General features: G+C 52.9%; 2 protein-coding genes across 4 annotated transcripts; one reads left to right on the top strand and one right to left on the bottom strand.

Annotated features, from left to right (window-relative positions):
- Positions 1-16,151: 16,151 nt before the first annotated feature.
- Positions 16,152-36,679, bottom strand: DAP3 (death associated protein 3). 2 transcript variants are annotated; one of them, XM_032975880.2, is made up of 13 exons: positions 36,593-36,679; positions 35,524-35,573; positions 24,960-25,091; positions 23,427-23,528; positions 22,559-22,667; positions 21,647-21,739; positions 21,353-21,483; positions 20,750-20,830; positions 19,869-20,027; positions 18,779-18,838; positions 17,962-18,051; positions 17,352-17,469; positions 16,152-17,149 (listed from the first exon to the last, which is right to left on the bottom strand). In XM_032975880.2, exons 1-13 carry the CDS (start codon positions 36,666-36,668, stop codon positions 17,064-17,066), a joined length of 1,287 nt encoding a protein of 428 aa, XP_032831771.1. In that variant the 5' UTR covers positions 36,669-36,679; the 3' UTR covers positions 16,152-17,063. The 2 variants fall into 2 exon arrangements, with proteins under 2 accessions (XP_032831771.1, XP_032831772.1); XM_032975881.2 differs by lacking the exon at positions 36,593-36,679 and adding an exon at positions 36,369-36,458.
- A 5,004-nt stretch (positions 36,680-41,683) lies between these two features.
- LOC116954923 (histone-lysine N-methyltransferase ASH1L) lies at positions 41,684-132,939 on the top strand. Of its 2 annotated transcripts, none has more exons than XM_032975736.2 (30): positions 41,684-41,792; positions 46,877-47,632; positions 80,917-84,945; positions 85,323-85,515; positions 95,314-95,457; positions 96,346-96,780; positions 97,128-98,061; positions 98,352-98,681; positions 99,823-99,917; positions 103,673-103,746; positions 108,023-108,068; positions 108,256-108,379; positions 109,684-109,890; positions 111,487-111,633; positions 112,827-112,935; positions 114,585-114,815; positions 115,546-115,640; positions 116,253-116,434; positions 117,280-117,432; positions 119,653-119,707; positions 120,965-121,097; positions 122,835-123,143; positions 123,863-123,949; positions 124,727-124,817; positions 126,073-126,220; positions 126,933-127,105; positions 127,666-127,832; positions 129,107-129,147; positions 130,065-130,678; positions 131,237-132,939. In XM_032975736.2, exons 2-30 carry the CDS (start codon positions 47,162-47,164, stop codon positions 131,326-131,328), a joined length of 9,909 nt encoding a protein of 3,302 aa, XP_032831627.2. In that variant the 5' UTR covers positions 41,684-41,792; positions 46,877-47,161; the 3' UTR covers positions 131,329-132,939. The 2 variants fall into 2 exon arrangements, with proteins under 2 accessions (XP_032831627.2, XP_032831626.2); XM_032975735.2 differs by lacking the exon at positions 41,684-41,792 and adding an exon at positions 42,397-42,727.
- Positions 132,940-142,927: the final 9,988 nt, after the last annotated feature.

The following is a 142,927-nucleotide window of genomic DNA, read 5'->3' as shown; positions in this document are numbered from 1 at the left end:
CCCGAGCTCCAATTGCTCTCACGGTGGCATTGTCTCTGTACCGTTCGCCTTTGGGGCGTCGTTCTCTGGTGTGACGCCGCTAGTGAGACAAGGCCATACAGAACAAGGCTGCTGCCTCTGGTGCAGGCCAATCAGTGGCTCGTAGGGGATCAACGGCGACTGCCGGTGGGCAAGGCTGGTGACGGAACGGCAGCCAAACGGTGGGGTTGCGAACGCGCGCAAATAGCGAGGCCGTTTCACGCGCTGAGTGCGGATTTCTGGGACGGCTCGTGGGGGTGGGGGTGGGGGGCTTGGCGATGCATTCATCCAGCAGTGGATAGGCCTTCTTCTGACGACGACGACGACGGTGGCGATGATGGCGATGATGGCGAAGATTTCGATTTAAATGTTATTCTCATTCTACGTGACTTTACCGAAAGAACCAAAGAAGATGGCGAAGATGTTGATGACGGTGATGATGGTGATGATGATGGCGATGATGGCGATGATGGTGATGATGGCGATGATGGTGATGATGGCGATGATGGCGATGATGGTGACGACGACGACGACGGTGGCGATAATGGCGATGATGGTGATGATGATGGCGATGATGGTGATGATGGTGATGATGGCGATGATGGCGATGATGGTGATGATGGCGAAGATGTTGATGATGGTGATGATGATGATGGCGATGATGGTGATGATGGCGATGATGGTGATGATGGTGACGACGACGACGGTGGCGATGATGGCGATGATGGTGATGATGGTGACGACGACGACGGTGGCGATGATGGCGATGATGGTGATGATGGCGATGATGGTGATGGAAGTGCGGAGCGAAGTTTGCCGGCAGCTGGGGTTGTCTGGACGTCTCCGCAGCACACAATCTCTCATTGAGAGCGACTTTAATTTAATCCCTGCACGACCCCTTCTGAGGCCACCTGTTCCCGCTCAGCAGGGGCGGGCAGCAGGGTTAGAAGAGACGGCTCTCGCCCAGAGCCTGAAACCGGAGCTCACACTAAACGCCCTGTGTGGCTACTCGGCTAACCTAAGTTTGACTCCCGGCCATGGCTAACTTGCCACTGTACGAGCATTGTGGCGATACTTCACGATCTCTCTTTTTTTTTGTACGATCAGAGGAAACAAGAAGATGCTCGGTGTAGTCGGCACTTTGCTTCGGTCATCATTTCGATTTGTTTTTTTCAATGCTTTGCTTTATGTGTGCCCCCCCCCCCTTTTAAATGAAAGATTTCACAAAAGATTTTACGCTATGCTCTCCTCCTTCTTACCCCTTCCCTCTCTATGTACTCCCTCTCTCTACCCTCCCCACCCCCCTCTCTTTCTGTGTGCCAAGTCCTTTCTCAAAGATGTCCACAATCTCAGCCTTTGTCTTCCATTTAGTTCTGTCCGTGATAACATCACTCAACAACTTGGAGGTCTATGGACGCGGCGTGCTGACCACTGCACCACCGCTCCACACGCACAGCTACCGGCTTTGAAGATGCCCCTCCAACTCTTGCTGCGTCTCGATGGGGAAGGGGTAAACGTGACAAAGCCAATCGCACCGTCTATCTACAGCATCCCACACGCCGAAGAACGAGGAGGCTTACCGCAGCCTTCGCTCGGTCGCCGATTTGCTGGGGAAATGGAATCTACGTCGGTAGCCCGCGATCACGAATCACTCTTTTAATTCCATTTTTATTTTTAAAATAAACGCAACTCGCAGCGCCACAGCTATCACCGGGTGTGATCAAGAGGATGGTTCCCTATTGATCGACCGTGTTGTGTATGCTGATGATCTGATAATTGCCGCACACTCTGAGGAGTTAGGAGACTGACTGCTGCTGAACCTGGGGCGTGCCACGAAGAGGTGGGGCCTCACCATCAGCCCCAACCAAAAAACTAAGCACCTGCCTGGGTATTCAGTGCCATCAAATACCCCCACCCCTAAATCTCTTGACGAGTGATGGGGCGGTTTTTTTTGTAGAGGGTGCAGAGGTTTCCATAGCTGGGCAGTGTGCTCACAACCAGCTCCAGGATTCGTGGCGGAGGTCTAATTCCGAATCAGTCGCGCGGCATTTTGTCGTGCCATCGGCTGCGCAAACGCTGCGTGGGAGCTACCTGGTCCATGTCGCTCCACGCGAAGCTTCGGGTCTTCTCGGCCACAGCTATTGCCCTCCCTTGCTCTCTAACGATGTCGATGACCTATGTTGGTGATGGCGATGTTGATGGCGACGATGTCGATGGCGACGACGTTGATGATGTTGCTATCGAAACGCCGAAGACCGGATGAGCAATGATGCGATCCGTCCGTGTCTATTGTGGGCTCTGCTTTATCTCACACAGACCCCCCCCCCCCCCGCCACCCCCCCCCCAAGGCCTCCCACTGTGTGGCTATTAGAAGTTAAAGCTGCAGTACCCCATCGCCTGAGTTGTATTTGGCAAGCGCCCTCCAAGCTATTGCAAGGATCCATAGTCTTTGGTTCTATTCGGTAAAGTCACGTAGGTAAAAAAGAAAAAAATCACGACGTTTCGGCCACAACACAAGTGGCCTTCATCAGGTGAAGGGACCGTGCTGTTTGAGGACAGCGTTGGAGTGAAAACAGCCAAGCCCAGGTCACGTCCTTTAAGCTGTGTGGGAGGAAGCAAAACGCTTGACAAAGGAATTATTATAGAAATGAGCACGATGTACGTAGGAGGTGCATGGGCCATGATGGGCCAGGAGCGGGTGGGGACCATGACGGACCAGCAGCGGGGGGGGGGAGTAGAGTGAGTGAGTGGAGTGAGTAAGTGGAGTGAGTGGAGTGAGTGAGTGGTCCGTCATGGTCCCCACCCGCTCCTGCTCCATCATGGCCCATGCACCTCCTACGTACATCGTGCTCATTTTTACGCTAATTCCTTTGTCAAGCGTTTTGCTTCCTCCCACACAGCTTAAAGGACGCGACCTGGGCTTGGCTGTTTTCACTCCAACGCTGTCCTCATGACAGCACGGTCCCTTCACCTGATGAAGACCACTTGTGTTGTGGCCGAAACGTCGTGATTTTTGTTATTTTATTTTTTACCTACGTGACTTTACCGAATAGAACCAAAGAGTATGGATCCTTGCAGTCACGAAAGCTTCAAATCTAGAACTATTGCAAGGAGTATGACATTCAAAATGCAGCTTGGGAATTGAAATCAGGGACGAGGAACAGATCCGTTCAGCTCCCCCCCCCACCTCCCACCTTGTCCAAGTCAGTTCTTCAACTTCTTCTACTTCTTAACCCGGGGGGTGCACGCTGCACCGCTCTGGGGGGGTGCGAGGTGCCCTTTCTGGGGGGGGGGGGTGCGAAAACGTGGCCAGATTTTTGTTCCAAGGTAAATAATCGAAAAAACACTCAAGAAATAAGCCACGGGGCACCTGGGTGACAGCTTACTTCGTTTGGTCGAACCCCTGCGTAGTTATTAACGTCGTTCACGCTCTAACGATCGAGAACCCAAGGGGTGCAAGGCCGCAGTAGAGGTGAGGAATCGCTGCTGTAAGTAATGCGTCTTAAGTTGGTCGATGAGCTGCGTCGTTAATCCGAATATTTATTTATAGTGGAGGAATCCGATGAGCTATGAAGCTCTTTTTCACAGGACGTCCCGTAGGGGCACACGGTCAGAACGTTACGAGAACAAAGCACAATATAAAAAAAACACACGAAAGTCGTGCAAAGCACAAGAAAAGTTAAACAAATCACCCAAAACACACACACAGGCACACACACACAGCCACACACAGGCACACACACACACAGGCACACACACACAGGCACACACAGGCACACAGGCACACACAGGCAACAACAACCGCCATTCACCACTAAGTGACGGTGACGTCACCACGACGCTTGTGCCAGGCCATGTGCACCTTGAGGCCACGTGAAGTGAGAAAAGCCCGCTGGCAGGAGGTCACGGGGCAGACCCAAGTGTCACAGGTCGATTGACTTAGATGACTGAGATGACTGGATGATGCACCACCTGTGCCCCCTACTGTGCCAACCTGCTGTGCTTTAGCCACCCGGAGCTCCGCTCGTTGTTGTGAGCGTCGCTCCTCCGTCTTCCGTTGTTGTTGGAGGGCGACTGCCTCCAACTGCCCAGTAGCGTCCTTCACGATCCTCCTCCACAGAGGCGATCTTGACACCGCTGGTACCAGTCATCGGCAAGTCCACTCAACTCTATGTCCTCCTGTACCACATCACTCCATCTCTTCTCTAGCCCGTGCCGCGCCCATTTATCCCCCTCGATCCGGCCGAACAAAAGCTGTTTCGGCATGCGGTGGCTGGGCATGCGGGCTACATGACCCAGCCAACGCAGCCTTGCCTGCCGGAGGAGCTCACCGATGGGACCTTGCCCAGATCTTTCAAGGATTTGTGAGCTCCTCACACAATCCCGCCTGGTTAAACCCAGGATGGATCGTAGGCAGGCCAGCCTAAATGTTTCTAACCGGCGAAGATGTTCCATTAGCGGGGTCCACGTTTCACAAGCGTAGAGAAGGGAGGGAATGACCGTGGCTGAGAAGACCTGAAGCTTAGTGCGGAGCGACAGACCAGGTAGCTTCCACACAACATTACGCAACCGATGAAAATATATTGCCGCTCGACTGATTCGGAGTGAGACCTCTGCTGTTAAACTGGTGCCAGTCATAAGCACACTGCCCAGGTATGGGAAACTGTCCACACTCTCCACAACTGCCCCATCACCGATTGGGAGTGGAGTGTCCGATGGTACAAAATACCCAGGCAGGTGCTTAGTTTTGGTGGGGCTGATGGTAAGGCTCCATCTCTTAGTGGCACGCTCCAGTCTTAGCAGCAGCGTCTCCAACTCCTCCTCTGAATGAGCAGCTATTACCAAATCATCGGCATACATAACGTGGTTGAGCAATAGGGAGCCATCCCTTGATCGCACCCGGGCATCGATCAGCCTCCCATTATATCTGCACCAAATGGAGATTCCCCCGGTACAGCTATTGAAGGCTTCACGAACTACGTGGTCAAAATAGATGTTAAATAATGTGGGAGCCAGATGACATACCTGTCGCACCCCAAGGTGTATAGGGAATGGCTCTGACTCCCGGCCACGTAGTTTTACCCGGGCCCGCTCACATTCATGAAGGTCTTTAATGATCGTGAGCAGAGGGTCAGGGACTCCAAAAGCACGAAGAACAACCCAGAGCCCAGGCCTATTGATGGTATCATAGGCCTTGACCAGGTCAATAAAGCAGAGATGCAGGTCTTGCTGGAATTCCCTACACCTCTGCTGTAGCAGACGGACAGAAAATATGGCATCTGTGCATGACCGCCCTTTCCTGAAACCGCATTGGGGCTCCGCAAGCCTCTCCTCAGTGTGCCTGGCAAGGCGATGTTGAATAATTCTTGCCAAGACCTTTCCCGGCACACTGAGGAGTGAGATGCCCCTGTAGTTGTTACAGTCTGTGCGATCCCCCTTCTTAAAAAGGGGGACCACCAGGACATCCTTCCAATCCTGCGGAACCCGTCCAGTGGTCCAGACTGTTGTTATGATGTCATATAGGGCAGTCTGTGCACAAACGCCACCGTCCCTCAGCATTTCGCTTCGGAGATCATCTCTGCCCGCTGCCTTTCCTGGTCTCAGACTCCGGATCGCCTTCAGTACTTCCTCAGCAGATGGCACCTCAGCCAGCCACTCACAGGGGGTGACTTCTTCCAATATTTGGGACACCGCAGCCTCAGCAGAGTCTTCCCCACTTTGTGTCACGATGCTTTCCTGGCTGAGGAATTTTCCCTCCCCCAGGACCTCACAGAAATGCTCAGCAAATCTGAAAACCTGTTCCTGGGGTTCGGAGATTGGATCACCGTTTTTTCCCCTAATGATGGTAATAGATGTGGCGCTGCAGGTTACATTTTTGATGGAGTGAAATAGAGATTTGTGATCGCGAGCCATTGAGGCAGACTCCATCTCTCAGCAACCCGCGACCACCACCCATCCTTGGAGAGCCTCACGGCTCTCCGAACCTCCGAGCGAAGGCTGCGGTAAGCCTCCTCATTCCCTGACGTGGGATTCTGTAGCTGATGACAGCGGGCCTCTCGCTTTTTCTCAACTATCCTGAACACCTCCTCTGTCAGCCAGGGTCTCTGGGGAGGTCTGGACTGCGTACCCAAAGCAGCCAATGCAGCTGCATGAGTCACAGTCCTAAACCTCGCCCATTTACCCTCGACATCAGGAGGATTGGGGGACGATCCCAATACCAGCCGCAAGCGATGATGAAATTCTCGCTTGCAACTTTCATCAGATAACTGAGACCAGGCCACTTTAGGTTGGAATGGGGTCCTGGGTGTACACCCACCACCGGAGCGGAAGAATGGCAGGCGCATCTTACAGATGACAAGTCGATGGTCAGATGGCAGATCAGTTCCACGGTAGGTCCTGGTGTCAAGACCATGGGCTCGCATCCGCTGGTCCGTCACTATGTAGTCCAGCAGATGTTCTTGCTTGGACCCGGCATGCATCCATTATGTTGTGTGGATGCGCCGATGCCGGAACAGCATGTTGGTAATTACAAGCCCATGGGCTGCACAAAAATCTAGCAGCCTCCTCCCGTTGTTATTGAGCTGATCTGGCCCATGCCCTCCAATTACTCCAGACCGGTGCCAGCATCATGACCAACTCGGGCACTGAAGTCACCCAACAAGATGACTTTATCCCGAAAGGCCACTTTAGCCAGCACCTGTGACAGGAGGTCATAGAATGCATCTGACTCATCGGCTTTGCCTGCATCCCTCCACGGATGTTCGTCTTCGGTGGGGGCATAAGTAACCACGACCACCACTCCTCGCCTCCGGTTGATGGGAAGGCGAGCCCAAAGTAGCCTCGGGCTTACAGCTTCCCACACCTCACGGCCACGCTCCCACGCCCCCTTCATTCTTTTGTTCAAAAGAAGAGCCACACCCTGTTGTTTGGCAGTCTGCTGCCCCGAGTAGAGGACTGTACACCCCTCATGGTGGCAGGAGCCAGAACCGGTCCACCGGACCTCCTGAATACCACAGAGATCCAGGCGGTACTGGTCCAGCTCCCGACAGAGGAGTGGCAGCCTCTCCTCCGCATTGAGCGTTCGAACATTCCACGTGGCCACACGAAGTGGCTTTTCGTTGTTTCTGGAGGAGCCCCATGGGTAGAGATTCAATCTCCTGGCTCCGCCAATTGGGGTTTGGCACACACACACAGGCACACACAGGCACACACACACAGGCACACACAGGTACACACACACAGGCACACACACACAGGCACACACACAGGCACATCGCAGTGGCCAGGGTGGGCATCCGGGAGGAGGGGGGATGGGGAGGAGGAGGCAGGAGGAGGGAGGAGGAGGGGGGGAGGAGGGAGGGGGCGGAGGAGGGGTTGGAAGGAGGGGAGGAGGGGGATTAGGAGGAAGGAGTGGGTGGAGGGAGGGAGGAGGAGGGAGGAGGGGGGAGGAGGAGGAGGGAGGAGGGGGAGAAGGAGGGAGGAGGAGGGAGGAGGGGGAGGAGGGAGGGGGAGGGAGATGAGGAGGGGGGAGGAGGAGGAGGGGGAAGGAGGGAGGAGGGGGGAGGAGGGAGGAGGAGGAGGGAGGAGGGGGAGAAGGAGGGAGGAGGGGAGGAGGAGGGGGGAGGATGGGGGAGGGGGGAGGAGGGGGGGGGGATCAGCAGCTCGGTGTAAAGTTTTAAGACCTTCGCGGGGATTCATTTTCTCGTGGGAAAAAAAACACCCCTCGAGACCTCGCCTCTCCCTGGCATCCGTGATCACCACGGTATGATATCTATTAAAATAAATAACTACGCAAACAAAAATAAGAATAATTTTCACCCTTTCTGGAAATCAAACAGGAGGCGTTAAAGATGTTCAAACACCAAATATAAACGTTTTGCAAGGAATAAAGTGCCGCATGAATCACACACGGTTCATGTAGTGAACGTGCAAACAAACACGGCTTTCATAATAATATACGGGCATCGTCTTTGAAACTGATTGGCCTACACGAGAGACAAGGCGGCCTTGTTCAATGATTTTGAGTTTTTATTATTATAGTTTGCTGATCTTTAAAGGCGTATTGAAAAATGTTGATACTGCTACTGATACTCCTTCTGTTATGGAGTGACTCATGCAGCCGGCTATGGCCGCAAAGTTTGGTAGTACAAGTTATGTGTATATCGTTTATTGTTAAATTTAAATCACAGTTCCTATGATCACTGTTACATTGCATTTATAGCTTTATTTTGGTGATTTTTTTTTCAACGTTTTGGTTTAGCCATATTTGTTTGTTGTAGTACAGAGTTATACTGATAACTTTAATCTAAATTGTCTTACGGTTGTTATTGTTTGACTTGCATCCCACTGGGATTTTTGCACACAGCGTTGAAATGCGGCGGTGTTTTTTCTGCAAGACTTTGCTGTTTCTTTCCAGGATTTTTCTGTTGCGCGTAGTCACTTTTAAGATGTTTTCTTGTTCATGTTTTTGTTTTGTTGCGGTTGCACCCGAGTCAAGAGCCGCGTGGCTCACAGGGTTATCTCCATATATATATAAAAGGCAAAGTTGTGAATGTGTTGTCTGTTCAAAATGTTTAGCGTACTTCCCGACATGCAACAAACTTGAAATTTGCCATGTGGGTACTTTCCAGACTGTACACCATGGAAAAATTATAAAAAATAAACTTTTTGTTGGGGGGGGAGCTCAATGCAGAGATTTTTTTTGCACGGCAAGTGAGCTGTGACGTCAAATCTGTCATGTGACCCGCGCATGTGGAAGCGTAACGCATTGTAGTGTAGTGGTTAGCGCGCCGCGCTACGAACCCGGCGACCCGAGTTCGATTCCTGCTCACGGCCACCACCGGTGACGATTATTTTAACCGATCCTGGGCCTCACCCTAGGTCGACTCAGCCTCAAACGAGTAACTGTTGTGGTGTGTGAACATCGCCACTGGGGATACAAAGGCGGCCGGGCGTGGTGAATCCAAGTCCCGGGCGAAGCCGGGTAGTCCAGCTAGTACCTAATAAATGAAACTGAAACTTTATGGCCTTGTCTCATTACCAGCGTCAGTCGCGAGAACGACGCCAAAAGGCGAACGGTACAAGGACAATGCCACCTTCAGAGCAATTGGAGCTCAGGCTGAGCAGCGACAAAATGTAACATTTTTAATGTAGTAACTTGATTTCTTGCAAAAGGGAGCCGTCCATAAATGACGTCACGCACCTGGGGGGGGGGGGGGGGGACAGACTTTTGTGACGATGTGTGACGAGAGGGGGGGGGGGGTGTTTGAGAAATGTGACGTCACATCAAAATGCGCAACTTTAAATAAATATAGACAACACGTTCTACTTAATTAAATAGACTTTTTTTTTATAAATGTTTTCTCCTACAACATCAGAGTGTAGCGCCACATTAAATACGCACTACAATGACAATAGTTTAAAGAGATTTGAAGCATGCTTTATTTTCAAAATGGAAATATGGTTTGGGGGGTTAGAGCTTTGTGACGTCATATTGTGGGGGGGGGGGGGTCTGACTTTCCGTGACGCCGTGTGACGAGGGGGGGGTGCAAAAATCGTCCAAAATCGCGTGACGTCATTTATGGACGGCCCCAAAGGTTTCTATTTGGCGTTCGAACATCTTAACAAACCTTCTGTTTTATTGCCAGAAAGGGGCAAAACCTATTCTGAGTATTTTTTTGTCCAAACTTTAATCCTGGCAAAAACAACAAAAAAGGTCCCAAATAAATAAAAGTGATCAGCTTGGCGGTGTCCCCACTCCACCCTGGTCATGAAAGCCGCCGGAAAGTAAAGACCCATCCCAAAGTTGTGCCCGGTGTCAATAAAGTTTTATAAATACAGCACGGTCTTCCTTTCACGCAAAAAAAGAGACAAAGATCCCCCGTGTAGCCTGTAACAGACTGCAGGGGCAAGTGCTGTTGGCGAGGAGCACCTACGAAGGCCGGCACGGCACACGAGGGGGTGGGTGGCCAACAACCACGCCCGGCCGCCTTTGTCTCCCCAGTGGCGATGTTTACACACATCGCACCATGTACTCACTCGAGGCTGAGTCGACCTAGGGGAGGCCCAGGACCGGTTCAGATAATCGTCGCACTGGTGTCGGCCGTGAGCGGGAATCGAACTCGGGACGGCGGGAATCGTAGCGCAGCGAAGCGCTAACCGCCGCACCACCGCCAGTGGGGAGACAAAGGCGGCCGGGCGTGGTTGCTGGCTTACCCACCCCCTCGTGTGCCGTGCCGCCCTTTCAATAGGTGCTCGCTAACAGCACTTGCCCCAACAGGCTGTGAAAGGCTACACGGGGGTGAGTGAGTTGGTGGGCTTGCAGCACATTGGGTGATGGTGCACTGCCCTCTGCTGCCCAAGTCCCGTGATGTTCAGCAGCTCGATGCTGCTGCTGCTGCTGCCTGACACGACGAGAGGGCTTCCTTCAGCTGAGAGAGAGTTCGTGTCGCATCGCTGTTCGTGGCGCTTTTAGTTGTCGCCTACTTCAAGGCCCACCTTTACTGCCGCCCAATATATTATAGTTCTTACTTGATTTGAACTTGATTTGAAGCTTTCGTGATATGCAGGAATTACTCTTCGATCTTCTTTCCCTCGGTCGCTTCGGGGTGGATTCATTGACATGCTAATACTGTGTAGGAACCTCCTGGTTACTACACCAGCCCACAGGGGATTATTGTGTCCGTCCGTCCGTCGTGCATCGAAAAATGGGAGGGGTGGGGTTGGGTGGAGAGGGGAGGGTGGGGAGGGGTTGGGTGGGGAGGGGAGGGGCTGGGTGGGGATGGTGGGGTTGGGTGGGGAGGGGCTGGGTGAGGAGGGGCTGGGTGGGGGGTGGGGCTGGGTGGGAAGGGGCTGGTCACCCCGTGGTGCCCTTATAAAACTCAACGTTTAACCTACTCACGCCGGCTTGTGCCCGCCCTCACAGTCGGGCATATTGTGCGGAATACACCACGTGGTGCCGCCGTTGTTGACCTTGGCCATTGACCGAGCAACCCAACGTTCCTACCAGCTCCCTCCGCAGGAATGTGTTTCTCTGCTCCAGCAGCTGCCCCAGCAGATCCACCTCTCTTCCCCCTCCCCGCCTCGCTATTTAAGGCCTCGACACAGAGGCATTGGGTCTCTGTGTCTATGTTGTGTCTCTCTCTCTGCGTCTCTGTGTTGTCTCTCTCTCTCTGTCTCTGTCTCCGTGTCTGTGTTTTGTCTCTCTCTCAAATTTAGTTCTGCCTGATGACGGTTGCTTGTGTTGCAATCGAAACGTCGTACTCTTTCTCCGTGACTTTACCGAAAGAACCAAAGAGATATTGATCGTTCTTGTTCAGCCAAGTCACCGAGGCGATTTCAGAGGGTTTGGTTCGTCTTCACAATTTTTAGATAACCTCCCCCTGGCCTGCTGTCCACACCATAGTGCGTATATCTCGCACCGCACGGGTGTGCTTGCACGTTACCCCCAGGACGACCGCTTTGACCCCACTCTCACGCCCGAGGCTACGTGTTCCCGCACGCACACACACACACACGCGCCCCCTTAAGGCACGCTTAGCATTAGCTGGCGTTCACCACCCACTTCTGGGCTACATTGATCACAAAGCAAACTTCCGAGGTGGCGTTCGCCGCGTGCCACCGCCGGCCCTGCCACCGGTGGGCCCGACGAGGAAGAGAGGCGGGTGGCTTGCTGGCTCCTCTCCACAACAGGGGCAGCGTCAGGGGGTCAGCCCCCTCCATGCGCTCCTCTGCCCGTCCCCTGCTACCCCCACCGGGGGTGTCCAAAGCCGGGACCCGCTGGGAGGTTTTCGGGCACCGCTCTCACGCTACCCTGCTGGCTGGAGCTCGCAAGCGAGATGTAGCTGGGGTCTTCCTCCATCCACACTCCGCTATCTGGTCGGGGTTACGAGGGGGGGTGGGTCACTATTTATAGGAAGCCGGCCGCACTAATGGCGATTATTTTTATTATTATTTAATTTGCATTCTACGTGACTTTACCGAAAGAACCAATAAGATTGACACGTTGTTTGTTGCGGGTGTCTCTGATTTTCATCAGCCGGCTTTCCCTATTCAAGGTGGACCCCCCCCCCCAATTGTGTGTTTGCCTTGACACTTATTGGTGCCACGTGAGACTGTTCATCCTCCTCCGTTGAAGGAGGGCAGACCACATTGGGGTTTACTGTGCGGTCTATAGTTTGGGTGGCATGGCCACGATCGCACAACAGTACTGCGGCTTTTCTTTAATGTATCGCCATGAGTCTCTATGTAAGTATATGCGTCTCTGCAATTATCTGAGTCTCCAAGTAAAGCTGCCGTTTTGCTCGACTCTGATGGCGCAGCAGCAGCAAGGGGAGTCGGGACTTCCGAGTCCACCATTGTTGATGCATTGGTTGATTGATGGGTAGCCGTAGGCATAGCTCTCAACCCATCACGGTTTCGCCCCTATTCTTGGACAGGGAAATTGAGTTTTCAGGTCCATACGGCGTACAGCCGTTTCAATACGGGCAGCAAAAACATGTTTTTGTCTGTTTCTGCCTTGCGATGGTGACTTTGTGGGATGAACTTTGAGATTTATAAGGGGGCACAGGGTGATCAATAAGGTCTGAACTGGTCTCTAAAAAGGTAGGGCACCGATATGGGGTTAACAGGTATGTAGTGGCCGTAGAAATCCTGACTTGAAGCTTTCGTGACTGCAGGAATTCATATTCTTTGGGTCTTTCGGTAAAGTCACGAAGACAGGTTCAAAGAAAATAACAAAAAAACGACGTTTCGATCACAAGCCATCGTCATCAGTAGGAAAGATGACGATCGCTTGTGTTGTGATTAACACGTCGTAGTTTTTTGTTTGTTACATTTGTACTTAAAACTTTCGTGACTGCAGGAATTCCTATTCTTGGTTCTTTCGGTAAAGTCACGTAAATAGATAATAATCTGGCAACAAAGGAGTCATGTTTACATTGACCACAATACCTGCGGTCGGAATGCAAACAAAAAAACACATAACTCTGATAATGTATTTGCACTGTCCTTGAAATTGATTGGTCCACACCCGAGACAGCTTTCCTTAGAGCCCAGTCTCACATTGGTGTTGGACCAGAAGACGCCAAAAGGCGCACAACTCAAAAACAATGCACCATCAGAGTATGAGAGCTCGGTGAAGCATTTACACCATTGGAACCTCCTTTGCCAGTAGCAAAATATGATAATTGTTTTTTTACCTTTTTATCTGGCAAAACTGAAACCTTTTTAAAAGGATTAATGTCTGCATTAACCACAATACCTGCAGTCAAAATGCAAACAAAAACACACTATGATAATATATATGCATTGTCCTTGAAACTGATTGGTCCACACCAAGGGACGGCTTTCTTTTGAGCCTCGACCCAATTGGTGCTCGACCAGATGACGCCAAAAGGCGTCACACAGCTCAAAGACAATGCACTATCAAAGTAATGAGGGCTCGGGGTGAGCATCTACATAAGATGTAAAAAGGTTTTAGTTTCGTTGCCAGAAAAAAGGGGAAAAACCCTATTATTACATTTTGGTACTGGCAAAGGAGGTCTAATGAGGTCAAAAACACTATTATCATATTTTGCTACTGGCAAAGGAGGTTCCAATGGTACAAATAATAAGTTGAAAATAACAAAAGCAAAAAAAACCCACGACGTTTTGATCGTAACACAAGCGACTGCTTATAAGGGTTTATAATTTCATGGTATTTTATTATTTTTTTATCTTCTACCTACGTCACTTTCCCGAAAGAGCCTAAGAATGTGGCGGCCGTGGGTTGGGTTGTGAGCGTCGCCGGCGAGACAGCGCGTGGACATCGCCTCCCTCGCAGCGTCTGCTTGTTCACGCGGGCAGCCCGTGCCATGGGGGGGGGTGGGCGGGGTTGGTGAACAAGGGAATGATGGGCCCCTGTGTGTGTGTGGGGGGGGGCTACGTGCAGTGCTGTGCCTGACCCACAGGGGTCCAACGTGCACCGTGCTTCGTGAGCTAATCTCATTTTTGTTTGTAAGAGGCTTTAAGAGAGGAACGGCGAAGGAGGGGGACTGCTTAATGTTACATGGGGCAGTGTTGAGTCTATGGGCAGTGTTGAGTCTGTGGTGCAATGTTGAGTCTATGGGGCAGTGTTGAGTCTATGGGTAGTGTTGAGTCTATGGTGCAGTGTTGAGTCTATGGGTAGTGTTGAGTCTATGGGTAGTGTTGAGTCTATGGGGCAGTGTTGAGTCTATGGGTAGTGTTGAGTATATGGTAGTGTTGAGTCTATGGGCAGTGTTGGGTCTATGGGCAGTGTTGAGTCTATGGGCAGTGTTGAGTCTATGGTGCAGTGTTGAGTCTATGGGCAGTGTTGAGTCTATGGGCAGTGTTGAGTCTATGGTGCAGTGTTGAGTCTATGGGCAGTGTTGAGTCTATGGGCAGTGTTGAGTCTATGGGCAGTGTTGAGTCTATGGGTAGTGTTGAGTCTATGGGCAGTGTTGAGTCTATGGGCAGTGTTGAGTCTATGGTGCAGTGTTGAGTCTATGGGCAGTGTTGAGTCTATGGGCAGTGTTGAGTCTATGGGCAGTGTTGAGTCTATGGTGCAGTGTTGAGTCTATGGGCAGTGTTGAGTCTATGGGCAGTGTTGAGTCTATGGTGCAGTGTTGAGTCTATGGGCAGTGTTGAGTCTATGGGCAGTGTTGAGTCTATGGGCAGTGTTGAGTCTATGGGTAGTGTTGAGTCTATGGGTAGTGTTGAGTCTATGGGCAGTGTTGAGTCTATGGGGCAGTGTTGAGTCTATGGGCAGTGTTGAGTCTATGGGTAGTGTTGAGTCTATGGGGCAGTGTTGAGTCTATGGGTAGTGTTGAGTCTATGGGGCAGTGTTGAGTCTATGGGGCAGTGTTGGGTCTATGGGGCAGTGTTGGGTCTATGGGGCAGTGTTGGGTCTATGGGCAGTGTTGAGTCTGTGGGCAGTGTTGCGTCTATGGGCAGTGTTGAGTCTTTGGGTAGTGTTGAGTCTATGGGCAATGTTGAGTCTATTGGGCAGTATTGGGTCTATAGGCAGTGTTAAGTCGATGGCCCGTGTTGAGTCGATGGGCAGTGCTAATCCACGGGCAGTGGAGTCTATGGGCAGTGTTGAGTCAATTGGCAGCTGGTACAATCTGTCTACGTACAGCAACGGTGTAAAGAATTAGAAAAACAAACAGTTGCTGTGCGCGTTGAGTTTTACAATAATACAATGATTGCCCATTCAGTGTTCCGGAGAACTAATCGGATTTTGATTGGTTCTGCATGCAGAGTGCTACTCATCGTCTCCACGTGTGTGGGTGATTGAAACCTCACACGGGTGATGGTGGGGCTAATCCACCCATGGGTTGGGAGCAGTGACGAGCCATCGGAGAGCACATTTTTGTTTGCACATGCAGCTTGAAATCGCAGAGCCCGCGTAAAAACGACGTAAAACCTGTCTTTCCTCGTTATTTCGTACGGATTAATATCGGCAGATTAAAAATGTAAAACTTTAGATGTTGTTTATCCACTCAATTGTCTGTTCAGACGCAGAGTGGATCGGCGTCCGTTCCCCCTTGAAAGGCGTGAAGACGGCGGAGGAGTGTTCACGATGCCGGCCGACGGTTTGGGATTGTGGTCCCGCCACACGCAGGCCGCCGGATCTTGGACGGCGCCAGTGGTGGCATCGGGTGTCCTGTCACATCGAGATGGTGACTGGCAAGCCAGATGATTGCGTCAGGAGTAGCGGGAGTGGTGAATCATCGCTGCTTTGATGATGCCTCTGTACAGATCTCTCTCTGCGAGTCTATGGGTCTCAGTACGAGTCTATCCGGTCTCGGTGTGAATGTGTAGATCTCGATGCATCTATTGGTCTACGAGTCTGGGTCTGTACGTGAGACTATGGATCTCTGAGTCTGGGTCTCAGTGTCAGTCTACAGCTGTGATCTAACATCGACGTGGTGGTTGATGAGCCAGACGACTGTTCCAGGAGCAGCCGAGTGGTGAATCATCACCGCTGTGACAATGCCCCTGGAGTGATGACCAGAGTCTCCGCACACTTGCTGGAGCGTTTGTAATCTCCCATTGGTGAGCGTCGTCATCATCGTCGTCACCACTACCGAGCATCCACATCTGCCTTCTCACGACGAGCGGACGAGCGCGAATACACAGAGCGGACCTTTACTTCCAAAATAAACACGTAAAACGCGAAGCACAGAACAGCGTGTGACGAGGATATCCGACGAGGTGCGTCGTACACGGTGCGGGACGCGGAACCACAAGGGCTCCTGGGGCCGTGCGCCGTCTTTTTTAGCCGGCGACAATACTATCTGTGTGTGTGTGTGACACTGGGGCGTGGAGGTGCAGTGGTTAGCACGCTGTGCTACGAACCCAGCAACTCGTAATGGATTCTCACTCGGCCAGCGCCAATTTACCTGGTTAAATAAAAAATAGTAATTTTTAATTTAAATTTTACTGGGTGAGGCCCACTGAGCGGTGTAGCCCTTTTTCAGAGGCGACCTAGCTATCACAAATGATGGCTCAACGAAGTGGCTTATCGCGTGGAAATGTATGGCAGCCAGATACTCTAAACGAGTGATGTCGATTCTGAATGTGGAGGGAAAAACCGTAGGACCTGGATAAAAATCCCCGTGACCACAGAGAGAGAGAGAGACAGTCAACCTCCAAATATACATCAGCAGGCATCAAGCGTCGATCGAACCCACGACCTCCTGCATACCATGCAAGGTAGTTAACATCTCGCCACCGTGGCCCCTTGGGCATGGACATCCCCTAGGTCAATCCAGCCTTCAATGGAGTACCCGGTGTGATGCATAAACATCGCCACTCGGGGAGACAAAGGCGGCTGGGACGTGTTGCTGTTCATACTACCCACGTGCCATGCTGGCCTTCCGGAGGTGCTACTCGCCAACAGCGCATGGCCCAGCAACCTTAAGGGCTATACAGGGGATCGTTTGACTTATGCGACTGTGCCTGCCTGTACGTGGGTGTGAATATGACTGAGCATGTTGTGCTAAGTATGGGTGTGCGCGAGTACTCGTGTGTGCGTGTGTGCGCTACAGGAAGGCGCTGAGTCTCTCGAAGAGGCTCGGGTTTTTGTTGCTGAGGAAGATGAGCTCCTGTCTGCCTTCTTCTGTCCGACCTGGGTGCAAGAGATAAAACGCATCACCTTCACCGAAACCGTCGTCAAAATCATTGATGCGCATCACCATACGCTGACGTGTTGTCGCCGGCACGTGTCGCTGCGTCTCCGCGCGTTTTGACTTGTTTCACCGTGCGTGTGACGTTGGGCCCCACGTGTCGCTGCGTCTCCGCGCGTCGCCCGCACGCCCGCCCGCACTCACTCTTCTCGTGCTGCAGCCACTTCCTCTCCAGGTAGTACTGGTAGCAGCTCTCGAACTCCAGCTCGCTGTAGTCGTTCACCTGCACCGGCACGAAGGGGTCCAGGAGGTCGAAGCCGTCCTGGTGGGGAGAGACCGTGACGTTCGCAATAACACGCAGCAACCGAGGTCAGCTCCGACGTCGGCCGCAGCACCGGGGGACCACTTGTCCTATATGGCCGCTCAATGTTTCTCCGAAGGACCTTCAGCCTAAAAGTTGCTTATTGTTATTATGATATACCGGGTTTTTTCAGGGGCACAGCGTTATTGATACTTTGTTTTTTACCCCCATATCTGTACCAGAGAGCAACACTTACCCTTCCGCCCCGCTGTAGCGACGATGACGAGTGGCATTGCCAGACAAAACGAAATATTGTTTTTCGGAATTTTTGGCAAGTTATTTTTTTTTTTAAATCACAATTTTCGCCTATGACATGTGACAACCCGGTTTTAACAATGAACCCCCTGAAACCGTCGCCTCAAGTCACCAGAAGGGCAGCGCTCGATTCATCACAATTTGTTGACGGCTAGGTCAAGGGTCGGGGGTTTAGGGGTTAGAGGTCGCGGCCCGTACCTTGCCGAGCAGCTCCTGCGGGAAGTACGAGAGGCGGTTGGTGTAGAGGGAGCCGGTCTGCGTCACGGTGGACACCATCGCGCCGTTGCTCTGCACGCAGGCGCCAATGCGGTCACCGCACACCGCCGCCCCCGTTACACGACAACAACAACAACAACAACGGCACGGCCACTGCGACGGCGTGTTTAGATTTACGGACAGCGCCGTCGTTCACGCAAAAATTGCGTCCTCTCGCAATCGTTGGGAAGGAACCACCGCCACAAGCTGGATGGCGGTGGCAGCCAGGCGGTGAGCGGGCGCTGCTCACAACTGTCCAAGCTCTGCAGTCCTCTAGACATCACGATGTTTTTCAGCCAATTAATCGGTGTTTGTAAGTTTTGGGAGGAAACGCACGCGTGTGCGAGCGGGCGATGCTCTGTCCCCGTGCAGAAGGGACAGATGGAGATTAGTCCGCACTGTGCTGCACCGCAATCTCTGGCTGGGCGTGGACACTTCCTGAACGCCCACAGGAAGGGTTCACCGCAGCCGCCCCGAACAGGTCCGCGTGTGGAAGAGTAGGCCAAAATAAAACCTTTTCAGAGGAGTGCGCTCTAAGGGCTCCCTCTATTGGGAGCTCCCTTCTGCCGGCAGCGGCGTGAGCCGACAATTGCAGGGGCTGCGCCTTTACCGGAATCGCTGGACGATCCCAGATTGCAATTTCACAGCGAGGGAGCTTCATTGAGCATGCGCACACACACACACACGTCGTAACAACTGCTGCATTGTCCAGCGTTATCGATCCGCTGCCGGACAGGGGTGGGGGGGGGGAGTGGCTCACCCAGTCGTTGAGGACGAATTTCTTCAGGTTTCGCAGCAGCGTGATGTCTTCAACGTTCACCTGATGTGGGGGGCGGGGCCGGGCGGGGGGGAGACACGGGGAGGAAGAGGATCAGGAGGGAGACACGGGGGGGCAGGAGGATGGGGGGCAGGAGGATGGGGGTTGGAAGGGAGAGCGTGACCGTAGCAGGGACCACAATCCACGGAGCTCCAGAAGCCACTGGCTCCAGCCACGTCGCGTGCCCGGAGCTCTCCTTGTTGGTGTCTGTCTGTCTGCAACTACGAACCCGGCTACCCGAGTTCGATTCCCGCTCACGGCAAAACACCAGCGACGATTATCTGAACCGGTCGTGGGCCTCCCCTAGGTCGGCTCAGCCTCAAATGAGTACCCGGTTGCGGTGCGTAGTAAACATCGCCACTAGAGAGGCAAAGGCGGTCGGGCGTGGTGCTGCCCACCCACCCCCTCGTGTGCCGTGCCGGCCTTCATAGGTGCTCGCTGACAGCACTTGCCCCTACAGTCTGTTAAGGCTATACGGGCGATCTTTGTCTTTGTTTGTCTGCACGAAGGTGGAGCATCGGAGGAGCGGTTAGTCCACTGCGCTGGTGTAGTTATGGTGACGGGAGAACAGGCGGGAGTTGCTAAGGAGGGGTTGGGGTAAGCCTTGTCATAGCTAGGGGAGGGGGGGGGGCAGGGATTAGCAGTAAGGATGGTGATCGTGGTGGTAGGGTAGTGATAGAGGTAGGGGTGGTGATGGGGGCAGCGATGATGGGGGGGGGGCAGTAGTAGTTGGGGTTTGGGGTAGTGGTGGGGGTGGTGGTGATAGTGTTGGGGGGTAGGCATGGTAGGAGCCGAGGAGTGGGGGCAAGTGCATAGGAGCATCAGGACGAATATGTTGGGCTCGGGGAGAGGAGATGGCGACTGTTTTAAGGGAGGAACAGAAGCGGGTTCTTCGTGCAGACGATCGATCTGTGTGCTGCAGTGGGAGTTAGCTCGAGTGAAGGGGAGGTGAGAAGGCAAAAAGGGAAAGAATGCGTGACTGAGTGTCAGGGTGAGTTCTCTCTCTCTCTCTGTGCGTGCGCGTGGGGCTCACGACGCTGCGGTCCTCGTTGCGCAGCGACGTGCGTCCCCAGAGCGCGTTGACGCTGTCCACGGCCACCAGCAGCGGCTGCGCCATGGTGGCGCTCTGCTGCTTGAGCTCCTTGAAGAGGGCCCCCACGACGTCGCTCGCCACCTTGGGCCGCAGCAGGCCCTGAGCGCACGGCCCGCGATCGCGGGGCGACCGTCGGTGACGTCGCCGCACAAGCCGCCGTCGTCGTCGTCGTCATCATTCGATCGTCGGCATCAGCTTTGCCGTCAATGTCATCCGATCACCGTCGCCACCGTCATCCAAGCATCATCATCGTTCTTTTGTCGGTCTTCCGATCATTGTCATCGTCGGCATCATCCAATGACCACCACCACCACCACCAACAACGTACAATCAACATCATCATCGTCGTCGTCGTCGTCGTCGTGGTCGTCCAATCGGCACAATGAACATCCAATCTCGTAGTTGATTTTTGGGTCAGATCGTGGGTTGCTCTGAAACATTACCGGTGGTGCTGAAGCGGCGAAGCACTGGCCACGTCTGGTCATCACGTGACAACTTTATTCATTGGCTGCGTCGGACGGAGGAAGGTTTTACAACACGCATTTTTACTTGCACAATCTGACCCAAAATTCAACTCTGAATCAAAATATCGGTCGCCAAAGCCCACGCGTTCAATCATCCAATCGCTGGCAGCATCATCATCATCATCGCCATCGTTACCATCACCCAGTCACCGTTAGCATCGTGGGTTTATATTCACGAGCCCCTTGGCTCCTTCCTGCCCCCCCGCTCCGCTCCACCCACGACCGCCACACCCCCCAGTCCCCCCCCTCCCCGCCCCTTTGCCGCCGCCGAGTAGATTGTCACGGTGCCGCCGTTACCAGCTCGATCATCTCCAGCAGCGGCTTTCCCTGCTCCGTGCTCTCCCGCTTGCTCCACGTGTAGCTGTTCCGCGTCGTCATCTGCACACGCCGTTGCCCACCACCTCCTCCGTGTCAGTGTGGACGGGTCTCGCTGCGAGTCTACGGGTCTCTGTGTGATTATATGGGTCTATGTGAGTGTGTGCATCTCTGTGGGTCTCTATGTGCGTCACATGTGTCACTGTGAGTCTATGGGTCCCTGTGTGAGTCTATGGGTCTCTGTGTGAGTCTATGGGTCTCTGTGTGAGTCTATGGGTCTCTGTGTGAGTCTATGGGTCTCTGTGCTAGTCTATGGGTCTCTATACGAGCGCGTTCATCTCTAATGTGAATATGGGTTTCTATATAGCTCATCGGATTCTTCCAGTATAGATAAACATTCCGATATGCGAGTCTGCGGGTCTCTGTGTGCATCTACATCTCAAACGATGGACCACAAAGTGGTGACACAGACAAGCCACGCACTGGGGAAGGCTTTCTGCTTGTGACCTCTCCTATGACCCGCAAACTTGAGTGACCCCGTGGGCGGGACCCCCCCCCCGCCCCCGCCCCCGCCCCCGCCCCCACCTGCTTGAGGAGCCGCTCGTTGGTGGTGCGGAAGTGGCCGAGCCACGACACGGCCTGCATCGGCGTGTCCACGCGGCCCGGCCGGTACGCCGACGGCATGAGCTGACGCACGTCCTTCAGCCACTGGTGAGCTGCAGCGAGACGAAAAAGACAAAGGGTCCGCCCCGGCGTAGCGAGCAACCCATCGAGACCGGCGCGGAGCAACCAGGGCGCGCTGCGGTCCTCACTCGCGTCAACACACACGAGGCTCGCGGACGCACGCGCGCGTGAGCTCAGCGTCGGCGGCGAACGTACCGTCGGGGACGTGCAGCACCATCCACCCCTGGGACGCGCAGTAGTGCACGGCGTGGCACAGAGTCATCGACTTGCCCGTCCCCTTCTTCCCGTCTGAGCGGCGGCGGCGGTCGTACAGAGCTCAGGGAAAACCGACGGAACTTCACGACTCAAGCGAAAAGTCGGAGGGCTTGCGCAGGGGACACGCCACTGGACTGGTCGAGACTTAACGATGGAACGGCAGCCAAAGGAGGGAACGCATCTACCGCGTAGACGGTGCGATGCGATTAACTAAACTAAACTTTTTATTTTCCCAGGTATGCAGGAGGTCGTGGGTTCGACCCTGACGCCTGTATATAAGTCACATAAGTCAAACGATCCCCTGTATAGCCCTTAAGGTTGCTGGGCCATGCGCTGTTGGCGAGTAGCACCTCCGGAAGGCCAGGATGGCATGTGGGTGGTATGAACAGCATCACGTCCCAGCCGCCTTTGTCTCCCCGAGTGTTGATGTTTACGCATCACACCGGGTACTCCATTGAAGGCTGGATTGACCTAGGGGATCCCCATGACCAGGGGGCCACGGTGGCGAGATGTTAACTACCTTGCATGGTATGCAGGAGGTCGTGGGTTCGATCGACGCTTGACGCCTGCTGCTGTATATTTGGAGGTTGACTGTCTCTCTCTCTCTCTCTCTGTGGTCACGGGGATTTTTATCCGGGTCCTACGGTTTTTCCCTCCACATTAAGAATCAACATCGCTCGTTTAGAGTATCTGGCTGCCATACATTTCCACCCGATGATAAGCCGCTTCGTTGTGAGCTATCACACAGCCCAGCGGGGCCTTACCTGCTCAAATAAAAAATAGTTTACGGCTCAAGTTGAGATAACGACGATGCCGACGATGGCCGATTGGCGTCGTCTGCGTGCAGGATACAGATGACGTAGCGCACGACCGGCAGGGAGAGGTCGCTGCCCTTGAGCAGTGCGATGAGTTCCAGCGCCGGAGGCCGCACCATCAAGGACGCCTCGTTAAACGTGTGCATCTACACGGGGACACACGCGCACGGGGGGACACGTGGAGACGCACCGCGCACCATGTGCTCGTTCGAGGCCGAGTCGACCTAAGGAAGGCCCAGGACAGGTTCGGTTAATCGTCACTGGTGTTGGCCACGAGCAGGAATCGAACCCGGGTTGCGGGGTTGGCAGGGCAGCGGTCGGAGCGCTGCCGCTCCCCGCACACGGAGGAACGCCTCGTTAAATGTGCGCGTCTACACGGTGACATGGGGACACGTGGAGACATGCACGGAGGCACAGAAACACACGAGGACACGGAGACACATGGGGTCACATAGCTGCACATGGGTACACATGGGCACACAGAGACACACGGGGACACGGAGACACGGAGACACATACGGGGTCACAGAGACACATGGGGTCACGGAGACACATGGGGACGCACGGGGACTCGGGAGACACACATGTGGGGACACGGACACACGGAGACATATGAGGACGCGGAGACACATGGGGTCAAACAGCAGCACATGGGTACACATGGGCACATGGAGACACACAGCGACACACGGGGACAAGGAGACACACACGGGGACATGGAGACACAGAGACACACGGGAACTCGGGAGACACACATGCGGGGACTACGGAGACAGGCGAGGACGTGGAGACACACACGGGGTCAAGTAGCAGCGCACGGACACGCGGGACCACAGATCCAGCGCCAGGATTGAGTGCCCTCCCGGGCCCGGTTGATTCGCGACCTCTGACGCGGTGACCCCCACCTGCTGGTAGAACCTGCGGGGCAGGCCGTGCGGGAAGACGGTGGCGATGTCGGACGGGGAGATGGTGTAGAACCGCCCCGCGTGGCTCTCCGAGTGCAGTGCCTGCAACCAAAACGCGGGCCCCGTTCATTGTCAACCCTCCGTCATCATGATCATCATCATCATCATCCACCACCACCACCAGCATCCTTTTAATCCTCCCAGCAGCAGCAGATTTTGGCTAGCCATCGAACAAAGACGGTCACCACATCGCATGCTTTCAGACGCGCTTCTGCAGCCGTCTGGAACGCTCTTCCTTACAATATTAGGATGCCACTGGAGCTGTGAACTTTTAAATCTAGATTTAAAAGTACATTTTTTTTCTTAACCGCTTCTTGTCTCTTAGTTTCTTGTCCTTCTCCCGCACCTCCGATGAGCATGGCTGGCTAAGCACGGTGCGAAAGAAGTTCAACACGCATACATCAGTCATGTGACCACCATCACTGCCGTCGCCATCACCTTGTCGTCAACATCGTCATCATCACTCTCACCGTCATTATTTTTGCGCGTAACATCACACGGCCATCCTCGCTCGCGATCACGTCACGCTCGGCGGAGTCGCAAACGCCGCGAGTGCAGGCCTCTCTCGCTCTACGCGGTCCTAGTAGTAGTAGTAGTAGATGCTTTCCAAAAAAAGGGGGCGAACAAAGTGAAATTGTGGACCCGCATGGTCACCCAACGCACAAAGCACCGCACGAGGAGACAGCTGCCTGCAGAGTAGCACACAGAGTGCACACACACACAGTACACACACACACACACAACACATACAGTACACACAGTACACACACAGTACACACACACCGTACACACACACAGTACACACACACACACAGTACACACACACACAGTACACACACACACAGTACACACACACAGACAGTACACACAACACATACAGTACACACAGTACACACACACACCATACACACACACAGTACACACGCAGTACACAAACAGTACACACACAGTACACACACAGTACACACACACGCAGTACACACACAGTACACACACAGTACACACACACGCAGTACACACGCAGGACAGAAACAGTACACACGAAGTACACACAGACACAGTACACATGCAGTACAGACACAGTACACACAGACACAGTACACATGCAGTACACAGACACAGTACACATGCAGTACACAGACACAGTACACGTGCAGTACAGACACAGTACACACACGCTACACACAGCAAGCACACAACGTTGCCCCACGTCCGACCGCATATCCGCATGTCGAGTGAATTCCAACCGCGTAATAAAGCGAAGTTTTGGGTAGAAGTGGCTTGGCACCACGGACAGCGCCACGCATCACAAACCCGCGTACAGCGACGGGGAACCTGCGCCGGGGTTTGACTCAACGGCCCCGACCCACCGCTGTCGCGCGACCAGCGCGTCCGCGAACCGACCGTTGCCCGGCTCTCCCTCACGGCGGAAAGTGAAAAAAAACCGCTTCCACCAATCGCGCCGCGACTCACCGGATCGGCCTGCGCGGTCCGGAAGATGGCGCGCGGCTCCTGGGCGGTGACGGCGGCGGTGAACTCGGCCTCCGGAGCGGCCGACGCACAGCTCGCCCGCGCGCCGGCGTGCAGCAACCGGCTCAGCGGACTCTACCATGGGGGCACGGAATACGGGGGGGGGGAAGGGGGGGGGGGACTGAGCGCAGTGTGTGGTGTCTTGTGGGCAAGACGTGATGCCCTCTGCTCACGTCTGCAGATCCATGAACACTCCCTGGTGAGGGGGGCCCTATCGAAATAAAAGTTGTGGTCATCCTGTGGTCATCATGACCTCTGCTAGTCGTTTCCCCGTCCCGTGACCTCTGCTAGTTGTTTCCCCGTCCCGTGACCTCTGCTAAGTTGTTTCCATCCCGTGACCTCTGCTAGTTGTTTCCATCCCGTGACCTCTGCTAGTTGTTTCCATCCCGTGACCTCTGCTAGTTGTTTCCATCCCGTGACCTCTGCTAAGTTGTTTCCCCGTCCCGTGACCTCTGCTAGTTGTTTCCGTCCCGTGACCACCGCGAGTTGTACCCCCGTCCCGTGACCTCTGCTAGTTGTACCCCCGTCCCGTAACCTCTGCTAGTTGTTTCTCCATCCCGTGACCACCGCGAGTTGTTTCTGTCCCGTGACCTCCGCTAGTTGTTTCCATCCCATGACCCCTGCAAGTTATTGCCCTCCCATACCCACCGCGAGTTGTTGCCATCCCGACCCACAGCTGCGTAGTCTGGACGGGATTGAGAACGCATCGTGGCTTCACATCACAGTCCACGCACCACCCCCCCCCCAACCCACCAATGCTATGTTTGTCGGTCAGTCCCGTTCGCTCGTTACGAGGGACAAGGGGTATTGGAAGGAGGTCGATCTTCTGCTTTGTTTTTGTTTGTTATTTGAATGGTGCGGGCGTTTAATAAAAGAGGTCACGGTCGCCCTCTCGATCCACGTTGGAGACAGATACTCCTTGCATCGGCTGTGCAGGGATTGTTGCACGTCGTTCAGATTTTTTGGAATGCGTTTGTTAGAACATCAGCACCAGCCATAAGGAGGAGTGGTGGAGTGCTGGAGTAAAAAAACAAAAACTAATTTTTAGCGCGATGGGTAAATTTTTTCTGTTCTGTGCAGTCGTTGGTGACCATGGCTGAGAAGATCACCGTGTGACTTGAGACCCCGGTTGAAATCGCTGCGGCGGTAACCCGGATTCGAACCCAGTATCTCTTGAGCCGAGTCAGTGGCCACCTCCACTTGGATTGGACTTTAGTGAAGCCAACGGGATGCACCTGGCTGCGTGTTCTGCGTGTGCTGCGATGTTTCTAGGTATCCGCAAGCGTATCAGGCGATCCTTCATTTCGTTGAGAGACACCGCGAGACTCTTAAGGAGCACTCAACATCTTAAACGATCGCGAGCTCTCCGTGTTCATCCCCACGTGTGTCCCTACGTGTGTCCCTGCGCGTGTCCCCGTGCGTGTGTCCACGTGTGTCCACGTGTGTTCCGTTCCCGTGTCTCCCCGTGCGCGTCCATGTGTACGTCTTTGTTCCCGTGTGTGTCCCTGTGCATGTCCCTCCCATGTGTCCTCACGTGCGTCCGCGTGTCTCCACGCCCTCCATGTGTGTCCTCGCGTCTGCTCAGAGTATGTAATTAAACATTACGAAGAGGGCATTTAAATACGTCGGAAAAATCCTCCAATGATAACGAATCGAACCGTGGATTAAATTTGCCATCGCTCTGGCGGCACTGGCCATATTAATAACGCAGGAAATTGAAAGGGGTAGGATTTTTTTTTTTTACAACAAATTGCGGTTCTGGCTGGCAGGGCCCTTTTACAGAAACATTAAGGGGTGACCTTTAGGCTGAAGCGGCGATCCTTTCATTTCGCGCGACAGAAAATAAAATTGAATTCCTTTTCCCCCCCCCCCCACCTCTCGCTTTAACAATTTTTTTTCGCTTCCCTTCTCCCTTAAACGGAACACGACGGCGGTACGCAACGAGAGCACCCCCTGCCGTGCGTCGGCACGTATCAGACGACGACGAGGGACACCTCCTCCTCGTCATCAGTGAACGTCGAGGCGAGGCGGCATCCGTCACGAATAGCTAGCACCGCGCCGAGGGTGAGGAGGTTAATTGTCCACGTGGTCTCCCTCACCTCCCCACCGCCCGTGGCCTAGGCCTCCCACCAACCGTCCCACCTGCTAGCCCACGAGCCTGTAGCCCGCAAGCCTCTGGCCTGTTCACCTGCCTGCTAGCTAGTCCATTAGCCCGACACACCATGAACTTGCCGAGCATCCCGCGAGCTCGCTAGGCCAGCAGCTCACTAGGCCCCCCCCAGCGCAATAGGTTCCTTGCTCTCCCACCTACTCGCTGACTATCCCCGCCAGGTCACCAGCTAGCCCACTAGCCGCTCACTCGCTTGCACGCCTGTTCCCGCGCGTTGTTTTCGAGAGGGGAGGGTCGCGTGGAGGTCGCGTGGAGGTCGCGCCGTGAACAAGCAAGCGAGTCCGGTCGAGGCTGCTGGACGCCGGCGTCCGTCGCGCGGCCACGACACGAAGGTCGTGTGTCCCCCCCCCCCCTAACCGTGTCTCACTGTACGCGTGCACTGTACGCATAACGCCGCCGTCGCATCCCCACCGCTCCTTCAACGGAGGAGGAATCGCAAAACGGCACGAACTCTCTCTCTCTCCTGAAGCCCTCTCGTCGTGGCCGGCAGACCTCAACACACGCAACTGGGTGGTCTGATGCTGCGTTTCACCATCTCAGTGGGCCCCAATCGCATCGCGAGTACAGCCACCGTGCAAAAGTAGCTTGCCAGTGCATTGCATGATAGCACACAATCCACCAGGACGGCACCCCATGGATTCACGCATTCAATGTGATTGGTGTTAATGAAGCCTCGGCAAGGCCTGGCAGAGACTATGGGTTGCTCAGCTGGACAGGAAGTGTTTCACCCTCATAAAGGTGAATCAGTTTTCCAGAGACACAATATTACCACTTACGATGATCATGATGATGATGCCGACGACTTTAAAGATGCTACTGCTGTTGCTATTGTTGATGATGATGATGCTGCTGCTGCTACTGAGGATGTTGTTGACAAGGACGATGCTGACATTGATGATAACCTGCTGCTACTTTTGCTGTTGATGACGATGAAACTGCTGCAACAGACAATGATGCGGTTGATATTAATAATTAAGATGATGATGAAACGGTTGACATAGATAATGATGGAACTGTTGACACCAATGATGATGCGGATGCTGCTGCTGGTACTGATGACATACCTGTCAACCCATACGTTTTACCCGTATTCATGTACAGGGAAACTGCGTTTTCAGGTCCATACGGTGGTTTCAATACGGGCCAACAAAAATAATTGTGTCTATTTGTTTGTGTGTCTCCCTTGTGATGGGACATTGGAGGAAGAACGTTGAGATTTCTAAGGGCACGGGGTGACCAATAAGGTCCGAGAATTGGTCTATAATAATGTATTGTGGTGAAATACGCGGCACACACTGTCGGCCGAGGGCAACCGAGGACAAGCACACGTGCGCGTGTGCAACACGAGGTTGCACGGGCAAACCGCCACCTAATTTGGGAGAGAAGCTGGTGCAGACCAGGTCGGCCCGGGGTTTCACGCTGACACCGGAGGTGTTGCCAGGGAGACGTGCGATGAGGGGTGATTGACGGCCTGCCAGGCGCCAGCCTGTCTGGCCCTAGAGAGACACAAGGGAGGAGCTGGACAATTGGGAGGGGTATATAAGGACGGGCGTGAGAGCGGAGCGGGGAGTTCGTGTTGCTGGGGACAAGAGAGAGGAGACGTCTCGCCGCTGCCGCTCAAGCCGGGAACGGAACTCAACCCTCACGAGTCGCCGGGCGGGTGAGGGTCGATCCCCCCGCCCGGGATGGACGAGTGAGTGGGCATGAGGGAACATAGGCGAGGGCAGCGGTGGAGTGTGAGAAGCTGGGTGCAAGCCTCTGTGCGAGAAGTTGTGCGAGCGCTGCTGAGTGCAAGCCCCTGCGTGAGAGGTGCTGTGTGCGATCCTCGGTGTGAGCGCCACTGTGTGCAAGCCCCTGCGTGAGAGGTGCCGTGTGCGATCCTCGGTGTGAGCGCCACTGTGTGCAAGCCCCTGCGTGAGAGGTGCTGTGTGCAAGCCTCTGGGTGAGAGCTGCTGTGTGCGAAGCCTTGAGTGCGGAGCTGCGCGAGAGCGACTGTGTGCAGGTTAGCGAGGTGTAACGTAGATAAGAGTGGGAATTGGTTAACAGAAGTGACCGTATAGACAGTGATAGGAGTGCCTACAACTGGTGAAAGAATAGGCTAATAAAGTGTAAGCAGGTGACCTGTTACAACGTTGTCAGTCCGAGTGATTTTACAAGACACTACAATAAGGTGGAGCGCCGATAAGGGGCTGTGATGATGAAGACGCTTTCGGGACTGATGATGCCAACGCTATGATGCTGATCTTGTTGCTGCCGCCGATCGATGATGATGATGACGACGACGATGCTGCCGACACCATCTTCACCGTTAGCCCTGGGAGACATGAGCTTGCGTGATTGTATCCGTGTCTCCCGGTACCGCTCTCTCTCGGCCGGGCGTCATCAATGACCGCTTAACGACGCCGCTGCCCGCCCCCCCCCCCCCCCCCCCCCCCGCACTCCTTGCACCACCGAGGTCGCTCCCCGCCGCCTCCCGTGACCCGACCTTTAGAGTGGCGTGGCACGGTCCGGCTCGGGGGACTGGCGAGATTTAATCAGCGGCGCCGTGGGCGTCGTCGGTGAGGGGGGAGGGATCGTGGCGGGGATCGCGTGCGGTGCGTGCGGAAAGAACCTCTTGTCGATCCGCTGCTGGATGACGGCAACAGCCCCCCCCCCCCCCCCCCCTCCACTATCCGTCGCGGGAGAGGGGGTGAATCGACCACGCGCCCCCCACGCCGGTCGGTGCTGGTTGAAGGCGGGGGGGGGGGGTGGGGGGGGGAGCGTAGGGGACGTTGGAGCAGAGCTGGGCGGGATCCTGCTGCGCCGCTCCTCCGCCCACGGAGGGCCGATTTGATGAATGACGCCGCGCGGAGTCCTCCGACAGGAGACTCGGCACTCCGCGCGACATCACGGCGAGATTAAAACTAAAAATAAATATATAACGGGCGCACAGACGCTCTCACGCGCACACAGAATCGGCGACTAACTCTCTCGTCACTGCAGGGCTCACGGAGCGCAGGCAGTGCCGACCGCGTCGTAAGCACTCACCGCACAAAGGCAAAGACGCCCCGGGGTAGCCGACGCAGACTGTTGGGGCAAGTGCCGTTAGTGAGCACCTATGAAGGCCGGCACTGCACACGAGGAGGTGAATGGGCAGCACCACGCCCGACCGCCTTTAATCTCCCCAATGCTGATGTTTTACACACCACACCAGGAACTAATTTAAGGCTGAGTCGACCTATGAGAGGCCAAAAACCGATTCAGATATCCATCACTGATGTCACCCGTGAGCGGGAATCAAACTCGGGTTGCTGGGTTCGGAACGCAGCGCGTTAGCCAGAGACAATATTATCCCAGCGCAGCGTGCGAACCACTCCACCACCGCCCCACCCTCACTAAGACAAAAATCCCCCATAAAGCCTTAACAGACTGTTGGGGAAAGTGCTGTTAGTGAGCACCTATGAAGGCCAGCACTAGACAGAAAGGGGTGAGCGGCCAGCACCACGCCCGGCCGCGTTTGTCTCCCCTAGTGGCGATGTTTTATACACACTGCACAAGGTACTCATTTGAAGCCGAGTCGACTTAGGAGAGGCCAAGGACCAGTTCAGATAATCGTCACTGGTGTTGACTGTGAGTGGGCATCAAACTCGGGTTGCCGGGTTCGTAGCGCAGCGCGCTAACCGCTGCGAATAATATACAACAAAGACAAAGCTCCACCATGTAGCCTCAACAGACTGTTGGGGCAAGTGCCCCGACAGCTCCTCCCCCACCCTGCCTGCACACACACACATGGCCACACCACGCGGTAGCGCTCTCTCTCTCCTCCCTCGACTCAATCGATCAATAACCCCCCCCACCTCCTCTTTTGCGGTTGCCTTCCGCCCCCCCCCCCCCCACCGGCCTCGTCTCCCCGAGCGTCCGAGCGCTCGCGCAGATTTCCCAGAGCTCCCCGTGGGCTCTGGCGATTCATTAGCGGCGCCACTCGTCACCGAGTTTTTGCCCGGGCGCCCCCCTCCCCGCACACCGCCCCCACCCCCCCCCCCCCGCGTAAATCCCACGGAGGGTGCCGGATAGCGACAAAAACGGCACTGCAAGACGCCGGTCACGGCACCCGGGGCCCACTTCGTGCTCCTACCCGAGTCTCCGTAACTGTTCGTAAATTGAGTAAAATTCAATCCTGGTTTTATCCTGCGCTGCTATCGGCGTCATGAAGAGCAAGAATTCGCTCGGCTCTTCATGGACCGTTTGTAAAATCATTAGTCTATGGGCAATTTTAGTTGACGGGAAATTGTTAGTCTATGGGCAATCCATAATAGAGGTTTTGGGTTAGATCGCGGAAATGTATAAATGTGCCATTAAAACCCGCCACCACCCGACACAGCCAACTAGTAAGGTTTGTCACGTAAACAGGACGTGCCACTTCGTCACTAGTAGACTTGGTTCATCAACGACTAAACACTGAGGTACCCCCCCCTGGTGAGACACTGCTTAACCAATACATACTTCACTTGGAATGGAACTTTCTACAAACAAACTGAGGGCACCCCAATGGGCTCCCCCCTATCTCTGGTTGTAGCCAACATTTTCATGGAGAAATTTGAGACTGACGCCATCCAGACTGCCACTCTGCGCCCAACCTTATGGAAGAGATACGTAGATGACACTTTTGTCATCTGGCCACATGGCCGGCCTGCTCTAGACCAATTCCTCGACCACATCAATTCCATACATCCAGCCATCAGATTTACCATGGAAGTCGAAAAAGATGGCAAGCTACCTTTTTTGGATGTCCTAATAAAAAAGAGACCTGATGGTTCAATGACCCACTGTCTACAGGAAAGCTACCCATACAGATGCTTACCTGAAACCGGATTCCCACCACCATCCATCCCAGAAGAATTCCCTCATCAAGACTCTGCACCATAGAGCCCAATGCATATCCGACCAGGAACACATAGCCAGTGAACTCAAGCACGTACACCAAGCTCTTAAGGCTAATGGTTACTCAGACTACACAATCCGCAAAGCTATCACTCCAACCATGAAGAAGGACCCTCTTGAGGAGCCTTTCAAAACCATCACTTTACCCTACATTGCGGGGATAAAAAAAAAGATCTCCAAAATCTTGAATAAACACAAGATCCAGGTCCGATTCAACACATTACATAAAATCCGTGATCTGGTTCCGTCTGTAAAATATGTGATTCCAGACAAACAGTACCCTGGCGTCTACAAACTAAGTTGCCTCTGTGGTAGTAGTTACATTGGAGAAACCAAACGACATGTCTCGGACCGCATTCGTGAACACAAAGCAGACCTAAAACACGGTAGGACCAACACCTCGGCCGTGGCAGATCACTGTTATAACTCAGTAGGCTCACATGACATTGACTTCTCCAAGACAGAGGTTCTTTGCAAGCCATCTGGCTACCATGAGAGATTAGTTCATGATGCTATCCACATATACAAACAGAGACAATTTCAACCGAGAAGATGGATTCTGGCTTAGCAATCCTTGGAAGGATTTGATAAACCATTTAGGGTCTTAATTGATTGTTCATGCTTATGGTGGCTTTCAGACCGCATACATTATTTTCGTCTCCCCCCCTCCTCTTTTCCGAACATAGATGGACTCGTCCATCTGAATAACTGCCAAATCGCTCTCCGTGGTGCTAACGTTAAAAAAACGCCACTTTTTTCAAATTTTCTTGCTGTGGTTTTCACACCTGATGATCATTGCTTGTGTTGCAGTCTAAACGTCGTGAGAATTTTATATTTTTATTATTTCCCTTCTACGTGACTTACCGAAAGAACCAAGACTATGCATGAACATTATCTCTGCTGAAGCCCTCTTGTCGTGGCCAGCAGAGCTCGACATTGACATCGAGATACTGAACACATTGCTGCTGCTACCATCACAAGCAAGAATAGAACCCCTCTCGTTAGAGAACGTGGATATCACTGAGCTTCTGCCGAGATCCCTTCAATCGCAAGTCCAGTTCACGGCACTGCAGGCGACCTACCGATAGACTGTGGTGCGATGATTTAAGAAAATCGCCCCCGTTGTTTCAATCGCCAACTTTGGCCGGGAAGATGGAATCGAACCGGCAACCACCGTCACACCGCCATGGCAAGCAGCGTCCTTTTAAAGCCAAACGATCCGTTTGACGGCAGGCGCACTTTGCTGGCGCCGGGGCCCGGCGTGACCACCCGTGAGGCCCTATCAACCGGGGCCACCTTTGCACGCGAGCGGCCAGCGTCGTAATTGGCTTCTCCAGGCCGTAGCGCCGTGGTGTGGGGGGCAGATTAAAGGGCCCTTCTCCCCAGAGGTGTGGCTTTACAATGCCAGACACCAGAATCAGTATGGGATTAAAATAAGCGGCCTCTTTGTCATCTATTCTGAATTTCAAATAATTTATTTTGTCCACGGCCACTCATGCGCCTCGTTTTATTAAAGTACATCGCCCCCCCCCCCAACGCCCCCCCTCCCTCACCACTACTCCAGCATTTAGATCAGTTTCCAATCTTTTTCAAACGTTATTTTGTTCCTGTTCAGAGATTTGGAAGCCACGGCTGCAATTACGATTCACCCTCAGCGAAACGTTCACCACAATGTGAAACAAATAATATATATTTGAAGTCAAACCGCGGCCCTGATTGTTACAAACTTAAAAAGAATAGCGATACATATTGCTCCAGATGTGTATTTATATTAGTTGTAACTGTATCAAATCGTGACGAATTGTTCTGTCATTTCCTTGTTGTACTGGTCCGGCTTTATATTACGATGCAAGTTGTTCCCCGTTTTGTATTGTTAAGCACCGCAATCGTTTGTTTAATTTCAGTGTTTTGATTTTAATATCCTAAATAATAATTCAAAAAAGATTTACGCTGATTTGGCCGCTGCTGTCTGATGTATCGATTTTAAACCCAGCTCTCCGTTTGTAACTCCACCGCTGGATGAAAATCCTTCCCAGGCTATCCCAATCCACAGCTAGATAGGGGCCTTACCATACGTCACCACGCCGCTCAGCCCATGCTGGTGAAGAGGAGGCAACTTCCGGGCCTGCTTAAGATACCGCTCGCCACGGATGCTGGCCGTGGCCGAGAATCGAACTTGTGTAGCCAGGTCATGTGCTAACCACTGTGCCAAAGCTCCGCAGACAACCAATCGGTACCCGGGATTATGCATGCCTGTTCAACGGACTTGTCGGAAGGGCAGCACAGGTCTCCCTGGACAAGGAGACTCTCGTCTCAATGACCTGCTGTATATTAAAAGTTTAATCATTAGGTCAGACCAGGTGACTCAGAGGTGATCGTGCTGAGCCGGCACCGCTGAGATCCTGGGTTGGTTAAGTTTTAAGTAAAAATGTATTGTGTTTAACCAGGTGAGGGCTCAAGAGAGCGGGATGAGTCTCAGTTTAACATGTAGGCTTTTACGACCAATATTATCCATAATACAGGTTTTTTTGTGGATTCACTCTCCAACACACCGGTGTGTTGAACTAGTAACACATTGCCCTGTTCTCTTTACGTGACAAACCTTACTAATTGGCTGTGTCGGGTGGTGGCGGGTTTAACGACACATTTATATTTACGCGATCTAACCCAAAAAAGAACTGTATTAAGGATGAGTCTCATTTGGAAGAGTGACCCTGAGGCATTGTTATGCGAGTAGGGGGGTGATGATTGCTGCTATATGTGTGTAAAATCCCAGTTGAGTAACTTGAGGGTAACTTTCGAATTCGGCAAGTTTGGACCCTGGCACCGGTGGTCAACTCTTGTTTATGACGTCACGGGATCTTTAACGTCTGCTGTGATCGAAGCAGACGGCACGAAATACGACTACGGTTATTACACAGCGCGGTATTATTAATCAGGGCGGCCACTGGCTTTGAACCATGAACCTCTGCAACAAGCTGTGAATGCGCTACCACTTGGTCATGTCACCACTGGGTTAATATCCAGGCTGCAAACGCTTGCGATTAAACTGGACTCTCAAGTGTGGAGCCCGTCACCAATGACTGGAAAAATAAACCCATCGCATCAAATTCGGTTCTGCGTTGCAATCACGCGCAATGTTGCAAAAGCCCAGCTACGATGAGACTTAGAAATATCAGTCTGTCTGTCATGCGATGAACGTTACTCTCAGTGGCGGCACTGTTGGTCAAGTTCCGTTCTTCTGCTGTGTGGAGACGTAGTTCTGTGGTATTAACTTCCACGGTTCATACTGCAATATTGAGAGTTAATCTCAACGCATGACACCGATGGCACAATCAGGATAAGATTGGACTTTTTTATTTTTTTTAAGTTCAACCACTAAGTCGCTTGAGTAAATTGATGCTGCACGGAACTCACCAGCTGATCTGCTCGCAGTCTCACGTGTAAGGACTTGAACAGCGCCATGCCTGAAACAACAGCGGACGTCGTGTGAACGTCAAACGTGAAAGCTAAACAGCACGGCGAAATGGGGGGGTTTCAGCACCAGAGATGGGGCTGATGGATCATGGCTAGCGTCCGGTTGAATACTTTGGATAGTGATGGGCTAAGGTACTGCATTAACAAGGTTGGCTACGTGCGGTGCGAAATAAGTCCAACATACGTACATAGGTATTGTAATAATCTAGATTTGAAGTTTTGTAATGACGACGATGTGTATCCATCACCGAGTCTGGACTCTTTTTCAGGAGGGACCTACCAATTATCGCAGCCGGGGGGGGGGCGATGGGTGCCTTGCATAATCCCGACTGCCCCGAAATATCCCAAAGCGCCGCTCGCCACCCAGTGACGGAGACGTCACCAGGCTGAGAGGTGCGCCTTGAGGGCCACACGTGAAAGCGTCACGAAAGAAAAAAAAGGCTCCCTGACAGGAGGTGACGGGACAGCACCTGGTGCCATGGGTTGACCCGACCGAGGTGAACGGCAGATTCACCCTGGGTCACCAGCAAGACGAAAGCAATGACGGCAGCTAGGGCACTTCGCCCAGCAGCTTTAACGAGAGCGACGACGACACGAACTGCCGCAGGAAAATCCAAGCGAGGCAATAGCGCGCACCTGCAGAGGCAGTGCTGAACATTCCACATTCTTATGGCGGAGGGGGGGGACAAGTCTCCTCATAGAACCGCCGTTGCTCTTCGCCCCCCCCCCACCACCACCAAGTGGTTATTAAACAACGCAACACTTGCAGCCACAATCACAACAACCTCAGTCAGTCAGCGCCGTACACGCCAAGGTCTATCGCGAGCCGAGGTCACCGGGGAATGCAACCACCCGCCAGCTTGATCGGCGGTGAGATGACAGCGGGCGAAGGAGGAGGGGGGGGGGCATTGGGGTTAGGACGCTAAGGTGGGGGGGGGGGGCAAGCTATAGGGTTGGAGCCCGGGTCAGGTTCCCGGGGGAAGCGAAGGGGGAGTCCGCGGGTCCGCACCTGCAGGCAGCCTGGAGAGCGTGGCCGTGTACGCCCTGGGCGCAGCCATCTTTGCAGTGGTGGGGACGCGTTGCATTGTGGGGGGGCGGGGGGTGCAATCAGTGGTCGCTAGGGGCAGTCACGTGCGGCGGTTACCAATGGTAGGGAGGTGGGGGGATTAGTGGGGGGCGGTGGGGGTAGTGGGGGGGGTTGTGGGGAGATAGTGGGGGAGGGGGGTAGTGCGGGCCGGTGGGGGGTAGTGGGGGGGGTGTGGGGAGATAGTGGGGGGGGCAGTGGGGGGATATTGGGGGGGGCGGTGGTGGGATAGGGGGGGGCGGTGGGGGGTAGTGGGGGGTGTGGGGAGATAGTGGGGGGGCGGTGGGGGGATAGTGCGAGGCGGTGGTGTGATAGGGGGGGGGCGGTAGGGGGTAGTGGGGGGGTAGTGGAGGCGGTGGTGGGCGGTCCGAGGATAGTGGGGGGGGGGTGAATCTATAGGCCGACGATTCACATCGTATACCTCGATATGCGACAGAGATGCGTTCCTGGAGCGTCGTTCGCACATTGAAACTTCTTCGTCTGCGGTATTGAAAAACGGAAACATTTGTACGGTGAGGTTGCGTTTCCCCAGCCTTCGTAACTTACCATCTCATACTCTAAACAATTAATAACGTTTTATTCATATTATAAACAAAGACAATTTCTATTGACAACAATTGCACCTTATTTTTTACCGTATTGTATTGAAAATAATAACTGACGAATACAAGTAACGCAGTGCACTTGCAAAGTACATTCACACTCACCAATGCAGCCACGAGGTTGCAATGTATATTCATCGGTCGTGCGGACAGAATCAATTGCATTCGATTCTCATGAGATTATTTGTTATCTGATTTTTATGCAATAAAGCGGCAAGATAATATGCATTGCATTATTTTTTTTGTAATTCTCTAGAATTTTAAGAATACAATTCTCACTGTCAATGTCTCCCGAACTTTTTTTCTACGGCTTCAATGCAACAACTCAATGTTACTTGTCACACACGGAAAATCACTTTGACATCCAGTTTACCCAGCTATGTTGGCTGCCACTCACAACCAACCGAGTTATTGTTTGTTATGGAGAGGGAAGCCCAAACAGTAGCCATCCTGCCACGACATTTCGAGGATTTTAAAGGTTTTTTTTATATTCTCTTGGATTTTAAGAATATCGTTCTTACTTGTCAATCAATGCCTCCCGAACTTATTCCATCGTTTCAATGCAACAACTCAATGTTACTTGTCACACACGGAAAATCACTTTGCATCCAGTTTACCCAGCTAGGTTCGCTGCCACTCAGGCACACATCATTCCTAATATCGCACGATTATTTGGTGGTGGTGGTGTTGGTGGTGACATTTGCTACTGCTCCCTGCGTTGGCAGTGGTGATCCAGCAGATGGCAGTCCGCACAGATGGATTCAAGAAAGCACCCAGCACGATAGGGGTTTTTTTTCCCCCCTTCAAAATTGTATCTTTCTGCAGAGGGTCACGGTTCGACACCAGCGGCTGCCCCGATTAATACTATGAGTTGGTCAGCCATAAAGAAACACGTCGCTTTACAATGGACGTGACGCTCACAAGAGAGGGCCGTTGTGTATCACAGTCCTGAGACTATTCTTTTTTTTAATACCACACACAAAGACAAAGATCCCCCGTGTAGCCTTAACAGACTGTAGGGGCAAGTGCTGTTAGCGAGCACCTATGAAGGCCGGCACGGCGCACGAGGGGGTGGGTGGCCAGCACCACGCCCGGCCGCCTTTGTCTCCCCAGTGGCGATGTTCACACCAGGTCATCGTTTGAGGCTGAGTCGACCTAGGGGAGGCCCAGGTGCCGGTTCAGATGATCACCCACACACTCAACCGACTCGCCGTCTGTGAGTGTTTATAGGGGCCGTCCATAAATGACGTCACGCACCACCTAGGGGGAGGGGGGGGGGTCAGACATTTGTGACGATGTGTGACGAGGAGTTTGAGAAATGTGACGTCACATCAAAATGCGAAACTTTTAATAAATATAGACAGCACGTTCTACTTAATTAAATAGACTTTTTAAATAAATGTTTTCTCCTACAACATCAGAGTGCAGCGCCACATTAAATACGCACTACAATGACAATAGTTTAAAGCGATTTAAAGCATGTTTTATTTTCAAAATGGAAATATGGTTTTTGGGGGGGGGGCGGGCAGAGCTTTGTGACGTCATATTTGGTAGGGGGTCAAAAATCACGTGACGTCATTTATGGACGGCCCCATACGGGTCAGTACGCGGTACTTGTGGCTCACGGTTTGGAGTTTGTAGGCTCAGTGGCACACAGGCAAGGAGGGAGACGGTCTTTATTTAATGATCCACTTGTGCATCTGGCGTCCGACTGATGCTCCTGTTGTTGTGGAGTGACTCATGCAGCCAGCTGTGGCTGCAGGGTTTGGTGGTACATGTTGTTTATGTCGTTTATTGTGAAATTCGGTCACAGTTCCTATGATCACTGTTGTTACATTGCTTTTATGGCTTTATTTTGGTGATTTCGAAAACGTTTTTTTTGGTTTGGCCATGTGTGTTTGTTGTAGTACGGAGTTACACTGATGGCCTTAATCTAAGTTGTCTTGTGGTTGTTGTTGTTGTTTGACTTGCATCCCACTGGGATTTCTTGCACACAGCGTTGGTGTACGGTGCTTTTTCAGGAATATTTTGCTGTTTTTTCCTGGATTTTTTGTTTGCACAAAGTCACTTTAAGATGTTTTCTTGTTCATGTTTTTTTTGTTTATTGTGGTTGCACCCGATTCAAGAGCCGAATTGCTCACAGGGCTATATAAAAAAAATGAAGCTGAAAAAAATTCTAGATTTGAAGCTTTCGTGACTGCAAGGATCCATACTCTTTGGTTCTATTCGGTAAAGTCACGTAGGTAAAAAATAAAACAACAAAAATCACGACGTTTCGGCCACAACACAAGTGGCCTTCATCAGGTGAAGGGACCGTGCTGTCACGAAGACAGCGTTGGAGTTAAGAAAGTCAAGCCAGGTCGCGTCCTTTAAGCTGTGTGGGAGGAAACCAAACGCTTTGACAAAGGAATTAGCATAAAGTGCTGATAGAGCACCTAACACGGGGGGGGAAGGGGGAGGGGAGTTTACAAACGTTGTTTTGAAGGGAAATGAGCTGCTGTGAAAGTTTGGTATATCACTACTTGGATAAATATACTGTTCCATTGAAAATTAGTTTAATGTTTGGTATGATTTAGAACATCTTTCCAATGATTGCTTAATTTGAAACCATCTTCTCGGTTGAAATTGTGTCTGTGTTTGTAAATCTGAATTGCCTCGTGGACAAATCTCTGATGATAACCTATAGGTTTGCAAAGGACCTTGGTATCGGAGAACACTATATTGTGATCACCCACAGCGTTGTAAGTGGTCAGCCACGGCAGAAGAATTCGTTCTGCCGTGTTTCAAATCTGATTTGTGCTCGCGAATTCGGTCAGAGACATGTCGCTTCGTCTCCCCGATATAGCAATCACCACAAGTGCAGCTCAATTTGTAAACCCCGGGGTACTGTAAGTCAGGAATGACATCCTTCACGGCTGGGATCAAGTCACGGATTTTGTGTACTGTATTGAACCGGACCAGGATCTTGTGTTTGGTTAGAATTATGGAGATCTTTTTAGTAACGCCTGCTATATATGGTAGTGTGATGGTTTTGACCGGAGTATCAAGTGGTTGTTTCTGTATGGAGGGAGAAACAGCTTGGCGGATGGTACGGTCAGAGTATCCGTTTCTCTTGAGGGCCAGGTGTACATGTTTTAATTCACTGGTCAGGTGGTGTTGGTCCGAAATGCAATGTGCCCTGTGGTATAACGTTTTGATGAGAGAATTCTTTTGAGCTGGGTGGTGGTGGGAATCAGGCTTCAAGTAGGAATCTGTGTGGGTGGGTTTCCTGTAGACAGAATGCCCCAATGAGCCATCAGGTCTCCTCTCAAACAGAACATCCAAGAATGGTAGCTTGCCATCTTTCTCCACTTCCATGGTGAATTTGATGGCGGGATGTCTAGAATTGATGTGGTGTAGGAAAAGGTTCAAAGCTGGGAGGCCATGTGGCCAAATGACGAAAAAAATTATTTAAAGTGTGCCACATTTTCTTGGTAATTCTGCCGCTGCTGTTGCTGCAACTAATTGAGGGGGCGGGGGGGGGGTGTTAGATCGCGTAAATATAAATGTGTCGTTAAACCCGCCACCAACCCAACACAACCAATTAGTAAGGGTTGTCACTTTAAAAAAAAGTGCCAATTGGTTACTAGTTCAGCACAACGGTTGTGTTGGAGAGTAAATCCACTGCATTTACAATGAGTACGACGTTTCGCCACTAAGTACAACCAGCATCATCAGGCGACAGCCAGATATGTGGATAAATCCTCCTGTTTTTTCAATAACACTATGGCCTGGAAAGGAAAAGTGGATCACAGGCGACGTTTCGGGAAATTACTCTTTCATAGTTAAAGCCATTTGGCTCGAAACGTCGACTTTATACAATTACCGACACGTGGAATGCGATTAAATGTGGTAACAGATGGGAGACGTGTCTGGCTTATCCGCCTTTTGTATATTTTGAATGCCAAAGTGTTGTTGACGAACGTTATTGAGTGTTCTGTGTGAGTGGTGGGTGGAGTCAATGGGCGGGGCCAAGTAGCAAGTGGGCGGGGCCAAGTAGCAAGTGGGCAGGACCACGCAGCGAGTGGGTGGGGACAAGTAGCAAGTGGTCGGGGCGAAATAGCAAATAGGCGGGTCCAAGCAGCAAACGGGCGGGTCAAAGTAGTAAGTGGGCGGGGACAATAGTAAGTGGGCGGGATCGTAAGGCGGAGTCTGAGCGGGGCTCCACCCCCATATAGGCGGGGCGATGAGACAATGGGCGGGGGGCCACCAAATATCCGGTGGAATCTTATATGCTAATGAGGGAGGGGGTGTGGCCGGGTAAGCTCGGACTCCTCCCCGCCTTTAAATTCCCCACCGCGCTCGCGCCCGCCGGGGGCGCACTCTTGCCTTAACGCCATTGGCTCGGCGCGCCACACCCCACGTGATGCGCCCTCGGGCCAATGGCGGTGTGGGCGCGCGTGGCCTATCCGCGCTGGGGAATGTGGAAGGCGGCGCGGCGGGGAGGTGCCGCCATTTCGCCTCGTCGTTTTAAAATGGCTCCGGTAGGATTCCACCCCTCCCCCCCTGCTCGCACTGCCCGTGCACCGCATCACGTTTCTCACTTTTTACATTTAGCATGTGTATATATATTTTTTTAAGGGCATATGACCGCTGGTGTTTTCTGCACGTTGCCGATGCTTTCACTCGTACGTCGTGTTTAATTTAAGCTCCCGTGTGGTTTTTTTTTGTGCGATGATGATTGGGGCGGGGGTGTGTGTGTGTGGTGTGGTGTGTTTGTGGGGGGGAAAAAAAATATTTTAAAAAAAGAAATAAATAAAAACACGGCGGGGGCCAACAGCAGCAGCAGCCAGCACATTGCGGCTCGCTCGCGGTATTTAATAATAATAATGATTTAAAAAAATCCGCGCCGCGAAATCCCTACAGCTGTTCGGCAGCCCTCGATGTTACGGCGGCTCTTATTGGGCCTGGCGGCGTCACGTGGCTGACCATTGCCCAATGGGATACAGCGACACGGCGGTCCGCGTCAATCCGCGCCATGGGATGTAGCGCGAGGGGCGGGGCCTATAGAGTGTGGGGGCGGCCAGAGAAAGGGGAGGGGGGCCCCGTCTCCTCCCCCCCCCTCCGCCACTGGCCCCGCCTCCCCCCGCACCAGCCCCGCCCCTCACCTCCCCGCGTCTTCATTAATTCTACGTTAAAACATGCGACTGTTTTTACCATTGACAGCACTAAGCAGCCGACTAATGCGCGGTTTGTTGTTGTTGGTGTTAGGTCGATGGATGTAGATGGTGGCGGCGGTGACGGTGGCGGTGGCCCGTTTGTCTTCCTCGCTATAGAAAGCAAATTATACATGTTTAGTTTTTTTTATTATTAAAACGTGTCCTTAAATGAATGGCTCCTTACACCCGGCCAGAGATTTGTGATTGTGCGGCGCCGTCTCCTCCGTCTCCTTCGTCCGTCATGAGGCGGAATCGAGTCCGTGAGTTTCACCTCCTCTTGCCACCACCCCTCACCACCCTCCTCTCTCTCTCTCATCGTTGCATCTAAAACCTCCTCTCGGCGTTCACGTTTATCTCGATCGCGTTGAGCGGCCGTCGTATATGCGAGTGCACGTGTGTGCCGAATGCGGGATCGTGTTTAATCATCGGCGAAACGTCGTACTCGGAATTGTAAACGGTCCGTAGTTGGTGGGGAGGGGGGGGTTACTCTCCCAACGCACAGCTGGTGTGTGTTGGTGTGTGTGCTGTGTTGGTGTGTGTGGTGTGTTGCTGGTGTGTGTTGCTGTGTGTTGGTGTGTGCTGGTGTGTGTTGCTGTGTGTTGGTGTGTGTGCTGTGTTGGTGTGTGTTGGTGTGTGTTGGTGTGTGTGCTGTGTTGGTGTGTGTGCTGTGTTGGTGTGTGTGCTGTGTTGGTGTGTGTTGCTGTGTGTTGCTGTGTTGGTGTGTGTTGCTGTGTGTTGGTGTGTGTGCTGTGTTGGTGCGTGTTGCTGTGTGTTGGTGTGTGTGCTGTGTTGGTGTGTGTGTGTGTTGCTGTGTTGCTGTGTGTTGATGTGTGTTGCTGTGTGTTGCTGTGTGTTGATGTGTGTTGGTGTGTGCTGTGTGTTGCTGTGTGTTGGTGTGTTGCTGTGTGTTGGTGTGTGATGGTGTGTGTTCTGTGTGTTGCTGTGTGCTGGTGTGTGTTGGTGTGTGTTGCTGTGTGTTGGTGTGTGTGCTGTGTTGGTGTGTGTTGGTGTGTGTGCTGTGTTGGTGTGTGTGCTGTGTTGGTGTGTGTGCTGTGTTGGTGTGTGTTGGTGTGTTGCTGGTGTGTGTGCTGTGTGTTGCTGTGTGTTGGTGTGTGTGCTGTGTTGGTGTGTGTGCTGTGTTGGTGTGTGTGTGTGTTGCTGTGTGTGCTGTGTTGGTGTGTGTGCTGTGTTGGTGTGTGTTGGTGTGTGTTGCTGTGTTGGGGTGTGTTGCTGTGTGTTGGTGTGTGTGCTGTGTTGGTGCGTGTTGCTGTGTGTTGGTGTGTGTGCTGTGTTGGTGTGTGTGTGTGTGTGTTGCTGTGTGTTGATGTGTGTTGCTGTGTGTTGCTGTGTGTTGATGTGTGTTGGTGTGTGCTGTGTGTTGCTGTGTGTTGGTGTGTTGCTGTGTGTTGGTGTGTGATGGTGTGTGTTGCTGTGTGTGCTGTGTTGCTGTGTGTTGGTGTGTGTTGCTGTGTGTTGCTGTGTGCTGGTGTGTGTTGCTGTGTTGCTGTGTGTTGCTGTGCTGGTGTGTGTTGCTGTGTTGCTGTGTGTTGCTGTGTGCTGTGTGTTGCTGTGTGTTGCTGTGTGTGTGTTGTGTTGCTGTGTGTTGGTGTGTGTGCTGTGTTGGTGTATGTTGCTGTGTGTGTTGCTGTGTGTTGCTGTGTTGTTGTGCTACTGGTAAGCAATTGGCACGTTTTGTTTACGTGACGAACCTTTTTTTATAATGTAAGTAGAAGTGTCGAGTGGTGGCGGGTTTAACGACACACATTTACACGATCTGAACCCCCCCACCCCCCCTAAAAAAAGCCCCCCTAATGGACCTTATTTTAATTGTCTCATTATCGGCGGTTGTCGTGGGTATATTCTCGCTGACGTAGGTCGGCTGGCCGAAACGTCTACCCGGTCACGTCGTTAAACATTTTTTTTTACCTCAAGAACGTTTTTTTTCAATATATATACTGTACAGCAATTGTATACGTGAACGGAACGCAACAATATAATCAGTACAACGCTGCAATGAATATTCGTGATGATCGGAATATGATTATCGTTGTTATTGACGGCACGAGTCGTTTAACCTATGCAGCAGAAGCAGCAGCAATGCTTGGCACTGTGGTTTGTGCCCCTAATAGTTGTTATTGTTACACCGACGAGGATAATGGTGATGAGATAATAAGCTTATTTACCATTAGAGAGCTCGCATTGAGGGCCCGTGACCCTAGATTGAACTAAACAGCTCGGCGCTGCCGGGTTCAGAAGTTGAGTTGGGGTCAGGGATTCGCCTTTCGTCACCCATTAAAACGACACTTTGCCCACTTTAAATAAAACCTCGTAGGATGATGTTGCCTTAAGAATTGCAAACGCTTGGCATTAACACTGCCGTAGTCAATTTTCTGGACGAAGGCCTCCTCCAAACTCCGTGGCGGAATGGGCGGGGGTGGTGGTGGAGGTGTTTGAACACGAACACGAAGATCGTATAGACTTGGGAATATTGACGTTTAGTAACAACACCCATTCAAGCTGCACCACCACCACCACCACCCTCTGCTTCTGACCACATGGGATAGCTCTGCAGCCGCCTGCGATTTCCTGGTGCGCAAGGCGAATGGACATCATCCGTCGAAGCGACATCCAGGCCCGTGGTAATCTGCTTTAGATTACGGGATCTGATGAGAGTGGTTGATTCACTGGGGTGATTTTTTGGTCACAAGGCGAATCTCTTGGACATTTATCAGGCCGACGTTTTGGTCTGCGGATGTTAGTCGCAGCAGAGAGAGGAAGCTGGGTCACTTATAGTTGTAGATCACACTTTCACTCGTATTATAAAGGTTTTTGGGTTAGATCGCTTAGGTGTGAATGCGTCATATTCTTGGTTCTTTCAGTAAAAGTCGCGTAGAAAAACCACAGCAAGAAATGTTCTTGCTGTGGTTTTCACACCTGATGATGATTGCTTGTGTTGCAATCGAACCGTCGTGAGAATGTTATTGTTTTTATTATTTTATTGTTTCCCTTCTACTTGGTGACTTTACCGAAAGAACCAAGAATATGAATCCCTGCAGTCACGAAAGCTTTAAATCTAAATATAAATGCGTCGTTTTACCCTCCACCACCCGACACAGCCAAAAAGGCTTGTCACGTAAACAAAACGCGCCAATTGGTTACTTCTTCAGCCCGCTTTGTGTGTTTGAAAGTAAATCCACAAAATTTACAATTTGAATACGACGTTTCGCTGGTAATTACATCCAGCATCATCGGGCGATTTGCCAGAATAGGCTGAAGTAGTAACTCATTGGCGCATTTTGTTTACGTGACAAACACTTTACTGGCTGTCGGATGATGGAGTGTTACGACACATACTTGCGCGATCAAACCCAAAAGCCTTTATTATGAATAATATTAGTTGCGAAAGCCTTGGTGTAAAATCACACTTTCACTCTTGCTCGTTGAGAAAAGTGCTAATATTCCCCTGAGATGTTGCCTCATGAGAGCCACGGGCCTTTGATTGCACACACACACACTAGTGATGCGCGTTTGTTACTTCCTCGTGTGTGTGTGTGGCTTTGCTCAAACACTCAATGTCTCCTCACGTTGCAGAAACATGCTCGTTGAGTTATTGACCAAACATCGTGAGCGGCATAAAACCCGCCGTTTCGCACGTGGGGTGAACATATTCTTGGTTCTTTCGGTAAAGCCACGGAGAAAGAACCAAGACTATGAATCCCTGCAGTCACGAAAGCTTTAAATCGAGAGGTGAGCAGTTTTTTTTTTGGCGCGTGCGAATCTTTGGCAAAAACTGCCAATAAGATGAGAATTGCAACAGATTTGCAATTATTCCAAAAACGCAATAACAATCATTTATATTCGGCCTCCCAAACACAACAGCATCTCAAGATGCTTTATGGGGAATTGCAAATTATAACCCTTCTCAAGGAGGTTGGCCCTTGTTTAAACCTTCTGGTCAACAGGATTGCACTTAGCCGGTTTATTTTATTTCATGTAAACAGTGCCAGTGAGGCCTTCCTGGATAAACAAAGGACATTGTTATAATGCGGTGGAGGTCAAGTAATGAATGGACATATAAATGCTTTGTATTGGATTTATTTAACTCGAGTTTGTGTGTGTCTGCATGTTTGTACTTTGGTGCGTATCTATATTTGTCGGTGTCCCTTGTGTGCATCTTTGAGCGCTTGTGTATTTGTGGCTGTGTGTGTGTGTGCTTGTGAGGGTCTATATTTGTGTTTGTGTCTGTATGTATGTTTCTGTTTATTATTTTGTATATGTGCTTGTATGTATGTATGTGGGTGTGTGTGTGTCTTTGTTTTTGTACGTGTGTTTTCTGCATGTGTTTTATGCCTGTATCTGTGTGTATGTGTGTACGTGGTTTCTGTATTTTTGCTCGTTATCTCATCAAGGCAAGTCCACGCGTCTTCTCGGACTGCGGCCGGTGACTCGGCGGGCCTGAGAACCCGCACGCACTACGAGAGAGCGGGCAGTGGACAGCGGTGAGGGGCGACCGAGAGAGAGGGGACCGCACCGCGAAATCGGCCCTGACCTCCTCCCAGCTCGCCCTGCCCTGGGGGGCAGTGGCTGGGCAGTCCGTCTCTCCCTGCTCACTCACAACTCCTCATCCTCCCGCTACGCATTCCTTCGTTAAAACACCTCTCTGCTGTTACCACTAGTACTCTTACTGCTTTCAAATGGATCGGCCAACGAGCCCTCCTCCGGATAAATTTGGCACCGCCACCGAGACGGCCTCACCGTGTGGTGGCGGTGGTGGTGGCGGAGGAGACTCAGGCAGCGTGGAGCCTCCCGAATCCAGTGAAAGGCTGGACGCTGACGGGCACGGCAGTGGTGAACCTGGACGCGACCCCGACTCGGGGGAGGCGGCCGGATTTTCCATCAGGGATTCCACCCTCGGCAACGGTGGTGGTGGTGGCGGCGGCGGCGGCGGCGGCGGCGGTGGCCTCCGGCTAAAGATCCAGACCACCGCCAAACGTGCCAAGAAGCCGCCCAAGAGTCTGGAGAACTACATCTGCCGGCCTGCCATCAAGATCACCATCAAGCCCTCACCGGGGAGGTTGATGGACAAGGGGGCTGCGCTGTCGGGGGCCACCGCCATGCCCAAGGATGCCACCGCGATTGACGAAGCGGCTGCCAACAAGCGGAGGGTGAGTGATTCCATCTCTGGTCGTTTTTGCGCTGTGTTTCTCGGGCCGCACCATGCTGGTTTTATGAGCGTTGGGCTCAAGAGTTATGAGTGTGCTGCTGTTGCAACTGTGGCGGCGGCCGCTACTACTTACCTACAGCAGCTGCAGGTACAGCTGCTGCCAATTCTGCTGCTGTTAGGACTGCTACTGCTGTGGATCCTGCTGCTGTTGCTGCTGCTGCAGCATCTGGTATTCTTGATGTGGGGTAGGGTCTAGGCTTGGGATAAAGGTCACGTGTACAGTAGGTATAGCCGCTGTTGCTGCTGCTATAAATCCAGCTCCTGTCTCTTGTGTTTATATTGCTACTGCTTTGACTGCTGCATCTGTTGCTGCTGTGGCTTCTGCTGTTGCTGCCACTGTGGGGTCAGGTTCATATCTGGAGCGAAGTTCAAACCTAGGTACAGCTGCCTCTGCGGCTGTTAAAAGAACAGGCTACTGTTAATACTGCACTGATGTTGTTGCTGCTGCAGCTGCTCCTGTTATTGCTTCTACTGGGAAACCATATTGCTCTATTGCTTCACTACTTAAATATGACCTTAACGCCATTCCTAGATGTGACCCTAAAAGCCTGACCTTCCCAAAGCACTTGTTATAACGCCTAAGCCTGGTCCGTAAGAGTTGACCACGACAGGCTATGGAAACCCAGTCTTTATCCACAATAAGCCGAGACACTTAATGCTGATTGTCAAAGGAAAATCCCATAACTTGCAGCAGAATCTCCCCCCCCCACTCACGGCGCGTTGTATAGCCTGCTGTGTGTGTGTAATGCATGATGTACCGTGTGTGTGCGCCTCTATTGTAAACACATTCGCTCGCGCGTGACTTGGGTTAAGTGGAAAGTTGAGATGATTTGGTGGGCCTGGTGTTTATACGTTAAAATGGGCGCCGAAATCTTTCGACTCGTCATCGATTGTGTAAAAAAAAAAAGCGCAAGCCTTTCATTTTATAATTGGCCTTTATGAATTGCCCCGTCACCTTAATGCCACATTTTATTTTCGGCGGGTTCGCCTCGGCACCTGTGGGTTCCTGCGATGCGTTCGGTGTTGTGAGCAAGGCATCTGCCGGACGTGCACATTTGCTTAAAGAGTAGCACGTGTAAATCAGTCAGGCCCCATTAATTGAGGCTTTAAATGAAGATGAATGAGCTTCGGTAGCCGGGCCAGTGGGGCCGTGTTACCGCTGTAGCTTTGGCTTTCAATCGCCTGACAATTCGTTGCCACAAGCTGCTCATCGTTAGTCGATCCCATCGCTCATCATTGCACACTAATGACTTCGAGTCTGGATTTGAAGCGTCCTTCCTCATTTTCGCCTGCCCCAACCGCCACGTTCCCTTGCTCCCCCGTGGCCTCTCTCTCTCCACCCCACTCCCCATGCCTCTCTGTGGAGGTTAAAACGTACAGCGTGAGTAGTAGTAGTAAACTTAAAGCGGCAAACAGTGCGACAATCGCCATCATTGTGGAAACGTCGGGAGTGGAGCGTTAATTTTCCACGTTTAATTAGGTGGCAGTGTTCATGCACTTGTGCCCAAGGTTTTATGGTTTTTTTTTTGTCGGATGCAAGCGCATTTGGGGTCTTGTTGAGATGACTGTTTGGGGATGTTTCTTTGCAAAAAAAAAGGAAAGCAAGTTTTACGTTCGTAATCGTTTTTTGGGTAAGATCACGTAAATATAAATATGTTGTTAAATCCGCCACCACGCGACACAAGCCAGTTAGTCAGGTTTGTCACGTAAACAGAACATGTTAATACGTTGCTAGTATGGCACACTGGTGTGTTGGAGAGTAAATCTGCAACATTTGCAAGATTTATTTTGCTCTTTTGCAGCAACCAAAATCGCATCTCGTGTTTGTGGTTAGATGTAATCTTTTTCTTTCGTGAAACAAAGCAGCCCGGGTTTCATACCGCACTCGTTCAGCTGTGCAACACATATCCACACTTCATTATTCTCCTCAATGATCCTACGACGACATGAATCAAGGGAAGTTGACAATTTAAGAGTTTATTTTTTTTTCTACATAAGCAACCGATCAGTTTTGTGAAGAGCGAGGCCAGTGAGTGGCAACGTGTGGGATGCATTACGTCACCAACCTTTGAGAGATAAGTCTCCACGTCCTGCCAAACCTGTCGTGTTTAAGTTCGCACCGTGGCTGTTTTGATTTTGTCTTATTGATGGTTTCATGGGATGGCAGCAGTATGAAGACATGCCGTAAAGACACAAAGACAAAGCCCTTCCCTCCATCGCCCATTTCAGGCTTTTGGGGCTTGCAGTGAGCAAGCGGTGAAGGCTGGCATGGCGCCCACAGGAGGGGAATGGATGGTTTGGCCAACGTTACACCGGCCACTTTCGTCTCCCCATTGCTGATGTTTACACAAACACACCGCACCCAGGTACTCACTTGAGGTTTCGGTCGACTTTAGATGAGGCAGGCCTAGGACTGGTTTAAATAATCAACACTGTTGGCCACGGCCGGGAATCAAAATTCGGGCTCCCAGTTTTTTGTAGCCCAGTTCCGTTCCATCCACACACATCAGTGGCGATTATCAAAACTGATCCTGGCCCTCCCCTAGGGCGACTCAGCCTGAAAGTAAGTACAAAGAAAGATCCCCTGTTATAGCCTGAACAGACTTTTGAGGCAAGTGCGTTTAGCGAGCACCTGAGGGCTGGCATGGCACACGAGGGGGTGGGTGGCCAACACCACGCCCGGCCGCCTTTGTATTCCAGTGGCGGTGTTTACACACCACACCAGGTAGTCATTTGAGGCCGAGTCGACCTAGGGGAGGCCCCAGGACCGCTTCACATAATCGTCACTGGTGTTGGCCGTGAGCGGGAATCGAACTTGGGCCGCAGGGTTCGTCGGGCAGCGCTCTAACCACTACACTGCTGCTCCCCCACCCCCCTGCCCCCCCCCCCCCAAATGCACACACACACTCTCACACTAGTCTCTCTCCGCGAGTCAAGACTGTGACTTGTGCTTGGCATGGCGTGGTGGAGTAAGTACCGCTCGGGTACAGTGCTGCTAATTCTGGTGTCTGGGCGTGCCGAGTGCCGCGCGGCCCAGGAGACTCGCATTCCAGAGGGCACACACGGCGTGTGTCGCCACCGCCGCCGCTTGCATCGAGCAACTTTTACTGCCAAGAATAGCTTCCTGCGCCGCGATACAGTGCCTCGCTCTGCAGAAACGGTGGGGGTGGGTTTGGGGAGCCACGCGAGAGCGATTCACTCCGCGGGTTATAATATATTACCCCCCCCCCCCCCTGCACGTTTGTTATTCCGTCACGAATACTGCGCGGCCCATCCGCTTCTCCGGCGGGCGGCGCAGATCCCGCGATGTCATTCGAATAAGAAGAGGTTAGGCCCCACGTGTGCCCTGGGTCCAAATATGCCGAATGTAAACATTACCCACCAATGTAGTAATTTACTTAATTGGGTAAAACCCCGACTGTGGTGGACTCTATACCCACCTTGCGCCGTATTAATTGAGGCAAATACCAAATGCGTGTATTATCATTATTGTGACGATCGTTTGGGTTACAATTTGATTTTCATGCTCAAATGTTGTTTCATACCTGTCAACCCCTTATTAGTGCCCTACCTTATTACAGACCAATTCAGACCTTATTGATCACCCCGTGTCCCCTTATAAATCTCAACGGTCTTCCTACAAAGTCCCATCGCAAGGGAGACACACAAACAAATAGACAAACCAAATGTTTTCCGGTATTAAAACGGCTGTATGCCGTATGGTCCTGAAAACTCAATTTCCCTTGTGCAAGAATATGTGTAAACCTTAGCGTTGACAGCCACTGTTGTTGGTTCAAGTCGACATTTAGATTCCATTGTACAGCCTCAACTCCCCTGCTTAACGAGGGTCTTCTCCTCGCTGTGCGGGTAACCCGCACCACGCTGTTTGTCCCTTTATTTGTGTTTTTGTACGATGTTGTTAAGCGTCCTATACTGCAAAAAAAAAAATCCCCCACCATTAGCATTGTCGACAAGTACATGGCGTGGATGAATGGTTTTCCGTCGGTGAATGAGTGAATGAATGAAAGAAGACGGGGTTGGGGGGGGGGGAGTTGGGGGACATGTGGCTAGTTGTGGCCCCAGTGGTCTCAAACGCCTCGGCGGAGGCAGGTGCTAGCAGCATGGGCTCGCAGCTGTCGACGTGAGAATGTCCCACCCCCGCCGCTCTATTTAAATTATACATGCAGGAGAAATAGCGCTCGCTCTGCCGGGCCCCCATGTACCACTCGCTTGCCGGGGCTCCCAGAAGATCGCGTGAGTCATTGTGTGGTGCGCCGTTCTGTTTATGTGTGGAACCACACGGTACGCAGTATTTTTGTGGATGTTAGATTTGTAAGCCCCGGTGGTTTTTTTTCCTTGAGTTTTTTGGAACGCTCTTGCTTGGTCAGTTTGTGGTTAAAATCGAGTCAACGGCTTAGCATTTTGAACTTGGAACTGATGCCAGTTTTGTTTTTGTGCTTTGTGACTGGCAGGCATAGTACTATTTGCCAAGTCATCGAGAGAGAGAGAGTGCTGCAACATAATGTAATATATTTACTCTACAATTTGAATTTATATAACAATATAACATCTGAATGCCACTGCATCTCAAGAGACCGGAGAAACCAGTGGGCATTGTTAGGTTACAGGGAAAAAGTGGCAGTCAAAGGCATTGGGGAAAAAAAGGAAAGTATCGAGCCTGGACTTGAATAGGGGTGGTTTATTTATCCAGCAAAGCCTCACTCTCTCAATATTCTCTTTTCAGGAGGGTCCTGCATTGGGATGGTTTGGCCATTTCCTTTTTTTAAGGCGTGCTTTGCTTGTGAGAGGAGATTGCATTGCCCAGAGAAACCCCCCCACCGCCTGTGCTGCAGCACAATGCTGTGAAAGGTCCACACAGATGGGTTTGCAAACCCTCTTGCTGGTCGGTTGTAACTGCCCTCTCTCAGCTCGGTGAATTTCCTCTTTGTGATCCACCAACTCTTGCCTCTATAAAGCATCAGATCCACAGGCGTGCTCTAACACGCGCCTGCGAAACTGGAAGGACGCTCGCGACAAGATATCGCCAACTGAGCGATGGGCCCGCGTGGTGTTGTATGACTTCTGACGGGAGAGATCGTCACTTTGAGTGAAGGAAGAAAAAAAGCTTTACACACCTGCCAGTTTCAAGACGGAGAAATGGAAATGTCCCCGCGGCACTATGGGGTAACTGGGCCACAGGAGCACAAAGCTGCGGTAATTGGCTGGGTCCCTTGCGCAACGTGCACTTACCGGTAGGCGCACACCGCGCGTGATGCTGCGACAAAGGGAAGGCTTTGATTGTCACTTATCGTTCGACATTTAGGGGTCGTGGTTGCGCCATCTGCATGGCGGGTTTCGGTTGGTGGTTGGCCGTTCCGCTCATTGGCATGCGCCATCGCCGCTTTTTTTTTTGTCGGATGCGCTCTCGCGTTAGGGATTGCTTTTGTTGTCTTCTGCCACTGGAACCATCGTGTGCACATCAGTCGGCCGGTGCTACCCTCGGGAGTTTTTTGACAAAATGTGTGCCATATTCGTCGTGGTCCATAGTCTATCCGCTGTTAGATGTAGGCCTCCCCACACTATCACAATCTTTCACGGCCCTGCGATGCAACGATCAGTCTCACTCCTGAATTTATTGAATTGCTCCACCTCTGAGGTGGTCATACTCTCCGTGTGCACTTTCGTCCCTTTTAAATGCATTATCGATATTTTGTCTTCTCCCCGCACATATTTTTAATTCCTGTCTTAGTGGGGATGCCCTCACCGATTGAGTTGGTACAGTTCGTTACCCCCTGTCAGATTCTTCCGTTCATTTCACGTCATCCAAAAGAAACTCGCCTGTGGAACAAATCACCCCGACTTGTATGCCATCTCAGCGGATCTCTTGAGGCTAAGCAGGGTTGACCCCAGATCGTGCTTGGATGGACAACTGCTCTTCATAACAGATGTAATATGATGCAGGGAAACATTATGCGCAGTGCGACGAGATACGTTGTTGCACTGTACTTCTATGCTCCCTCGTCTGTGCCCCCATCACCTTCACCAACCCGCGCTGACCAGCTTGGTGAACCTTTGTCAAGCGCGCACCCCACGACCCGCAGGGCATGCAGAGTCCCCTCATCCAGCAGTGGATCGAACTTGGAACTTGCAATCCGTTAGCGCTACAGAAGATGCCGCAGGGTTGGCGGTTGGCCGGGGAGGGTAGGGGGGGGGGGAGCACAGGGTTGGCGTGGGCTAGACGGGCCGGGCAAGGGGTTTGCCCCACGGGGTCACGTTCCCAATAACCGGGTCATACCCAACAATAGCAGCCATTGTCCGTGGGTGTCAAAGGGCAAGAAACTGAACTCACCCCACGCCCATTAGCCTCCCACGTGTGTTATTGGTCCCGGGGAGACGGTTGAAGGGGCTTCGTGCCGCCAAACCCCCAGGGACAAAAGCAGATCTCGAACCCTTTTGGTCAAAGCACTGATGAGTCGCATTGACACGGGGGGGTGGGGGGGGGAAACCTGGTGCTGCATGATTGCTGACATCTACTCTTGTCACATATACACTGGCGGCTCGCTGCGGGAGTGCGTGGGAGGCTCTCCCAAAGGTTAGTTGCGGGTACCAATAGCGAAAATGTTGTTTGGCGCTTCGTTTATTGGCCCAATGGGTTGCTATTGATTGATTCGCGTGATAACAGACTCGTGTGGTTCCCGCAGCGCTGCATCTTATGACTAATTGTGCGCATGGCTAAATCTCAGTCAAAAGTTAATTGATTAGTCACAAACAACAATGCATGTATTTGACAGTGTTCAGTGGATATTTTACAGTACATTAAAGGTTTATGTAATTATGCATTGCATTTGTTACTTAAAGGAATATAATCAATCGCACAATCTGGTTTATATGAGGATCCTGAAATGAGTTTAATTACTCAATCACCAAAACTATGACATTTCCACAGGAAGTTAAGATCTTAACGACATTAACATGATTTATTTTTACTGCGTAGGTTTTGGTGGTTGTGGCTTATAGCTCTCTGATGTGTTTTCGGGTTGTACCACGTCATTGCTCGGCACAATGTCTGACGTTCTGCGCAAATTTTCCGGAAGCTTCTTCAGAATCTGAATGGTTCACTTCGAGTCATCGGCACGCAGAGAAACTGATTCTCCATCATCATCACCATAATTTGTTTTGAGTCTACGTCAGCCGAAAGATCGTTGTGTATACGTTGTCAACAAATACGCTGGCAACTTCTAGTCGCACTGCTGCACTTGTGAACTTCCGACAGCTCCGTTGCCCCTTTTGCGGGGTCTTGGCTCGCACGGAAGCCGCCCCGATTTTTTGTGTTTTCAAAAGGAAGCGCCGTTTAAAGCGAACACGCGCGCTGGGGGCCCAAAAGCCGCTGACCTGCAACATCCCCCGGCTGCGCAGACAATGAACAATGTTGGGACGTGCAGGAAATTGCCCTTGCTCGCCCTCCTTGCTCGCCCTCCTTGCTCGCCCTCCTTGCTCGCCCTCCTTGCCCGCCCTCCTTGCCCGCCCGCCGCCTCAGCCAGCCAGACAATGAACAATGTTGGGACGTGCAGGAAATTGCCCTTGCTCGCCCTCCTTGCTCGCCCTCCTTGCTCGCCCTCCTTGCTCGCCCTCCTTGCTCGCCCTCCTTGCCCGCCCTCCTTGCCCGCCCGCCGCCTCAGCCAGCCAGTCGGGCCTGCCAATCCAGCCAGTCATCTGCCTAAGCAGCCAGTCTGCTGGCCACCCGACCATCTGGCCAGCCAGCCAGTCTGTCTGCCGGTCGACCAGCAAATCTCACAGTTGGCCAATCTGCCAGCCCACTAGCCATCCCCACTGCCCGCTGAGCCTCTTAAGTGGCTAAACGTGTTGGCCTTGCCGCGATTCAACGCGGAGAAACCCCCATTAGCACTGCCCGCTGCGTCCACGGCATGGGGGCCAAGAAGTGTGCAGTCTGTGGCGGTGGCTGTCAACGTTAGAGCGTTCTTTAAAGGGCAGTACCGTGTGCCGACGACCCCTTCCTCCAGTTAACTAATTTTGCTGCTGCAGGTGCCGTTTTGCACAGGCGAGGATAAGGTGTGTACGTAGGCACGCACGCACCTTAACCTAGGGCATCGGTCCCTCGCATGGAAATTGAGTTCTTCGAGATGAAAGCTTGAAACATCCGATTTTTCGGTGGGAGTCTGGGGCGAAAGGCACCCCCCCCTCCCCTCCCCCCGAGTTAAGTTTTCTGCTCAACTCTGTTTCATGGTTCCGGTGAACGATTGGTGTTGATTATGATTCATGAGGCAGTTCCGTTAAGATCGTGGAGTGTTTTTAACTTCTCTCCATTTTTCCATCTTATTTTTTTCATGGCGCGAACGCCCATAAAATAAATGAAAGGTGGCCATTGCTGAGCGCCGCTCAGCGGTCGCCCAGGCAGGGATTTTAGTTTTTTTTATTTTACTTTCACACGGTTGTGGGGGCGGGCGTAGGGCGGGGTGTGACGCCAGTGCACAAGTCAGTGGCACCGGCGGGCGGTGGGGGTTTTGTTTGCCGCCGCGTGTGCCGTTGGGCCGGAGTGGGGGGGCGGACACCGACTGCCACCGCTGTGCCTGACTCTCTCACCGTGTTGCCGCTGCTTGGTTGCGGCGTTGGCACTGCGACTTTCCTCCGAGCGTGCACGCTTTACAAAGGGTGCCTTGTGCCGTCCGGACGCCCGTGCTTCTAAGATAAGATGAATATAGATTGATCTTAATAACCAGACAATAGAGCAGTTGGGCTGAACGGTGGCGCAATGGTTAGCGCACTGCGCTGTTAACCCGCTGGCCCGAGTTTTATTTGTGGCCTAGACTCGTGTCAAGAACGAGTGATATGTGACCGTGTCCGTGTCCTACCTACTCCCCTTAACCGAGCGAAATTGACAAGCATGGTGAAGTATGGTCAAATAGCACCAATGGCAGACACTGCAGTGGATTTTCTATGTCGGTGCTGCTCTCCATAGATTTGCATCATTCCTTCATTGAGCATTTTCCTTCAGGGCCACGTTTTTTATCCAGTAGTGGATATACAACAGGACTCTGCATTCTTTTTATTACAATAAGTGCCCTTCAGGATCCAGGAGTATCTTTTGCAAGGGAGACCTAGGTTTTCAAGAGTAAATATGATTTGTAGCTAAGACCAGTACTGTATAACATCTATACCGTTGGAGGACACCCATTAAATAGAGCCTAATGGCTCATTGGGCCCTTCCTGCTGAAATAAATAAAATCTATGAGAGCGGTTTTGTGAAATGCGGTGAAAGCATTAGGTACGTGATCTGTGTGAAATATAAGTTTGCATCGAATACGAGAATAGGTTTTCCCCTTTTTTTTCTAGCAACAAAACAGGTTAAGATGTTAAAACACCAAACTGAAACCTTTTACAATGAATCATGTCTGCATTAACCACAATACTTGTGGTCAGAATGCAAACAGAAAACACACTCTGATAACATATGATGCATTGTCTTTGAAACTGATTGGTCCACACCAGAGACAGCTTTCCTTTGAGCCTCGTCTCAAACGGCGTTAGACCAGAGGACGCCAAAAGGCATCTTTTGGCGTCCTCTTGTTTTCCGTTCTTTAAGTGATTATCAGCTGGCTCCTTAAAATATTGTAAACGACAAATTCAGAGAAAATCCCACTCGGGAGGTGTTGCCTGCATCTGGCCACAGGATCCAAAACTCAAATTCCTCGTGGTCCGCATGTTTGTGGTTTTGCACGAGGTCACCGTAAGGGGGTGGGATAATATGGGATCATGCTCATAACTCCCATAAAGACGCAAATTCATTATTCATTAACGTTAAGCACCACAGCCTTAAGTCCCATCCAGTCCTCCTCCCCTTGACCCTGGTCGCCCTCCTCCCCTGCCTCTCGGCGCCCATCCCACCTCCGTCCCCCTTCCTCGCCCAGCAAACGAGAGAGCGGTGGACGCAGCTGTGCACCGGTCGCTCCCTCTCGGCGGTGTCTGAGCGGCGGAGGGGGCAGCGGCAGCGCCGCCGAACGCAAAGTTACGCGGCCGGGGGAATTTTTCTCGACAAAAATAAAAGAAAACGCAAATCCCCGCGTGAAAGCGAGCTGTCTCAGCAAATTAGCGTTGCGTGCCGATACGCCAGCGGGGGTGGCCGGGCTGGCCTGGGGTGGCCGGCGGACCCTTTATCACGATCGTGGTGTTGATTTAAAGTTTATTGAGGGCGATGGCCGGCTTCCGAGCTACGCGCTGCAGTCATAGCCCAATTACGGCCACTTCCGAGACAGCTGTGGGGCCAAATAAAAGTTCCGATTGAATTAGGGCCGGTGACGACCGAGGGGGGGGGGGGGTGGGGGGCCCCCTTTGTGACTCGATGGGGCAATTGAAACCACTGGAATGTGGCCGGGGTAGCCCGGGGCCATTGCCGAGCAGTCGAGCTGACCTCCCAGCGACGACGCACCCTTCCTCGTCCATTTTCTTAACCCACAGTGGGAAGCGAGAGAGGTCCCTTAATGGCTCGGGGTGCTTCCAATTAGTTGAGGTTTTTTTTTTTGGGGGGGGGGGGGCGGCAAATTAAAGGGCCCGTCACCCCTAACCCTGGCCTGAAGTGGCTACGCAGTGATTATGCCCGAGTTGTTTTCCTCGCTGCAATCGGTCGATTGGTCGTTCAGAGTCGGTGTCCTTTATTTAACTGACTGAGGGAGCCATTTGAGATTCACACGTAACGGGGAAGGCCGTGGCGAAAGGGTGGCCATCTCCAATAAAGCCCGTCAGTCGCTTTTCAAATGCCGTACGAAAAAAAGAAGCGGCCTCTCGCTTTTGGTTTTGCACTGCAGCACCGCGTTGTCTTCGTCGCGCAGTTCTGTTGCCTGCTCATCGTCGCAAGCGGCAGTCGCACTGCGCTCCACAAATTCACCCAGCCGCTTCGGTCATTCCCCGCAGATCATAAACCGCAACAACAACAAAAAAATCAACGCATCTTTTAACATCCACGCGCACTCTCATCCCCCGTCGCTTAACATTGCGCCGCCACCCATTACCACCACACTGTAGCCTGTTGCCATGGCAGCGGGCCGTTAGGGCCCCCGACTAAGGCAGCGGCGGTGTAGTATTTCGTGGCTTGTCGGTGCCGCTCGGCACTTTCTCTGCCGTGCTCGTCTGCTCTTGACAAATACAGCCGATTATTGGCTGTATAGCGCTTGACCCTGGCTCTCATTAGAAGCCTCAGAAAAACACTGTAAAGCGCAGAGCGGTAATACAGCTCATAAAACTCTGAAGTGGGCCGGTGCTTAAGGACGCTTGCTTAGGGATACAACTGCAGCCGTAGTAATCTACGAATCGCTATCACCGTCTTCACTCTGTGTTTAGCAGGCTTGCCATATCATCTGATCGCAACGTCACGAGTTGTAATGCGTCATCTCTGCCGCCAAAGGTCACCGGCAGCCATCTTCATTAATCGCCGATCGCCCTCTTCTTGAACCGTGTGTCATCGTTTAGATTTGTTCTATTTGTTCAGTGTTTTACTGCCGGGGGTCGGTCCTTGACATAGCCGTGGCAATGCAGTGGCCTTCCCCGCACGTTCAGAATGAGTTTGGGCGAACCGTGGGATAGATGAAGTAAGGAGATGTGAAAATCTCAAAACTAACAAACCAAGACGCTGCAGTGGGAATGATATATTTCATAATCCTGGCCATTTAGCAGTTCAATGGCCAATTGCTGGGGAGCGTAGCATGGTGTGTGTCCCTTGGTGCTCAAATGTAGGTAGAATTCGTGCACAGGTAACATTGCTATTTGGGTCAGAATAGCACCTTAACCCTGCATGCCAGTGAAATACAAGTATGGACACTTACTATCATCAGCTTCATCATCATCCTTAGTCGTATTCAGAATCCACCGCTGGCTTTAAGGTTTCCGGTTGGTTGTATCGTTGCCAGTAGATCTGTTAATTCACTCGCAAACACGTGCCTGAGGATTGATTGATTGATTGCATCGTCTCCGATTGTGGTTTGCCGCCACAATGTGTTGGTCAGGTCAAGTCGGTTGCCACCTCCTGCATTGACACGTCCCGCTCGTGTCCCGTTATGTTTCATGACGGCGATTGTGCCCTCTCGAATTCGCATTCTCTCTCTCCCAAGCCACGCGCTTTCCCGCTCGCATTTCTGATTTACCTGAAGGCCCGTGCATTGTACCCCGACGGTCAACGCTCGTGTGCCCGAGCTTCTGTTACTGTCCTGTCAGCGGATCCATTTCTGATGCGGATGTCATGGAAATAATGGAAGCCTTTGATAGAGGTTTTTGGGTTGAATCTCGTAAATATAAATTTGTCGTTAAACCCGCCAACCACCCAGCACAGCCAATTGGTAAGGTTTGTCACGTAAACAAAACGTGCCATTTAGTTATTAGTAAAGCACACCGGTGTGTTGGAGAGTAAACCCACGTTTAATGAATTGTAAATGTTGTGGGTTTACTCTCCAACACACAATCAGTGTGCTGTACTCGTAAAGAATTGGCATGCTTTGTTTGCAATTAGGGGCTTATCCTATCAAAACAAGATACATTTGCAGACAAAAAACCATAGCAATATAAAATGAACATTTGCGAATAAGAAAATTAAGTTTTTCCCGCAAACTACCACACTACAGAAATCTTTCAAGGGTAAACGCACGTTGGAAAGCGTGACTTTCCATCGCTCGGCGTTTCGTCTCGCGAGCCATCGTCACAATTGTGCCCGAGCGGTTTTTCTTCTTTCCAAGCCCAAGATGTCAGCGTTGATGGTGGATCTCTCGTGCGGATGATGTAGTGCTGGCAAGTGCACACGTTAAACAAACATTGTTATTCGTGGAGGGAGGGAGGTTCGGGGCGGAAGGAAAGAAGTGCACCAATCCATGCACATATATTAGTGAAGTGTGTTTTTTCTTCTCTGCGTGGCCGGACGTGGAAGATTGAGAGCGCATCAGTTGCACTCGGCCGACTTGAAAATTCCCCGAGCTGCCCGGCTACGCTTCTCCGTTTCCGTCCGAGGAGCGCACGTGTCTCTGTATTTATTTCGTTATTTTATTTTCATCGGAGACGTTTGCTGTGGAAGGAATGACAGCAACAGCATTTTTTTTTCCCGTGGGTTCACGGCAGGCGGGGAAGAGAGGCGAGAGAGAAGGCAGGAATTTTGGAACCTTGGGGGATCTGTAAGTTCCAACGGTTGATAGCACGAGTCGCGTAAAAAAATCGTTAACTTTAATTTTGTTTCTGGCTGAAGCAACGGCACCGCGGTCAATGCACTGCGCCATGAAGCAAGGCCACCATGGGTTAACATTGGTGGTGAGTGACATCTTAACCTTCAACAGCTCCCCCCCCCCCCCATTGGCCAGCGTGGTAAACTGTAGTCAACAAACCCCCGTCTCCTGCACGGTACGGCGAGGCCTTCATCCAGCAGTGTTGTGAGTGAGGGCTGAATATGAATATTCATTCTCAGATGGCTGCCTAAATTCACACTGACCGTCTGCAGTGTTGGTTCACTCTGGCTAACCACGGCCCGTTGTGAACTCTCGGTCAAAAAGACCAAAACACTTGACAGTTTATAACAACAGTGCCTTTTTCTACAGGAAGGCGTCATTGAAACTGAGGACCCTTTGTCAAGAGCGCCCCGCGTTGGGATGTTAGGCCATTTCTATTTATTATGAGTGGTTTGGCTTCTTGTGGCGGGAAGCCAGAGAACCCAGTGAAAACCCACCACATGTACGGTGGTAGTGCGGGCGTGGGTGATACATAAAACTCTACACATACATTAAAGAATCCATCGTTCTTCGTGAGTGATGGTTCATCCCACGCGTGATCCAGTATCGGCAGGATCTCTGCCGCTTCATCATGTGACTCACGGGTACCTGGAGAATACCCCCCCCACCACCAAGCAACGCTAATAATAGCGCGAGCTCGGCAGCGTGTTTAGCCTCGTGTGCCTCGTGGACTTTGCATCGCTTTCTCTGTGAAGGAATCTGCTGTCGGTTCGAAGCCTGGCAGTGTTTCGACAGTGTGGGGCCCTCTATTTCGTGTGTCGTTTGCACACTGCTCAAGGAGATCCTGCGAAAGCAGGTTCGATTCCCAGCCACGGCCAACGTCAGTGGTGATTTACGTCCCATCGGATTCCACGTCTCTGCTACGTCTGGCCAGCCTTGAATGAGTACCTGGTGCAGTGTGTAACACATCAACGCTGGCGAAACCAAGACAGTAGATTCATAGCTCATCGGATTTTTCCAGGATAAATAAAGATTCTGATTCTGTTTGGCTTGGTGCTGGCCACATCACCCCCCTCTTGCACCGTGTCGGCCTTCATAGGCGCTTGCCTACAGCACTTGCCCCAGCAGTTTGTATGCCTTTTTACAGGTGATCTTTGTCATGTGTGTACACGTGTGTAGTGCAGCGCCACAATGAGTATCGCTCGGCGCAGCAACTCTAAGAAACGCAGGTCCGAGTCCAGGCAATGCACATGAAATGGTTTCTGATGAACCTAGCCCGGCCAGGATAGGTTGAGAGCCATTGCTTTGAATGGTGGTAATAAATGAGGCTGGTCAACGTGTAATAAATACCTGGTTTCCTGGCTGCTTTCCATTGGGGTAGGCTAAAACAAATGTGAACCAAAGCGTACGGTTTTGTGGGTTTCCTGGTGGATTGAGCCACTCTTCGCACTTTGCGGCCTGGTCGTCTGGCAATCGTGCTCTCTGCGTTTTGCCAATTGGCGCGGAGATCGAAGGTTCGATTCCAGCTTCAGCGGTGAATTGCCATCGCGCGCACTGTCCCGCTGTAGAGTGGATGCTGAAGACCCCGCCAGATTTCTGCATTTGAAAAAGTTGGACGGTTTGTGCGAGTGTCACTGCCAAAAAAATTTGTGTACGGACACTACCCCCGAACCATATTGCAAAAAAAAAATACACGCAATAACTATCCCGAGAGGGATGCTTCGACCCAGGTCTTCTTTGCAAGATGTAATGAATCACAGCGGGGCTGTCATCCAGTTAAATAAAGGACACTGATTTATTTATGTGTGCCCGTACTACTTGTGTGGGGTGCACTTGTACACAGCCGTGATGCGTGTGCCTCTGCCCCCTGTACTGTATGCTCCCGCAAAGTAGTGCCGGGCGCCCGCCCCCATCTACACCGCCTCACGACCGCTCCGCCCCTACCCCGCTCTGTCTCCACTACCATCAACACACCGCCGCCATGCCATTACCCACGTCCACCACCTCCTTTTACTCCGAACATCACAACGCAACAACATCCACCGCTGTCCGCCGTTCCGACGGCACATGCCACCGGCATCACGCGGGCACTCGGAAAGACAAATGTTCCTTCCCCCCATGTATAGCCCACATAGACTGTTGAGGCACGTGCTGTTAGCGAGCTCCTATGAAAGCCAGCGCGGGGCACGAGGGATTTGGTGTGGCTCGCACCATTCCCCGGCCAGCCTTGTCTTAACAGTGCTGATGTTTACAGAATCGCGCCAGGTGCCCATTTACGGCGGAGTCAACATAGAGGAGTCCCGGGACGCCGCACGCATACGCGCCTTGCCCCTCTTCTCCCATCACATTTGTATCCACGTCCACCCACCCACCCTCCCATATTACCACACCACACCCACGTCTACCCTCTCCTACCTCCATCACAACAACCCCCAACCACCGCTCCCACCTCCACCCCAGTCTCCTCCTACCACCACCACCACCACAAACTGAGTCCCCAGCTTCATGTAACTCCACCGGCACATGCGCAAACAATTGTGCATCACGTCGTAGGGTTACGATTCAATTCGGACACAGTATATTGTATATTACATACAAATTAGCGATTAAACCAAAAAAAAAACCGCACGCGCACAGGCGAGGCAGTGACGCCCAAGGGGCTGCGAGGGGCGGAGGGAAGAGAAAAATCTTCCTCACTGAGATGGCGCGCGTGGCTTGACGCCCCGCCAGAGGACCCGCCATTGTTCGCCGGGGCTCCGCTTGCATCGGTTTTTGCCCGCCGAGCGTTCACGCGTTTTGATTTATTGGGGTAAGTGGCGGAGTTTTCCCCCCCCCCCTTCGCTGCCTGCCTCTCTCTTGAACGCGCGCATGGCGTGGCCAGACCAGGCCCAGCTCGCAGTGCCCGCCCGGGCAAATTTGTGGCCAAGTCTCGGCATTCCTGCGTGGATTAACCACCCGTGGTTTTTTTTTGTATTTTTGGCTCGTTCCTGTTTTCTTTTACACACTACACTTTGCACGTCTCCTGCAGTTTGCTCCGTCTCTCTCGCTTCTGGCTCCCCCATCTGCTGTGCCTCTGCCACCCACCCGTCCTGTTGCTTGGTTTCGTAGTGTGCGGAGAAGTCCGTTTGGTCGCATCGCGATTGAGAAGAGAGAGGGCAAGCCCGTGTGTGGAGGGGCCTTCTTGGCGATTGTCATGCTTCTGGGGTTTTTTTTTTTGGACGAAACTTCTTGTTCCTTGGTGTGGATCTTAACGGTTAAAAAGAATGTGCCGGCCATGTGGTCTTCATCCATTCTAGATGTCACTCCACGAGCAAGTTTGTTTGTTTTAAATACCAAGTTCTGCTTCAAACGCAACTTTCGCTTGCCAGTGGTGTCTTCTCGGCGTTGAAGTGACGGGTTCGGTGATGGGGTGGCGCTCGCTTAGAGTTTGGTTTACTCTGCGGTGTTTTGTCGATGATCGGCGACAGATGGTGGTTTCTCTGGTGAGCGATGTGCTTGCTGCTGGCTCACTCGATGACGGGTGACAGGTGGTGCTTGCCCGTACCGTTTGTTTACCGCTGCCGCTTGCTCCGTGATTGGGTAACCAGTGGTGTTCTCGCCAACGATATGTGACTTGGGTGGCTTTTATTTTGACTTAAAACTTTCGTGACTGCAGGAATTCATATTCTGGCTCTTTCGGTAAAGTCACGTAGGTAGAAAATAAAAAAAAATTATCATGAAAAATTAAAATAAAAAAATTACAATAAATTGAAAATAATGAAAGCCAAAAAACACAATAAAAATAGTTAGAATGAAAAATAAATTCAAAATAATAAAAGCAAAAAAACCCACGACGTTTCGATCGCAACACAAGCGGGACTGGGTGGCGTTTGCCCGACGGTCGGTCTCGAGCGAGCGGTGAATAAGGAGTTTTCCCCGCTGCGCGTGCGCTTGGTTCGGACAGCGCCGTTAATCGATTGTGAGTGCAGCTTCCTGGTTGCTGCGTCTCCACGTCTCCAGCACGCCGACGACGCTGGGTGACATGCCTCAACTGTTTTGTTCACCCGCTGGTAAAAAAAAAATGCACATTCACAACCGGTCGCGTGGCAACCAGACTGGTTGTTTTAACGGCAAGTTGAGCCACGTGGAAGCCATGCTCTGTTAGGGTTGTGCCAGTGAAAATGTGGCACTTGAATTTTTTTTTAAGAAGGATCACAATATCGCCAAAAACGTCTGACTGCACTCGCCGCAGAGGACTTGACTTGCTGGACGTGTAACAATGCATCAGTCCGTCGATTAAAATATATTCTTAAAAACTGGGAATGCCTGCGTGGAGTTCTGTGCGTAAGAATGCATATTTTTTTGCTTGCATATGCCGTGATTGGTTTCTTTGTAGCAAACCCCCCCCCCCCCTCTGAATTGAATCAGAATTATCGCTGAAATTATCTTTGAATCGAACAAGGACCCTGAATCATAAACAGTCAATTGAATAGTGAGGTGGTAAAATTATTACCTGCCAATTACAAAGTCTATTCGGTAATGACGTGTGGACATCTAACGTGTTCCTGTTGTGTTTAAGGCCACGTGTGTTTGCTTGAATGTGCTTCCCAATTGGAGGAAAGCAGGATTGGTGTGAGGTGCATTTTTCTTTCATAAGCGTCGCCAGTGAACGTCAGAAACGTGCTGATCTCCGAGCTGGCTTTGACATAAACTCGGCGATGGTGGAATTTCTCTCCTGCCCATCCACCAACCCACCCTTAAAAAAAAATCACACACCACAACCTGCCAAACAACAACAACAACGTCGTGTTTACTTTTAAGAGAATATGTTTCGGCAAAGCTGTGTTATCCTCCCGTGTGCGTTTTGAATATTTGCCCCGCCTTGGGTGACCGCGTGTAATTTTGGGGTGGGCGATCTCTCCCGTTGCTGCATTCCACGTTTGGGGTTGATGTTGCGCGGGGCGCGCGGGTATCTGATGGGGGGGAAGATGTGTTTGGGTCATGTGCGTGCGGTGTCGGTGGTGGCGTGTCGGTCGTAGGGGAACGGCCCCCCCCGACAACGACGGAGCGTTTTGCGAGGCAGCAGAGATTTAAATCTGTGCAAACCGTTTCCTACAGGAATTCACAACGGCACGTAAAAAGTAAGAATTAATGGATCATTAAGTTCTGTAGTGAAGCTCCTCTTGTTTGCTTACGTTGGTGTTAGCCAAGGCATGCCCCCGATTTCCTGTTTAATGAAGACGAATTAGTTTCTGTTTTTTGTGTCGTATGGGCTGATTATTTTGGACACTAATGCTGTGCCAGAGATTCACTTTTCCCAGGGAGAAGTGAATAGTTGCAAGATCACAAAAAAATCCCAGCCATTAACTATTACTGGAACATTGACTATTATGCAGTGTTTAATAAGGAGATGTAACTAATGACCCAACCAGGGCCCCTCCAGAGAAAAGGTTTAGGAACTTTTTCACCCAATTTCTGCTAGGTAAACAAAAGGATACTGTATTGTTATTCGGGATACATCGGAGGGTTAGTGCAATCTGAGATGAAAGGCGAAGGAAAGAGTCGGGTGTGCTCCCGGAACTTTGGAAGATTATTCTCGGGCAGTAGAAGCAGCGGAGGAAGACGGATCATCCTCCCACCCACGTACTCACTCGCATCCTCCACAATCCCATGTAGAGATTTACTAAAAGGATGATGAGAGAGGAGCCGAGGCTCTCATCAATTGGAGCGGGCACAGAAACGAATTGAGTTCGGGGATGGCGAGTAGATATAGTGGGTGGAGTTGGTGAGAGGGCATGGGGTGGTTGAGTGAGGGGGGAATAGTGAGAGGGGATGGCGAGTGGAGTTGATGAGGTGAGTGGGGAAGCGCGAGTGGGGAACTATGGTGGCCGGGGACAGCGGGTAGAGTCAGCGGGTGCGGACGCATAGCAAGTGGAGTGGGTGAGTTGATTTGGTGACGGGAGATGGTGAGCTGAGCAGGATGGTGATTGTGGATATCGAGCACGCAGATGGCGAGCGGGGAAGTCTCGCGAGTGGCGACGGCGAGTGGTGAAGTATGGCGAGGTCAGCGAAGATTTTCGAAGTCAGCCGTTTGTTACGCACGGCCTTCCGCTCACCGCCGCACCGCGTGGTTTTGCCTGCAGCGAGCCGATAAGTGGAGCCTGCTCGGCTGATAGCTACCGACCCAGCAGCCTAAGCAGCTGTTGGTCTCCCCGCCACGGGCACGTGTTATTTCAAAGCTAGGGTCAACAGAGTAAACACTGATAAGTACATAAACCGTCGCAACCGCAGATATGGCACTTATTTTGCTAGGATTTGTTTTATTTCTGTTGACGCACGAGTCCGTACAGTTCTGGAATATCAGGCGGGTGGTTGCGGGTGTAGCTTATGGATGAATCGCGCATGCCCACGGAGCAGGTTTGTAAAAAAAGTTGGAGGTTCGACTCCCGTCAGAAGGTGCCTGGTCAATTTTGTCATTAACTTTGCCACCTGCTGCTGAAGTTTTTATTGAGGCACCAATGTCGTTCACAAGAACAGGTGGCTTTTTGCCGTAATCTTACATTTGGAAATTACTCCCAACTGGATTTCAAGGAAATGTGTCAATAAAAGAAAAAAAGACATAATGTGTCATAGCCTATAGTTTTATCGCTGTTGAAAGAGAGGCAGGGTGGTTGATTGTTTGAGTTCATGGTTGGAGGTTGAGCTCTATAAAGACTTGCCCAAAATATGAGCCGCATTAAGATAATTTTCTGCGTTATGATAAACACGTTCGAGTTCGTCGTGTAATCGGTGCTCATCGTCACCGTTGCCAACGCAATCCCGCGAATGTCTTTTACTTGAATTGCGAAGAACATTGTTTCTACGACGTGCTTACGCCGGTGTCCGCAAGCGGTCGCGAATCTCCTTGGGGGGGGGGTGCGGGCGGGCCCTCTCACTTGACTAAACACGGGGCGAAATCTGTGTCCCCTCCCTGCTCACGCGAGCATTGAGCGGCGATCATTTCCACAGGCGCGCGCCCCCCAATGGGATTTTGAATGCTATTTGTGGCCACATATTCCAGCGTGCGGCATAATGAGATCCATGTGCTTGAATCATTTGAAGCCACTGATTTTCGTGGGAAGGTTTTTTACCGTTTGGTTTAATTTCCACTCCAGAATCACGGTACTGTACCGTGCGCATCAGGATGTCAAGATGCATCGGTTCATTGATTAAAATTGACGTTCAAGCTCGCGATAGATGCACCGAATCGTGTTTCTGCGTGAGAATATTTTTTTTCCGGGTTCATGCACGTTTTATGTAATGGGTTCCATGTGACCATTCCAGCCATTGGCGGCGCTATCATTGCCCCACTATATGTATAAAAAAACATTTTTTTCGATTCTTAAATTGAAAGTATGACCTTGAATAATGACAGTTGATTGAATCGTGAGGGGCTGCTGAATTGTAACAGGCCTGCATGCAATGGTATTCGCAACACTGTCGTTTTGAGAATGTGTTCTGTAAAGAAATCCCTTAATGATATGAATCGTGGTCCGAAATCGTGGCGGTAAATAAAATAGCGAGGGCGAAGCAATTATTTTTTCCCAGTGCTTTCCGTCTTGAGCGGTGGTGTAGCGGTTAGCTGCGCTATGGATCCGGCGGCCCGAGTTGGATTGCCGCTCACGGCCAACACCAGTGATGATTATATCTGAACAGGTCCTAGGCCTCCCCCGAGGTCGACTCGGCCTAAAAATGAGCGCCTAACGGGGGAGACCAAGGCGGTCGGGCGTGGTGCCGGCCACCCACCCCCTCGTGTGCCATTTTTTTGTGCCTTTTTAACGCGAGACAAAACGTTCTGGGGAGGCTTAGGATATTTACGGCCCAGGGGCCCCTACGCGGTTAACGACCGCCCAGCATTTGTAGGGCCACCGCATTTTTTTGGCTGTTGGCGCTCTGCGGTGGGCGTGAAGTGGCACCGGGCGCAAGCGAAGTTTATGAACGTGCATCGTCGTCTTTTGGTTGCGGTGAAGAGGAGGAGCATATAAATAAATAAATAAATGGGTATTTCCGCCTTGTTCCCACCCCGCCGTCGACCAGATGTTTTTCAGAGAGCGTGGCAGGGGCTGCCTCTTGGTGCCAGCAAATGTAGTGGAAAAATATTGTTCGCCGAGTTTATTTATTTTTTGGCCCAGTGACCAAAGCCACCCGGAATATGTGCCCCGATCTTGTCAGATCTCGGCAGCTAAGGAGGGTTGAGCCTTCGGATGATGCTTTTGACGGGCCACCGCCCCCGCGCGCAAACACGTGGGCAGCTGAAAGCGCTCCCGTCAACGCTTGTGATTGAAACTGCACTTCGATGCTGTCCGCGTCCTATGCTCCCTGCCTTCAAACACCCCCCCCCCCCCCCCGTACTGACTGTTCGGCATGATTAGAGCATGGTCGTAGAACTCGAAAGGAGGTGGGGGGGTGGCCTTCATTTGACAGTGGATTTACAAAACGTATTTACTTTAGGCTAAATAAACGTGCTTGGCACGACCGTACTTTGTCAACTTATCGCCGTCGTTAAGATCGCGAGTGCGATTGGTGCTCTTGCGGTCTCGTCGAGTCTTTATGAGCTCGAATCGCCGTTTTGAGTGCAGCGCGGCGAGATTGATTGCACTGTCTATTGCACACTTGGCGTGCGACGATTCATCCTCCCCGCGGTGTCGATGCGGGCGTCTCGATTAGGTCCAGGAAAACGATTATCTTTTTGAACGTGTGTTTTGCCACCCACTGGAGTACGCTGGTATTACCGCATCGGCAACATTTTACCACGAGACTCAAGAAACGGAATGCGGGGGTCAGATTTTTTGCGGGCTTCGGTTGTTGTACCCATTTTCGTTTTGACCATTCTAAAGACAAAACCTGCATATATATAAGCATGTTCGTGCATCGAAAATAACGTACTTGCCTCCAACCAGAGTGGTGAAGTATGGTTAAACAACCCCCGTAACTTCACGGCATGGGGAGAGGGGGGAGCACCTTCATCTAGCAGTGGATTGAGAAAAAGCTGTAAACAATAGATTAAGCGTATCTGATGATGATAGTGATGAAAACGTGGCTGTTTCCGGGCGTGGACATTGTTGTTGTTTTGCTGTTTGTTATGTTTTTTGGTCGGTTTGGCTCTGCGGGGAATGAAGGAGTGCGCATGTGTAATGTGTGGGATCATTACCGCCGTTGTGGGGTTTTTTTTCCCCCCCACTCTCTTTTAATTTTTTTAGAAGTGTCATGGCAACTGCAGCCCTCTGCAGAGAGCAGTTTTTATTTTTTATTTCTTTCTTACGCGGTTGTCCCGGGCAACTAGCCCGCAAAAAAAAATGTTGGTGTTGCGTGGCAGTCGGGGTTACTTAAAACAAGAAACCGGGTTCTCAGTGACAAGCAGCGCTTGCATGTCAAATCATTTTGTTTTAATGAGAGCAATTTTCATCGGAGCCAAATTCTTTCTTTCAAGTTCCTTTTGCATCTCCACCCTCCCCCGATTTGAAATGACTCGCCTGTAGCGAAGTTCGTTGAAGACAACGTGAAGGGCCATTTCATCCGGCAGCGGATTGACAGAAGGGCTTTACTGCTATTGCTACGACGACTGTTAATGCGACGGTGGCGGCGAGTACGACACAATAACGAAGGCCACAATCCCTCTCGCTGCACACGTGGGCGGGGGATGCTTGTCGCTCGCCGCTCTCCCCGGCTCGTTTGCCGCTCGCTCGCCGACTGACGGTAATAGCGGATGTAATTGAAAGGCGAGCCCCCCCCCGGCCCCCTGGCGAGTCCCCTGCAGCGCCCGCCGTTTTGTCTAATCAGTGTCTCGCTTGTCTCGGGCAGGAAGGCGGCGGGCACTCGATAGCTCCTCCGAGGGTATGGAAGGGCTATCGGCGACGGCCGGCCTACTGACCGGCCCCATGAGCCCGCACGAGGTTACGCTGTAACAGGGGCACGAGGAGGGGTTTTTCACGGTCGTGCTGCTTAGCTCTCTCAATGCGTTCTCCCTCTTCGTCCCTATACTGGCGGCCGCCGGTCAAAACGTTTGGACCGGTGGGCGCCAATATAGGAGCTTGAGAAACAAGTTTTTTTTTTACCGAGGTGCAAAACCTCGCCTTTTTGAGTTGCGTACACCACGCGTTGTTCGGCACGGTGTCCGACGTTTTAGCCTACACGTGATGGTGGGAGCTTCTTCAGTTGGGTTCCTGAAGACGATGGGGATGAATGGTCGACGTGTGTTTTGCTCCGCATGCGCGCGTGCCTGACAAGACGCGCAGGACAAGCCCGAAAGAACATCGAAGGGCACGGGGGTCTCGTCTTTTTTTGTACACCCTCATTGCTCATTGTCGCTGCTAGATGAAGTCTTCCCCGTGCCGTGGTCATGGGGGCTGTTTGTCCGTGCTTAAACAAAGCCCAGGAATGGTTGAGATATCGCGCGCCACTGATGTTAGCCGTGGCCGGGAATGGAACTCTGAGTCCCTGGGTTCATATCGCGGCGCAGAAACCACCGCACCAACCACTCCAGCACAGTTATTTCATAACATCGGCGAGAATGCGCCTTTGGGCGCCTTAGGGTTTGGACTCGAACAAAAAACCAGACCAAGGAATCCTGACCAGTCTTATGTTTCCGTCTCGGTGTGCCCAAGGCTCGGAGAGCCAGACTCGTACATGGAGGGAGGTTTGTAGTTGTTTCCTTCAGACTAAACGGGAGTTTCCAATTGATGGACTGCCTTGCCAGCATGTTTTTTTTTCCCTCCTTATCTCTTCGAGCCACCAGCAGCACTGGGTGGTATTTTTTTCTTTAAGTGGAGTGAGTGCACTGGTCATGTGCCCCAGCCCGCTTGGTCAGGCCTCACTGCATCAGGAGTCGTTATCTCGTGCACACCTTTTCCCGCGTTGTCGTTCTTTCCGGACCCAACTGGCTCGGACCCCCATTCTAAAGCGGCGATCGCATTAAGCCCCCTCCCCTTCCCCTCTTCCCCCGCCAAGGCAGCCAAGTTGTGATCGTTACAGCACCAATAAAAAAAAGATCCCGGAAAGGATTTACTTGTGATTTTAATATCCCGTGCAGTGATCCACCTCCGGTTAGCGCGGTTGGCTATGTACGGTGCGTAAGAAGTTCTGCATACTTACTGCCCATGGACTAACACTACTCATAGACTCAACACTTCCCATAGACTCAAACACTACATCCCCGATGAGCACGGTTGGCTACGTACGGTGCGAAAGAAGTTCAACATACATACGTACAGAAACTTCACTGCCAGGCTGCTCATACGCACTCCCGCAAACGAGATCGTATCGTCCCAATACTCAGATCCCTCCACTGGCTCCTCTATCCATGGCCGGTTCGACTGCAAGGTCACCCTCGCCATCTTTCATTGGGACTCGCCCCCTGCCTGTATCTCCCTCCTGTAATTTTGTCCCGCCCTCCTGCAGATGTTCTCCTCTGCGGAAACCAATGCCATTGTCCATAATCGCGTAAATATAAATACGTCGTTAAACCCGCCAACACCCGACACAGCCAATTAGTAAGGTTTGTCACGTAAACAGAACGTGCCAATTCGTTACTAGTACAGTCCATCGGTGTGTTGGAGAGCAAATCCACAACATTTACAATCTTGAGTACGACGTTTCGCCAGTAATTACAACTAGCTTCATGATGACACCACCCAGCTGTGTCGGGTGGTGGTGGGTTTAATGACACATTTATATATGTTTACGCGAGCTAACCCAACAAAAACCTGTGTTATGGATGATATTGGTCGCCAGTAATTACAACTAGCTTCATCAGGCAACAGCCAGATTTGTGGAGAAATCCTCCTGTTTCGTTCCTGAAAAAGGATGGATGTGATGATGTCGCTTGTGAGCCCTTCACGTGCGAAGGGGGGGATTAATGAATCCATATAAATTACAATGTTGTGGATTTTCTCTCCAACACACCCGGTGTGCTGTACTAGTAACAAATGAGCATGTTCTGTGTCGGGTGGTGGCGGGTTTCGCACACTTACATTTACGAGATCTAACCCAAATAAAAACCTATATTTTCGATAATATTGGTCGCGAAAGCATATACGTGTTAAACCAATGCCCTTGTGTTGAAGCTCCAAGTTCAACTTTCTCTTGGTGGGAGGTCGCTCCCCTTCCTCTGCTGCCTTCATAGTCTCGAACTCGGCAAGCGGAAGACCGTCCTCTTCTCCTCCGCCTGCGACTCGCTGCCTCTTCTCTATTTGAAATATTATTTGTGATGCGTACATCCTGCTGTTTTGTACAGCGTTGCGAGACACAACTGTGTACATACGCTCTCTGAATCCGGTGCCTTCTGCTGTATTTTTATCACATCTGGGTGACAGCCTAAGCAGCACGGATCTCGACCAGCAACAAATATGAACGGCGCTCTGACCGAACAAATCTCACCGTTGGAATTAAAATGAACCCAATCGGTTTGCCTTTTCGAATGCAACGCAAAACGTGTTTTTGGAATTGTGGACCCTTTGGCAGCGTTTTGGCGTTTCATCTCGCACATTAGGGCATCTCGTTTGCGAGCGCTCGAGCCACGCGGGTTGATTGATCGAGTGTCCTTTGTTTAACCCGGTGAGAGCCCATTGAGATTCATTTATCTCCTTTTTTTTTCTCCCCGCCGCAAGAGAGGACGGGCGGTGGGGAGAGGGGGTAAGCGTGAGCAGAGCCGCGGTCCCCACACACGCCGGCGAGACGTGCCCAGGCAGCTGCTTCAAGAGGGCTTCCTGTTTGTGCCGCAGACGCCACCGCCGCCGCCGGTGCGCTCGTACGAGCGGGAGGCGATCGGACACCGCCGGCTCCCCGTCGTGCCGTTTGCAGTGTTTTTGTGTGTGTGTGTGCACGCGGGCGCCTGCACGGCGGTCGTCCGTTTGCGGGATCCCCTGCGGGGAAATGGGCCGATAGCGGCTTCACACCGGGTGGGGTTGGGGGGGAGGTGGTGGGTAAATCTGTCTGGCCGAGGGCAATTTGATATGGTGAGTGGCTTGCTGCGGTTTGGTTAGCCGTCCCAAGTAAATTCGTTTTTATTTGAATTGGTTCCTCTGTTGCGTGACTCTTGTTTTTGGTCGGCCGTTCGTCCGACTGGTTTTTCGAAGTCCGGCGGCCGTAGGGTTTGGTGGCCCCGCGCGGCAATGCGTCGATTCTTCCGCTCGAGTTTACGTCGCTATGAACGGACGATGGGCTGGTGGGCGAGATGAAGGGAGTGGCACCCGAAGAAGTCGCCCAATCCTGGAGATGGAGTGATGAAATCGGCTCGTGTGCGTGATGTATTGTTGCATCGCAATACCGTGAAAAATGGTGACGGCCTGGGGGGGGGGGAGGCCTTCAACCAAAAGAAGAAGATTGATCGTGGCTGACAATGTTATGAAAATTAATATATGGGTGAGTGTAACGTGGGAAAGTGCAGAAGAAAGCTGCACAGATAATGAAGAACAAACAAGTGACGATACAAACGATACAAAAGTGAATAAATGAGGCGCAGAATCATTTTTCCTAGAGTTGAAGGGCAACTGGGAATCGTGACAATGTACCATTGAATCGATGCGCGGGGAGGCGAGTTGAATTGTTACATGCGTGCTCTAAACCGAGTTGCTTTGCGCGGGGGTCAATAGGTGGAACGGACTGCCCTGGTGGGTGGGGGAATCCGTGTGGTGTGGGAGGGGGGAGGTGTCGAGGGTTTCCCAAGCCCTGCTTCCGCCCCCTCCGCGCCTCCGAGTTCATCGCTCGCAGACACTGTTCACGGCGGGACAGACTTTCTCGGCTTAATACGTAGGCTTTCGCGACCAATATCATCCATAACACAGGTTTTTTTTTGGGTTAGATCGCGTAAATATATACATCTGTCATTAAACCCACCACCACCCTACTGGCGAAACGTCGTACTCGGATTGTAAATGTTGTGGCTTGGCTCTCCAACACACCGGTGTGCTGTACTAGTGACGAATTGACACGTTCTGTTTATGTGACAACCCTTACTAGTTGGCTGTGTCGGGTGGTGGTGGGTATTATGGAGACTCTCTCCTCCACCAAGCTTCTAAGTGTCCCTACACAATCTACAGTTTCAAGTTTGTGCATTGTCTCTCAGAATACATTTGATTCACTGGCAGTGCTTGGACATTCACTTTGGTTGCCAATGATGCTGCCGGAACCCAGGCGGTTGTGTCTTCCTTTCACCGTACTATTTATTCACACTGTGGTCACTGACGTGCTCCGACTGTACAACTGACCTTCCTCCTGTGCCATGAGCTCCCAACCCCGGGCGAACAAATTATTAATTTAATTATCGGTGGTGGGCCGGGGTTCTAGCCCCCCTCCCCCTACGAGCCCAGCGCACATCACGTGACCCTGCAAGCTCAGTGTTTAAACGTTCCTGAGCTGATGAAGGTCTTGGTGTAGACAGTCCTGTGGGTAATTTGTACCGTGTAACGGTGGCAAGTTTTCGTTCATAGAGCATGTGTACTCTGCTTTGTGGGTTAATGAGGACAGATTTTGAGTTACATCTTTGCTCTGAAATTGCACCCATTGCCCAACACCCAACACGTTTTTCTGGGCAGTGTGAATGTCTCTTGCTTAGGCAGTGGTGGCGGTGGTGATGCTGATGGTGGCCAGGTGTTTTTGGTTCCATCCTCTTGCACCACTTTCAATGCAGTCTTTTTCGCGATTTCATCACGTTTGTCATTTGGTGCATTTTTGAAAGCTCGTTGAGACAACTAAGCGTATAACTGCGTGTATCGAGTACAGTGATGTGACGGGCTTTGATTGTATAACCTCCCCACGGTGGTGCCGCCTGCCTGGCGTCTCTTGCTCATTTCTATTTGCCTTCACTTATCCACTATGCCTCCACCCCCCTTGCCCCCCCCCGCCCGCCCGCCCCCCCCCCCCGATTGGGGCATCGCTCCGATGCCTTTTACGTCGCTCTGTATGCACGTACTTAACCGTATTCGGCCCCAATAAAACGGGGCCGACCCAAGCGTGGCGTTTAATGCAGAGCAAACCTATCGGCGGTGGCAACCGCTGCACTTTGCTCTGTCGCGTTTTTTATGGCGCTCTCCCGCTCACGGCTATCAAAAAGAGAGGGGGGGGCGGGGGGGGCGCTTTACGAGCACGAGTGGCTGTTATTACGAGAGGCCCTATTCAATCACAGTGGTGTGGCGCGTGCTCCATTGCAAAGCCTTTTTTTTGCGCGCGCGCGTGCCTTTGTTAAGGTCAAAAACCAGTCTCTGCGGTGAAATTTACCCCAAGGGATCTCTCGGATGTCGCTCTGTGATGCCCGCTTCCCGCGTGCCCGTCCCCTGAACAGGAACCGTTCGTCGCACGGCTCTGCGCGAGAGATCCCAATGGATTCTTCGTCTTTGTGGCAACTATGCGGACGGCACAATCGGGATAAACGAAAAAGACAGGGAAAAAAAAACATTCCCTCTTTACAAATCAAGCAAGCAGTTATGTTGCCACGCAAGCGCCGCCCCCTCTCGCGCAGGCCCTTCTTCCGACAGCAGTGGCGTGAGCAGCCAATTTCAAGGCCGGGGGGGGGGGGGTGGCGGCTGCACCTTTACCTTTTCGCGAGCCGCAATCTCTAGTGGCTGCACGGCGTACGCGAACTGGTTTACGTGCGACGTGCGACGTGCGACGTGCGGCGAGCCTCAAAACAAAAAACACGGCCAATCGTCCCGCGCCGATTTTGCGAAGCGTGCGAATCGATTGGGAATTTTACGAGCGGGCGGGCGGGCGGACGGGCACACGCGGATGGGCGCACGCGCGATGGCGAGTCCACCAGCAGCTGTGTCGGACGGACGGACGGCGAGCGCGTGCTTACGCTAGCCTTCGCCTGTTCCGCGGACACGTGGCCACCCTGGCCCTTGTTTAATATTTCCCGATCGGGCTACGGCCGCCCCCCAAGGGGGTGGAAGCGGGGTGGGGGGGGGTTTGGCCGGTTAGCGGTACCGCCTACAGATGAGAAAAAACACACTAAAAACGCAGCCGCCTGGCAGTAACAGTCAGCAGATTGTATTAAGGCAAATTAGCAACAGCAGCATATCGCGGCCATCTGTTGTTGCGGGAACAAGGCGGAGTTTTATTTATTTACTTGGTATTTTGATTCGGCATTGAGAGTCAGTTCGACTGCGAGTGGTTGGTGGTGGACTTTGTGTAAGGAAGCATCCCGTTCATCGGTTACAAGCAGTTGTCGCGTTTTCTGGGTGTTGCACGCGTTTAACGATGCGTGTACTAATCAACATTTTTTGTCCATTTGCCGACGTTGCATGTCATGGGTTTACCTTACCCACTGCGGCCACGAGAGGCGCTACGTTTCATAACGAAGTTATGGAATCGATTCGTCAGGGGTTGACTCGTGGCGTCAATTCATGACATTCGATCGAATGAGACGTTTTGGCCTGTTCAGTTGATGAGCGTTTGGCCTAAACAACAGGTAATTTTTTTCTTATATATCGTACATTACGATGCAGTATTCTAGCTGCGTTGCTCAAATCGTATCACGGGACGAAAAAACGATTCAACGGACAGCCGCGGGAGTCGCCACCCACCCTGGGTGCCCGTCTTCGACCGTTTAAGCCCTTGTTGTTTGTCTCGTGGGCTGCACCTTCGTACCATCGCAAGTGTTTGAAGAAGTGTCCGCGACGGGTTGGGAAACGGACTCCACAGACGGTGATGCGTCGCACGGGCCCCCCCCCCCCCCCCCCCCAACGTGGGGCGGAGACTGGGGATGACTGTGGGCCCTCAATGGGCCCACCGCGTGCTCCTCCAGGGGTGGGTGCGGCGGCACGTGATTGCCGGCTGGCGACAATGTTGAGAGCGAGTGGAGTGTAACCCTGTCACCCCAGGGGCACCCACTCTCTCTTCATCTCTCTCCATCTCTCTCCTTCCGCATTGTAGGTATGTTGAACTTCTTTTGCCACCTTACGTAGCCAACCGTGCTCATCGGAGGTGCGGGTAAAGGACAACAAACTAAACACAAAAAGCAGTACTAGAGGGATTCGCTTCTCAATCGAAATGATTTAAAAGTGCATGGCTCCAGTGGCTTCCTAATATCGGAAGGAAGAGCGTTCCAGACGGCCGCAGTAGTGCATCTGATTGCGCACAATGCAGTGACCATCTTTGTTCGATGGTTAGCCAAAAGACGTTGCGAGGATGCCGGAGTGTGCGTGAGGTTTATGCTTCTTGGCGAAATCAGCAATGCCTGCCTCCTAGGCATATCAACATTCACCACTCTCCCTCCGCCTCCCGCCCCCTGTAATGCAATGACACGATTCTGGGGATGCGTTTCGTTTCAAGAACAGCCAATTTACTTTTCGAATATTTGGCATTATTTTGCCGTGATTATCGTTAAAATGCCACTTTTGCACAAATATTAAATTGTCGTCATGCGTAGGCTTGAATCCCGCGTCTTTAACAAGCTATTTAAACGATGCGTCGTACAAAATGATACAGTATTTTAATTGTGTTGCTGGGAGTCGCATCCTAGGCGCTCGTCTACGAGGTTAAAGCCCTTGTATTTGTCTCGGTTGCATCTTCATTTCATCGCAAGTGTTTAAAAAAGTGTCCGCGACGGGTTGGGAAATGGACTTTGGACAGCGGTGGGACGCATGGACCCCCCCTCTTCCCCCCCCCCCCCCCATGGGGCACGACTGGGGATGACTGTGGGCCCCCTTAAAGACACCACAATTTGTTATTCGGACCGTGCTTCCCACGTACCTGTACAGCCCTGTTGTCGATTCGCTGCTGGGTGGCAGGAGGGCTCCGCACGCCGTTTGCCCACAATCCACCACGCTTGTCAGTGGGCGTGTTAATAATAGCGCCGTATATTTTTTTTTACATGTCGCAAAAAAAAGTCCGCTTTTGACTTTTTGCTAAAGGGGGGGGATGTTCTTATTTTTCCCACCCTGGTAGAAGGGGGGGGGATGGTGGCGATGATTGGGCCGATTCGATCCCTAACCAAAGGGAGTTGACTCGCAGCCGTTTCCCCCCGCGCCGTTCGTTGGGGCGTTCCACTCAGAATAATTGTTGCACTGCTCGTGGGACAATGTGCGGGGTCGGATCAATAGGAAATAAATAGCGAAGCGGTTTGTTTACTTGCCGAAATGAAATGGCGTTTAGCACATTGACCAATGGACGTCACGGATCGATGCATTACGGCGGCGTTTGTTTAAGCACGGCAAACCCCCAGCGATGCATTAAATGACTCGTCGATGCAGGTGATTTCATTTCAACAAGTAGGCAAACATTTCGTTTATGTTTTATTTGCCCCCTGTATATAACATGTGCCGAGTTGAATTATATTAACCCGGGTCCTGCCCTTTCGCGAGCGAGTCAGTGGCCAGCGAGCTCATTGAGCAGCACCGTCTCCCCTTGCACTACCCTGGAGGGTGGACTGAGACATTGTGATTGGACACATGCTCTCTGCTGCTGGGTGAAGGCTTCCCCATGCCGCCGCCATTCCTAACGTTCCTGCGATGCCACAATCTTAACCGGTTTCATCGCTCATCACACTGCCTCTGTGGATGTGGTCCCCTTATTCCGTCTCCAACTCTCGTCCGTCGGCCCTCATCCCTCCCTCCGAGTCACGTGACCTGCCCTGGCGCATTTTCCTTCTCTTAACTTTGAATATAATGTGTCTGCCGTGTGTTTGTTCTCTGCAAGGTGAGCCGCCCTTTCTGTTTCTTAGTGTGATTCTGAACATGTAGCCATCCACGCGCTTCTTTGCATCGCTTTGAAAGCTGAGACCCGAGTAAAAAATATTTCACCCAAGGCAGGGGCACGGTTGATGGAATGCGCTCACATTCGTTCTGTCTCGAGCAGGAGCCTTTGACCGAATCACCTGGAATGTGCCCGAGCCCGTCAGATGTTGGGAAGCCAGCGGGTTAGAGCTGGGATTGGTGCTGGCGCAAAAGCTTATTTTATTTAGTCGGTGTTGTGGGATATGAAGCGGATCCCATTAGTTTTTCTGGTCTCCTCCCACCTTAAACTTGCACGGTGAAGTATGGTGAAATATAGCTCACGGGTCCACAAGATGCGCGGAGGCCCTCATCCAGCATGGGATTTACAAAAGGGCCCGCAACATCTACACACGCGTACAAGAGCTCCCTGTCGACACGCTCCGTCATACGCGCCGCTATCGCGGCACGTGACCTTGTGGCTGCTCATAACGGGCGCTGGCCTCCAGCGGCATTATATATTCATTGCTGGTCTCCCTATCGGACGAATGAGTGGCAACCACACTCGGCGCTCGCTGGCCACGTCTGCACGTTCTCGCCGTGACCCGTGATGCCACTCGTGCATGGTTCCGCCCGTCTCGGACCCGCCGTTGATCGGCTTCAGCCGTGAGAGGTTGTCGCCTTGGTGCCGTGTGTCTTTGTGCCTCTCCGGAGGTCACAGTGAAACAAGGTGTACTCGTAAATGCGTGTCGGAGGAACCGTTAACTTACAGCTGCTCCGGGGCACAGGGTCACCTCTGTGTGTGGTTGTGAGTTTTTAGGGTTCTTTTCTTTTTATTTCCCATAAAATTTAGATGAAGGTGTTTTTTGGGGAATGACCAATTAAAAAAATGAGTCTTAATTTGAAAAAAAAAAAACTTGTTGCCAGTTTGTTTTTGTTTTGCCAAATGCTTGTGAATGGTGACTTCAGCGCGCACACCTGTGAATGGCGATGCTCGAAATTAAAGTGCAAATCGATGGTGCAACACGCATCGTGAGGATGACATGTCATGACGACATCTCATGGTGTCATTCAAAAAAGAGTAGGCCCGCGTGTACCAGTATCATGGTCCAAAAGTATGAGAAATCGCTACATTTGGAAGCCATATAGCAACGTCGTCCCTCTGCCGGCAGGCTAATGATGAATTGAAGTCCGGTGCTGGGTTCACCTCGTGCGTCACAGGGGGGGGGGCCCTGTAGCATGGCACCTCAAGATATGCTGCATGGGAGGCCTGGGATAAATATTAAGTGACAATGATGATGATGAAATGATCCGGCTCTCACCCACAACGTCCCGTTTTTGCCTTCTAGGGCCGCCCCAAAGTGTTCAAGCACTGCGAGCCAGAGCTGGAGGGAGCCCACGCAACGCAGGGGGAGCCGACGTTGGACGGCACCGGCGGCACCGGCGGCACCGGCGGCACCGGCAGCACCGGCTCCCCTGCCGGCGAGCCCTCGCGGGGGGCACGGAGAGAACCGCCGGGTTCCGCCGACCGTTGCTGGGGCCAGGACGACGCGCGTTTGGGGACCGACTGCCTCGGCGCGCTCGATGGAGCCGCGGCGCAGAACTGTGCACCCCAGATTCTGCCGCGGCCTGCGCTTGCCGGACGTGGACCCCGGGCAGCGACGTCATCTTCCAGAGCGGCCGCGAGGGCCTCGGCGTGCACCGAATTGAGCGGCAGTGGCGGCGATCAAGCCGACCGCAGGATCGCTGCCAAGATGGAGGTGCCGGGCGAGGAAGGAGCAACTGTCGCAGAGGCCCGACCGAGGCCTGGCGAGGCCCGTGCTGTGGCTAGCCGCTTCCGGAAAAACAAAGTGGCGTACCTGTCATCGGCGTCCGAAGATAGCCAGGAGGAGGAGGAGGAGGAGACCGCGTCTTCCGGCGTCTCGCGTGCCGCCGTTACCGCCGCCGCCGCCGCATCGACAGACAAAGCGCGAAAACCCGGCGGCGCCCAGGCCCTGCCCACCGGCAAGCGGGACGTCCCGTCCGGGTGCCTTGGTGGCCCCGCAGAGGAGCGGTGCGGCGGGCTGCCGGCGAGGCCTGCCACGGCCGACTGTGCTGCGTCGGCGCTTCACCACACGGAGGACTTGGCCGCGGCGCTGCAGCCCACGCTGCAGAGTTGCGACAGCTGCAATGACGGCGAGCCGCGCGTGCCGAGCCTACCGCCGGAGCTCCGGGAGCACCGCGGGTCGAGGCACGGCTCTCCCGAGCCTCCCCGGCTTGTGCGGGAGGGCTCCTTCGAGGACGGCAAAGTGGAGGTTTTGGCCGACGCGCCCGGCTGCGACGCGGGGCCTCGGCGGACTGGCGATGTTTGCGCAAAGGCCGCGGCGAGGACGAAAAACGTGAAGAGGAAGGCGGCGCACAGCCACAGGCCGAGTTCCATCATCGGGGGCCAGAGCCGGGCCCCGAAGATGCCGACGCTGCAGCCGGAGCTGGTGGTGCGCAGGAAGAAGGGGGGCGGGCGCCAGGCAAAAGAGAAGGCAGGGGCCGAGAGGCACGAGCTTGATGCCGAGTCGTGGATGGTGTATCAGAGCCGCTCCAACAAGGGCGCCGGCCACCTCAAGAAGCTGAACAAGTTCGGGCTCCCGCTGAACAACACGGAGCAGAGGCCCGTGTCGCTCATCGCGCAGGCGGCCGTGTCGCCCAAGTTCAAGGAGTTTGGGCACCGGCCAATGCCGCCGCCTGGGATAACGGGGCGGCCGCCGCTGTCCCTGTCGCCTCCGGCTCTGCCAATGGGCGGCGGATTCCTTAAGCGGCCCGTGATGTTCGCCGCTCACGGCGCCGACGCCGCCGACTTGAACAAGCCCAAGAGGGGGCGGCCTCGGTCGAAACCCTCTCTGCAGAAGGACAAGCCGCTGATGGCGCTCGTTCCGCCGCTCGCCGCCGCCAAACCAGCAGCGGCGGTGCCGCCCCCGATAAAGCGCGCGATGCTCGGCATGTTCCACCAGCACGGCGGCGGAGGCGGCCTCGGCTCGCTGGTCTGCCTGGACGAGGGCAGGCGGGGGAGAGGCAGGCCGAGGAAAATGGAGATGGGCATGGGTGGCGTCATGCGTCCGTCGCCCATGCTCTCCGCGGTTCGCGTGGGCGGCCATCTCGGTACCGCCGTCTTTGGGCGCCAGGAGCTGAAGGAGGGCGGCGCAGCGGCCGGCATCGACGGCGCCGGCGGCCTCGAGATGGACGGCAAACGGTTTAAACGGTACAAGGAGGACAACGACGTCTCGCCCACCGACATCGCGCACCACGCAGAGTTGCAGGCCAAGAAGGACCGGCCAATGGTCGGCAAGGTACTGGACAAAAAATTGATCAAGAAGATCAACAAGATGAGGACACTGAAGCGAAAGAAGATCCTGAAGCAGATTCTGACGCCGGGAAACGCGATTCGGGAAAAGCCTCAACCGAGGGTGGCTGGGCCCGTTTCCACCATCGCAGCGGCGCTCGGCTCTCGGCTCAAGCAGCAGATCAACGTGAGCAAGCGTGGCACGATATACATTGGCAAGAAGAGAGGCCGCAAGCCAAAGGCCACGTCCGATGGCTGCCCAGTCTCCAGTCGGGGCAACGCCCTCTTCGGCAGCGGCAGTGATTATGGCGCCAGTTTCAACCCGCTGAGGAGCCAGCAGCAGCACCTGCAACATCAGCATCTGCAGCACCAGCAGCACCTGCAGCACCTTCATCACCTGCAGCACCAGCAGCACCAGCAGCACCAGCAGCAGCAGCACCAACAGCACCGCGCCGGCGCACTGTCGCCGGCTGTGTCGCATCCGGGGCCTTCCTCGACACCGCAGCCGTCGCCCGCGCGCACGCACTTCTCCAGCTTTAGCGGCAACCAGAGCCCACCGAGCAGCGACGCCGGCAGCTTTGTGGAGCCCACGCTGGCGCCGCCGCCCACTCCCCTGCAGCGCCGCTTCGTTCCCACCAAGGCGGCGCGCAAGTCCGTGCGGCCGCCGTCGCCGCCCAACTCTCCGTGCTGCCGCGCGCTCCCGGATGCCGCGATGATCCTGAAGGAGGCGACGCCGTCTCCCGCCAGCGAGTCGCACAGCGACGAGACGGTGCCCAGCGACAGCGGCATCGGCACCGACAACAACAGCACGTCGGACCGCGGCGAGAAGGCCTGCGAGGGGCTGCGGCGCCGGCGGCAGCATTTCACGGGCGACGCGGCCTCGGCGGACGACATCTCCGCTTCGGCTGTGGTGGCGGCCGCCGAGCAGCAGGCGCTGAAAGCGTGCGCTGGCATTGCGGTGGCCGGCGCCACCGGCGCCGGCGGCCCGGGTGTCATGGGCACCGGGAAAGAGAAGAAGGCCCACCGGGGCAAGCGGCGGCACCGCGGCCTGATGGGCGACCTGCTGCTGTACGAGAAGCTGAAGAAGCAGAAGCGCAAGCGCAAGAAGAAGTACCTGCAGATGCACGCGGCGCGGCAGGACCCTGGGTACCTGTCGGCGCTGGAGGACGCCGTGCGTTGCCTGGCAGAGCTGCGCCTCACGCAGCGCGGGCCTCGCTACATCCCGCGCGACGTGCTGCCCTCCATCTTCCGTGTCAACTTCAGCCACTTTTACGCGCTGGCGCCGCCCTTCGCCTTCGACCCGTTGCACTACATCAGGCGGGCGCCGCCCGACCCGCGCGCCCTGGGCATGCGGCGGCGGGGGAGGCCCCCCAAGCCGCCCGACGGCTGCTCGCCATCGCCCGACGTGGTGGCGCCGCCTCCGCCCTTCCTGCCTGGCGTGGGCTACCCGCTGGCGACGGGTCGCTACTTCGACTCGTTCGGCCTGCCTTACATTTCGTCGCCGCCGCCCCCACCTCCGCCCGTCACGACGAGCAGCCTGAGCCTGGGCTACTACGGGCAGTACCCGCCGCCCCTCTACCCGCCGCCCCCCATGCCGCCGCCGCCACCCGGGGCCCTGGCCAGTCGCCTGAGCCCGTTCGACTTCCGACTGGGGGCTCCGCTGGCACTGCTCAACGGCCCGCCGCCGCCGCTGCCACCGCCGCCGGCGTGCTTCCGCAGCAAGAGGGCACGGCTGGTGAGCGGGCGGCACGGGAGCAAGCTACGGCGGCGCGAGCGTGAGGCCTCCGAGCGCAGCTCTCCGGACACGTCGCCCGGTCCCCGCGCGCAGTTCCACGTGCAGGACGGGCGCTTCTCGGACGATGAGGAGGAGGATGAGGAGGAGGAGGAGGAGGAAGAAGAGGAGGAAGAGGAAGAAGAGGAAGAAGAGGAGGAGGATGATGAGGAGGAGGAAGAAGAAGAGGAGGAGGAAGAAGAAGAAGAAGAGGAGGATGAGGGGAGGAGTGAGCATCGTGGACGGGAGGGAAGGGTGATGGCTGGGCGCTCGGCGTCTGTTTCTCGGTTGCAGGTGGGTCCTCGTGATGATGGTGCAGTCGAGGGAATTGTCTCTTGAGCTCCCGCGTTAATTCTTTAACTTTGTAACCTATAAGTGGCCAAACATACTGAGCTGAATAGCTCTCCGATTGTGCTTTTGGGTTGTTACCGCACGTCTCGCTCCACTTGCTGGGAGCTTCTTCTTTAGGAACAATTCATAAAGGAGCTCCCAGCACGTGGAGTGAAACGTCGGACATCGTTGCCAAACAACAATAAAAGCCGAAAACACAAATCCGGGTTCTGTAGCACGACCGCGAAAACGGTGGAAGTGCATTCCCGTCGTTTATTACTCTTGCTACATCCACAGTGATCACTGAGCTCCAGAACATCCGCTTGTTATTTATCTTGCAGCCAAGACCGTACGACGCGATCAACGAGTCGATTGACGCGTGCGTGCGGAGGTACTCGCAGCCCGGCTCCGCCAACGCCTTCCCGTGGCGGTCCCGTGACTGCGGCAGCGGTGGCGCCGGCTACCGCCGAGGCTCGCTCGACGAGAGGGCCCGGGGCCGCCCGCCTGCCGACATGACATCCCCAGCCTTCATGGGTGAGTCGCGTAGCGGCGTCGGCTCTCTCTGTCGACGTCCGGCGCCATCCGCTTTTGAGAGGGTTGGCGCGGGCCCGTGGTGCTGTGGTGGCGAGATGCTAACTGCCTAGCCTGGTATACAGGAGGTCGTGGGTTTGATACTGACCCTGACATCTGTCTTTCCCCGTAATCACGTATATTTTTCTGTTGGGCCTCCGATTTTTCCCTTCACATTTAGAGTCAACATGCGTTTCGAGTATTTTGCCGCTATAAATTTCCCCATGATAATGAACCGCTTCGTTGGGCTATCATTCGTGGCCAGGTGGCTTCTGGAAAAGTTGGGCCTTACCTTGTAAAATAGAAAGTTTATATATTCTTAGCTCTTTCGGTAAAGTCACGTTGAAGGGAAACAATAAAATAATAAAATATATATAAAACAATAAAAATTCTCACAATGAAATAATAAAATATATATAAAACAATAAAAATTCTCACACGTGACTTTACCGAAAGAGCTAAGAATATGAATTACTACAATCACGAAAGCTTTAAATCAGAAATAGTTTAGTTTTAGCCTATCCTCTTCCCCCTGACGCCCCGTCGGACTCGTCCACCTGCCAACGCCACTCGTCGATCTAATTTAAAATTTGACCTCCCGGCGATTCGGTCATTTGTCACTAATCCGATGGTCACGATTCTATTAAAAAGCTCGAATCACCTTTGCCCTGCGTCCACCCATTCTACGACGGTGACCACCTCCGGGAGAGTTGCGTTGCTCCGGCTCTCTCCTCCTCCGCTCGTTATGAAAAAAAATGTAATCGAATTAAAGGGGCAGCCCTCTATTTGCGCATGCCGAGCACCAGGTAGCACCAGGTAGCACCTTGAGGAGCTCGCCAGTGGCTGCCTGTGCCCAACAGGGTTTTAATGTAAGTCTTCAGCAGCACACCCGATAGCAACAATCGAAACATTGGGGAAGGGTAAGAATGCTTTTTTTGTTGTCTCGTGCTATGATGAGGGTTTGTGTTTTTCAACCACGACCAGAGGCAGCTGGATATGTTATCTCTACCCCGATCTGACCCCAACCCCCCTTCCCCCCCCCCCCACGTATAATACAAGTACTGTCAGTAAGCGAGGCCCTCGGGAAGGTATTATAATTTGAAACCCAAGTAACATAGGTCATAGGCATTAAGGGAGGTGCCTTCCATCACACGCGTTTACTCGACAGTCGATTTTGCGGGGTTTTTTTCGGTCACCCTTGTTGACGTACTTCCTCGCTCGAACTCCGTCCCGGCGCGTCCACTCTGCCAGGATACCTTGAACCCAAACAACATTTCTGTCATGCGGTAATCCCGCCCCGCGCAAACCTTGAAAGGTGCCGAGGCACATGAGCTTCACTGCAAAGCCTCCCTCGCCGGAAGTGCACTACTCCTACGTCGCACAGGGCGGTGTGACGGCAGCCTTGCGGTTGGCGACCCTTTAAAAGAAACCACTCCAAGCTGCCCTAAAATATGTTGCACACATCATTGATGCTTGAGCTTTTTTTCGCGTTTTATTTTCTTCCCCCACAGCATTTAACTATCTTAAGGTTTGCACACCTACAACTAGATCACTGTAGGAATGCGCCCAATCTCGTCTGATCACGGAAGCTAAAAAAGCAGGGCTGAGCCCAGCGAGTGCTCGACTGGGCAACCGCCGCACACAAAACAGGTGTTATAGGCTACTGCTGCTTTGTTGTCGGCAGCACCAGGGCAGTGCGACGTGACCCATTGCTGTACTGTACTTCTATGCTCCTTCCCTTCACCAACGCACCTCCACTGACCACCGCGGTGAAGTTGTGCTCCAGTAACCTCCCGTGACTTGATGCCGCCATGGGAAGGCCCTCGCCCAACAGTCGATTGACAAAGGACTGCACGCGCGCGCATTGTTAATTCGTTTTCCATAGGACACAACGGTTAACTTTGAACGTTCATCTCGGCGATACGTTCAAAGCGTCCGCTACACTTGGGGCTGAGATTAAACATTCCTCTATAATAATCCCCCGTTGGAAGCAAGGGGCCAGGAAGGTGACTCACCTTTAAGGCCCCCCAGGCTTTTGCTTCAGGTGTCAAGGTTACTTCACTCTACCCCCCCCCCCCCCCTTTCCTCCCACATTGGCCTCCACCACCCATCCCTCTCCACACCAACACAATGATCGTCCTTGCTGTGACACGCACAGATTGTTGGGGCGAGAAGCTGCAACAGCACATGAGGGAATGGTGTGGCCAGTGCCAAATGATGCTATTTGCATACCGCATCAGCCGCCCATTTCAGGCTGAGTCGATCTAGGGGAAGGCCATATATCCACCACTAATGTTGACCATTTTGCACAAGTTGAACCGAGGTTGCCGGCTTCCAAGCACAGTGCGCTGACCGCTGCACTACCGCTCCCCCCTCACCCCACGTGCCAATTCCCACACATGCCTCAAAGGTGTGGACAAGGAAGGGCGATTAAAGGAACATTCTTGAGCTGCCCAAGTAGACGAGGTGCTCTTAGGTGGGGGGGTGAGGGCGGGTGCCTAATCTCGCTTGGAATGCGGCCATAGCAGCGCTTGTCCAAACCCGCAAGTGGCCATCAGCACTTAGGGTGATGGAATCGGTCATCGGTCTGTCAAAAATATTTTTCAGAATCGATCGTTGGTCTCAAAGGTCCATGGATTTGATCGTCAAATCGGGTTCAGCATTCGTAACGATCGACCGATCGGCGTGCACGCACGCGCGAATGTTCAAACCGCGCAGCGCGTTTCAATGTGATTGGTCAAGCGGTAGCCTTCGTGCGGGGGCACCAGTGGCACCAGGCTCATTAGGCACCACGTGCTACTTTTCCACAGACCAACGGGACTTTTATTTTGCGATTATTGACAAAAGGCAAAACAAAAAACTAAATGAACGTGCCCCAGTGAGCACCATCCACTCTGTCCGATGGCTCCGAGTGACTTGATTAGCAAACGATGATAACGTCCGTTCTCTTATCAATCCACTGCTGGATGAATGCCTCCTTATGCCATATCGGTCTTGAGGGTTGGTTAACCGTGTTTCCACACGCTCGTCAGTGCAGAACGTTGAATTTGCGGGGGGGGGGTGGGGGAGATCGAAGGAGCGGTTCGCATATCACTCGCCTCTGTTAGACGTGGCCGGGCATCGAGGTTTAAGTGCATTGCTCTAACCACTGCACCGCCACTCGCACAACCCTATTATTGCAACGTCTAAAGTGCCAATTTAGATTGCGAAACGTTAAAACCTCGAGTACGTTTGGGTACGAAGGCCATTCCGCATTCCTTCGTTACGTTGTTGCAGTTAAGAGAGCCTGGTGATGGGCCGCGTGATACCATTGGGGTGCCGGTAACTACTGAGGTCAGGAAAAAACTAGACAAGACCAGTCGGTCGGTCAACGGTGGTGTTTGTCTCGCTTATCGTTTGACCCCCCCTCCCCCCCCCCCCCCAGTTGCCGAAGCATATGTCACTATTTCACTTTGGAGAGCATTTCCTCCCCAGCCGAGGCCACCGCACAACCCTACCCCTTTCTCACCAACGCCAGATTCCCCCCCCGCCGCCGCCGCCGCCGCCGCCCCCGTGCTCGTTGTTGGCGATCAGCGAGGCCCAACCGCTCGCACCTTCCCAACCGCCGCTTCCTCCTGGGTGGCTCGCGAGGGTCACGAGGTCGCGGGCCTGCAGCCGTTAACGCAGCGAGACCCTTTGAACCCGGATATCCCTGCAGCTTGCCGCCGGGAGATTTGTTGCGTCTGGGTGCTCCACCCCCCCCTCCCCCCCTACATACAGCCTTTGCGTGCTGGCTGCCATCCCAGGCCAGCCACCGCCGAAGAGGAGACGTGCGGCTTCCAAGTGATATCAGTTCTGCGCCGTGCACCGTCACTGGACTCCCTGTAAAAAAAAAAAATTAGCACTATCCGCCGATATAAGGGAACTCCCTTGCCTCTTTGCAAGTGTCAGAGCCCCCCGGGCAGAAGCAAAAGCACCTCCGTGGGGTCCCGTCGCCGGCCCTCAGGCCATCTGTGCGAGATCAGTCTTTATCCTCTGCCCGGAGTAGCGCAGTAATGGATTAGTCGTTTTGTTTGGGCGTTCACTCGGATGTGCGTCCGAGGCCTTTGCGCCGCCTTCCCCGGTCAAGAGGAGCTGTGACCGTCCTTGGTCCACATGCGAAGACCACCTCGCATGTGTCAGCCTCGACACCTCCCTCCTGCCGGCGGTGTGTTGTCGACGATTGTGATCCACGGCGCGCGGAGTGGTTCCGTTGGGTCGCTCTTCTCGGCCGGCCATTCGGGGGCCGTGCAAGATTTTATAGACTTGTGCCAGGCACCGTTTTTTTTTTTTGCAGTCGACATTTGCTCCCGTTGGGCGGTTGCTGTTTCTCATCTTGCACGACTCCGCTTCCACTCCAGCAGCCAAGGCTTTCTCTCGAATCGTCCAGGAAAAAGCTAGCTCGGTGGGAGGTCCGCTGATTCTTCTCTACTGCTCTCGTGGTCTGGACCACCCTTAACCCAGACATCTGTCCTGTCGACTGCCCCCCCCCCCGTTCAAGTCCAGGCTCCTGAGCTTCATTTTTTCCCTTTACCCATGGCCGACTGCCTCTCTCTTTATATATAAATAAATTAAAGCTCATGTTTTGCGTAGAGCGTGTTGAAATGCAGTCGATCTAGTCACTATAAATATCCACCTTACAGTGTGTACAAAAGGTGTGTTCTTGTAATAAAGAGGCCTATTAAAGTGGCTTCAGCAGTCATTTTAATAGTCCTGTGACATGTTTGCAAAACTGTTCTCCAACACAAAGTGATGCACTGCCCACTGTCCGAGTGGAAATTTGTTATTGTTACAACGCGCTAAGACGTTGTTATTCACTCATTTTCAGAGGAGGGGGGCACTTTCGCCGATAAAATATCAGTGTGAGCGCCACCACATTTGAAAACCATTGAGGTTTGACAGCACGTTGATGATGGTGGTCGTTTTCACGATTTCTATATTGTCAGGGGCCGCACTAACGGCCACCAGGGGGCCGCACTAGCGGCCACCAGGGGTCCGCCAGTGGCCCCGCGGGCCTTGCAATGAAGAACACCGCGCCAAGAGAACACTTTGAATGCAATTGAGCCTAAAGTAGGCGCTCGCTTAACAGCGAAAGTATCGTTTTAATGCGGTGAAAAATCGTCGTGGAAAACGTTCTTCGCCACTTTTACTGTGGTCTAAAAAAACTCCCTGCAAGCTCTTCGGAGAAACGACGAGGCCAGCAGCAGCCGTGCTTTGTGCATCGTTGGCGGGGCGCTGTGCCGAAGTTGTGGCCGCCAATTGGCCAGCCGGCATGCAGTTCCACCGTACCAGGCATAAACCGCCCCCCCCTCCTCCCTCCCTCCGGGACAAAACTCTCGGCTGCTTCACCAGATTTTGGCGGTGAGCACAATCGTGATATGATGAGCCTCTGCAAATAGAATGTCCACGCGTGGGTACACCCCATTTCTTAATCCACTGCTGGATGAAGGCCCCCCCTCCCCATGCCGTGCTAGTGGTAGTGGGGGTAACTTGACCGTGCTTCATCGTTCTCGTCGGTGCGGATTGGTGAAGGCAGGCCAATGGACCGGTTCAGATAAATCTCGGCACCAATGTTCGCCGTGGCTGGCAATTGAACTCGGGCTGCCAGGTTGATAGCGCGGTGCGCTAACCAATGTTCCACTACTCCCAACAATCCTAGTAATAAGCAGCCAGCAGGTAAGCGGTTTGTTTTAAGGTCCGATTGCAACAACAGTTCATCCATTGACCAAAGGAGCATAAAAGCACAGTACAGTCCAACAATATGGGTTTTTTTTCCCCCCACCCACACTCACTGCTGCCCACAACATAGCGCAAACCCCACCGCCGCTGCCTTTGACCTGGCGTGCATGACGGTCGCTCTTTGTCCCATTATCCAGACTCAAAACTCCTGCTTAGCTTCTGAGATCTACAAAGGGAATAAGGGGGAGCAAGGCGAATCACCGCCGCGCGTGTGAGAGTCTCAATCTGGCACAGAGAGAGAGAGAGAAAAAAAGAATGTGTGGCATTTGGCAGATGGCATTAATGGAGGAAGGGCAGTGTTTGTTTAGAGTTTGGTTCATTGACTTTGTCCACGGGGAGAAGCAGAGAGAGAGGAGGGACACGGAGAGCGAGATGAGGGCCAACCCCCCTCGGTGGACTGGACTGACCGGCAAGGCAGCATTTGTTCTTTTGTGTGGGTGGCAGCAGCATCAACACACGCTCAAAGACAAAGATCCCCCGTATAGCCTTCGGTGACTTTTCGGGCAAGTGCTGTTAGCAAGCACCTATGAAGATCCGGCACAGCGCATTCAGGGGTGGGTGGCCAGCACCCACGCCCGGCCGCCTTTGTCTCCCGAGTGGTGATCTATGCACACCACATCAAGTACTCATTTGAGGCTGAGTCGACCTAGGGGAGGCCCAGGACTGGTTCAGATAATCGTCACCGGTGTTGGTGGCCGCGAGCGAGAATCGAACTGATCGCTGGGTTCATAGCGCAGTGTGCTAACTACACTACAGCCCCCCACTACTGCACGTACACACACATGCATACACACAGATGCATAAGCATACGTACATGAGAAGAACAAAAACAGCCGCCATTCTCCTCTTAGTGGCGGCGACGTCTCCACAGCGCTTGTGCCAGGCTAGGTGCACTTTTTAGGCAATTGGATGTGATGAAGGCTCCCTGACAGGAGGTCACGGGACAGACCCAGGTGTTATGGGTTGACTGATGTAGATGAAATACTAACGGATGCACCTCGTCCGCCGACCTGGTTAACACCGAGGGAGGGGGGTGGGTGATCGACGTAAATGTATAAACCATCAGAATTCTAACTCCGGTGTTCCTCGCAGCAGCAGCGGCTTGTTGGCTGGCCATCGAACAAAGACGGTCACCGCTTCGCGCGCTTTTAAATGTTCTTCTGCGGCCATCTAGTAATGCTCTTCCGATATTAGGAATCCACTGGAGCTTTGCAGCTTTTAAATAATCTACATTGACGAACTAATTTCTTTAGAACTGCTTTTTGTGTGTTAGTTTGTCATTCCCCTGCACCTCCGATTAACACGGTTGGCTACGTATGGTGCTAAAGGACTTGACCATACATACGTGCAGCAGTAAATATTAATGTCAGCACACACACAAAACACAAGTGCCCCAGTATAGCCTACACAGTGTTAAAGTTTACGTTGTTTAATCAGTTGAGACACCAGGGTAAGTAACCTGGACCACCAAGAGTTACTAAGGCGTGAAAACCAAATAAAGTTAACGGCAATGAAAGGCAACACAAATCTCAATATAACAACAACTTTGTCACGAGAAATAGAAAGTATTGCACGAACATAAATCGCTCCTTAAATAACAAAGTCCCCTCCCCCCTCCTGTCGCGCAAGTCAAGGCAAGTTCTGTTGGGGAGCAGCTGTCGGAACCTGCAATGGCGCAGGAGGAGGTCGTGTGACCGGTATCGCAACTAGCTGCCCTTTGTCTACCCTGTCCTGAAGCTTTCACACGGGCGCAACCATTTTCTGGCTCGGTCAACCTAGAGGAGGCCCAGGACCAATGCTAAATATTATTCGCCACACTGCAATAATTGCTACACCATCACTGCCTACTCTGCAACAAAGACGGATCTCCCCTTTAGCCTCTACCGACTGGTGGGGCAGGTGCCGTTCGCACCTCTGAAGGACAACACAGCGTACGAGGGGGTGGGTGGCCAACGCCATGCCCGGCAGCCTTTGTCTCCCCATTGCTGATGTATACTCACCGCGGAAGGTATTTATTGAAGGCTGAGATGACCTAGGGGAGGCCCAGGAACGTTTCAAATATTTGCCACTGTTATTGGTCATGAGCGGGATATCGAAGTCGGGTCACCAGGTTCATAGAGCAGCGCGCTAAACAGTGCACCGCCATTCACCACTACAACACGCACACAACACACTCATTACACACTCCACTAACGCATCGCACACTCCCCAACACACACACAAGCATGTGCACACACACGCAAGTCCTTGCACTGAATGCTCTCGAGTGTCAACATAACCAGAGCTGGCTACTTACGTTGTCCCCCAAAACAAAGATTCCCCGTATAGCCTTAACAGACTGTTGGGGCAAGTGCTGTTAGCGAGTAACACCTATGAAGGCCGGAACGGCACACGAGAGGGGGTGGGTGGCGAGCACCATGCCCGGCCGCCTTTTTCTCGCCAGTGGCGATGTTTACTACACACTGCACCAGGTACTCATTTGAGTCGACCTCTAGGAAGTCCAGTGACAATTATCTGAACCGATTTTGGTGTTGGCCGTGAGCGGGAATCGAAACTCGGGTTGCGCCTGGTTTGTAGCGCGACGCGCTTACCGCTTCACCCACCGCTCCCCACTGTTGACCCCCCACACGCACGCACATGTCCTGGCTTGCATGCGCATGCAAAGCACCTTCATGGGACGCTCGCACTTGCACTCAATAATAATGCGCCCGTGTAGTTGATAAGGGTGCGGAGCTTATGTGGGAAGCTCGGGGTGTGGGGGGGGGGGGGCAGTGTGGTGCCTTCAGAATAGCATTGCTCTGAATGAAATCCAATGCTCGGAGATGGACACGCGAGGGCGGCAATTATTTACGTCACTTAATACAGTACTTTAAGTGTCTGTTTCTGGTAACAGTGTGTGGGTTTGGGGGGAGGAAAAAGAAACCCAGGCTGGGACCTTAAGGAAACATCACTCTCCCACTAACCAACCTCTTCGCCAATACCCACACCACCAGTCGGCAAACCGCATCTTAACGCTCCCTGGCTGACCCGCCCTCAATTCGCGTTCGTTTATTTTGACAGCCGGAGAAGGGGAAGGAATCGTGTCGCTGAGGGGACGCCCTGTTCCTTACGCAAACGCGGGGGGGGGGGGGGGGAAGCGAGAGCGGTGAACAATCGTGGGTGGCGTTGTTGGGAGGGTGGTGCGAGGTGGGGGGGGGGAGAGTGTCGTGCGGAGGGCATGAGATAAGGTGGGGTGAGGTGGGAGGGGAGCCGCTGAGAGAGAAGGAGCCGGGCGTGGAGAAGTGGTTCTGTCTGTGGGAGCCGCCGTTTTGTTTGTGTGGACGGTGCCGGTGATGAGGTGGGGGGACGGGGTTTGGGTCAGAGGCCGTCGCTCTTCCTTTAACAGCCCACTTGACAGCGGCGCAGCCCCGTGCGGTCACCCCCTTTGGCCGCAGAGCAGGAAGTTATTTGAGGAATTAATCTCGGGCTACGTGCTTCTGCGGTGCTTGACGGCTCCACTCATCTATGGCCCCTGCTGTATGCGCCACTCATCCATGGCCCCGGCTCCAGGCAGAAATTGGTCAATCGCCCTCGCACCCGCACCACACACGTGGACCAGAGAGAGGGGTTATCGTGAAAAGTTTTGGCACCTTCTCTACCCTTTGCCGTGGTGGCCATTATGATCCCGCATAGGCAAGACCCTGGTGGATAACTCCAGAATCCTCTGGTCCGTGATGGGGGTCAGGAGTTGCCATTAAAACGAGCGGGCTCGTGAGCGCCACGTACGTGCAGAATTTTTTGAGCGTTGCCCCCCCCTCCCCCTTGTGCTGTTACATTTCCATTGTCTCCCAGGTTTTTCTTGCACGCATAAACAAAAACGCTCCTCCAAAAAAAAAGGAATTATTCCAAACGTCCCAATGTAACTTTGTCCCGCGACTTGGAGCGACGGATGAATTAACGTGATTGTACGTGATTTGTTACGTTCAACCCGGTACCGTACGTTTGTTTGCGTCGTTTGGCAAGCAGGCATGGTCGGCCTGTCGGCGCGAGACCGTGACCGTGACCGTGCCGGGCGGTGCTGGCCCCCAGGAGCCGGCCCGCTGGGCAGTGGAGCCCCGTCGATGGCCAGTGGCCGCAGGAGGTCACTGTCGGACAGCTCCAGAGAAGCAGGTGGGGAGGACCGGGAGGGGCACCGCGGCAGTCACAGCCAGCACGCGTGTGGCGGGGGGTGGTGGTGTGTGAGGTTCCTGCCGCCGTTATTGTTACTTGTAATGTAAACCGTTGAAGACGAATCACGCATCCGCGTGCAATCTGCAAGTGCTTTCCAATGCGCGTTCAGCCTCGGAAGTATTTTGGTGAACGAGCTGCACGTTAGCGACGGTGTCATGGCACGGCTCGAGATGATGAGCTTCGTTTTGCACTGGATTTTTATTACCATGTTTTGAGGCAAGACTTTGATCAATTTGGCCGGTTTTCTCGAGGGTAAAATTCTTAGCGGCAACACAATGTTACGCAAGAATGTCATTTAAAGTGGGTCATATTCTACGAGAGTTATCGTGAGTTGGAAAATATTCACAGCCGTTAATCCACTATTGGGTGAACGCCTGCTCACCCCACATGGGTCATAGGGGTTGTTTGACTGTAGCTCGTCACGCTTTTTAGTGTGGGTTGGTCAAGGGGAAGCCCATAAGCAGTTCATGGGCTGACTTGTTAGCCGTGGTCGGGAATTGAACTCGGGTCATATAGTTGTGCCTTTGATTGCCATATAGGTCTGGCTTCTGTTTCTGTGTGCATGCAACATTATAAGCAAGTAAAGTTTGCAGGTAGGCGAAGACCTCCAGACAATGAGATCACGGGCCTGAGCTGGATCCCAATATATGGTTCAGCTGCATTTAAAAGAAGCTCTCCTTCACGACAGCTCTGTAAAGCAAAACCTTGGAACAGTTTCAACTTCGCAGAGTCTCATCCGTTAATTGTGGCCTCCGAAACTGCTGTCGTAACCGCAGTGCCACCGGCACCTGCAGCGCTCACCGGGCCTGCCGTTCATTCGTCCCACAGGCTCCGCTGCGGGCATTGGCAGGTCCGGCAGCTGCTGCGGCGGTGGTGGTGGTGGAGGCGGCAACGCGGGCCGCATGGCGGCGGCGGCGGCGAGCTGGGGCGGCAACTGCTGCGGTGGCGGCGTCGTCGTCGTCGGCCGCACCAAGCGCAGCGAGGCGGAAGCCATGCGGAGGCAGGCGAGGCGCGATGGCCGCGCGGCTCTCGGCCTCGAGCGGCTGCAGGCCGCCAAGCGGGGCCTGGTGCACGTGGGCCGCATCCTGCGCGCCAAGAAGCTGCAGCGCACCCTGCGCACGGGCAACAACGTGCCGTGCGAACGGCGGCCGGGCCGACCGCGCAAGGGCCCGCAGGGCGCCGCGGTGGGCGTGGGTGCCGTATGCCTGCCTGCTCCGCCGCCGTCGCTGCCACCGAACTTGACGCCGTTCGGGAATCGTTGCGGTAAGCGGGGGGACAGGCTTGGCTTGACCAGCGTGCATAGCAGGTGTGAAAGGCTTTGGACCAAGGCGATGGGCAGCAGAGGCGAGTGCAGCAAAATTCATTGTTGTACTGTCCTGCTAGCGAACCTATGATCCCCGCCTTCATCAACCCACACTGACCTGCGCGGTGAATTACGGTTAAACAACCCACGCAACACACATTGGCATGGGGTGGTCCTGATCCAGCAGTGCATTGACTAAAGGAGGCTCCTCGTGTGTACGCGCACACACACACACACACACTTTTCTGTTTAAATAACACCTGCCGGGGCCCGGAAAGCAACAGTTGTTGGTGTTCCTGCCTTTCAGGTTCACTGAGTGTGGGATCACACGGCGAGGCAGGGAGGGCGGTGGCCCCTGCGGAGGAGCCCTCCAAACCGCCGAGCGGTGCCTACACAGGGCGGCCGCTGCGTGTCTCCCGCACCCACAGGCCCGACCCCGTGAGCGACGCCATCGAGTCGGTAGTGCAGAATGGCCCCGAACGGCCGAGACCCGCTGTCCCAAGGCAGCGGCGACGGCGGAGGCCTCAAAGCCCGAGGAAGCGGCGCCAGTGGCGGGCGCGGGCCGCCGCTAGGGGCCAGCGACACCGCCCGGAGGAGTCGGAAGGGCGGCACAAGCGGCCCGAATCCCAGCAGGAGCCGCAGGACGGGCCGGAGTTGGCGGAGGTGGGGGGGCGGCCCCAGTGGCCGAAGGGGGCCGAGGGGCGGCCGCCCCGGCCTGAAGCGCCGGAGGGGCGGACGGAGCGAACGGACGCGATGGACGAGCGAACCGGGCGGCCGGACGCCAAGGAAGGGAGGTCGAAACGGCCAGACTCAGCGGACGGGCGGCTGCGCTGGCCTGAAGTGGCAGAGAGGCGGCCAGCGCGGCCAGATCGGCCCACACGGCCAGATCGGCCCGTGCGTCCAGATCGGCCCGCACCCACGGAGGGGCGCTTCAGACGGACAGAGGCTGCCCTGTTGGGCCTGCATGAGGAAGTTACTGGTAGCCGCCGGCAGCGACAACAGCAGCGACAGCAGGAGCAGCAGCAGCAACAACAGCAGCAGCAACAACAGCAGCAGCAACAACAACAGCAGCAGCAACAACAGCAGCAGCAACAACAGCAGCAGCAGCAACAACAGCAGCAGCAGCAGCAGAACAGGAGTCAGAAGCGGAGGCGGGCAGCCTCTGAGACGCCATGCGACGGCGACCAAGAGCAGAGGAGCAAGAAGGCGACGCTGGAAAGGTCGGGTGTGGAGGAGTCCAGGTGATGCCACAGTACGCACAGGCGCAGTTTTAGGCCTGTTGCAACGCATTCATTTTGCTGATTTAAATGGGTTCTACGTTACGTGCGTCGTATTCTGCGCATGACAGTTGATTGCTTATAATTATTTGAAATTGCATGCAAATGTTTTGCCGTTGCCAAAGTTAGGTTAAGCTGTATATAAATGCAGATAAAAGGAAGAATCCATTTGCAGATGACAATAGTTGGTGGGCACTTACGAATAAGAGGGGTTTGGCCGTCTGTATATCTATATTTCTATTGCACCACACCAGCTGCAGCCAGACCGCCAGCACGGAGGCAGAGGGCACCCAGAACCGAACTCCGTGCCCCACGGCCTCGTCTCCCTCGACGACCACCGTAGCACCAGCGCCCCTCGCCCAGTCCCAGGATGAGCAGCGGGCGGCGCCGGAGGCCCCAGGTGACCAGAGGGAGGAGCACAACGAGGGCGATTTGCCGCCGCCGCCACCAGCGGCGGCATTGATCGCCCCGACGGCAGAAGCAGCACAAGCCCCAGCTCCAGCCAAGGAGAAGAAGCCTCATCGACCGCCCAAGAAGAAACATCAGAAGGCCGGGCTCTACTCCGATACCTACAAGGACCCCAAGTAAGGGCGGCAGTGTCAAGATGGCACTCACAGATTTGTCCCTCCCTACCTCTCATCTCACTCTACTCTCCTCCACACACGCTCCTTTCTCTCCCCTCTCGTCTCACTCTGCTCCCCTCCACAAGCACTCCTTACTCCGATACCTACAAGGACCCCAAGTAAGGGCGGCAGTATCAAGATGGCACTCGCAGTCTGCGAAATCCTTCACAGATTTGTCCCTCCCTACCTCTCATCTCACTCTACTCCCCCCCACTCACTCTCCTACCTCTCCCCTCTCATCTCACTCTACTCCCCTCCATGCACTCTCCTACCTCTCCCCTCTCATCTCACTCCACTCTCCACAACGCACTCTCCTGCCTCTCCCCTCTCAACCCACTCTACTCCCCTCCACGACTCTCCTACCTCTCCCCTCTCAACTCACTCTACTCCCCTCCACACACACTCCTGCCTCTCCCCTCTCATCTCACTCTACTCCCCTCCACACACACTCCTGTCTCTCCCCTCTCATCTCACTCTACTCCCCTCCACGCACTCTCCTTTCTCTCCCTTCTCATCTCACTCTACTCCCCTCCATACACACTCCTGTCTCTCCCCTCTCATCTCACTCTACTCCCCTCCATACACACTCCTGTCTCTCCCTTCTCATCTCACTCTACTCCCCTCCACACACTCTCCTGTCTCTCCCCTCTCATCTCACTCTACTCCCCTCCACGCACTCTCCTACCTCTCATCTCACTCTACTCTCCTCCACACGTGCTCTCCTGTCTGCCCTGTCTCATTTCACTCGTACAGAATTGCGAATATGAAGAGTAGAGTTCTACTTTTACCCGATGTACAAAATTAAATATTTCAGACACATGGCTCGGCATGATGGGGAAAACCTGGGGAAACTTGTTGGTGTTTGGTATAGTGGTAGGAAAAAGCAACCAAGGTAGACAGAGACCAAGATGGGCAGACAGATTGTATTATAAATAAAATCAGAAAACCAGTTAATACCATTGTTATATAGCAAGGCCCAAAATCGGCAACAGAGAAGGATCCTCGTCATCAATGGAAGTCTCGAATGCTCAGTAAATGAACGACCAATGTAAGCTCACGCTCTCGTAACCGCTGCGCGTCATATTTTTTTCCCCCTCTGCAGCGTCAAAAGCCGGCTGAGCTTATCCAAGAAGGAGAAGCTGGAGTACGTTCCTGGAGAGCACGACCACAGCCTCCTGCCAGCGCCCATCCACGTTGGTGAGCAATCGCCCCGGGTGGGAGTACGGGGGGGGGGGGCGGCAATGATTCACACTGGTCTGGAAGGCTAACTCGCACTTGTATCGTCCGTGACATCACGTAATGTCTTTTTTCATGCAATAACGCTCTTTGCACTGAACAGGGCCTCATCGTGAAGGTGCATTTTGCTCTTGCCCTTTAATAGCTGGTAACCCAGCAGCAGCTGCATTTCTTTCACAAGCTTGAATAGTTACTGATTTGTAATTGTCTCGCGTACGTGCATCACAGCACCTGGAATGTGTGCATTCCACCTCGGCAGATCTGGGAAGTTGAGTAGGGACTGTGAGCCCCTTGCAGAGAGTGCGCGAACAGGCGACCGTCAGGCATCGCAGGTGTTATAAGCTGCAGCAGTGTGGTTGGAGGGGTTTATGGGGGTTATGTGTTGTGCAGCAGAAAGCAGCACGGCAACATCCATTGTTGTACTCTTAATTGAATGCTCCCCACCTTCACCAATGCTAACGAAACCGGCGTAATGAAGTCCGGTGAGATAACCCCCGATGGCCCGCAAGGTGTGGGGGAGGCCCTCGTCCAGCAGTGGATTAATGAAAGGCCTGTACATGTGTGGAGGCGTATCAGTAAATTTTTCCGTGAAATATATCAAAATCAAAGTGGCATACCTGTCAACCCCTTATGAGTGCCGACCTTATTATAGACCAATTCACATCTTATTGGTCACCCCGTGCCCCTTATAAATCTCAACGGTCTTCCTACAAAGTGCCATCGCAAAAAAACAAATAGACGAAAAAAATTTGGCCGTATTGAAACGGCTGTACGCCTGAAAGCTCAATTTCACTGTACAATAATCTGGGGTAAACCGTTGTGGGTTGACAGGTACGAAGCGGGGTACCTGCTCAAAAGACCTCGGGGGGGGGGGGGGGGGGGGGGGGGATGGGGTGTGTACATGTCTACGGCTCTGTGTCGATGCCGTCGTCCGCTGGTAGTTCAATAATTATATTTATATGAATTACTGCAGTCACGAAAGCTTTAAATCAAAAGTTCAATAATTGTTTGCAATTCTTATCAGGACATGGGATGTAGTGCAGAAAGACCGTTTTGAGTTTCTTATGGCTGGCATCAGTGTCCGTATCAGGGGCAGGTTCATCCATAAGACAACCGTTGCTTGCACGATAATGCACGTCTATTTTATTTCGATAACTGCGCTACCGCAAACCGTGCAATCGATCAAAAGGACGAGTCTCATTGAATCCCTCCGCCGAGTTGCGAAGCGCAGCACGCGGTCGTCGTTCGACTGTAAGGAAAAAGAGAGAGAGAGAGAGCCCTTTGCCGAATATATTTTAATAAATAAACGGGGAACCGTGGCACGGAGCTAAAATAAAAACCACACGGTAAACATTCCAAGTGTAATTACAGTGCGCACGCACACGTGTGTGTGTGTGTGTGCGGTGTGTGCGGCGGCTGGCCGAGAGGCCGAGCGGGCAAATGAGAAGCAGATGGAATGCGGGCGCCATCCCAGGCAGGCCTCTGGGATGTTTAAGACCTTCAAAAACAAAAAAAATATCCGGTTCACATACATTTATATTTATTTTTTTGTCATGCACACGGCTCCCAAATATTTTTTGGTTGGAATTTTTATTTATTTATTTTGTCCCACCTCTCCTTCCTGTGCGTTGTGGGACAATGGTGGGGTCCCGAGATTTTGTTTTTAGTATATATTTATATAATATTTCTATAATTATTATTATTTGGAAATTTCCATCATTGGGCTGCTTGGCACAGCTGCCAACGGCACAGTCATTCGCTCGGTCGTCACTCGACCATGGCAAGAGGCGGTACGGTGGTGGGGGGGGGGGGGTTTGGCTGGTGATGGGGAGAGTTGGCGGGCGAACGGTGGAAGAGAAGAGAGGGGCGTCTTGTTGGCTCGGAGAGACCTGTTTTCTCAGCCTCGTTTAATCTCCGATTTCACGAGCCGCCCAGCAGGCGAGCGTCGGGGCCCGGCCGCCATCGCCGTCCCGCTTAGCGCGACAAAAACCGGCCTTTTGTGCACACTCGCGTCTCTCCGCGGAGGGAGGCACGGGCGCGCACGCGCCACCATTTTGCGGCTCGCCGTATTATTTTAACCTTCGCATACTGTCTTGCAATTCCGCCACGAAAATAATCTAATGGCTTGACGGTCGGCAAAGGCTACCATTTGTGGACGCCTATCCTTTCACCCTTGACAATATGCTTGGCTTCAGTCTCTTTGACGGTGCCTACCCGCCGCCACCACCCCCGCTTTGAACGTCAAAATGGACCGGTCCAAATCATGGAGCACCTGCTGTTCTTGTTGTTGCACGACAGGTGTGGGCGACGTGGCTATGAAAGGCCCGTTTTGTGAAGAGGGTCGGATAGACATTGGCTGAGGTCGGTTGCGGGGAGAGGTTGACTTATTCTTGTCTTCAGTTAAAAGTCAGTTTTGCGGCCAATTACCGCTGTGCAGAGAGCCAATCCTTCAGTGTTGAGGCCAAATTTGTTAACCCAGGTCTCCTTTGACAAATGGATATTTGTTATAATAATGAATGGATCCATCCACCGTTGGATAAAGGCCTCCACGTGTCATGTAATTTGTGGGGATTTTTTTTACCATACTTCACCACACTGGTCAACATAACTTGGTGAAAGGGAGGGGGCGGGGATCAATGACCCATGGGCAGCAATCGAGCTCAGGCCACCTGGTTCATGTGCTACACCATTGTGCCACCGCTCCCCCATTGAAACGGTTATCGGATAATTAACTTTTTTGACCATGAAGGAACTTGGTTGGTGGAGAAGGCCAAGGGGATGGTCGCACAACTCCTCTGAGTGCAATGGTGTGAGTCCCTGTCAAGAAGAGTGAGGGATAGGAGGGGAGAGCTCCCTTGGGTGTTGTGGGTGTCAGGAGAGATCCCTTGGGTTGGTGTCAGAAGGTGGAAGTTGCTCCGCACTCTTTAGCCATGCGTCTGTGTGTGTCCGTGTGTTCATAGCGCGCTGCGCTATGAACCTGGCGACCCGGGTTCGATTCCCGCTCACGGCCAACACCAGTGACGATTATCTGAACCGGTACCGGGCCTCCCCTAGGTCGACTCAGCCTCAAATGAGTACCTGGTGCGGTGTGTAAACATTGCCACTAGGGAGACAAAGGCGGTCGGGCGTGGTGCTGGCCACCCACCCCCTCGTGTACCGTTCCGGCCTTCATAGGTGCTCGCTAACAGCACTTGCCCCTACAGTCTGTTAAGGCTATATGGGGGATCTTTATCTTATCTCCGTGTCTGTGTGTGTATCCCAATGTCTCTGTGTCTTTGTGTGTCTCTCCGGGTGTGTATGTCTGTGTGTGTACCTCCGTATCTTCGTGTCTGCTTGTGTCTGTGTGTATCTCCGTGTGTGTGTGTATATCTGTGTCTGTATGTGGCTTTGTATCTCCGTGTGTCTGCCCGTACTCGACCTGATTGGGCACGTAAAGAGATGTGCACCGCTGAAGTTTCTCTTCGCAGCCACTGACTCGCGCCATTCTCGTAGTCGTAGTCAATTAATTGTTTCCTGGGGATCCACCTCCCCAGAAAATCCACAACTAAAAAGATTGCTCCGACACTTTATTTATAAGATCTTGTAAAGAAACGTGCACTCCTGAGGTTTCGCAACCTTGTGTTGTACTGTTTATTTATCCGGCAACGCGGAGAGGCGGTGCGACTCGCGGCGTGCTGATGCGTCCTCCCTGTCTGTCCGTCTCCTGCGTCGTGCAGGGAAATATCTCCGCCAGAAGAGGATTGACTTCCAGCTCTCATACGACATCCTGTGGCAGTGGAAACACAATCAGGTGAGCGTCGGCCGTGCGAGGAACCACTCGACTTGGAGAAGCCAAGGGAGCTCTTCTCTGGTAGCTGCACTCTTGGGGTTTTTGCGTGTCCACCCACGTGAGCTTTAATCGTTTTTTACAGACAAACTAAAAAAAAAATAATTACGGCTCATTGTTGCTCTGGCAACAGCAACGTCGTTGACGTCATCGCGGTGAAATTTACGAGATATGGCGGTCGTCCCACGATGATGTGGAACTTTTAAATGCTGTTATTGCGATAATGAAACTTAAAAATCAAGTTGAACAGCCCAGGTAAACATCTACAAGATGAGGGCTGTAGGTATTTCTGGGTTTCATATTACTTTAAACTTGCTACTCTCCATGTGTCTTGTGGCTATCTGTTTGTTTTACATGTCTGGGGTGTATTACCATAATGATAATGACTCTTTATTTGTGAAATTTGTATTGAGTCTCACTATGAACAGGTGAAAGAGCAAGAGTTACTTCCTAAGTAGGCACTTAACCACGTAATGATTTGATTCTCATTTGTTCCATCTGGTTTGTTCTGGCTTGTTTGTTTGTTCTATCATGCTTTGTTCCATGAGACTAAACAATATTTCATAATTCACCCCCCAACTCTGTCTGCTCTGCGGTATGAATGGGAACGCCACGGTCGATGCGGTGGAATTAGGTGTGGGTACTCCCACCCCTTCTAAGACCTCTAAGCCAGCCGTTTGACCAACAGTGGCCTTGAGCAAGCAATTGCGAGGCTGCGTCCTTATCTTTAATACACGCGTGCAAAAGTCATACATTCTTAAAGAGTGCAACAGACCCGGCGACGCACAATAATGCACCGTCTTGTCTTGGAGTCTCAATAGCTTAGGGATCCAACGAGACTTGCAGGCATCAGGTGGCTCTCGCTGCCGTGATTGACCGCTAACGAGCGGGAGGCGAAGCGCTCGTGATTTAGTGAGTGTGTGGGCGTGCGCTTTGTGCCGTCTCGGTCACTGCGGCGGGGTCGGTCAGCGCGGGTGCTTGCTTTGGGGTGCTTGGCTGCGTGGGTGAATGAGCGAGTTGGCGAATGAGAGTGAGCGTTTTGGGAAGCTGGGTGGGTGGGGTGAACGGCTGGATGACTGAGCGAGTGAGCGAGTGGGTGGGTTTTGGAGATAAGCTTGGGTCGTTTCATACTCACCAGGCCACTGCGGGGAGTGGTGGCGGTGATTCACCGCAGCCCTGGGGCGTTGCGGGCGGGAGAGCAAGCGAGAGAGGAGTCCAGCCGGCATTACGAGCGTTAAAAAAAAGTCTCTTACTCTCCCTGCCACCTCTCTGAGTGAAAGCCTATCGCTGGTGGCTGGGGGGGGGGAGGGCTCTAGAGGCAGGCTAGCAGGATTTAGGGCCACGTCTGGGCAGGGGGGAAAGTAAAACTCGCCATGATTTACGGCGACCAATGCTCTCTGCTTTAAGTCCCGGGACACGGTGTTTCCGGTGACCTGTGGCCAGAGCTCGGCTTGGCTGGCGGTGATGTGGCCTCGCAGCGGCGCGTTTCGACAATTTGCTGCGGAGCTCCGCGGTTAGAATCTGGTGGCCGCCCTGGTTATTGCCGCTGGTGTAACAACCGTGATGATAACGGGCGGTCCTCCGGTTCACGTTAAGACGTGAACCGTGACGTCCTTTTGCGAGAGTAGGCCATCAGGTTCCAGCGTTGGGATCCAAATTTGCCAATTCTAAAATTACCAATTTGGCACATCGATAGCAACATCTTCACGTATTGCCAAAACTTGGCAGGGCCCTCCTGAGTAGAAAAAAAATATATCGACACTCGTTGAGGCTTTCCATGGGTAAACAAGGCTGATAATAATGGTATAGATGATAGGAAGTACAAATGTGCAAACCAGCAACAATGAGACTTTGCAAAGCAAATGGACGTATGAGAAAGGCAGTAAAGAAGAGACGAACGGTACGATTGAGATGGACAGAACGAGCGGAATAAAAAAGGATCGATTCTGGAATCTAATCCTGACAACAACTCATCGTCGTATCACACTGGGGCGAGTTGTTGCACGCCGCTTAGCGGTCCCGGTGATTGACATTAAACTTTAAAGCCCTTCACCCCACAAAGCCATGCTTTACCCATTTTGCATTTCGTGCAACTGAACATCCAACGCGGTGGAAGAGAGAGGCACTCCACGCAAATGTAAACACTGCAATCTGGCACATCTGCGTCGAGCCTCGAGTGGGAATGGATTAGATTTTGCCATAAAAGACACGGTTGAAAGGAGAGGTGGGGAGCGGGGTGGACGTTTTGGTGGTGGGGGCTACTTAGCTGAGCCGGATGCGGCGAGGAGGTGGGGGGGGGCTGCGTGATTGCTGCAGGGGAAGGGGCGTGCGTGCAGGGGTGGGTGGGTGGCATCTCTCTTCCTCTGGTTTTTTTACGTGAAATTCCCCATAGCGCGGATGTGACGCGGAACTTCTCTCGCCTCAATGAAGGGGGCCTTTCCTCAAGCTGGTTTTTATTTTTGTTGCTATAGGTCTCGTTGAAACGGAAGTTTGCACACCAGCGCAGACGTTTGCGCTGTGGGGTTTTTTTTTGTTGCCGTACGTATGAATCGATGAACGGTGACATGTAGACGCGTCCATCTTGAAAAGACTTAGCCAGCGGATGGTTTCATTTTGGGGGGTGTGCGCGTTTGGCTCGCGGTCATAAAGGATCACTGGAGCCTCTGCGCTGTGTTTTCGAGAGTTTGTTACAGCGCCTCCACCGTCCGGCATGATGGCCGACTGTTTTCGCTTTGACGTGCGGGGGAGCGTTTCAGCAATACCGCGTTGGACGTCGGCTCAGTCCATCGTCTCCCTTAGCTGACTTTATAAAGCGAGCACCACTTTCGGTCACGTGAAAAAAAAACGCCAGCCCCCCCACCAGAAGAAATATGGAATTTCGACCTAGCCGCCAAGGGAGATGAACACCCCACCCCACACCCGTGTGAGCAGACACGCTCAGCCTTGTTGGTTTCGCAACAGTGGAATAAAATATCCCGCGACGAATGGTGCACCACAGCTTCCCACGAGCTTCCTCAAAGTTCAGATCTTTGCTTTCCCTTCAGTGTCGGGCATCGATCACGCGGGAGTGAGTCGAGCGACTCTAATCGCATCAAACACCACGCAACCGTCGGACGCTTTTGTGGCCATGCCGCACAGCTCTCTGATGCGCGTTCGGGGTTTGTGCCACGCGTTGTGCATGCACGATGCCCGACGATTTCGCTCCACGTCCTCCTGCGACCTTTCTTTAGGAACTGAATTGAGCCCGGTTCAGTTCCTGAAGACGCCTGCTGGCACGCGGAGCGAAACGTCCGTCGTTGTGCCCAACAAAACGCGCCGTAACCCCCCCCCCCTCCTCCCCCCCCCGCCTTGAAAAACGCATCGGGATGGATGAGGCACGTTACGACGGCGCGGTCGCCCCTACTGAACGGCGCAGACGCCGGTGAAAGCGCCCCGTCCCCCTTTTGCGGTAGTCCCCGACGCCGCGATGTAGCGGCAGAGGCCCCCTGGGAATCGCGACAAGGCCCTGTCGTCTGCGCATGGGAAGTGGCTCGCCGGCGGGGCCACAGGGCGCGTGAATATTGTTTTGCTCTATAAGCCCCGAGAGATGCGGGTTTTCATCGACCGGCCAGACTGCCCTTCCCTCCCGCCTCTCCCGGCCATCTGGTGCCCCGGCCGCACACACCGCCATTCCTTAAATAATTCAGCGCGGTATTAGTTGTCTGTTTTGCCGCCAGGCTGCGCGGTTCAAGCGCGGGGCAGGGTTGTTTTTCCTGCCGCCACCACCCCCTGCCCCACCCTCCCCGTGGTCGCCGCCGCCGCCGCCGCGCACAATTCATTAATCTCAGCCGTTGTCGGTGAAAATTGTCCGTGTGCGCTGCGCGTGCGTGCGTGCGGGTGCTTATTTGTTTTGCATTATCATTTTGATGGAAAAGGAATCGGGCATGCACTGAAAAAGCAAAGAACTAAATATATGAATATTATTATGCGTAAATAGGGATGGAGCAGTGGTGCTGTGTGAACCTGCCGACGTAGGTTCGATTCCCAACCGTGACTCATGTCAGGGGCGAGCGGTGTTTGGACTGGTCCCGCAACAATCCGGACTTACCAGCATACGATCAAACAACCGCCACGACTAACACGGTGTGGAGAGTTCTTCATTCAGCGGTGGATATATACAGGGCTCTAAATAAATAGTACGTGAATAACAATTCGCCTTTTTCATGCTTCTAAGTTTAATTTTCTTTTGTTTTGATGGCAGCTCTACAAGAAGCCGGATGTCCCACTCTACAAGAGGATTCGCTCCAGTGAGTTAACGCGCATTGTCATGGTCAAATGTTCGTGTGCCCGGCATGCCCAGCGCAGGAATTCTCTCGCGCCAGGTACTGACCAGGCTCGGTAGCCCCCCTTAACCCACCACTCGTGTTGCTGATGGCGGCGACGACGACGTTGGTGATGACGTGGTAACAGCTGGCCGCCTTGCACGCTCCACAGATGTGCACGTGGACGTGAAGCCCCTGTCGGGCTGCGAGCCGACGACGTGCAACTGCAAGATGCCCGAGGCCGAGGTCGGAGCCATCCGCTCGCGCAACGGCTGCGTCGAAGACTGCCTCAACAGGTGCTTATAGCAGGGGGCAGCAATGCCGGCCCAGGGGCAGTCCTAGTGGGGATGGGCAGTGGGGGTGGGGAGCAGTCTGGGTTGCTGTGGGCAGTGTGTGGCCGACATGGGTGTCCTGAAAAGAGACGGGCGCCTTGCCCAGGGGGGTTAACAGTGGAGATCTGTGGGAACGGCGGGACCTGGTGATGCATGGGTAACGTGAGAAACCGGTAGAGATGGGAAGAGCAGCTGGGAAAGGCGTGGGGAATTGGAGGATGGCAGCAGCAAAGTTGGTGAGGGGGAGTGGAGGGATCTGGGATGAGTAGGGATATTGGGTAGCCGGATTAGTGTTGTCATTGTTCTCGGCCTGTAACTTGCTATTGCTGAGCAACGGCCTACCTCCATTCCGTAGTTCTCCCGGTCCAGTCGTGGCCTTTGAGTTGTTTGACTTCGTCTCGCAATCTCTTGCGCTGTCGATGCACTCGGTAGTTAATTTAGTGAAGTGTGGTCAAACCTCATAACTGACATGAGATGGGGGGGTCTTGGTCCGGCAGTGGATTGAATTACAAAGGGGCTGTATACAGTTGAACCTTATGGCGGGACCCCGCGGTCCCGAATAAACGGAAGTCAAAATCGTAATTAAATGTATTTATTTTTGGCGACTCCATCCCACCGCGCACATAAACGCCGCGACCCACCTGGCGCGGATCATTCTGTTGTCATGTCGTCCAAGCGTAGCGAGGACGAATGCGCAGAAGAAACAAAACTTTGTTCAGCGCATCGCGTAGAGCTTGTCGAGAGGAATAGATCGCTGTATCGTTCGCCTTCAACAAACATAAAATGACGTCGCAACGCAGTTTATGCGAGAGCTGTGGGGCTTATGGGAACCCCCAGGGTCCCGCCATAAGGTTCAGTTGATCAGCGATTAATTATCCATCGTGTGACTATCCGGCATTCAAGATTATCCAGCCGTCCCGGGCCGATGTTTATTTATACCTATTTCCTCTAGTGAACAAATGTAAAACACTGAAAAAAACACATACACAACACATGTTATACAAGAATGTGCAAAAATAAGCAGTTTTTAATAATGTCATCCGGCGTTTTTGATAATCCGGCTCCCCCTTCCCGCCGGATAATTATCGATCGCTGTATTTGCATTAAACAATTATTATTACGATGCTGATTTCTACCACCGGCTGGTTGTTGGTTTGTTGGTTAGTTTAATGAGTCATGCAGCGGGTCAGTTAGTTAGTCGGTCGGTTAATTAGTTGGTGGGTCGGCTGGCGGGCCGGTCGTCCGGCTGTTGGGTTGTTGTTTCGCAGGATGATCTTCGCCGAGTGCTCTCAGGGCACGTGCCCGACCAGGGACCAGTGCAGCAACCAGCGCATCCAGCGGCACGAGTGGGTGCAGTGCCTCGAACGCTTTCGCACTCACGGCAAGGGCTGGGGCATCCGCACCAAGGAGAGCCTCCGTGAGGGCCAGTTCATCATCGAGTACCTGGGGGAGGTGGTCACGGAGAACACCTTCCGGTGAGACGCGCGCACGCACGCACGCTTGCAGTACGGCACAGAAACGCATCAGAGAGCTGTTTGGTTGGAGGTGGCTCGTCGTGCACTGCCCTACGAACTCGGCCACCTGTGTTCAATCCCCTTTCGCGGCCTGCATCTGTGGCGCCCATATCTGGACCTCTCCAACGTACTTGAGTAGCTGGTGTGGTTCGTAAACATTGGCACTGGGGAGACGGAGTCGGGCGAGTGTGGGCCCTGGCCACACAACGCCTCCATGCACCGTGCCAGCAATTATCGGTGCATGCTATACGGAGGATAGTTGTGCGTATGGTTAAGGCGTGTAACGATCCATTGATTAATTTTGATCATTAAGCTCCACGATACTCGCAGTGAATATTTTGTTGAAGGATCAATCGGTGTCGGTTGCACTGTGTTTTTTTGGTCGCAAAGGATCCGTAGTCTTGTAGGTGGCCCCTGCTTTGCTTCTGCGATCAGATGGCACCGAGGATGCAAGGTGATTGGGTCATCAGTCGCAATTTGTGAAGGATATGGGTTGCTTTAAAGTGCCTTTGAGTGGTTTTGTGACAAAAGGCAACGGTATGAATGTGATTTTTTTAAATATATTATTATTGTTACTATAATGTGAAAGAACGTTAGTGGTTTTCTCTGGTTTATTAGTTTTATTTAAAGCACATTTTCAATATGTTGTGGATAATCCAGCAATAAAGCAGTGGGAACGCATGAAAAACAATAAAGTGTGAGTCCCTGTGGTATTGTTTTTCTCGGTTGGTGTTGGGTTTAAAAGGAGGCAGTTCATGTGAAGGCATTGGGACTTGAGGATTATTTAATTTGATCTGGCAACCCACATACGCACACACGCGCGCGCGCACGTGCTCTCAGCCACGCTTTTCACTCTCGCACACACACATGCCCCACACTCTTGCACACTGACCCACTTACGCCCCATATCGACACACTTATCCACCCACATGCCAACCACGAAGCCACCCACACGCGCACGCATCGGCTAACAGCATGCATGCTTCCACGTGTGTGGTGGGTTCAAGCACAAATTTCCAGGACCCATTTGGCGCTCGCCTAAGCCCATTACGACATCGTTGTCGGCTACAATCGTGATCAGTAGTAATGATGTCATGCTAACCGTTGCAGCATGTTTTACAGATACGGAAAAATCGGTTGTAAAAATGTATAGCACCTCTACAACATTAGACAATTAATGTATAAGACAGTTACTTTTTAATGTAGTGAAAATTATTCGCAACGTACAACATACACGAATCGGAAAACCTTTGTTCTAAATCGCACCACAATAAAAAAAAAATCTGATTTGAAAATTCTCATTAATAGACGAACATCGTGACACCTCTAGGAGGTACAAACACACAAGCCCTCTTCCCCTCTGCTGACAGCGGAGCAATGTCTCGACGGTGACCTCTGACCTTCAGCCCTTGCGACCCCCCCCCCCCCCCCCCATGTCTGACCCGGCGTCCCCAATTCCTAACCTCCCCCCGCACCCACGCCGCGCCTGCCTGGCCCGTGCTGAGCCAAACAATATCCTTCCCCCCCATTCCCGCCTCTTTGTCTGTCTGTCCGCAGGAACCGCATGATTGAGCAATACCAGAACCACAGTGACCACTATTGCCTGAACCTCGACAGCGGCATGGTCATCGACAGCTACCGCATGGGCAACGAGGCGCGCTTCGTGAACCACAGCTGCCAGCCCAACTGCGAGATGCAGAAGTGGTAGGCGCCGCCAGCACGTCGGGACGCGCGGACGGCCACGTTAGCGCCCCCCGCAGGGATTGGTCGCAACCGCCCTACCAACGCAGTGTGTCATCAATAACGTGTTGTGTGTTTGTAGTTTTATCGACCTCGCTCCACCTGCCGTCTAAATAGAATTCTCTTAATATTGGGGTGACATGTTTGCACGTATATATTTTGCGAACTTCTTTCGCACCATACGTAGCCAACCGAACGAATCGGGAGACGCTGGGCGTGGGGGGGGGAGGGAAGGACAAGAAACGAAACACAAAAAAACGTGCCGCCGTAATACGTTGACACGGCCGCGTGGCCAGGGGGTGGCTCCCTGCAGAGGACGCGTGGCCCGCGGCACAGACGCCACGTGGGAAACATGTTTGGAATGTGTACCGGGGAATGTCGGCACCGCGTTGTGACGACAAATCATTCTTGATACACAACGTGAATGTGTAACGCCTTGCTGAACACCGCGTTTGCTGGAGGCATGAACATGGTAACCTTGCGTTCATTCACGACGTTTCGGAGGGCAACACAAGCTTCCTTCATCAGGCGTAAAAAGCACAGCAAAATTACTGTACGCTCTACAGTGATTTTGCTATAGTCTTTGGTTCTATTCGGTAAAGTCACGTAGGTAAAAAATAAAACAACAAAAAATCACGACGTTTCGGCCACAACACAAGTGGCCTTCATCATTGTGTTGTGGCCGAAACGTCGTGACTATTTATTTATTTATTACCTACGTGACTTTACCGAATAGAACCAAAGAGTATGGATCCTTGCAGTCACGAAAGCTTCAAATCTAGAAGTAATTTTGCTCTCTACAGTAATTTTGCTGTGCTTTTTACACCTGATGAAGGAAGCTTGTGTTGCCTCCGAAACGTCGTGATTTAATTTAGTTGCTTTCATGTGTTTAATTTAATTTCGTATTTATTTTTTACCTAAGTTACTTTACCGAAAGAACCAAAGAGTATGGATCCTTGCAGTCACGAAAAACTTTAAATCTAGAATTAACCTTGTGTTATTTAAGCTCGCGGGGTGTTTGGGGGGGGGGGGTGCCATACCACTGAGTTTTAGGCAAGAGCGGAGAGTGTTCGGGGGGAAAGTGGCACACGCTGCGCCGTTGTGCTGATTTCGGGTCGCGATGTAACGGTCTCCCCCTGCCCTTATCCCTTCCACAGGTCCGTGAACGGCGTGTACAAGATCGGCCTGTTCGCTCTGACCGACATTCCGGCCGCCACGGAGCTCACATACGACTACAACTTCCACGCCTTCAACCTGGAGAAGCAGGTCAGGCCCCTCCCTCCCTCCAACAAGAATCGGGGACGTTTTTGGTGAAACATAACTCGCATATGCACTGAAAATGTATCTTTTTTTTCTTTTCTCTTAATCGTCACAAGTCATCAAACCAATGGGGGGCGGGCTGCTGAAACGTCACATGCTTCATAATAATAATAATTGGTCATAATTAACATTTATTTGTAAGGCGCCTCGCACTATTATCTCGAGACGCCTGCGTGAGTCTGTGGATCGCATGTTTTTCCAGTCCAGGCCGCTGTGGCCCCCATAATATTTTCAGGGTGGATTAAAACAAGTGTGTAACGCTTTTGGGGCAGTGGATGAACAATAGCAATGCGGAGTTTCCACCACTGACTCGGGACCATCCAATGGCGGAGCCAGGATTTTCAGGTGGGGGGGGCGGGGAGGGCGCAACCCCTCCAGCAATGAAGAATGATAGAGGAGTTGTTAGTAAGTAAGGACTTGTCCCCTTAATATTCGACGCGTGTGCGACGATGGCACAGCCATCGATCGAGGGTCGAATTCGAGCTATGTGTGATCGGCATCGCGCTCGCTGAAGGTGAATGCCTTCAGGGAAGTCGTGTACTGTATACGCAACTGCGCACAATTTTGTGAGTCGCTTCTAACTGCTTTGCCGTTACTTAGTGCCAATTATGGACTCAGACTATTGTCCTATCATCTCATAGAGTCCCTGGCACATAATAATAAGCTACACAGTGGCAGTGGGGGGTCGCAAAATGCCGATTTATTACTAATAAACCCCAATGATCCGATCGAAATTCTGGATTTTGATCGGATCATTGGGGGGGGGGGCACGTGCCACCCCCCTCCCCCCCACCTGCTCCGGCAGTGGGACCATCGACAGCGATGAGCATCGCCCCCATGCTGTTAGAAGCTTTTGAAGAGGCTTAGATTTTGAATATAGAATTCAGATTTTTCAACACGTGATCTTGCCTTGGCTCGTTGTACGGGAGTACTCTGTGTACAACCCATTTGTTGTCAGCCCACTAATTAATAAGTGTGCGGAGGGCCTATGCAGGTCCCTGGATACTATCTAACCCTAGTAATTCTGCTTGATTTTATGACGTATATTGTAGTGTGTAGGGCCGATTTTAATATTCATATATATGGATGGTTCCTATTGTCGTATACAGAAGCTATGTAAGTCCGTGGGTCGTATTATAGGCAATGTATCATGTCTAAGTCTATGGATCCGATTATAGTCAATGGGTTCAGCGTACATCTATGTCCTAAGGAGGCCTACAGGTTATATTTGTGCTGTTACACATTCTGTTGGTCTTATATTATCCTGTGGGTTATGTCGTAGTTTTTAGGGCCATCAGAAATATTTCTGTTCTGTGTGAGTCTGTGGATCCCATTTTAGGATCCTATGTAAGGCCTGTGTTTTCGATTGCAGTCCATGGGTCCTATTGTAAGTCTATGTTACATGTAAGTTGATGGGTGCTCTTGTAATCTCTGGGTCCCGTGTAAGCGCAGGGGTCGTGTGTAAGTATATGGTAAAATGTATTAAGTGTAATGTGTCGGGTCGTGGCATGTCGCCATCCCCACACGTGAGTCTGTATCGTCGCCAATCGTCCGCCGTGCTCCACTGAACACGCCCCGTGTATCGCTTCCGACAGCAAACGTGCAACTGCGGCTCGGAGGTTTGCCGCGGCATCATCGGTGGACGCAGCCAACGCCTCAACGGCGCGCTGGGTCGAGCTCCCGGTCGCGGCGACGGCGCCGGTGGAGGAGGTGGTGGCAGCGGCAACGGTGGCGGCGGGGGCGGCGGAGGTGGCGGCGGTGGCACCAAGAAGCACAGCAGCCGCCCCAAGCAGCGGCGCAAGTCGAAGCACCGTCTCAAGAAGCGCGTACGTGCTTTGGCGGCGTTTCGATCGGCAGCCGTGAAGAGCAAACCAAGACTGAAATGGGGGGGGGGGGGGGGTGCAGGGTGGAGAGCCGCAAATTGGGGCTAGGAATTTGGTTTTGGGGTAGTGATAGGGCCCAGAGGCTGGGGGGAAAGCATTCGGGTTCGTGGTTGCGGGAGTAGGACTGGTGTCTCGCTAGCGAGTGTGGTTAAGCTTGGGTGTTAGTGTTGGGGTGTGATTGGCTACTTTGGTTAAGTTAAACGGTAGCGCCGGTGTTTTTATGGCTCGTTTATTTATGGTTATGGCTAGTTTGGCAAGGCCAGTCAGTAATAGGCTTGTATGCTACGGTTAAGTTGGTGAGTTTGGTTAGGGTTATGCCATGCTCTAGTTTGCTTATGTGGTTTGGATCAGGGTGAGGGATATGGGCTGGTGGTTGCATGTTGTTATGGCTACGGCTAGGGTGTAGATCCCTCGTGTGATTGTGCTTTTGTCTAGCATGTGGTGTGCTTGTTTGTTTTAGGTTTGCGGTAGGACAAGTGCTTTATTGTCTTGTGTGGTCCCATGGTAGGGGGGCTCGTGGGTGGCTAATTTGCTCAGGGTCTGGGATAGTGCCAGGGGTGACGCACCCAAGGGTAATGAGCATAGCCATAACGTGATGCTCACTCATGGCGGATGGACGATGAGATGGTGGTGGTGATGACGGTGTGTGTGTGTGCGTGCGTGCGGCGCACAGAGGGGACAGGCATCCGAGGAGCCCACCCCGGCTGCAGCGATGCCTTCCAAGCCACCCCACCCCATCCACATGAAGCCCATGTCGCACAGGGAGAGGTGAGTCACGCCCAGGTACATTCAAGCTAAAATCACACCAGCCCCTCCTGGCAGAGGCTGGAACGTAACCGGCTCCGGCCGGCCATATCCCGTTGCAGAGATCCGATTCGCATGGATGGCTGCGTACGGTGCAAAAGAAGTTCAACGTACATACAAGGCGATCGATATGAAGGGTTTTTTTGGGGGTTAGATCGCGTAAATGTAAATGTCCTTAAACCCGCAACCACCCGACACAGCCAGTTAAGTTTGTCATGTAAACATTACGTGCCAATTAGTTACTACTTCAGCACACCGGTGCGTTGGAGAGTAAGCCCACAGCATTTACAATTTGAGTACTGTGACGTTTCGCTGGTGATTGCAACAAACCTCATCAGGCGATTTTCCTGGGTTGGTGAAGAAGTCTTCCTGTTTCGGTCTTAAATCGAGTTGTATTAAGGTGAGGTCATCACTGTGAGCCTATCAGGTCCGAAGACCAGAGGTAGGGAAGGGGGGGTTTAATGTTGCCAGAGTTATTTTGATCGCGAAAGCCCTCCGTGTTGATCGTACGTACATCCGCCCCTCCGCCTCTCTTACCGGCCGTCGTTGTCGTCGTCGTCCTCAATGTCACCGCAGAAACTTTGTGCTCAAGCACGGCGTGTTCCTCGTACGCAACTGGGAACGGATCTACCGGAGGCGCGAGGAGCACGGCGGCCCGGCCGGGAAGGACGCGACGCCGGCCGGGGCGGCGGCCGCGGCGGCGGCGTACTCGCGCTGGAACGGCAGCCTGGCCCGCGACGACGGCAACATCAAGTCTGGTCGGTGCAAGCGAGCGCGAGCGTCCGCATTACGTCGCCGGCGCGTTTATGTCGTTGAGGGCCACCACCGCTTGAAACTTTTTTTTTACGATGTGCTATGGAACAGCTCCGCCGAGTTGACGCAAGCGTCGCCCCCCCACCCCACCCCCCGCTTGGTCGCTTGCAGAGATACTGAGAGACACGTGAGGTCGGGGAACAAAATAAAATGTTACACTCCTCGTGGACTGCGAAAAAAAACGAGAACGTAAACAAGGTTACGACCTCTGTGGTACAATCACGAGCACCAATTGAGACATGAGATCGGCTCGTGTGCAAGATTTATTTGGATTGTGGCATCGTAGGACCGTCGGGGATGGCGGCGTGGAGGGAGGAGGGCCTCGGCATTAGATGGACCTCGGTTCGACGTTTCATGGATGTTGACTCGAGATACCGCTGCGAGGGTTTTCGCAGTTCCTCGCGTGGCTCTCAGAGACGCGCTTTTTCGGGCCGCGCACCGCGTGCTGTTCGTCGCGATGTCCGACGTTTCGCTCGGCGTGCTGCGGGCTTCTTCGGAGGCCTCTTCAGAGGCTCTCGCCAGCACGTGGAGCGGACAACATGTTGGACGACATGCCCGGAAAACAAACTCGCGGTACGACCCGAAAACGCGAACGGGAGAGCTGTCCGCTCGGTGAGACGACCGCGATGAAACGTGGGCGCCGTCGGCTGCTTGACACCTCCGACGAGCACGGCTGGCTACGTACACAGCGCGAACGAAGTTCAACGTGCATGCATACACGCGCGCATTAACCCCCGCGATCCTCCCCTCCGGGGCCCCCCCCCCCCGCTTCTGCCGTCTCCCCCCCCAGACGTGTTCATGACGCAGTTCTCAGCGCTGCAGACGGCACGCTCGGTGCGCACGCGCCGGCTGGCGGCGGCGGAGGAGAACGCGGAGGTGGCTCGCACGGCGCGGCTCGCCCAGGTCTTCAAGGACATCTGCACGGTGGTCACCACGCTCAAGGGTGAGCCGTCCGCAGCTCGCGGTCCGAGGGACAGGACTCCGTTACGAGCGGGGTGGGGGGCGGGGGGGGGGAAGCGCCGCACCGTTAATAATAATTAAAATGTATTAAGCGCCGTCAAAACAATCGTTGTCAGGGCTCTGTGCATGGAAAGGCGGAAAGTAGTTGACGACAAGCAAGTAAGGAAGAAGTGAGAACGACGTTTGAAAATAACTAAAAGAGAGAAAGCCTCCTGCTCTCATATGAGCCACCGAAGCTGTGGCACTTTATAAAATCTAGGTTGAAAGCTCATTTTCTTTAGAAGTGCCTTGTTTTGTTTAGTTTGCCCCCACCCACGGTTGGATACATACGGTTGCAAAGTTGGTTCTCTGTGCGTGCATTAACGTGGGTATACGATAGCCGCTACGCGGTAACTTAATGCGCCAGTTTGAACATTGGTCGTCGGAGAATATTTCTAAAATGTAATGCTCGTCCGTCAGGCCCGGTGGTGTAAACAAGCGCAGGCTGTAGCTCTTTTTATCCACTCCGTCTCTCTGGCGCCTCTGTGTGCCAGGAAGAAGGCCCGCATCGTTATTGACGAGTGTGTTGAGTTTTCTGCTTTTTCGGTTCCTGCGTATCAGATGTGAAGCCATGAATTGGCCTATGATGGTATGACCCATAATGCGCCAAATCTCGTAATCCTTTGCCAGGTTTGTGCCTGGATAGTGCTTGGATAGGCGACCGCCACGCACAGACAGATTGTCATCGGGTACGGGGCAATGTTGTGGGCAGCAGATGGCAGTGCAGCTACATCCCTAGTTGTAAAGAAAATATATTTTTCAAATATATGATTCACACGCAATCCAATGCAGAAAGGTCAGCTGATGTCATTTCACACTTTGTTCTACTGCATTCTGCTGGCGAGGCAGGGTATTGCACTCCGAAAAAAAGAGTTCCGCAACATTTGAACCTTATGGTAGGACCCCGGGGTCCCGAATCAACGGAATTCAAAATCGTAATAAATGTATTTATTTTTTGGCGACTCCGTCCCACCGCGCACATAAACGCCGCGACCCACCTGGCACGGATCGTTCCGTTGTCATGTCGTCCAAGCGCAGCGAGGACGAATTGCGCAGAAGAACCAAAACTCGTCTCGAGAAATAGATCGCCGCATTGTTCGCCTTCAACAGACATAAAATGACGTCGCAACGCAGTTTACGTGAGAGCCCGGGGGCTTATGGGACCCCGGGGTCCCGCCATGAGGTTCATTTGTACGATCCACAAACCCTCTCTGCTGCCTCCTTCCGCGGTCGTGGATTTACAGTCGTGTGCCACCGCTGTACATCTTCGATTCCACGTCTATGCCCCCCCCTCGCCCCGTCCTTCATCAACCCCTCCCCTCCTTTGACCAGCGTGGTGAAGTATGGTCAAATAACCCTCTTGACCTGCATTTGCTTGGGGGGGAGGCCCTTTCATCCAGCCGATTATTCGCAGCAGGGGCTGTACGTGATCAATTGTGCATTGATTAATTAATTGATATTGGTTCTTAATGCTCACGATGCGTGCATGGAATTGTGCGTGCAAGTTTCGGGGACTGTTTGTGCAAATATAAATGTATGTATGCGAATGTTACATTTTAGGCTGGTGGAGAAAACAAAACTTGTATGAATGAGACCAAAGCAAATTTACCGATACAAACAAGATGGTGTGAAATTTAAAGCGAATTAACATTCTCCAATAGAATCAAACGTCTGTATTGTGACAAATCATCGAATCCTAGGGAGTCATGAATCGTTACATTTCTGCTCGTAATATAAACTTGTGATTTGCGAGTACATTTAGGATCGGTTACTGACTGTTGTTACTCAGAGCTGGTCCTCGATCACATGGTTTCCCCAAACTCGTAATAAGCCCTTGTGGAGATGTTTACCACCTCGCCCAGTTTACAGGAGGGCGTGGGTTCGATCCTGACCCTGATGCCTGTATATTTGGAGTTTGCGTCCCCATGGTCGTGTTGGATTTTTTTCTCCGAGTCCTCCGGTTTTTCCGTTTAGACTATTTGCCTGTACACGATAAGCCACTTCATTGGGCTGTCATTTGTGATGGACAGGTCGCTTCTGGAAAAGAGTTAGGCAGCTCAGTGGACCTTACCTGGTAAAATAAAAAAAATAGTTGATAGTTTTGTTTTACTTGTTCGTCGGAGGTGTCCTACTTGACAATGCGTTCTTGTTCCGTGCGCTACAGACCCAAGTGGACACACCCTGGCTACCCCGCTGCTCAGCCTGCCCCCCAGGAAGAAGTAAGTTGTGTCTTACAACTATGTCAGCACAATCTCTGCCCTCTATCTCTCTCAGCAAGTGCCATCTCCTGAAACCTTTGCCTGTCGTATATGAAGTGGCAATGAATGGCAAGTGCGAGTTCTTTCGTGTCAGAATCAGAATATTTATACTGGAGGAATCCGATCGAGCTATGAAGCTATTTTTCGCAGATGTCCAGCAGGGGCGGGTAAGAACTTTAAAACAACAAACAGTACAAAAACACGAAAGGAGTGCCACTGCGCCACTACCAGGCGAGTGTCCCTTAACAATGAGGTTTAAAATCAGCATGTCGTCATTGCCAGAGCCTAATAAGCAGCAATAATTCAAATCGAACGTTCGCCGGAAATGACGAGCAACTTTTTGCACCCGCGGAACACGCCCCCTTGGGAAGAGGGGCTGGGTGGGTGGGAGTCGAGTCGAGGATGTTAATGTGTGGAAAAGGAAAAAGGGAAGAGCGATTCATCGCAAGAAAAGGTCACGTGACATTTTTTTTGCCAGCATCAAAGCATTAAAAATCAGAATAGGTGTTTGCCCTTTCTGGCAATAAAACAGGGAGTGTTGAGACGTTCGAACAAAAGTAGATGATACCTTTTGCAAGGAATTAGTTCCGCATTAACCATACACCAGTGCTTGTGGTAAATATGCAAACGAAACATGCTCTGATAATTTTATATGGCATTGAAACTGATTGGCCGACACCAGAGAGAGCCTTCTTGTTGGCCTCTAGCCTCACCAGTTTCAGACCTGAGAACGCCCAAAAGGCGAACAGTGCAAAGCCAATGCAGGTAGCAGAACTGTTATAGCTCGGGGTGAGCAGCGATATATCATAGTGACTTTTTTGCGAGTGTCAGATTATGAAAAGAAGAAGAGGTTATTACCCTTTCTGGCAATAAAACAGGAGGTGTTAAGATGTTCAAACACCAAATAGTTAACTTTTGCAAGGAATCACGTCTGCATTTATAACACACGGTGCATGTGGTGAACATGCAAACATTCTCTGATAATATACGCATTGGTTTTGAAACCGATTGGTACGTGTGGTTAATGCGGACCTGATTCCTTGTTGTCGGAACACCTTAACGCCTGTTGCCAACACCACGCCCAGCCGCCTTTGTCTCCCTCGGTGGTGATGTTTACGCACCGCATCACGGACACGCACGCACCCGTGCACCGCCGGCATCCGCCGCCTTTTCACACACGCACACACAGCCGGCTGAGCTGATGACTGCGTTGGGCAGGAACCCGGACTACTACGAGAAGGTGAAGGACCCCCTGGACCTGGTTCGTGTGGAGCGCCAGATCTTGACGGGGCACTACCGCACCGCCGAGGCGTTCGACACCGACGTGCTCAAGGTGTTCCGCAACGCCGAGGTACAGCTTCTGCCCTCCCCCCCCCCCCCTCAACCTACCAATGTGGGCTTTGCACTCCTAGCGTGTGTTGGTATTGTTTGTTGTTGTAACTTTCTGACCCAACCCTACTTGGACATCTTTTGAAAAGAGAGCTCTATAGCTCATCGGATTCCTCCAGTATAAATAAACATTCTGATTCTGTGTAAGTCAAGTGTGTACTGAAGGCAAAGTGATTTCCTGTTCAAAGGACCATCGAGGTCCTTTGAACAGGTAACCAGTGGAATAGCGAATCCCCACAAACCCCCTCTACTGAAGCCCTCTCGTCGTGGCCAGCAGACCTCGGGCATTGGCATTTAGCTCCTGGACTTACTGCCATAGAAAATACCCCTGAGGAAATTCCACGCTTCCTTTGGGGTTGGTGCATCGTCTTTGAGGATGCTGCCATGGTGCAACTGTTAGCGCTGGACTTACAGTCCAGAGGGTCGCTGGTTCCATCTCCAGGCACGGCAGTTGAAACACCGGTGGAAGTTTATTAAATTCCTCCCCCACCCGCCGCCCGCCTCTGTCTACCCAGTGGTGTAAATAGATACAACCACGGTGAGTCGATAGGCAGGGTCACGTGTGGTTGGGTAGAGTGTGGGGGTGCTCCTCCTTTTTCCAAGACCTCCGACCCCTGTGGCCAGCGTGGAAGAGTAGGCCAAATACTCTACAGATGGGCTGTCTAGAGCTGCGTCCCCTCTGGTCATTTTTAAGTTCTGTGGCTCGCTTGGTAGTTGGGAAATAGAAATTTGACCCGATCATGACCTCGATACGAAACCGGGTCACATTGGCTACCAATCAAACGTAATTTTTTGTTATAAACTGTGCCTACTCGCCTTCAATGGTGTGCACCAGTCCACTCCTTCCTATTTTGCTGAGCAGTGTTTAACAAGCCTCCGTGGACCTCCAATCTCATACCTGTCAACTCCTTATCAGTGCCTACCTTTATTACAGTCCAATTCAGACTGTATTGGTCACCCCGTGCCCCTTATAAATCTCAATGTTCATCCGACAAAGTCCCATCACAAGGGAGAATCACAAACAAATAGGCAAAACATTTTTTTGCCCTGAAAACTCTTATTTCCTTGTACAAGAATACTATGGACCAGGTATGCAATCTATGTGCTGCTGTACCCAGCGTAGTTTTTTTTTGCAAACGAACTCAACACAGTGGTGTTCTTCCGAAGAGGCTTTCACTCTGTGCGATCATTCGTGATGGACTGGACTCGCATAAGAGTGCGCGACAACAAGTGTTCGGACTTACTTTACTTCCCTCTGATGGAGACGCCTTCACCAGCGGTGATGTAAGCAAGCGTCTGCGGGTAGGGCTGCAACCTTTGCCGTTTTGATGGCGGGGGTGGGCCAAATGTTCGCTCATCGTTTCTTACTCGCGTCAAGGTGTCTAAGAGATGTTGGCTCCCTCGCCTGGTGTGCAGGAGGTCGTGGGTTCGATCCCGACCCTGTCGATGCATGTACGTGTCTCTCTCCCCGTAGTCGTGTGGATTTCTCTCCGGGTCCTCCGGTTTTTTCATCTACATGCCTGCTATAAATGTGCACACGATAAGCCACTTTTTTGAGCTATCATTTGTGATAGCCAACTCGCTTCTAACAAACGAGACACATAGCTCAGTGGGCCCTTACCTGGTAAAATGAAAAGTCTGGCTTAGTTTAAATTTACTCGTGTATAATTAAAGTTTTGCTTGCGCGTGCTTTCATCAGAAGTACCACGGGCGCAAGTCGAACGTGGGCCGCGCCGTGTGCCGCCTGCGCAAGGCCTACTACAGCGCCCGCAGCGACGCCTCGGCTCAGCTCGAGGAGATCGCCGGCGAGACCGCGAGCGAGGCGGACGGCAGCGAGATCTCGGGCGGCGGCACCGGCACCAACGGCGGCGCCGGATCCGGGGCAGACCGCCACGACGGGGGCAGCGCCGGCGGAGACAAGGACGGCGGCGCCAACGACGACGTCATCCGCTGCATCTGCGGCCTCTTCCGCGACGAGGGGCTCATGATCCAGTGCGACAAGTGCTTGGTGAGGAGGGACGGAGACGCGGGGGGCGGGGGCTGCCAAATGTCGTTTTGTTGTCCTTCTTTGTCGCTTTGTGTCTACCCAGGAAATCCTCACCGAGTCCTGAGGCTCTTCATTGTATTTATGTTTTCTTCCAGGAAAGGCCCCTGCTAGGTTTTCGCACGAGGAAGCGACGATCCGCTCTTGTGTCCGCCGATTAAGTTATTTGCAAAGTAATTTTTTAAAATGTGTAACATTTTGACCAAGGGACCCGTGTGCACACGATGGCCCACACGCTTTCGAATAACTTCACAGGACCTTGACCGCCCACTGTGAAGCGGGTGGCGCGTACTATATGGTTAAAGCGCCCGCACTACTAACCAGTGCGGTGAAGCTCTGTTTTAGCCGCGGACCTCTGCGGCAAACGCCCTACCACTGGGCCACGTCACACCCTCTCGCTATCATAAGGGGCCAATAGGTTCCCGTCCATGAGGCCGTTTTAGAGCGGGCACCTATTCCAGAGGATGGCAGTAAAGGACCATTGCTTTAAATTCTTGCCCATGGTCTCTGGCTCTCATTTACACACCACGTTGCACCCCGAGACCCGCGTGACTCGAGCAGGGCTTTTGACAAGAGCGCCGCAGATGTACGTGTGCAAAGGGGTCGAATGCTCCCGAGTCGGCTGCGACTCGGCCCGGTAGAGGGCGCCGCGTGACAGTGCCGTTGCCGCCCCTGCGCCCCAGGTGTGGCAGCACTGCGACTGCATGGAGGTGACGGAGGACGTGGAGCACTATCTGTGCGAGCTGTGCGAGCCACGCCACGTCGAGCGGGTGGGTGGACATCGCCGCTTCCCGGCGTTCCTGCCTGCCCCTGCCTCCCCTTCTCTTCCTACATGTCCCAGTCTCCCGTCTCGCATCCTCACTTCCTCCCGTCTCCCCCATCCCCCATCTCCCCATTTCCTCCACGTTGATATCTCCCCCACCTCTCCATATCCCCAAACTCCCCAAGTCTTCCTGCGTTTCCTCATTTCCGTGTTCCTCTGTCTCTCCGTCCTTATCTCTCTGTCCACGTCTCCTTCCTTTGGGTTCTTCCTTTTCTTCTCATCTCTTACATAACCTCGGTGTGGATCTCTCCATCCCTTTGTACATCCGCAACGTAAAATGCAGTCCGACTTTTAAGAAACATCTGAAGGCCTCCTTCTCTATCTGTTTGGATCAGGCTTTCGAGCAGCCCAGAGCTTGGATCCGTGCCTCTGACTTGTTGACTTGTCTGTAAAATCTGGCGCGTTATAAATGTAATTCTTATGATTTACCTCCCCCCCATCTCTACCTATACCTGGCCTCTCTCTTTCTCACGGGCAAACCCAGCTGACGGCGCAGGCCTCCAATCCTCGTCGTTGTTTACATCCACACTCGCCTCGAACCAAACAAATGTCCTCCTCGACCGCCGGCGAGCAGTGTGAGCACGGGCGTGAAGCTCTCAATGGTGTCCTTGCCGGTACCGTTACACTCGCGAGGCCCCTCGCCAGTCGCGCGCTATAGACACACGGGCGCCCTGCACGCCCTCGTCCGCTTACTACCCCCCTCCCACCCCCGCCCCGCCCGCAGGAGGTGCCCATGGTGCCGCAGCCGTCGTACGCCCAGAACGGAAGCTCCTACTACATCTGCCTCCTCCGTGACGACCTCTTGCTCAAGCAGGGTGGGTTGCGGGCCATCCCACATCGCCGCCATCCTCTGGGAGTGGCTCGGCCTGGGGGGGGGGTTTAACGCTTGGTGGCTCGGAGAATTTGTGCCGGCTCCGCTGAGATTCTGGATTTGAACCCTGGTTTAGGCCGCCCATGTTTTAAGGCCGGGCTCTCGCGTGGGGCGAGTCGATGGTCTCTGCCTGGCCACCAATGACTGAATGTGAAATTGGTACCGCCTTGCGTTATACTCATTGCTCCGTATGGCTTATTAACACGCTGTAAACACCGCTCCGTGGGGCACTTAAAAGACGTTCGCCAAGTGTGGATAAACCCTACCACACCTGAGTTCAATTTCCAGCTGTGGGTAAAACCAATGGCGAGTGATATCACCACCGATCATGCGCCTCCTCTAGGTTACCTGGTGCGGTGTGTATAGCGGAGGAGGCTCGTGAATGACGCTACTGGGCAGTTGAAGGCAGTCGCCCTCCAATAACAATGGAGGGCAGGGGAGCGATGCTCACAACAGCAGGTTGGCACAGTAGGGGGCACAGCTGGTGCATCTGTCATCTCAGTCAATCAACCCATGGCACCTCGGTCTGTCCCGTGACCGCCTGTCAGCGAGCCTTTGACAGCTGTTGTTACAACAGAGAAAAAGCCACCCACTCGTGGCCACACCACTTTCCCCAATAGCTCGTGTGGTGTCCTCTGGTCTCACACCGTTTGAGACTAGGCTCAAAGGGAAGCTGTCTCTGGTGTGGACCAATCAGTTTCAAAGACAATGCATCATATATTATCAGTGGTTTATTTTGTTTGCATTCTGACCACAAATATTGTGGTTAATGTAGACATGATTCCTTGTGAAAGGTTTCAGTTTGGTGTTTTAACATCTTAACACCTGTTTTGTTGCCAGAAAGAAGGGGAAAACCTATTCTCATGGGGAATCTTTGTTTATGTGTGTGTGTGCGCGGGAGTAGGCGACTGCTCTGCGCTACGAACCCGGTGACCCAAGTTCGATTCCCACTCACGGCCAACACCAGTGACGATGATATGAACTGGTCCTGGGCCTCCCCTAGGTCAACTCAGCCTCAAATGAGTACCTGGTGCGATGTGTAAAAACATCGTCAACTCAGGGGGACGAAGGCGGTCGGGCGTGGTGTTGGCCACCCCACCCCTTCGTGTGCCGTGACGGCCTTCGTAGGGTGCCGCTCACTAACAGCACTTGCCCCAACAGTATGTTAAAGGCTATCCGGGGGATCTTTGTCTTTGCAGGCGACTGCGTGTACCTGATGAGGGACAACTCCCAACAGCGGCGCGGCGCCGACGGGCAGCCTGTGCGGCAGTCGTACCGGCTGCTGTCGCACGTGAGCCCTGACAAGCTCGACATCTTCCGCGTAGAGAAGCTCTGGAAGAACGAGAAGTGAGGACCCTGAAAGCCACCGCACGCACGCCCACGCACGCACACGCACGCCCACGTACGCCCACGCACACGCACAGCCGCGTGCTTCGTGACTGTGTGTGCGTCTTGTGATGTGAACCCTGGGGGTCATTGTGATTGTGCGTATCTTGCGATACAAATGATGTGCTCGTTGTGATCGTGTATCTTGTGACACGTGTACCCCGTGTCATGGCGATTGTGTGTCGACCAATTTGGCGTGCGTTTCTTAACGCTGGCATCGCATGCTCGTGTTTAAAAATGCAAGGCACCTATGTTGTTTTGCTTGCGTGTTCTTATAGATGCAAGCCCCATTCTGTTAGGTTTATGTGTGTGTGGGGGGATTGGTAGTGTAGCAGTTAGCGCGCTGCAGTATGAACCCAGCGTCCCGAGTTCCATTCTCGCTCACGGCCAACACCAGTGACGATTACCTGAACTGGTCCAGGGCCTCCCCTTGGTCGACTCAGCATCAAAATAGTACCTGGTGTGTGACAAAGGCGGTTGGGTGTGGCGCTGGCCACCCACCCCCTCGTTTTTCTTGCTGGCCTTCATAGGTGCACGGTAACAGCACTTGCCCCAACAGTCTGTTAAGGCTATACGAGGGGGATCTCTTTGTGTGTGTGTGTGTGCGCATAACCGCACGTGCGCCTGCCCATGCGTGTGCCTGCCCGTGCGTGTGTGTGCGTGCGTGCCGCAGGGGCGAGCGCTTTGCGTTCGGGCACCACTACTTCCGGCCGCACGAGACGCACCACGCGCCGTCGCGCCGCTTCTACCACAACGAGCTCTTCCGCGTGCCCCTCTACGAGATCATCCCCCTCGAGGCCGTTGTCGGCATCTGCCAAGTCATGGACCTCTACACCTTCTGCAAGGGTGGGTCCCCGCGACCCCCTCCCACCACCGCCACGCGCCCCCCCCCCCCCCTGCCCTCCTCACCCACCCCCACCGCGCTACCGTCACTCGTCAACATCACCACCGCCGCCGCCACCACCACCTTCGTAATTGAATTTTGGGTCGCATCGCTTAAGTAAAATGCGTCTCTTAAACCCTCCTCGACTATTAAAGTCCTTTGCGAGTAATTTTATCAAAGTCTGGACCGTGACACCATGGCCCCACTCTCTTTTCGAATAGTGTCTCAGGCTTCTTTAACGCCCACTGTGAAGCAGACAGCTCCTACTCACGGCGAATGACGCCCATAGTTTTTAGGCCCGAGTCTGTTCCTCTGTGTCCGTGTCCAGACCTGCTTGTCTATGTCCCCAAGCCCTCTATCCGAGCTCTTACGTGCTGCTTGCAACCATTGTATCTGTGTCCTAGTCCTTATCCATGGAGTGTCTGAGCCCCCTCCGCGTGTGTCCCGTGCGTCGCAAGCGCCGTTATCGGCGTCTCATCCTCGTCTCTGTGACGAGAGCCTTTTGCGTCCCCCGTCTGCGCAGGACGGCCCAAGGGCGTGAAGGAGCAGGACGTGTACATCTGCGACTACCGGCTGGACAAGTCGGCTCACCTCTTCTACAAGATCCACAAGAACCACTGGCCCACGTGCACCAAGGCCTACGCCTTCGACCACTTTGAGAAGCGGCTCGCGCCCAAGCGGGACTTCACGGCGAGTGAATTGCCTAAACGCCACGGCAGGGTCACGGTTCACAGGGTGCCAGCCAGGGTCACGGTTCACAGGGTACCACCCAGGGTCAAGGTTCACAGGGTACCACGCAGGGTCACGGTTCACAGGGTACCACCCAGGGTCAAGGTTCACAGGGTACCACCCAGGGTCAAAGTTCACAGGGTACCACCCAGGGGTCACGGTTCACAGGGTACCACCCAGGGTCATGGTTCACAGGGTACCACCCAGGGGTCACGGTTCACAGGGTACCACGCAGGGGTCACGGTTCACAGGGTACCACGCAGGGGTCACGGTTTACAGGGTACCACGCAGGGTCACGGTTCACAGGGTACCACCCAGGGTCAAGGTTCACAGGGTACCACCCAGGGTCAAGGTTCACAGGGTACCACCCAGGGTCACGGTTCACAGGGTACCACCCAGGGTCACGGTTCACAGGGTACCACTCAGGGTCACGGTTCACAGGGTACCACCCAGGGTCACGGTTCACAGGGTACCACCCAGGGTCACGGTTCACAGGGTACCACCCAGGGTCACGGTTCACAGGGTACCACCCAGGGTCACGGTTCACAAGGTACCACCCAGGGTCAAGGTTCACAGGGTACCACCCAGGGTCACGGTTCACAGGGTACCACCCAGGGGTCACGGTTCACAGGGTACCACCCAGGGTCACGGTTCACAGGGTACCACCCAGGGTCACGGTTCACAGGGTACCACGCAGGGGTCACGGTTCACAGGGTACCACCCAGGGTCATGGTTCACAGGGTACCACCCAGGGTCACGGTTCACAGGGTACCACGCAGGGGTCGGGCAAAAAGGGTCACGGGGCTACGGGACATCTGTGAAAAAGAGCTTTGTAGCTTATCGGATTCCTCCAGGATAACTGAAGATCCTGATAATGATTCTGCGATCCGGGCGACATTGTTGCGGGACCACCGAATGTGAGAAGAATAGGGAAAGGAAGTGGGGAGGGTGCTGGGGAGATGGAGCCTGAAATAGCAAAGATAGATGAGCTGACCTTCAAGTATAACCCGGCAAGAACCCGTTGAGACCTAAAGTTTAGTTTTTAAGGAAGACCTTGAATGCATTGTGTAGTGTTCCTTTGTTGCATAAGTTGCAGTGCCACAGCGAATATATGAAAAAATAATGTGTTTTCCGGGCAACTGCTGTTGTAAGTCATTTTAACGCCGCGTCTGCGTGTTTGTGTGCTGCCGTTTGGTGTGGCTTTGTGGTGTTTTTTTTTTTTTTACACCCCTTAGCCTCACCACGTTCCAGAGAACTACAAGCGGAATGGCGGGAGGTGAGTGGCCTCTCTCACTCAATCCAGGGAGGGAGAGGAGAGTGGAGGGGGGGGGGGTCGTGGGAGAGGAGGGGAAGGGAGGGGAGTGGGGGGAGTCGGGGGAGGGGGGAGGGACACGGGTCACGATGTCGGTGAGTGGTAAGCAGAGGCCCATTTGCTCCCTCGGACACTTAAGAGATGCGAGCAGCATTTGATCACGTTCCGTCGCTTCGTTTGAACAATACAGCAGTGGCAGGATATCGAGTTGGGTGATGATTCATCGTCCCCAAGCAATTGACAGATTTATCACGATTCTGGGTCAAGGTTTCGGGTCACAATTTTTCGGTCACGATTCAAACCATATTAACTTGCCGTCTCGTTCCATCTGTCTTGTTTGTAACTGCCTGCCTTGTTTGTTTGTCTGTCCTATTGGCAATGTCGCTCTCATCTGTCGTGCACTTCTTCTTGTCCATCTCTCTTATATCCGTAACCGTCCATTAACAGATAATGTGCACGAAATTTTACATAATGTATTATTCCAAGCACAATTCTGGCACATGTATCTTGATCGTAAGAGTCAATTTTAATTGATGGATCGATCGCTCTTAACATGCCTTCAAGACAAATCTGAATTACGACCCTTTCACTTGCTGGACGGAAGCATTCCCGCGCCATGTCGGTTACGTGGGTTCGACTAAACTTCTCCACCCAGTTCAGTGCGAGATGGTGAAGGGGTGGGGAGCCGAAGATCGGTTGGGATGCCACTCGCCACCGACGTTAGACTTGGCCGGGATCCAAACCCAGGCTCTCATGTTCACGGTTCAGTACTTGTACGCACCGCTGCCCCCCCCGTAATGGATGAACGGCGATTAAATCCGGAGAGATGTCGACACGGCGAGTTGACGCAGACTGCCCGTTACGTGCGCGTGTGACACTAGCGGCGGCGGCGGCAGCAGCAGCGGCAGCCGGTCGCCTTCGTGGAAGTCCGACAAGAGTCGCTCGCGCAGGAAGAAGCCGATGCTCGGAGCGCCGTCCTCTAGACACGTGGACGACGCGTCGTCACCACCGGCAACGGCACTACCAGCACCGCCACCGTCACCGCCACCAGCACTGCCTGTGGCAACGTTATCGGAGGAGCACAAAAAAGCCGAGTCGGTTTGCCACGGCGAGACCAAGGCGGAGCAGAACAGCAGCAGCAACGGCGGCGGCAGCATCGGCAAAAGCGATGATGGCGACGGCAAAGAAAGGATCGACGGTGCCAGCGCTGTCATCCAGGGCAGCTGTAGCAGGGGCAGCAGGAGCAGTAGCCGGGCGCGGCGACAGCAGCAGCAAGAGAGGGAGCGAGCGGCGATGTCGGAGGTCTGTTCGGAGGACAGGTCGGGGGACAGGCCAGAGCAGCCGCCCTCCACGGAGCAGCCCCCCACGGAGCAGCCCCCCACGGAGCATCCCCCCACGGAGCAGCCCCCCACGGAGGGGGAGCGCCGGCAGCGGCAGAAGGATCGTCTCAACAACTTCCTCCTGTCACTTCTGGCGAAATGTCCCAGCAGGAACGGTGAGGAAGGGGGGGGCGGTCCTTGTTGCTACTCAACGGTGCAGCGTGAGCTTTGAGTTACATTCACAGATTGTAGATGTACAAAGCTTTTAATGATTATAATAGTGAGCTAGAACATTCTATTTTTGCCTCTATAACTAAGAGGCTGTGTGTCGCAGATGTGTAGTCTGCCAGTCGGGTGGTGGGGGGGGGAGTGATCTTGCTGTGGTTTTACCCAATTAAGTAATTTGCCCAGGTATGTAGCATTTTGACGTGCTACATATTGATCGCGACGCCATCGCTCACGGCCGCCTGCCCTTGGTTCGTAATACCACAACGCAATATTTAACGTCCACTGAAGCGGACGCTCGTGTTCAGGGCAATATTTACCCGCGGCGATAGCCGGGACGCCCACGAAGCTTGAACCCCGCGGAACCTCTGCAACAAAGGGGGGCAAACAGCGATGCCCTTGGGCCACGTTGTGTCGTCATTGTCTCGTGCTGCCTCGTCCGCTGACCTCGAACCCTCTCCCCGCCCCACCCCCCGACCCCCTGGCCGCCTGCGCACGGACACGCGCAGCCATCGACGTGACGTACCTGCTGGAGGAGGGCCCGGGGCGGAAGCTGCGCAAGCGCTCGTCGCTCTCCTGCGAAGCGTTCGTGCTCAAGTAGCGGCGAGCGCGACAAGCTCCGGTCACCGTCTCCGTGGCACCCGCGCGCCGAGCAGCGGGACCCAAGCCGCCGCCCCCCCCCCCCCCGCTTCCTCACGGTGGTCGTGGGCGCCGCCGCCGCTTTCCGACGGTTTTCTTCCAACGTCGACGGCGGGCGCGGTGGGGGGGGGGGGTGGGGGGGGGGGGACCTTGAGTTTAGGGGCATTTCGACGGCACGCGGAGACGAGATCAACCGCGACGACGAACCAACGACGAGGGTGCGCAGGCTGCTCCGAGATGAACGGACACGCGCGGGCAGACGGCCCCCGTTGATTCAACTGCCGATGCTGGCGGGGGGGGGCGGGGGGGGGAGGCGGTGAGGGTGGGGCGGCGGCGGGGGGGGGGTGGTGGACTCTCGAGCCGGACGCTTGGTCACGGGAAAGACATGGCCTGCCCCCCGCGAGCTTCCTCCGCGCGGCGGGCAGTGGGACCGCGGCCGCTCGCCCCCGGGAGGCCACACTACGGTTGGGCCGGGCACATCGGCCGCTCCCACCTCTTCCTCCGCCCCCCCCCCCCCACTTAACGGTTTAGATGAGTAACGTCCTCCCCGGCGGTGGCTTTTTACCAACTCGGTACTTGAAAAACAACAAAAAAAAAACACGTGAAGAAAATACGTACTTTACTGTAATCGTAACAGCAACAATAAGTTAAATAACTTGTTTTTTTTATTATATATATAAAACAAAAAAAAATTACTGCGAAAACAAACGCCGCGCAACCTTCCGCTTTGTCGGGAATTTAAAAAAATTATGCGATCCTTATCATCGAAAGCCGTTCCTTTGCTACGTTTTTAAAGAAACAAAAAAAAAGTATATATATGAAATAGTAAAAAAACAAGGATGTTAACGTTATTTAAACAGACGCAGATGACAAGAAATGAATTTCGGTTTGTGTCGAAGCACTTATATAATAAAAATGCTTTTTTTCTCTCCAGTCAAACGGTTTCATCAGCGCGACGCTACGGTGAAGACGTGAGTTAATCGAGACGACAGTATTTAAAAAAAAATCTTTTTACGCAAACTCGGCAAATATATATGTAAGTTAAAACAAAAATAATGAGAAATCAAAATGTATTTAGTTCACCGTGATGCGTTAGGTAACATACTGTAAATGTTTTCAAACTGTCCAATGCTGATCTTCTAAAGAGGTTTCTTAAGCTTTTTAATCGGAACACGGAGGAGGAAAAAAACCCCCCTTTTTAAGTTTAAATTTTCTCTCGTTTTCCTTGACACTTTTTATTTTTTTGTTCCAGATATTTTATGCTTGCGATGTTTGTGAGTGGCAGTGGCCGGGGCAATGGGGGAGATGTGTGTTTTGTACACGTGTAATATAAATGGGCTCGTTTCCCCTGGGCCTGGCTGTACATAGCTCATGGTGTCACACACACACACAGCGGACTTTCTGAAGCAATACTTGGCCCGCCGTTTCGTCCAATTCAGAACATGCTCTCTCTCGCTCTCTCTTGGACCAATAGCATCGTCGTCGTCGTCGTCGCAGTCTGTGTTTTTACAGCCTAAAGTGAAGCTGGCGCGAAACGTTTTTATTAAATAAACACAACGAAGTGACACTGTAATCACGAACGTATCCGTCAATAGTTTGTGGTGGCGATGGTAAGGCGGGACCCCACCCCCCCCCTCCTTTTGTTACCCCACAAAACTTGCAAAAAAGTTACAAGTAATTGTTGCAAGTCTCTTAATCGACGTGGAACCCCGCTTGCCTGTTACCTCTTTTTTTTCCCCACTGCTCAAAGAAAGCGAGCCGTTGCCGGTGCCCATCCAAACCAGGCGGTCGCTTCGCCCCGGGGGAGGCTCCCGGTTTTCTTTCCATTGCAGAAGCCGAGTGGTGGCACAACCGAAACGTCCGCGCGCCGCAATGAGAGAGCCGAGGAAGCACGCGCCGGCGACACGGCGGAGCGCCGTGTTGAAAAGTCGTGTTGCCGTACAGCGCCGGGTGGGATGGAACGCGCGCGATCGGGCCCCGTCCTCCGGCCCTCCGTTGGCCTCGGGGCCACAGTGTTGCGAGGGCCAGCCTGCACTTTTTTTTAATTCCTTAATTGGCTAAAACTTTTACAAGATACATTTTATATTTGAAATTATATGATTTATTACCTTTTTTTACACACTTTTATTGAACTTGCCGTGTTGTCTGTTTATATTCTTGGGAATCTCTGACGCTCAATATCTTCGGATCTACGAAGCCGAACGAGCAGAAATTTTCTGCGCAGACCTCGCCGCGCTCTCGAGACAATTCAAGATTTCATTTAAAAAAAAACGGTCCAGGTCCTGCCCGTCGTGGTCCTATTCGTGTTTTTAACAAAAAAATTATAATTAAAAATCGTACATCTTACTCCCCCCCCTCCTCCCCTTTTTGATATCACGAATGGTCACGCTCACCTACGACGGCAAACATCTGGTCCAGTCACATCGGCTTTTGCTGGCCAGCCTATGACCAATGAAAGGAGCGCTTATATCGCCGCTAGTCATGGCGCCGGAGCGGTCACTGTGATTCCCTCTTGCATATCGCGAGAGCAACAAGGACACAAAAAATTGGTTTAAAAACACAACAAGATTTTCAACGCGCACACGTTTATTTGCGCTTGAAAGGAGAAATTCAATTATTTTGACACCTGGATTAATCAAATGTGATGTGCTCAATGAAAGTGGGTGGCTTCTTTTCGATACGTTTCATTTTCTTTATGCAAGCCACTTTCACCGAGGACATCAAATTTGATCAATTCCTGTGCCAAAGTAATTTCTTTTTTACTTTTAAGTGCAAATAAAAGTGTGTGCATTGAAAAGCTTTTTTTTTTTTATCCGATTGTCTTTTGTATTTTATTTTTCCCTTGACGTGTTGTGCCTGTCGCGGAAGCGGTACGTTTGTATTGATGAAACCCGACTTAAGAGCTTCTTGGCTCATAGGGTACTTCAAAATAAACTGACACTGAATGTGGGGGGGGGAGGGGAATGCCAGTGGGAAAAATCACCCCGCACCGTGAAGGCCCGACGCTGGCGCAGCTCAAGATGTGTGCCGGTGGATGTAAGCGGGTATCGTAACCGGGGGGGGGGGGGGGGGGGGGGTGTTTGGTGGGGATCGTGTAGCAGGTTTAATTTCCCTTCGACGGTGAAATGGGAAAACATTATGGTGACGAAGGCGGCATAGGAGGCCGAATTCATGTCGCAACTTTGGGCAAACGATTTTGTCCTCGCCAACGGTGGAACAAATCGTCTGAAGGGTTTCTTCACGGCGTGAATCTGGCCCCGTTTGTACAAAAATGTGGTCTCCCGTCTGGCATGGGGGGAATAGGGCCCACGAACAGAATCTAAACTCTGAAAACCACTGACTGGTAAAGGCAAACAGGCTCGCATTGTGGTGGCTTTAGGATTATTGAGGATGGCATTCAGAATTTTTACATCTTAAGGCCGATTCCTGCGAAAATTCCACTCCAAACTTGTACGAAATGCACACGTGTACAGCCCCTTTTTTTCAGTCCACTTGCTGGATGAGGCACGCCCCCCTCCTCCTGGTGGGGGGTTTGGCTATACTTCACCACGCTGGTCAGTGCGGGTTTGGTGTAGCCGGGGGAACAGGTGGAACGGTCGAAGTTACAGTGCAACAGGATTTCGCTTTGCCGTAAACCGCACAGCCCAGCGACCTAAAAAAGCCTGCTTGTTAATTGCTGGTCGCCCATGCGAGCACTAATCCAGGCTGACGCACACCTGCTTAGCTTCCTCGAGATTTGACGAGATGATTTGGTCAAAGCTCCATCAAGTTCGTGGAGTTTTTATTTATTATCAAATCGTTTGATGAACAGATTGATTTACCAGCCCCGGCTCCACTCTCGTGCTTATTTATTCGCATGGATACAGACCGAGACTCGCGCATCCACCGAACACGAGACACTTGACACAACCCTGAGCACTATTGTAAAAGAAAATATATAAATTTCCACCTTGTTATGAATGTAGATTAAATTAGTGGTCCCCCTTTATAAATCAACGCTATTGAACGAGTTCAATCAAGATAATGAGCGGGGGAGTGGGGGGGGGGTTGAGGTGTATTGGAGTTGGAACTAAGCTTACGTTCAGATCTAAACGTGGCTTAACCCCAAACTCTATCCTGCTCTCATCAAACCTGTCCCTCGCAAATCTCCACATCATCGCCTCCTCGAATTGAAACGCACTCGCTCGTTCCCAGCAGCAGCAAGGCGGTGGTCTTAATTTTGTAATTTATGTATTTAATCATTCAAACGTTGAACGAATTTATTCATGAATAACAATGTAAGGGGAAGAGGGGGGGGGTGGTGTCGATTATTTGGATCGTGTTAACGAAGCATTTGCCGGCCGTACGCGGTCGCTAGAATTGTCTCGTGCTGGGGGGTTGCGACACGGACGTTGTGTAGCCCCCCCCCCCATCACGCTCGCCCCCCCCCCCCTTTCCCTGCGTTACCTCTTAGGCACGTAACGCTTCACCCCGTCTAGCCCCACGACTCCTAAACGACGAATTGTCACAATCGTTGCCACCCGTCCTCTCGTTGCGGTCCATCCCGTCATCGTCCGCTCTCGCTCGCTGACCCCTCCTTCCCAGTTGGCGCTCTTCGTCAGCCCGAGCGGTGCTTTTTGTTGCGCGCGCGCGTGCGCGTCGATGATTACCCGCAGCGGTTCCGACGCTTGCATCCCCGTGCCCGGCGTTCCGTAGGATCCATTATTCAAGTGGACGGTTCCGTTACGTGCCTAACAGCTCTGGGTGAGATTCGCCCGGTTCACCTTCGGCTATTTCCACCTGACTGAAAGCTGTATCCTCTTCCCCACCCCCGACCTCCAGCCCAGCACGGAATTCACACTCTTAATGTACAGAGATAGGAGAGAGAGAGAGAGGTGGGGGGGAGGTTCCAGGTAGGTAAACTATCGGCATTTTTGTAACAAAAAATATAAACTGAAGAGAAAAAATAAGAATCGTGCCTGCAGTTTCGTCGCGTTTTATAGTCTAAAATGACACGCTTTGGTTTTTAAGCATCGCAACAACTGACCTGTACAGTTTCACACGGCGCGGCCGCGCGCGTTCTAAAGGTAACAGCGTGTCGTGTTAATCGGGCGCGCGCGCGCGCGCACCAGAGAAGAGTATGCTTGTGTGTGTACGTGCGCGCGCATGCGTGCTTCCGTCCGTCCGTATGCGAGTTCTTCATTAAAACAAAATCGGGCAATCCCAACTGTGCGTTTGTCATCGCCCCGAGCCAGCCCCTCGTCCTCTCACCCAGTGGCCGTTTGTGTCCTCTGCATATTCACCAGGGCACCTCTCCCCCCCACCCCCCCCCCCCTTGCTGCTGCTGCCGCCCATGGGCCCTGGTGTGCAGTTGCACCGACTGCGCGCTTCACGCCGCACTGACCCCCTGTCGGCTTTGTGTCGTGGTGTAATGCGGCTTGGCCGAATGGCGTGAAATTTAATAGTGGCAGCGTGAGACCGGCCGTTGGGTGCTGGTGGTGGTGGTGTGGGGAACGGCAACAGGGTCGTTATTGCACACTAACTTTGAAGGCCTGTGAGGTCGGCAGCAATGGGTTCCCAACCGTATGAGGGCCCTCCCAACGTGCTCCTGGTGCTGCTGCTGCAAGGCCGCGTGGCCAGTGAATGGTCCGCACAGCTGTTGCGGGAGATGCATTGTTGTTGGCGCGTGGCGGTCCGTGCAAAAGTGTTCCGGGGTCAAGCAGCGGGGTCTTCTGCGTGTCCACAAAGGTCGGAGAACTCACGGGGGGGGGATGGTCATGGCCTCGTCTAAGGCGAGTGTCAACCTCGATGTGCAACGTACATACAACAACCGCCATTCGCCACTAAATGGCGGTGACGTCACCACGACGCTTGTGCCAGGCCATGTGCACCTTGAGGCCACGTGAAGTGTCGAACGCCCGCTGGCAGGAGGTCACGGGGCAGACCCATGTGCCACGGGTCGACCGACTACGAACACTTGGCCACGGCTGGTGTTTTCTGTTGTTGTTGCACTCTTATCGAGCGCTCGTGCCGAAGAGCGATGGGCTATCGGTCATCGGTATCGCAAGCCGCTGCAACGTTGGCGTGGCAGCCAGTCCCCAAAGGTTGCACTGAGTGAGGGTTGGAGGCCCGGGGAGGGAGGGGGTGGGAGGACTTCTGTCGGTGGTGACGGTCACGAGTCTCGCCGGGACTGACCGCGGTCTGAAAACGCGTCGCACACATCAATGCTGCTGCCCTTCGACTAGACGTGCGTGGTGACGGCTTTACGGTTGGGTTAAAGGGATGGTCACTCGCCCCTTCTTGGTGAGGCGTCAGGCCCGTTGCTCTTGGCTGACGATCAGGGTCAAGGGTTGTTGTGGCCAATGCCGTTGATGTCGCCATGAGGCGACATGGCCCCTTTCCATCTCCTCGATCGTCGAGTTTGAAGGTCAAACTCCTTGACCTCCCGAAGTTGTGCTCTTACATTTCCCCCAATCGCTTCCTTTGCTCTCCCGCGGTACGCGAGTGGACTGCCCTCGTTCGTGTGGTTCCATCTCTTGGGCCAACATGCGGGGGTTTTAGTTTGGAACTCTCGTTTCATGACGTGGTGGTTGGTGGCTGGCAGAGCGCCGAGCCATACGCCACAGCCCCCTCGCCAGCGTTGTGCCATCTGCCTTTGGTAATGCGACGAGTTACCCAGGGTCCCATTAGCCTGCTGCGGCATCATCGTCACCAATTGAGGCTCATCTGGCTGCATCAGCTCGGTGGGAGGAGGGGGGGGTCCGCAACTCTCCAAAAACCGCTCCCGTTAAACTCCTACGCATGAAACTACTTTTTCGATTTAAAGCTTTCGTGACCGCAGGGATTCATCTTCTTGGTTCTTTCAGTAAAGTGACGTAGAATGGAAATAAAATAATAAATAATATAATAATAAAACATGATTATGTTTTATTATTTTATTTCCATTCTACGTGACTTTACCGAAAGGACCAAGAAGATGAAACTACTTGAGAAGGTGTTCGCGGTTCTGTGTAGCTCTATCGTGTCTGTGTGTGTGTATGAGTGCGCGTGTGTGTGTTCGGTATTGTGTCTGATGTTTCACTCCCACGTGCTGGGAGCTTCTTTAAAAAGGCAAAAAAATCAGTTCCTGAAAGAGCTCAACAACGCGTGGAGCGAAACGTCGGACATCATCCCAGACAACATGTGGAACAACCCCGTAAAGATAGCGGAGAGCTGATGCTCGTTATGTTAGTTGGCCATCTGCCACGGCAGAGGAACAGGCTTGAGAGAGAATATAAACTATACACTTTTTTTATTTTACCAGATAAGGCCCACTGAGCTATATATAGCTCTGTTTCAGAAGCGACCTGGCAAGCACATGATAACGAAGTGGCTTGCCATTTGGAAATGTATTCCAGCCAAATAGTCTAAACGCATTTTTTCTAAGTGTGGAGGTGAAAGCCGGAAGACTGAGGAAAAAAAACCATGCCACCACAGAGAGACATTGCAAACTCCAAATATGCAGCAGACGTGAGTATAAGGAGGTCCATTCCCGCGTCCCTCTACACACACACACGTTGTAACAATTAGACAGTGTTCATGATAATGACGGAATTGTGTTCTGTGTGTAGCAGACCTGGGAGTCAAATACAATGACAATTACAGCATTGTGAGCTGAAATTTACAATTACGTCATTGTAATGAATTACGAATACGATTAACAATAATTTACAAATTATAAATTACGTAATGCAACGCCTTTGGGACTCTTCACAAGACGTCGGTGTCTCTTGAAGGTTAACATCGAGACTGGAGGCATCGTGGAGGGGTTCCTGAAAGCTCTTGTTCATCAAATATTTGCGTTATATTTATGTGTTTGGCCACGCCGCCGTACATTCAACCTCCACCAGTTCAGTTAAGATGCATGCAGGGGACGTAGATGGATTGCTGGACGGCTGTTTTCGCTGACGTTCTCAAATCTGTGCTCCCACGCTGCATCGTCTCGTGCCCGGCACTTTACCATCATGATGATGATGGTACAGCGTATCCCTCTACTACTTCCTGTCATCGTTAAAACCTTAATCACCCTCCCCCTTCCTATCCTCGCCCCCTCACTTTCCCTATCGTCACCCTTCCTTGCCACCCTTCCTAACCTCGCCCCTCCATTTCCCTCTTCCGGCAAGAAACCCTTCATGGCACGTAAATAATCGTATTAATATTGTTTAAGAGCTGGTGCTTTGGCTCACACGAACTCCTCCGTCCTGTCCCATGTTGAGCTTTCTTCTCGACTTCGTTCTGCGTCTGTCCCCCCCCCCTTCCTAATCCCCGTCATTCCTTCAAGTCATCAAGCAGCATTTGTTTGTATTCTTTGGGTCACGTATATAGAACGATAAAATAATTACAAATTATTATTTTTAAAGACCCAAAGAATATGAATTCCCGCAGTCACAAAAAAACTTTAAGTCAAACATTTTTTTTGTTTCTTGGCATCTCTTTGCCGACATCCTTCCAGAACATCCGCCATCCATCTCGGCCACCGAGTGGCTGCTGCTGCTGCCTTACTCTTTGGTTCTATTCGGTATTCTATTCGAATAGAACCAAAGAGTAGGGATCCTTGCAGTCACGAAAGCTTTAAATCTAGAATTGCTGCTGCCTTCCCGCTCCTCGTCTGTGGTTCCTCCTCCTTGGCGCCTCTGAGTCGTCCTCTCTATGAGTCGTCCTCTCTCTCTCCGAGTCGTCCTCTCTCTCTCTCTATGAGTCGTCCTCTCTCTCTCTATGAGTCGTCCTCGCTCTCTCCGAGTCGTCCTCTCTCTCTCTCTCTGAGTCCTGTCCTCTCTACACGAGAGGGAGGAGCGGACGCCATGCGGTAGCAGCAGCACAGTGCCACGAGTTGAAATCATCGTTACGTCACCTCTTGAGAATGCGCCCAATCCAACGACGCACTGTCACTTAAAAAACGGAAGATGAAGAAAAAATAATGGCGCACGTGGAACTAGGATCACCCACGGGGCAGAGTGCTGAGCCCGTTACCGCTGGGACCCAGAGGTCGGGTTCGCACCTCGGCCGCGGTGATGGCCCTCAACCTGGTCGCCGGTGACTGCACGGGGAAATAAGTAATATTAAAAAAAAATAAACACGCTTTAATGAAATGTACCGTACTAGCAATGGAAGAGCTCCACGACTCCAGGAAGTGGCCCCGAAGCTTGCCACAACGTAAGGTGGACCGTGGTTATTTACAGCCAACGTCAGTTTACCGTGGACAATTAGAGCCAAGCCGAAACATAACATATAAAAAAGAATGTTTAAAAATATATTGTATTTTTAATGATATAATATAGTATTGTCATCAGTATGACATAAGTATACCAAGTTTGCAGTCGATACCACATTGGGAAGTGGGTTACAATTTAGTGAGAAGATTTGAGGATACAACAACAGACAGAGTGAGTTAATAAAAAGCGTGTAATAATAATAAAACACCATCAGGCCGGTGGGAAAGTGCTGCCCGCCTCCCCCTGCTGTGGATATGTCAGTCGAAGATAACGGGCAGCTCTGTGATATTTCCTTCTGTGTGGGGGGAGGGCGGTGTAATGGATTTTATTTAATTCGGTTGAGAAAACAGACGTTCGATGCACCGATTGGTGTACTCGGAGACGCAGGTTTGGGGAGCGGTCAATCAAATTCGCGTGATCCCTGCAAGCCACTCGAGGCAGCTATCGGCTTTTAAAAAAAAAGCGACAAGGGGCCGTCCATAAATGACGTCACGCACTGGAGGGGGGGGGGGTTGAGAAATGTGACGTCACATCAAAATGCGCAACTTTAAATAAATATAGAATTGTTATAAGAACACTGATTGTTATAACACTCCTACAACATCAAAGTGCAGCGTCACATTAGATGCGCACTACAATGACAATAGTTTAAAGCGATTTGAAGCATGTTTTATTTTCAAAATGGAAATATAGTTTTTTTTTGGGGGGGGGGGCAGAGCTTTGTGACGTCATATTTGAAGGGGGGGGTCTGACTTTTTGTCACGCCGTGTGACGAGTGGGGGGGTCAAAAATCGTCCAAAATCGCGTGACGTCATTTACGGACGGCCCCCAATTTCGCCGAAATCGTTGCATCCTTTTATCGATCGCGAGCCCCCGCAGCCACGAGTGCCCGCCACATCCCTCGCACGCACAACAACAACAACCGCCGCCATTCGCCACTTAGTGGCGGTGACGTCACCACGACGCTTGTGCCAGGCGAGGTGCACGTTCAAGCCACGTGAAGTGTCGAACGGCCCCTGGCAGGAGGTCACGGGGCAGACCCAGGTGCCACGCGCACACACACGCGCACACACACAAAGACAAAGGTCCCCCGTGTAGCCTTAACAGACTGTAGGGGCAAGTGCTGTTAGCGAGCACCTATAAATGCCGGCACGGCACACGAGGGGGTGGGTGGCCAACAACCACGCTCGGCCGCCTTTGTCTCCCCAGCGGCGATGTTTACATATCGCATCAGGTACTCATTTGAGGCTGAGTCTACCTAGGGGAGGCCCAGGACCGGTTCAAATAATCGTCGCTGGTGTTCGCCGTGAGCGGGAATCGATCCCGGGTCGCCAGTTTCGTAGCGCAGCGCGCTAACCGCTACACGCGCACACACGCACACACGCGCGCACACACGCCCACACACACACGCCCACACACACACGCACACGCGCGCACACGCACAGACACACACGCACACACGCGCGCGCACGCACGCACGCACGCACACACACACGCGTGCGCACGCACGCACACACACGCACACACACGCACACGCGCACGCACACCTTCAATATGATGGGTCGAAGCGCTCGACGTGACAGCAACAAGGGATGGCGGCCGACGGACGAGAGTGGCTGCAGAGCGGCAGCTCAAGGAGGGGAACGCGCTCGAGGTGGCGACCGACGCGGGTACGGGGCGCGGCATCGTGGTGCCACGACCTATCCAGCAGTGGATCGATCGCGGCACCACGGCGACGGAGCAAACGCTGCCGTACGAGCGGCCGGCGTTGTGATTTTCGGGTCCGGCTGTGAGTCGCCTCCGTTCCGAGAACCTCTCCCGTACGAGCGGTTCTGAACGCGTGCGATGCGTGGCCCAATCGATGTCTTTCGGTTCTTAATGTTGCGTTGCATGCCAGGGGTGGTGGTGGGGGGGGGTACAGGTTCACGATTCACTGCAGCTACTAGAGGCCGCTAACATTCACACTTTAAAAAAAAACAACAGATTCTACACATTTCATTGAATCGCCGGGGTTGTGGTGTTACGTGCCACAAAGAAAGGGCTGTTGCCCGAAACGTCGCCATTCATTTATATATATATACACACAGCACAGCATTGACCTTTAAGGCCGCAGTGTTTCTGAAGATGCGTTGCGTCGTTGTAGTTCCGTGTTGGTTCTGCATCACTGCCAACGTCGCTGCAGCTGCAGCAGCAGCAGCATGAAGCCACGGGTTTACTGCCTTGAGGTCTGCAGGGCTCCTCCTGCCAAGAGCGCCGCTCAGGCCGACCAAGTCCCATCTAGGAGGCTGAGCAGGATCTTTGTTTTGTGTTGTTGTTGTTGTTGCTGCTGCT

The sequence above is a fragment of the Petromyzon marinus genome, chromosome 57, assembly GCF_048934315.1.
Source record: "Petromyzon marinus isolate PM22_M1 ecotype Great Lakes invasive population chromosome 57, UKy_Petmar_22M1.pri1.0, whole genome shotgun sequence".
NCBI lineage: Eukaryota > Metazoa > Chordata > Hyperoartia > Petromyzontiformes > Petromyzontidae > Petromyzon > Petromyzon marinus.
The sequence above is the reverse complement of the archived record's forward strand: the minus strand, read 5'-3'. Positions and strand labels throughout refer to the sequence as shown.

Bases quoted from the DNA above. Each gene is read 5' to 3' on its own strand.
- DAP3 (XM_032975880.2), bottom strand. From the start codon at position 36,668: ATGCAACGCGTCCCCACCACTGCAAAGATGGCTGCGCCCAGGGCGTAC. The intron at 18,839-19,868 runs GTGAGCCCCACG...CCCCCACATCAG, and splicing joins GCAACGAGGACCGCAGCGTC to GTGAACGTTGAAGACATCAC. The intron at 18,052-18,778 runs GTGAGCCACTCC...GCCTGCGTGCAG, and splicing joins AATTCGTCCTCAACGACTGG to AGCAACGGCGCGATGGTGTC.
- LOC116954923 (XM_032975736.2), top strand. From the start codon at position 47,162: ATGGATCGGCCAACGAGCCCTCCTCCGGATAAATTTGGCACCGCCACC. The intron at 129,148-130,064 runs GTGAGTGGCCTC...GTGTGACACTAG, and splicing joins TACAAGCGGAATGGCGGGAG to CGGCGGCGGCGGCAGCAGCA. The intron at 130,679-131,236 runs GTGAGGAAGGGG...GGACACGCGCAG, and splicing joins GAAATGTCCCAGCAGGAACG to CCATCGACGTGACGTACCTG.